Source organism: Cynocephalus volans, chromosome 1, assembly GCF_027409185.1.
Source record: "Cynocephalus volans isolate mCynVol1 chromosome 1, mCynVol1.pri, whole genome shotgun sequence".
Lineage (NCBI taxonomy): Eukaryota > Metazoa > Chordata > Mammalia > Dermoptera > Cynocephalidae > Cynocephalus > Cynocephalus volans.
This window is the reverse complement of record NC_084460.1, coordinates 181,460,207-181,604,385: the sequence shown is the minus strand read 5'-3', so window position 1 is coordinate 181,604,385 and position 144,179 is coordinate 181,460,207. Positions and strand designations below refer to the sequence as shown.

Below are 144,179 nucleotides of genomic sequence, written 5' to 3'. Positions count from 1 at the left end.
TTGGAATGTTCTAGATAAATGGACCACCCAGAGACTATAGCCCCAGCCGACCTCACAACTCAGAGGAGCTGCCTGCTGAAGCCAGTCCACCCATGGAGAGAATGGTGTGAGAGAATGTAATGTGGTTGTTTTAAGCCAATACGTGTTAGAGCGATCTGTTATCCCAGTAGGTAATTAAAACACCAATTTAAATCTTCTCTCAGCTAATTTTATACCATTGGTGAAGCATAAGCACTCCAGACTAGTTCTGTAGTGAAGAAAACAGCCTAATTCTCTCTGTGCATGAAGAGAACACTTGGGTGAATATATCAATAAAAAAGGAAAGAAAGGCCTCTAGTCATACTGCATTTTTTATCATTTATATTCACTTCTGTGGATATTTCATCCAGCTGCCATATGACTGATTCCTCACTTTCTGCGTATTTCCTATGTTTTAAGAAACACATCTCTATCATAATGCTTGATTATTCTGAAGCCTTTTAGGAGAATTATCTCATCGACGTTCTTCCAGAAACACAACAACATGAGCTAAACAGATTAGCTAGCCTAGGCCCGAGGTCATGTGTCAAGCTCTCTGTGTGCCTCAGAAGAAAGATGGTGTGTAATTCCAAGTGGTGGTGTTGTTAGGCAGTCTTTGTTCTAGAAAGCATCCTTAAAAGCCAGAGTAGAGGTCTTTAAAATTTTTCAGAATGATGTCACAGTTGCTACGCCCTGGGGCCCCCTCACCCCTCATATTACTTATGACGAGTGGAGTTTTAAGACAAAGGCATTGTAGGAAGCTGAGTATGACCTGCTCAAAGTGTCCTTGTCATCATCTCTGTTCTCCTTGACTTAGGTTCAATTCTGGGATTGAACTAGACTGTCATTTAATCCCCCAAGGGATTAAACAGAGGCTGACAGCCAGATGTGTGTCTGTCTCTGTCACCATTACAGATGTGCCCAGGCCCCTGTGTACCTCACACTCTTCCACCCAGCCCTCTCTCAGGAGCTCCAGAATTGTGTACCCAGCATGTCACTTTCCCCTCCATGTCTCCTGATCTTGGTGACGGGTACCTCTGTCCACCCATTGTCTCATGCTAGGGCCATAATGGTGTCCTCTGTCTCCCTGCCCCCAACTTCAATCACTTCTAAGGTCTTGGTCATTCTCTTCTATCACTAGGACACGCCCCCATGCCCTGCCCCCAGAGCCACTTAGTTAATTCAGCCACTCATCACTTCTCATTTGATTAGGTGCAAAGCCTTCCCCGTCATTCTCCACACTCCTCTCAGAGTGGGCTTCCTAAAGCGTCAAGTTTTCGAGCATACGTCTGATCATCTTCAAAGACCAAACTCAGTTTCCTAACACGCATCCATCTGCCACAGGAATCCTTTCTCACCTCCTGGGACTGCAGGCATGAGGGCCGTCTGCACCCCTCTGGGTGCACCAGGCTTCCCCTTTCTCTGTGGCTTCAGCTGCAATGCCTTCCTCTGACTTTCTAATCATCCTCCAGGATCCTTCTTGAGCATCACGTCCCTTAGGAAGTCCTGCCTGACACCCGCCAGTCCCATCAAGCAGAACTGCGTGTCCCTGCAAAGCTGTCGTGTTCCCCAGCACAGCTTGTCCACGTTGCACTAGACTGTGACAGTTGGCTTCCTGGCCCATCTCCCCAACCCATTTGCCAGTGCATTCAACTTATCTGTCTCTGACTTCTCAGCACCTGGCAGGATGCTTGGAATGAATTGATCACCCAGTAAATATTTGTTGGATGAATTGCTTGCAAGGCAACTCAATTCTCTTCTCCCTAACTCTTTATAGATGCAGATCTCCCCAAACACTACTGAGCAGTGCCATGTCTGTGTGGGTGGTGGAACCCCAGGCAAAGCAGGTGGCACACATAAAGGTTTCACAGGGGTTGTTTCCTCAGTGGAGACAATATGTTCAAACATAGAAACTCAGGCCTGGCCTTCTCCAGGTGCTGCCAGGGTAGGCTGGGTCTCGTCCTCCCTGCCCCCTGGCTGTGTTCATATTGTCATCTATCTCATCTGTCAGGCAGCAGGGTTAAGCTAAAGCAACAAATTACTGAGTGATGAGAAAACATTTCAAAGACATGACTGGTCTAGAAACGCAGCAATTTCCTGAAAGTTTGTCCCCTTGGGATCTGTAGGGCCCATCTTGGAGAGCTGGGACAGAGGGGACATTCCTGAGTTACTGACCCACCGTATGGAACCATTGTGGCCACATAAGAGTACACAATAACAATTCATTCTTGAGAAATTCCCAAGAACCAAACAATCTCCTAATGGAGAGCATTTGATATATGAGGGATTTCAAAAAGTTTGTAGAAAAATGGAATTAAAAGATAACACAAATCTTGCTGTGAACGTTTTGAAGACCCCTCATACAAGTGTTTCTAAAAATCTACTGACAAAGAGTTTATGTTAAAATAATTTCTAAACAATGTTCTTTTTTTTTTTTTTTTCTGACCGGTAAGGGGATCATAACCCTCGGCACCGTGTGGTCTGCACCACGTTCAGCCAGTGAGCGCATTGGCCATCCCTATATAGGATCCGAACCTGGCGGCCTTGGCGCTACCAGCGCCCCACTCTCCCGAGTGAGCCACAGGGCCGGCCCAGCAATGCTCTATTTTTAAAAATACTGTAGTTAAAAACTTTTATTTTAGAGTCCTCCACCTTGCTGCATCATTTAAGCAGCTCCACACACTTAAAAAAGTCCAGCCACTTGGAGATGGAATCTGAGAAGTGACTGTAGAAGAGTCCCAAGCCAGGTGCTTTGCAGGGATCTAGTTTGGCCTCTCTTGAGCTGCAGTTACCAGTGAGGGCATTTCTCTTTATCTCACTTTATTCTAGGTGAAGAGGCAGGCAGAGAAATCTGCCTAGACAACTCAGGATACACAGGCAAAGCCAGCACAGAGAGCCAAGCAGCTAGTAGGGATTGTGGTGAGGGTCCGAGGACATTCATTTGCAACCCCAATGTCAACTGGTCCCACTCGGGTCTCTAAGACTGGCCAGATGGTTTCAAGCCCAGTGCCACAGCGTTGGGGATGCCCTGGCCTGGCGCAATGCCTGACGACTCCAGCCTTATGCCCCCTACCTGCCTCTGCCTCTCTTTTAGCCCACACCTCCCAGGTCACAGAGTGTTGCTCCATCAATGATTTCCACAAGAAATTTATGGGAAAAAAACAGAAAGAAGATCTTTCTTTTTAGTGGCTTTACTGAGAAGTAATTCACATATATAAAATTCACCCATTTAATGTATAATTCAACAGTTTTTGGTATATTCGCAGATACGTGCAACCACCACCACAGTCAATTTTAGAACATTTACATCACCTCGAAAAGAAACTCCAAGCCCTTTAGCTATCACCTCCCCAACTCTCCTCCCCCCACCCTGCCAGCCCAGCCCTCAGCCACCACCAATCTACTTTCTGTCTCTATATTTCCCTATTCTGGACCATTACACGAATGTAATCACGTAACATCTGGTCTTTTGTAACTGGCTTCTTTCACTTAGCATAAAATTTCTGAGGTTCATCCACAGTGTATTGTGTATCAGTACTTCTTCCTTTTTATTACTGAATAATATTCTGTTGTGTGAATAGACCACATTTTGTTTATCCAGTCATCCATTAATGGACTTTTGGGTTGTTTCCACTTTGTGGCTATTATGAAAAATGCTATGAACATTCGTGTACAAGCATCTGTGTGAACATATATTTTCACTTCTATTGGGGTATGTACCTAGGAGTGAAATTGCTGGGTCCTATGGTAACTCTGTGTTTAATCATTTGAGGAACTGCCGACTATCTTCCACAGCAACTGCACCATTTTACATGCCCACCAGCAGTGTATGAAGGTTTCGATTTCTCCACATCCTCACCGACACTTGTTATCTGACTTTTTTATTCTGGCCATCCTAATAAGCATGAAGTGTATCTCGCCATGGTTTGGATTTGCATTTCCCTGATTAGTAGCAAAATTGAGTATTTTCTCCTATGCTTATTGGCCATTTGTTTTGGTATGAGAGAAGTGTCTCCTCTTGCAGAACATTCCACCATCTCAGTTTCCCTCCCCCTCTTCCTCATCCTTTACCCTCCTGAATCCCCCAAACACATCCCCAGGCCCAAACTCTTCTCCCTCCACTGCACAGAAAGACCGTCCCTTCCTCTGAAGGCCTCCTATCAGTCTGCAGTGACCCAGAGGCTCAGGCTGCCACAAGAGGCTCACCTGGCAGAGGCAGGAATTCTCATGCCAGCTGTTTAGGTGAAACTTTCTTACATCTGTGTGACTGGTGCATGAGAGGGGTCACTGTTGGAGACGTGTTAACATTGACATGCATTTGAATGTGTCTGTTAACTGCTTTGGGGTGCTACAAATTCACAAGGTGGAGAGATCCTCCCAAAATTCAGAGGGAAGGAAAGGGTTTGTTGATATATATGAAAATTCTAGACCCCAAACAGCCCACTTTTCTTAAGAATCTACTTCCCTTAAAGAAAAACAGGTGGTTTTCTAAAGAAGAAGGAGCCTTTGGATGATGAGCAAATCAGCCATGTCTAATGGTAGTCATGGTGGGGTTTGTATGAAAAGCTAAGAAAATTTTAGAGCCATGCTTCTGAAAGCAAACAGCTGTGGCTTAATAAGAAGTGTTGTGACCTCTGATCATGTGTCATTACCATCCTCGGCCGAATGTCACGCTCAGGCCATGCTCTGAGCATCTCTTTGCACTTCGGATGTGTAAGTGGAGAACAATGGACAGTAGGTCCTCAATGCACTCTTGTTGACTGATGGTGAGACCAACAGGGCAAGTCATCAGGTGGAAGAAGGTGGAGTCAGCTAAGTGAGTGCACGGGGAAGGGGAAGGGCTTTCCTACACATAGCACAAGGTGAGCTCCACCCAGGTAGGCACAGGAAGAAATTTTGAAGAATGGCAAGCACTCCAAGGTAAGTCCAAACCCATATAAATGACAAGACATGTTCTGGAATGAAAAAGCCAATCTAGAGTTTGGTCTTTATTCCTGGTTGGGACAAAGAGATGAGAAAGTAACACACTGAAAGATTTGCACAAGTGGGCAAATCACCCTCAGCTCATCTGTTGAATTCAGCCATCCATCCATTCATTCATTCATTTATTCATTTATTCTATGAACAGTTACTGGGTACCAGCTGATTACCTGACACAGTGCTAAATACTAGGGATTGAGATGAATCAAAATCTTTGTAATCCGTGCTCGCTTCAGCAGCACATATACTAAAATCTTTGTAATCCAGCCAGGAAAACTGAAAGGGAGGGTTGGGCCATTCTACATCAGGGGGCCCAGGAAAGGCTATTAGCAAGGTGATACTAACACTGATTCTTGACAAATGGGAAGGTCTTTGTCACATAGACCAAAAAATAGGTGTTTTAGACAGTTGGCACAACAGCAAAAGCATGTAGAAATGGAGTGTTCATGTCCTCTGACCCCAGTTCCGGTGCCATTAACAGTCCTACTCTTACTAAGGTATGGGACTTTCAGGTCCACATCCACTGGTTGGTGATAAGATCAAGTTCAAAGCCCACTTTGGGGTCTAGTGATCCCCAGGGCTTACAGATGTTCAGGGTTATTATGGAGTACATTGTTTCTGGAGTCCAGAGTGCAGCTGAGGTGTACCTGGACCAGAGATTAGCAGATGCCATCTTTAACCTGCAGAAGTCATGGACTATCCAACTGCAGAGCCTGCTGGGGTGAGATCATAGGTCAGGGGTAGGTTCTTGTGTCTGGGCTTGTTCCTGGTGTGGGGCCCACATACATAGAGCTTTCTTCTATCTACCAACCCTACAACTGCAGGCCCTGCTGGTTCTTTAATTATCCCATATGATAACCAACCACCACCTCTTGGATCCAGACACTATAAACCTTTTCATCCACTTCCATCTGCCCTCTGGGTCCTGCAACCCTATTTGTAGGCCCTGAAACAAATAAGGATGATCTCATCCTCTTTCTCAGGCAATTGAGCACTACCTCTAGGAAAACAGAAAAGGTTGAGACATGTGGATGAAAGTGTCTTCCCAGACCAAAGAGTTCCTATCCCCACTTCCATGAAAGAAACCCCTTTCTCATTCCCAATGGAGCTATGAGCAGTATTCCCCAAGTTTCTCTCATCTTCTGCCTAGAGCAGACAGCTTCTGTGTTTAAGAATGTGGTGACTCTTTTTCTATCAGTTGTCCTTTGGGCAGTAACTTATAGTGGATAGCCTTGACTTGCCAGGTCCTACTCTATGCTGTAATAGGCACATAAGTTGTCTCTGATCCCCTGTCCCTGAGATCTGGGAAGGTTCCAGTGGTCAGCTCTTTTATGCTTATTGAGCAATCCAGCCTGCACAGCAGTGTAGCTTCTTACCTGGCATTATACACATGCTCAGTCCCGCCTTTGCTGAAGCAAAAGACAGCATTAGCAGCCAGAGCAAGTTCTGTAGCTTTGGGCCAAGAGTGGCGGAATCTTGAGTGATGTCCTCCAAAGTCTCACATCCTTCATCCACCCCATAGCAGAAGTTGGCAGGCAGTTGAAGCACCTGACCAAATATCAAGAGATAAGAGTTTGTCAGGTGTACCTCAATGGGTTGAAGGAATTATGGTATATTCATCTTAAAAAGTGCTATGCAGCCATATAAAGAATAAAAGAATGCCTTCCATTAACTGCTATGTTGTGATATCCAAGATATATTTTTAGTAGAAAAAGCCAGATATAGACAAGGTATATATAATGTTATTCATATGAAAAATAAAGATAAAAAAGAGTATATGTATGTGTGTGCATACACATATCTGCTTATTTATTTTAAAGAAACACTGAGAAGATGAGCCAGAACCCAATAAAAATGATTGAACTTTACAGATGGGTAGGAATGAGGGAAACAGTTGGAAACAAGAATTCTCTGACTGTACTTTCAAAAACAGCTTTGAACCATGTAAACATTTTACACAAGCAAAAAATAAAAAGAAATTTTAACAGATGAGAAAAGGCCAGACCAAAATTGTACACACAAAGAAATGAACCCAACTGTAGAGCAAATTGATAACACAATTACTTGGCGAAATGAATTTTTCAAGAAACTGCCAAACGTGGTACTTGTGTGGAAGATCCTTAGTAGAAAACTGTCTGTGAACAAAAAGTGTTGCAGGTAAATTGCATTTAGGTATTGAGTTTGTTATTAGTATATAGTTATTATCATTTTGAGACTGCTATGTGAATGTTGTTGGCTAGATCAAGAAAGTATATATATATATATATATATTTGATGTTCTTAGAAACCTTCATTTTATTTGAAGGAGAAAATAGATATACCTATTAAATAAGGTAAGGTTAAAGTAAACTCAGCAATGTTAAATTTGAATTAGAAATATTCGTAGGAATTCATAAGAACATGTATATGTGTGTTGTATAATTGATAGCTCTTTTCAGTGAAAGAGCCTAGAAGTTATCACACTTTAATAGCAATGAGCACACCTCATACCCGAACTTGGTGTCTAAGTACTGTTCCTCAGGAGGAGGAACTGGGGATCCTCACTGAAATGGCTGATTCCAAGTCAAAGTCGGGTAAAGTACGAGCTGAGCCTAGGACACCTTATTGAACCAGAAAACAGGGAAGTGTTCACACACTAGCGGCATTATGTCAGAGGGATGCCAGATGCAGTTTGAAGGGGCTCCCTTGGCCAAACTGAGACAATTTCAGTATCAGAAATAATGGTGGTAATTGACATTGAGTTACAAAGAAATCCATGAATCCACAGTGATACTCAAAAAAGCAAGAAGAGAGAGACAAAGACACAGAGAGAAAGATGGCAACTCTTCTTCAGGGAAGACTTCCCCTAATACATTTAGGAGTGATACACTTTTATTGCAACCCCCAAAAGAAAAATAGACTCAGGCAAGGACCATCAGTGAATGCTGAAACTACTGGGTGAAAGGCTGTTGAAGAACAGGATGCGAAAATGTAATTCGACAGAGTATTGACTAATTTCAAGGGGGAAAATGCACCTTTATGGTGACAGATATGGTAATTATCACCTTCGCTGGGTGATTAGAGTGAGCGGTGCCAGCAGGGGGCCGCCTGCCACTGGGTGTTCCCCGACGTGAGCCAATAGGACGTTCACAGCATCACCTGTGAAGGATTCTCAACCTGAGTCCAGTCCAGCCTCTAGACCCACATCCAGTTAAAAGAAATATAGGAGAGAGAAGAATGAGTCAGCAAGACCCCAGAGAAACTGTCTGACAAAGCTAAAATGTGGGATGTTCTGCAAGACAATTGAGCCAAACTCCAGAGGGTCATCAAAACCGAACAAAACTAAAAACCTCCATGAGGGTCATCCCATGGACGACCTTGCATGAAATTGCAAAGGAGGCTCTGTTCTCTCTGTTAGTTGCATGTTAGTTCTCTCTGTTAGTTCTCCTGGTCTTGCATGTGCCTCCTTAGTGATTTTCAACCAGTTTCTACCATGTTCCACAGCCTCTCTTGGTCCCAGTGACAGAGATCTCCACTCCTGTCCATGGTTTTCATCAAGCAATTTGAAGTTCTCTTGAAGGAGGGCCTAGACAGGGACCGCTGGCTCTGGTCCAGGGGTGATCTTATATCAGGAAGGCAGCCTGGGTTGCACAGAAAAACTCAGACCTCTCTTCTCTAATTACCCTTTCTCCAGGGGTGGGGAGATCTCATCAAATCTCAAGGCATTAAACATCATCAATGAACCAATGACACTCAAGTGCACGTTTCTACCCTGACTCCTCTTTGAGCTCCAGATTAAACATACAACCACCCACATCTAGACTGGGCTTTTGAAAGGCATCTCAAACATCACACATTGAAAAGACAAACTTCTTGGTTTAGCCCACACCCTTCCTCATCAGCCATGTTTCTCCACCATGCTTTCTTCTCAGTTAACAGTGCCAGCCTCCACGCAGCTGCTCAGATCAACCCCAGCTGTCCTCAATCCTCCTCTTGTCTCTTGGACTCTGCCATGTTATTCAAAGCCATTCGGTGACTTCTGACAACTCTGTCTGTTTCTCTCTCTCTGCTGCAACCAGCCCAGTTCAGGCCCCATCATATCGCACATGGACCATGCGGGTGCTCGGTTCATGCTGCATAGGGAATGATCAAGCAGCTGCATTGGTTTCTCCTTGACCTCCAACATCTGACCATTCCCAGTGGCTCTAAAGAGTCTTGTCAGCAAATGTAATTTATCATCCAGGAAATGTCAGGATTACATTTCATGAAAGATATGAGGTTAACAAGCAGCTGGTGAAATGCAAAGGTCATTAGTCTCAAAACTACTTCTGATGAAAAAGTAGCCAACAGTTTCCCTACCACAAAGGATCTATGGATCCATACGTGCTCAGCAACACGGAGGATAAATATTGATTGCAAAATACTTGCTAATTCTCCTAAGCTGTTAGGGTTTGATTCAGTATTAGTTAGATGTTTTATAGGGCATGCTCTCTCTCTTTCTGTGTGTGTGTAAATGTATATATGCATTTCAAAACTAGAAAGAAGTTTAGAGAATAATATCACGATTACTTACATAGAGGAACCCAACTGTGTCACAACTTAACACTTAGCAATGTGTGATTTAGATTTTTTAATACGTATAAAACTTCATAGGTAGAAGTGAGATCCCCTCCTTAATTCCATTTCCCTTCCTCTCTCTGCTGAGGTAACTGCTATCATGAATTTGGTATTTATAATCTCAACTGTGCTTTTATACTTACACTAAACTTTGTAAGTCCATAAGCAAGATACAGTTTGTTTTACAGAGTGTAAATTTGTTAAATTGATATCTTTTAGGTATTATTTGGCAAATTACTTTTTTAACATTCATCATTGCTTCTTAGAGTTATTCGTGTGGGATACACACAGTTCTGATTCATTCTTGTTTTCTTTCCATCATTGAAGTTTATCGAATTGTACAGGAAAGTGTACAAATGATAAGAGTCAGCCCAACTAATTTTCATAAAGTGAACATACACATATAACCAGCAACTGGATCAAGAAGTAGAGTGTTAATTACACCCAGAAGCTTCTCAGATGACGTCATCCCATCACCATCTGCTCTGCTTCCCCAAAGGAAACACTTTCCTGACCCCTCACCCACTGTTGCCAGTTTAAAAACTCTATGAAAAGAATCATAGAGCCTGTAGAGTCTGGCTTCTTTTGTTCAACTTTATATTCAAGAGATTCATCTTTGGTGTGTGTGCGTGTGCGTGTGCGTGTGCGTGTGCGTGTGCGTGCGCGCGCACGCAGCAGTAAGTAGCTTGTTCATTTTTTTTCTTTTTAATAGACTATTTTTTACAATGGTTTTCAATTTTCAGAAAAATTGAGAAGATAGTATAGTTTGCATATACCTTGCATCCGGTTTCCCCTATTATTAATATCTTACATTCATATTGCACATTTCTTACAAGGAAACTAATAATGATACATGATGAACAAGAATTCATAATTTATTTCTATTTTCTTAGTCTTTACTTAATATCCTTTTATTCTGGTCCAGGATCCCACATTATATTTTGTTGTCATGTCCCTTTGGGCTCCTTTTGTCTGTGGCAGTTTCTCAGACTTTCCTTTCTTGATGCCCTTGAGAATTTTGAGGACGACTGAACAGATATTTTGTAGGATGTTGCACTATTGGAATTCACCTGGTGTTTTTCTCATGATAAGACTGAGGTTATAGGCTACTGAGAGGAAGACCACATAGGAGAAGTGCTTTTTCCATCACATCAAATCAAGCGCACGGACTGTCAATATGATTTATGTGTTGACGGTGGCCTTGGTCACCTGCCTGAGGTAGTGCTTGTCAGGTTCCTCCTCTGTAAAGTTACTCTTTTTCTCCCCCTTTCCGTACTGTCCACTTGGAAGGACGTCATTATGTGCAGCCCACCCTTAAGGGATGGGGAGTTTTATTCCCTCTCCTTGAGGACAGAGTATCTATATAAATTATTCGGAATTCTCCTTCATGGGAGATTTGTCTCTTCCTCGTTTACTAATGTGTTCAGTCATTTATTGTATCAGTGTAGACTCATGGATGTTTGCTTTATACTTTGGGTTATAATCCAGTTTTACTTCATTTTGTGGCTCACATTGTTCCAGCTTCAGCCATTGGGAGCTCTCTCCGTTGGCTCCTGTGTCCTTTTGACACACCTCCCTCAATGTTTAGTTTTGTTCTGAGCGCTTCCTTGCTTTCTGGCACTGCTAGATGCTCTGGGCTCATCTTATGTATTTCCTGTGATTCCAGTCTTAGAATCAGCCATTTCTCCAAGGAGCCCTGGTTTCTTTTATTGGAAAATAGTATTAGAAACCACAATCTGAGCACTATGTATGCTTGTTTTTACAGGGATGTCATTTTTTTAATGAGTTCTCAGACACAGAGCAAAAAAACATGTGTTTATACTAAATTGTGTATATACACATGTCTATAAATGCTTCTATAGGTAACTGTCTGTACCTATATTAAGCTAAACATGAATTCATACTGATACCTAGAACTCAAATCCATCACTACATGCATCATTCTAGCTTTCTCCCCCTGCTTATCTATAAACTCTTAGGCCAATGGTGAGAAACCTAGCTCCCACCATCTGCCATCTATTTACATAATTGTTCATTTTAGCATACATATATAGCAGTATCAGAATTGTTAATCAGCTCCCCATGGGAAACAATTTTATCAACTAGAGTACAGTGCTCATGTGCAGATCCTTTTGCCCTTAATCTTACAGACCTCACTCATTTCCAAGGATACTCAGGTCAGCATCTCCTCTCCTCCCCCACCCATCCCCCTTAGAGAGGCCTATCATCTATTGGTAACAGAGTTAGATTTTCTTGTCATGGTCTCCATTCCTTCCTGAGATCTCCTAACCTCTTAAATATTTTTTTTTAGATTTGCATTCATTAAGGTTTGCTCTTTGATGCATGGGTTTTGACAAATACATAATACCAAGTATCCACCATTACAGTAATTTCATTGCCCTAAAATTTCATGTTAAAATAATTTTACTGCTCCCAAAATCCCTTGTGCTTCACCTATTCATCCTTCCACCCTGTCCCTTAACCCTGGCACTCACTGACAGCTTCACAGTCTCCATAGTTTTGCATTTTCCAGATGGTCACATATTTGGAATCATACAATAGGTAGCCTTTTCATACTGGCTTCTTTCACTTAGTGATATGCATTTAAGATTCCTCCATGTCTTTTTATAGCTTGTGTAGTGGATTGAATTATGTCCCCCCAAAACTCAGTGAAGCTTGTATTGTGTCCCCCAAATTTTATGTATTAGAAACTTGGCCCACATTGTGACTGTTAAGAGGGTGGGAAATCCTATTATGGTAATTGAAAGGTGGGACCTTGAAGAGGTGATTGGCTTGTAGGACCATGCAGTAATGAATGAATTAAAAACGGTGGTCAGGGGCGTGGCTCTGAGGGCTTTAAAAGAAGAGGAGAGTCTGTCTCTCTCTCTCTCTGCTCTCTCTGCTTCCACCACCTTGCTAATATTGTTAATTTGTGTCTCCTCTTTTTTTTTTCTTGGTTAACTTGGCTAGAGGTTTGTCAACTTTATCTTTTCAAAGAACCAGCTTTTGGTTTTGTTGATTTTTACTATTTATTTCCTGTTTTTAATGTATTGATTTCTACTGTAATTTTTCTTATTTATTTTCTTCTATTTGCTCTAGGATTAAATTGCTTTTCTTTCTCTAGTGGAAGCTTAGATCATTAATTTTAGAGCTTTCTTCTTTTCTAATATACACATTTACTGCTATAAATTTCCCTCTAAGCACTGCTTTCATTGCATCTTACAAATTTTGATAAATTATATATTCATTTTCATTTAGTTCAAAGTATTTTAAAATTTCTCTTGGTATTTCTTGTTTGACTCATATGTTATTTAGAAGTGTTTGTTTAATCTCCAAGTCTTTGGAGATTTTCCAGCTATCTTTCTGTTATCTATCTCTAGTTTAATTTCTTTGTGGTCTGAGAGCAGACATTGCATGATTTATAATCTTTTAAATTTAAGATGTGTTTTATGGCCCAGGATATGGTCTATCTTGGTGAATGTGCCATGTGAGACTGAGAAGAATGTGTGTTCTGCTGTTGTTGGATGAAGTTGCTGATAGATGTCAATTAGATCCAGTTGAGTGATTGTGCTATCAAGTTCAGCTATGTCCTTACTGATTTTCTACATATCTGATTTTCAGATATGGTGCGTTTGCCCATATCAGATAGAGGGGAGGTAAATAGTAGGTCCAACTATTTCTCCTCACAGTTCTACCAACTAAATAATTGTTTTCTACTGGTTACATCTATGTTCTTTTTATTTTTCTTTTTTGGATTAATAAAGTATTTTTCTTCATTTCATATTTCCCTGTTATAAATTTATCTATACAGTCTTTAGTTATTGCTTTGGTGACAACACCAGAGATTTACAACATGCTCCATGAATTTTTAAAGCCTTTATTTTGCTTTCATTTTTAAAGGGTATTTTCATGGGGTGTAAGTTCTAAATTGTTTGACAGTTTTTTTCTTTCAGCACTTGAAGATGTCATTCCATTTCCTATTGTATTCAGGCATTTCTCTTGAGAAATAATATCCACCTCACTGGTGATCTTTCAAAGTTATGTATCTTTTTTCTCTGTGTACTGATTTTAAGATGGTCTCTTTTCTTTTGTTTTCAATATTTTTATATATTGTGCCTATGTATGACTTTCTTTGAAGTAATTTTCCTTGAGATCTTAAATACTTCTCTAACCTGCGGTTTAATTTTTTAAAATGAGTTTTGTAAAATTTTCAATCCTTATATCTTCAAATGTGACTCTTACTCTGTGCACTTTATTTCTGCTTTGGGGACCCTAATTGCACTTCTGTTAGTCCTTTTCTCTATATCTCTTAAACTCTTTTTTTGTATGTATTTTCCATTATTTTTTCTCTTGCATTTCATTCTAGATATTTTTTACTTTATTTCTCTTAAATGCAAAAGTCATTCAATGGATATTTTAACTGACTTATTTTCTAATTCATTATCTTTTTCAGCACTTTCTAATATGCTAGCAAATTCATCTACCAAATTAATACTTTTTATAGATTCCAGTTTTATGCTAAAACTCTATATAAAAATATTTGTTTCTTCCAAATCTTTAAATTGTATTTCTTGAGTGGCTTTTCATTTAGTTGATCCCCTCTATTTGTTAATTTTTGTTCTTAGTTTAAAGTTTTATTTAGTCTACTTTCTTTAGTTTACTTCATATTTTTTCTTTTGCTTTTTGAGTTAAATTTATTTTCTATCATTTTTCTTTTTAGAAATTCATTTAATGCTATAAATTTACCTCCTAGAAACACTTTAGTTACATCCCAATGTTTTTACATACAGTGTTTTTTATGTCATTTAATATCTTATTATTTCTACAATGTTTTTTTCCTTAAGCCAATAAATTAAGTAGACGCACATTTGGTTCTTCATATATTAAGATATATGAAGGTTTATTGGTTATATATTTACTGTCGATTTATAACTTATATTGCATTTTGATTTTAGAACCCAGTCTATATATAGCTGCTATTTAAAAATTTGTTGAGACTTTTTTTGTGACTTAGTACATGGCCAAATTTTGAAATTGTTTCATGGGCACTTGAAAAGAATGTATGTTCTCTACTGGTTGGGTGTAGAATTCTCTCTATATATCTAATAAGTATTGTTAATTCTGTTACTCAAATATTCTACATGCTTACTATTTGGCGGGGGGGGAGGTAGGCAGGAGATCTATTAGTTCCTGAGAGAAGTGTGTTAAACCTCTCCCTACAACCTAATGTCCCTTAATATAGATACCTCAGTTTCTTGTAAATTTGCCAATATTGCTTTATATTTTTGTCTGCATAGTTAAGTATACAAACCCATAATTTTAATATCTTCTTTAGCAGATTGTTTCATTTGATTAAATTGTGGTGACCTTTATATTTAGATTTCTGTGGTTTAGCCTTTGCTTAGTATGTTTCTTCATTACTTTCAACTTTTTGATTTGGTTTTATTTTAGATGTATATCTTGTGAGCAGCATATAATTAGATTTTCTTTCATTACTTGATGTGATCATTCTAATCTTTTAACGTTTGCTTATTCTATTTACGGATATGATTATCAGTATATTTAAATATATTTCTACCATCTTATTTTTTTATTTCTGTTTAGCAACTCTTTTTCTTATAGTATTTTTTCCTCCTGTTTTCCACTGTTGTGATAAAACATTCTTTATTCACTTTTATTTAAATAAGGGAATAAAAATGTTTTAAATAAATAAATAAGGGAATATATTTTGCTGTTTTGCAACTTACATAGATTTTTTCTTTTTCATAATTACCTATAATTTTTAGCATACTTAATGAACTATGAATTTAATAATTTGTCAACAAAGTCTCTAGCTGTTCAGTATTTCTATTTTCTTCCCGATCACATCAAAGGACCCCAGAAAACTTCAATTATACATTAGATTTTTACCCATTTAATTAATCTTACCCCTTTTAAAGCTCTTAAAATAATAATTATTATCTTATTAATTTAATGGTAATTAAATTTATTAACATGCTTTGTCAATTTTAGTGAATATCATTTTATCTTTTCTAACTTTATTTTCTTTCTAAATGACTAGCATTTTATCTTGGATTTTACACATTCCCTCCTCTCCTCTTTTCTTGTGGCTGACATACAATTATTATCATTTTGTAGGTTGAGGGTGGCTGGCCAGTATGGGGATCCAAACCCTTGATCTTGGTGTTGTAATGCTCTAGCCAACTAAGCCAATCAGCCAGCCCTGAAGTATAATTATTGATAGTCCTTTTATAAATATGAATACTCTTCATCTTTGAAATTCTGAAAATCTCTTTAGTTTGCCTTATTCTGAAATAGTAGTTTAAGTGGTTTTAATATTTTAAGCCCAAGTAACTCACTGGAGAAATGGTCATTCAACAAATGGTACTGGAACAATTGCATATTCCCACACAAAAACATAATCCTAAACCTTTTCTTCACCCTTTATAAAAAATTCAACTTGAATTGGATTATAAATTAAATGTACAACCTAAAACTGTAAAACTTCTAAAAGAAAAGAGATAAGAAAATTTTAGTGATCTTGGATTAGACAAACACTTATCTAGGATTTTTTTTAAAGCATTAATCAAAAATTAAATGTTATAATTGGATGCCATTATATGCTCTTTGAAAGACACTGTCAATACAATGAAAGACAAGCCTCACACTGGGAGAAAATATTTACAAAACATCTATGCGATAAAGACTTCTTGCCTAGAGATATGGGTGGCCAATCAACTTATGGAAAAAGTGCACATCATTAGTCATTTGGAAAATTCAAACTAAAACCCCAGTGAGATACCACTACATACCTCCTAGAAAGCTGAAAAATTTTAAACTGACCATATCAAATATTGGCAAGAACAGGAACAACTGGAACCTTCATGCATTGCTAGTGGGAATGCAAAATGGTACAACCAATCTGAAAAAATGTTTGGAAGTTTCTTAAAAAGTTAAACATATACCTTCTAATATCCTCCTAAGTATTTACTGAAGAGAAATGAAGACATAGATCCACACAAAGACCTATAAGTGGATGTTTTTAGTGATTCTATGTATAAGACTCCTAAAGTAGAAACAAGCTTCATATCTATCACTAGTGATAGATAAATTGTCGTATATCACAATGAAATACTAATCAGCCATATAAAGGAACAAACTACTGACACCTGAAACAACACGGATGAATCTTCAAATCACTGTGCTAAGTGAGAGAAGATAGACACAAAAAGCTACAGACTGTATGATTCCATTCATATGACATTCTGGAAAAGGTGAAACTGTAGGAGTAAAAATCAGATGAGCAGTTGCCAAGGGCTAGAGCTAGGAGAAGGGATTGCTCCAAAAAGGCACAATGGAACTTTCTGGAGTAAGGGAAATATTCTATATCTTCAAGATGATGGCAATGACTTGACTACGCATTTGTCAAAATTCTTCAAATAGTATACCTCAAAATGATAAATTTCATTAAATGTAAGTTATGCTTCAGTAGACACAACTTTAAATAACTATGAATATAATCCTGGGCCTGACCACTTCTAGCCATTTCCGTTGCTACCCTCTTGGGCCGGGCCACCACCATCTCTCTTTAGCCTCCTAACTAGTCAGCATCTTCAGCCAATTCTCAGCATAGTAGCCAGAGTGAGCACATTAAAATATAAGGCAAAGCATAGCATTCCTCTGTTCAAAACCAGCCAGTGGTTCCTCATCTTACAAAGGTTTATAAAGGTCCCTCAAGATCTCCCCCATCTCTCTCTAGGACCTCCTGTTCCCTCCCTCTACCTCCTCATTCCCTCTCTCCATCCACACTGGCCTATTTATTTCTCCTAGAACCAGACCCTGTTGCACCTTAGGGTCCTTGCATTTGCTACTCCCTCTGCCTGAGGTCTCCAAGGTACCTGAATAACTTGCTTCTTTTCTTCCTTAAGATCTTTACTCAAATGTCACTTTTCCAGTGAGGCCTTTTCATGCCACCTTATTTAAAATTACAATCTCCCTGCAACCCCAGCCAGCACTCCCTAACTCCTTCTCTGCTTTATTTTTTCTACAGCACTTCTAAATTTTTAACATACTATGAATTTTATTGATTTCTTTTGTTTATCATTGGTCCTTCTCCCTCCCCACCCCAGCCCTCCCCTCCCCAACCAAACTGAACATAAGCTTCATCAGAGAAGGGGTTTTTGTCTGTTGTGTTGATCCTTGTTTCCCAGTGACTAAAACTGTCTGGTACATAATAGATGCTCAATACGTAGATGGTAACTGAATAAAGAAATGAACACTCATGTGCTTTTTCTCCTTTAATATGTCACTTAAACATAATTTGGTAATAGGACTATGCGTTTCTCTTGCATTAGCCAGAGAAATGCAACCAATAGGAAAATGTATGTGTGTGTGTGTGCGTTTATATATGTGTGTGTGTGCGTGTGTGTAATTTGCTCATGCAATTATGCAGGCTGGAAAGTATAATGTCTGCAGAGCCAATGTTCCAGTGTGAGTCCAAAGCCAGCAGGCTGCTGTAGGACCAAAAACCTCCAATGTCTCCGGTCTCAGACTGTCAGACAGGAGAATTCTCTCTTACTTGGGGAGGGTCAGACTGTTGTTCTCTTTAAGCCTTAACTGATTGGATGAGGTTTGACCACATTAGGGAGGGCAATTTGCTTTACAGTTTGCAGATTTAAATGTTAAACTCATTCAAAAACTCACTCAAAGGAATATCTAGAATAATGTCTGACCAAATATCTGAACACCCCTTGGTCCAGTCAAGTTGACACACGAAATTAACCATCACAGCATAATATTAATACTACTAATATGCTAATTACATCCATCGATTTTCTTATGTTATACCATGTTAAACAAACCTGGCATTCCTGGAATTAACCTACCTTGGTTATGATACAGTGTTCATTTTAGAATTTCTGGATTCAGTTTGCTAATATTTTATCTAGCATTTTTGCATCTATTCAGGCATGATGTTGGCTTGTGATTTTCCTTTTTGGTTTTGCCCTCACATGGTTTGGTATTAGGTTGTGCTAATTTTGTAAAATAAGATGAAGATTATCAGCTGTTCTTACTATTAGATTTCTTTACATGTTTGAGAATTTTGGTTTTTAGTCTCATTTTGAGTGGGTTTTTGTTTCTGTTCATTTTTCTGCCCACGGGCCTCCATTTCATCCATCCAGCCCTTCTCTGATCAGCATTTAGTGATAGCATCTACCTGGACACTGGGGTTGCATCCTGAATCAGGTTTTATGATGGCAGTTTGGGATTTCTGCTCCATAATGGTCCCCAGGGCATCCTTTCCATCATGAGGCCACTCCCTGACTAAGTCTGTTTTGGGCTGGGAGTTGGGTCATCAGCCCCACCTTTCTGTATCCTCATTCTTCTAAAATCTTGGTCTTCAGGCAATGGTGAGGCACTATTTCTTTCACCCAGTTCCTAACTTTGAGCAATATACTTGGTTCCTATCTGCCCTCTTAGGTGGGGCATCTTGGGTTTGCCCAATAGGGGTCAAACTCCCTTCTGATTTTAGACAAAAAGCCCAGTGGGTCAGAGGCTTCTGGCAGTTTCTCTTCTGCTTCTGTTGAGCCAGACATCTTTTTTTAGCTTTCTATTTTTATGCCTTATCTGTCATGGCTTTGTGTTCAGAGCTGAGAGATAGATCAAAACAGAAACTCATTGAGCTGTCTTGTGCAGAACACTCTTCCCTTTCCTTCTTATTTTCAATTCACTGCCTTGCTGCACAGGGTCTTAGAGAAGACATTTTACTTCATCACACCTACACTGAATCAAATAGAGTAAGTGTGCTTAAAACCCTGAGCGATAAGTTAGCAAAACAAGAAACAGAGAGCCTGAGAGCATCAGCTCAGGTCAAGTGGACAGATGGCCCCACACCCGGGGCTCCAGACTCCATCTCATGTTAGTCTTTGGGTCACTCTTGCCACCAAGAGAAATAGAACACTGAGCAATCACAGCATTTGTTAAAGACAATTCCCTTGCCCAGTTACTCAATGCTTATGCTTCCTTGGACATTTTGATTTCCAGAAGAACATTATCACAGGAGACAAGGTCTAATCTGCTGTCTTGGCAACAGATTTTAATTTAGATACTGTCATTCACACTTATTTCTCCTACTTAACTTTCTAGTCCAAATTTTCATGCTGCAACATTCTATTAAATTTAACTTGACTCAAGAAATGTTCACTGAGGCTCTGCTGTGCTCAGGCACCACCAGGTGGTATAGTCTGGTCTATGACTGGTCCAGAAAGGGGTGTCCCCCAAATCATGGATAGACATAATCAGTTATCTGTGAAGACCTTTCTACATGTCAGGCTCCCTCCTGGTCACAGTAGAGGACTGGAAGGCAAATTGCTTCGTAGAACTTGTCCTGTGGGAGCTTACAGCTTAAAAGGAGAGTGGATGTGGTCACCAGTGACTGACATATGGGTGGGAAATGAAGGGTAGTAAGAAGGACCACCCAAGGGCAGATGGGGAGGGTTGTGCTGGGCCAGAAGTCCAGCCTGGAAACACTTAGATTCCTGGAAAAAACTAACTCAGGTTGACCATAACTTGGGGCTTCAGAAATTAAAGGAAAGATTAGTCCTGACAGCATTGGGAGCAGAGAGCAGGGGTGAAGGGGCCACTCTGGTGCTGTGGGAACCTGCACAGCTATTCCCAGCAGGGAGAGAAGGTCTCTTCTGCCAGAAAGGCCTTCGTGGGTGTTGGAAGAGGATAGGTTAATGAGAGCAGGGGGTTGGCGTCTTAACTCTGCCCTGCAAGGCGGGCAGATTTGGACACAAGTTTGATTCGATGCCCTATACCCTATCCACATAGGAACAGGAAATACCGAATTGAACTGACTAGTCACCAAAGGAGAAGATTTACTTATTGAAAAAATTCTTAAGGAAAGGGGGCTCAGTTCAGATTAGAACATTACTTAGAATAGGGATTCAGTTTGAAGATCAAGGTTGTCATGAAATCTTTTCACTGTTTACAAATTTTACATGCAAGAGTTTTTTTGAAATTGGCTTTCCTGGAGATTTCATTTGAATACATTTCCTCTCATCTTCCCTTGAGTCCCGCCAGACACCACCTCTGTTTTACTCACTTATTCGTTCAGTGCCCAAGGAGGGCCCACACCAACCCACAACAGACTTCCAGGCCTAAGGTCCTGGTTGAAATAACACAGAAACCATAATGATGGCTGTGGACAGTCGCATTTCTAAAAAGTGACCTTATACACATTCCCATAAAAGCCATCTGTGCTAGTTTCAAACTCAAGGTTGCCAATGTCCTTCCCTTTCAGGGACGGCAGGCACAACAGTGCTGCTGTGTTATCAGGAATTGGAGGCACACCAAAATCACATCAGACATGCAAGGAACTGAAGAGATGCTAATCTCACTCCTGGGGCTGCTTGTTCGCTGGCTGGGTGAAACACTCAGCATATTGTCACCTTTGCGATTTTAAATGCACGGCATTTAAAAGGATTATACCTATGTCTGCATAAACCGGCCTGACTGAGTTTTTTTAAAAAACATAAAGGCAATATTTATCTCCAAATGTCAAACATTGTGTGGGTGGATTTAGTGTTCTTTCCTACCCGTGAATAGCATTCCACTCTGTAATTAATTTATCCATGTTCCTATCAGCACAGCATTATTCCGGGACAAAAAGGGGGTGGAGAGAAACACAGGGGGTCAAAACACAGTTATTTATTTTGGAAAAGCTTTCTTAATTGGATTTGAGCTCTTTTCATAACAACATGAAGGCTGCGGTTATTTGTCGAATGCAAGGACAACCGTCATGCCTGGATTGTGGCTCTACAGCCAGCTGCCTTGTCTTCCCTGGGTGACTTGGGGGTGCCGTGAATTAGTGCAGATGCCCCCAAGACCTGGGCAGAGGCAGCTCACATGACTATTTTAATGGACAGTCCTGCCATCTACCAGTCGGGCATTCAGTGGCATTTTTTGAGCACAATACATAGTAGAGGCCCGTAGAATTGAGGCCATACGTCGAGGTTGTTTTATGGAAAAGACAGTCCTGGCCCTAAATCAATGATTCCTAATGTGGCAGCCATGAATCACCTACAATATCAGGGATCTACAAATCTCTTGAATTGAAATTGTAGGTAAAATATTGCATGTGTGTGCTTTTGGGGGGCGGGGAAAAGGAGAGCCATGGTGTTTTTTGTTTTTTGGGGTTTTTTTTCCAGATCCCCAAGAAGAATCTGAAAAAATAAATAACCATTGCTCTAAAATAATAAGCAAAACATACACATCTAACACAGCCAAAAAGCACTTGCAACACAACAAAATTAGCAAGGCCAGAGCAGTTCAGTGAAGAAATGAGCTCTCAGCTACGCAAAGTGAATGAACAGCCAAGTAAGGGGCTTTGCAGAAAGAGGATCCTGGAAGTGAGGGGCCTGGAACAGAGTGATAAACCCAATACCTACAGAACCAGGCAGGACAGGCAGTAAGTGACAATTTGGGGGACAATGTGGAGTGGTGAGGCCTGTGGTAAACTCTCTAGTTTGCATTTTTGTATGGAGAGACCGACAATTTGTTGTTCTGCCAAAGGTGGGCATGTTTCCAGACCCCTTGAGTTTTGTAACAGAAACCAGAAGTCTAGATGTTTAATATGAGGCCTCTCAATTTTTTCATCTTAAAAACCAATTCAAAATTAACGTAAATGCAGCCTTATAACACTAAGGTCACAGGTTCAGATCCCCATACCTCAGATCCCCATACCGGCCAGCTGCCAAAAAAAAAAAAAGAAAACCACCCTATGCCTACAGGCTCAGAGGGGGCCAACAGCCCCTAGTTTTAGCCTTTGCTGTGGAGCTGAGGTTTGAGAAAAGTCCTGGGCTCTATTTGGAGGAGGTTCCTCAGGCTGTGGTTTGCAAAGCTAGAAACAGAGGGTCGACCCCACGAGGAAGGGTCTGCAGGGGATGGTGGGTCATGCACAGAGAAGAGAGGCACCACTTCTGCTGGTCTAGGAGCTCTGCTGGAGGAGCAGAGTAGTAGGAAATGAGGTTGGTGAGCTGCGGCAGCCTGTGGGACCCCAAGTGGATTAAGGGTGATTTCCTTTTGGGACCAGAGCCATCCTCTAGGAGGTTTTAGGAGAATGCCAGGAGACCGCAGCGATATCTCTCATTTGTAGGACTCCCAACCAAAGAGGAGTCCTGGGAGGAAACCGAGGCAGGCATCCTGCAACTAAGTGAATCAGACAGAAAGAGGTTAGTCGAAGAAGGGGGTAGAAGAGACTTGAGACCCCCAGGTGGCCATCAGCGAAGGCACAGCCATGTCAAGCCATCCGTGTGGGAAGATGATGGAGCCGTGGGCAGCACTGGGCTAATGACACCCCAGGTGGTAGGGTGGGGCTCTCTTGCATCATTCTGCACCACATCAGCTGTCACCTGTCACCAGGGGGGGCAGGAGCGAGACATCAGTGCCCTTGCTCCCCTTTGTGTTTCTTTTGGGGAGGAAGTATAATTTTAGCATACTGCTGCACCTAGCTTGTGCTCTGCTGCTACTAAAGAAAGGTTGTTTGCCTAAAGGGTGTATCTCACTGAAGATCCAGAAGCCCCAGGGCAATGAGACATGTCCATGGGGACAACAGGAGCCATGGGGTAGAGGGGAGAAAAAGCAAAAAGAGGGGGCCAAAGGGCAGGGAATGTCCCCAGGCTAATGCAGGGACATCTGGAATGACAGCCAGAGGGAACAGGAGAGAACTGTCTGCATGATATGCATCTAGGTGGGTAGCACTGAAGATCAGTCCTTTCTGGTGACGCACTGAGCCTCTTTCTCCAGCAAGTAGCCTGTGAGCAGTGTCAGGAGCATAAGCAGGACATCCAAGTTTCAGGTTAAGATGCAAAATTCTAAGAAAGAATGAGAAGTGGCTGGAGCTTTGGCTTTGAGGTGGAAGATGAAGGTAAACACACTGAGCGGCACAGGGGCCAGGTTGCCGCTTCTCTAGGAAAGGGACCAAGATTAAAGACGGAGGTGGAGGAGAGAGACAGAGGACGGAAGTGACCCAAGGACTCCGTAGGCTGTGGTTCTGTAATAATCATCTTAAGATCAATCATACCCGTAAAATGGGAAGAGGTGAGACTAAGAGTTAAAAGAGGAAGAGAAAAGGAAGAGAAGACAGGAAACCATTCGAGTTCACCAAGGGTAACAAAATACACTTTCTCATCTGTAAGTCTGTCTCATCATTACAAATAGGAAATGACAACCACAGCCCCATAATCATAAAATAACTCATCACCTGTGGAATGGAGAGAACCAGGAAGAGAAACAACGTCACCATGATGGAATGCCTTGCCTTTCTGGAAACTCTTCCACTCACTCACCCTGTCTTCTCAGTATCCTGGTGACAGGTGGACAGGCACTGTTCCACCCCATGTGGCAGGCGGTGATCCTCGCAGCTGGTCTGGGGAGCTCTGTGCGTGTTTACCCAGACTGTGAACGGAAGGGCTACACATATACGTTTAGTGGGACAAACCCTGTGCTTCAATCCATTATCCATTCCCCTCCTGGTGGAGTCCTTGGTGGAAAGGTGGACAGAAGGACGCTACATACATACGGCATGACCTTGAGGAGAGAGCATTCATGAAATTGTCAGATAAAGTTTGTATTTTTTTCCTAAATATGAAAGTACGTATTTTTATTCTGTTAAATAAAACAGAAAACAAAGAATAGCAAAAATATGCAAAGTAAATCCAAGTAAGCCCACCACTAACACAACGTTAACATGGTGGTGTGCTTCCTTACAGGCTTAGAAATAATACTAGCATCTTGTATGTACAGTTTGGGGCCTTGTATTTTTCATTTAACATTAGAATATGAGGATCCCCCATGTTGTTACAAATTATTTGTAAACATTATTTTATGGACCGCATATATTATTCCACTATGTAGAATAATATTCCATCATATGCAATGATCGTTTATACCATTATCATAATTTAATTAACCATTTTTCTATTTTTAGACATTTAGATTCTAGTTATTTTAAGTAAAACTACAAAGAACCTCTATACTCATAAGGCTTCTCGACGGTTCAGATGCTTTCCACAGAATAGCTCCCACACGGGACAACTGCACGTCAGAGGCTTTGGGCACTTTTGAACTTTGGAAAGAGTCTGGGTGAGTTTATATGCCACCCACAGTGCGGAGAGGGCCAGTTCCGCCTTTGTTGGCAGGACGTACAGTCCTAGAATGCCACAGCAAGAGGACCCCTCCGAGAGACTCCAATCGCCCTTACCCCGACGACAACACCAAGGTCGATGCGCATGGGGACAGTGACCCCAGACCATGTCTTCTAGCTCTAGGTTGGGAACCCGCCTCCACTCCCCGCGTGCAGAGCGTGAGCCTGCACATTGTCCCCCAGCGCTTTCACGGGACTATCATTTGGCGACTGCACCTTGTCACTCTCAGCAGCCAAGCGGGTGGACAACTGCTATGAAATTTGCCTAGGATTCACCTGGGCCACTGCACGGTTTACCCCCTGGAAAAGAACCCTCGCAGAACAAAGGCCCTTCACAACGCCCCGAAGACTTTGGAGTGTGGGTGCCAAGGCTCGGGTGCCCCCAGCGACTGACTGCTGCGCGCTGGGACCCCGACTGTCTGGTCCACACCTGCATCCCCAGCTCAGGGCCCGCCACGCTGTAAATAGGTGCTCAGTAAAATGCAGAATAGGTGCATGGCCACGACTGAGGTGCGGGATGAAGGTAAAAGGAGTCTGATGGCGTTTTGAGCTTTCTTTGAAGTGATTCTGTTCGGCGATGTTAGACAAGGTGTTTGTCCTGGCGCACATCCGAGAGTAGAGGGTCTCGCACACAGCTTGTCTCTTGGCCGCAGCTAGATCTGTCTGTCTGTCGTCTCTCGATTCTGGTGCAGACTATTTGCCAGCTCAGAGCCTACCCTGCCTAATTCAAAGCGTTCCCGGGCGCGCGGCGGCGTTGGCCTGCGGGGCAAGGTGCCGACGGGCTGTGTCGGCGCGGGCTGGGCGGGGGTCCCCCGAGAGACCCCGGGCTTGACCCGGCGCGCGGGCGGAGAGGGGCGGGACGCCCGCCGGCTCCGGGAGGCCCCGCCCGCCCCGAGCTGTGCACCGCGCACCGGCCCGCGGAGGGTGCCGCCTCCGGGCTCGGCTGTCGGTGGCCCCAGCGCTCGGCAGGCAGGCGCGGACTCTCCTCTCCACACCAGGCTGTCTCGGCGCCCCAGACCCCGGTAAGTCAGGGACTTCAGCCTCTGGCGCTTCGCCCGGCGCGCGGGTACCCCCTCGGACAATCCGGTGCGCCCCAGGCTGCGCCGCGACCCCTGCAGTGGGAGACGCTTTAAGACAGTTCAGCCTCTCTCCTGCTTTCCCTCTGGCCGTCTTCACTTTCTTATGAAACAAACGCATAGGAAAACATTTGACCGTCATAGAACCACAAAAACATTTACCCATTATTACTGAGTTAGAAACATTCTTGTAGAAAATTTGGAAAGGGCTGGCCCAATAGCTCAGTTGGTTAGAGCGCAGTGTTATAACACCACGGTCAAAGGTTCGGATCCCTGTACCGGCCAGACGCCAAAAGAAGAAAGAAAAGAAAATTTGGAAAATACCTAAAAGCCTCAAAAGAAAATTAAAACCACCCATGATCCCAGTCCCCACTTTGTTGCAAAGATATTCGGTTCAGACAGTTCTTGAAGCTTCTTGGGCCTTGACATCTCCCTGCAGAAAGGGCATGGGGACATGGAGAACATTACTGATATCTGATCTTGATTGTGGTAATGGGGGAAATGGGGAACTTTTAGAAGAAAGTTGACCAAGCAGCAGCCAAGTGTATGTGCTGAATTGATTGCATAGTACATCGCCCCCTGGAGTTTTCAGATTGCTGTGAGCTGACAGTTCCTTTGAGTCGGCATTTAGGACAACGAGCTCCCAGCTCCATTAAGGAAGGACCTTGTCAGCGCCGTGGCTGTCATTTATGGTCAGGGTGGTGGGACATTGCTGAGCTCACACATCGCTTGCACTCGTGTGTGATGAGCGAGTCTCGAGACAAACGTTAGTCTGATAGATGGATTTCCAATGACCCAGCAAAAAGTCTACTTTGGGGGGCCTGTTTCTTGCTGCTCATCAGGTGAACTGAGGATCCACCTGAAGAGGGCATTCTCAGTTTCCAGAGCAAGAAGTCTTAAGAATGTTCAGGTAGGTTTTGCTTTTGACAGGTTATTGGAAAGTGAATTGTTTTGAGACTAAAGTACACTCGGAAGACATCAGAGGGCCTCCTGGTTGTCATGTTAAGCCTCTGAGCGTGAGACCGTCCCTGTGTTGTTCAGGTCTTTCTGGTGGCTGAGTGGAACACTTACTCATTCATGCATTCATGCATGCATGCCTGCATTTGATGAATGTTTATTGCGCTCCTGCCATTTCCAGACACCGTTCTAGTCATGGGATACAATGAGAAACAACACTCACAAAGGTCCCTGCCCTCAACAGCTTACATTTGGGTGGGAAAGACAAACATTAAACAACAAATGTCATAATTCGTATTATATTTATATTAGCAAAGGAAAGCTGGGGAAGAGTTGCCAGGAGTGGGGAAAGAGGGATGGAAATTACGCTCTACTCTGAACAATTACTGACTATCTTAAATCTTTTTAGGAATGAGATGGATTGCAGATACATATATAACTATATAAATAATATAAATTTTAATATATAAAAACATACTACATTGCAAGAGGTTTTTATTTGATGGTCCAACAATCTATTTCTGGAGTGTAGTATATACTTTATCAATTATTCATGCTCATATTTCCATTGTAGTGGTATTGAATCTAATACTTTGCATTTCCATTTAATTCAGGAGATCCCTGTTGAAATATTCAGGGTGCTGGAGCAGGGCGACAAAAGTGAACAAGGTAGTCTCTGACCTTCCTGAGCCTCTAGAAGGAAATGCCCAGACAAGTCTACAAATTATTACAAGTTAGAGAGTTGTATGGGAGATATAGACAAGGCACAAAGAGGAGCCGGGATGTCTGGTTGGGGTTCACGCACATGGCATATGAGCTGGCTTCCAAGGCCCAGGAGAATTTTAACTAGCAGATGTGGTGGGCGCCCCTCTTACAGAGGACAGCATAAGTAAAGGACGAGCTAGGAGAGGGGTGGGCTTATGCCACGTAAATCCCTGTGGTGTAGGGTCAGGGTAGATTCCATTATTCCCAGTTTTCAGATGAGCAAATTGAGGCTCCCTGGATTTATTTCAGCTGCGGGAGGTAAGATTCCTTTCTGGTCTCCTTACATGTGACTTCAGCTGTCATCCATTCTCTAGTCCAAAATGCTCGCCCCTCTTCCCATATTGAGTCTGACTGGGGCCCTCTCACCAGCTTGCTGGCTCAACACCCTGCATATTGTGTTTATATTTCTATTTTTCACATCCCAGATCCCCTCTCTATTTCTCATGGAGAGGTCTGGGAAGCTTCTGGTAATAGGACCAGACACAAGAGACGCTCCCCACGTCCTTCCAGGGGGAGACAGAAAAGCCTTTTCCGATCTGGGAGGACAGTCTGATTCTGTGCCTCTGCATGGTTTCATCCTGAGTCCTTGAGAGACCCTGGTGACCTTAGTGACCTCTCCGAGGAGAGGGGAAAGATAGAAGACCAAGACAAAGCCAGCCTGGAAGCCTGGTAGGGTCTGGTGGACCAGAGATAAATGTTTCCAGAATTTGGACATAGTGTTGAGATAAAGATGGAAATAATAGAGAATATCATTCCTGAGGAAAATTGGCTTATAGAATTCTTGACTCCATGAGATCATATTCACCAAAATTAGACTTGTCCATAATTGCTTTTACCTTAATTCTGCTTCCTAAAACTAATAATGATGATTTCAAGACTGGATGCTCTTTTCAGGAAAGGCTTAAGGAATGCAGTTAATTATGATAGGAATGTCACTCAGTTCTACCCCAATAAGTAAGCTAAGGCCTGGGGAGCATTTGTCTAGGATTGAGCCGGGGCTGGAACTCAGACTTTTGGGCTCCAATTCTGACATCTCATATCCTCTCCCCACACCAGGAATCTGTCCCTCTTAGAAGAAAGCTTGGGGTCAGCCACAAAAGCCTTACCCAGTCAGTAAATGCTTAAGAAAGAGGGGAAACTGCCAGTGCTGGGAAAGCTTCAGTTCTGAAAGCTTCCAGGCTGTTATCAGTGCTGCCAGGTGACACCATGGAGCATGAGGGAGAAATGCAGAGGGTGGTATGTGGCAGGAACAGCACGGTGCCACCCACTGCCCCGTCTCTGGGCTTTGTACCCCAGGGTCTCCATTTGCACCTGTTTTGTTCAGCTCAGCTGCCCAGAGCTGTGTCCTCAGTGATTTCCAGCAAACCAGCAGCTCTGGGTCTGAGCTTTTATGGGGGGTGTGGGGGGTGGAAATGCACTAATCTTGATTGGTGGCAGTGTCCATGCCTCAAATCCAGGCCAAAACAGAAACTTCTAGAATTTCCCTCTTTTGGGGCCCAACAAGGTCATAGTGTGAGAATGTTCAGCACAGGCTAAGCTACGAAAAGCTGTGGTTCTCTCCAGCTGGGGAGGGGAAGTGGGAGGAGAGAGGGAATGGAGAAGTGGGGCACAAGGATGACTTCTGATGGTATGTTTAGGTAAGAAACCAATCCCCATTTGTGCAGATCTAATTTTACCTGATAAAAGTGTCTTACTCCTCAGTTCCTTTGAGCCTGAACAAAGAGTCCATCTCCTCTCCACAAGGTCCTAGGGATTCCCTTTTCTATACTAATAAAATGAGAGTCAATAGCTAAAAGATAACATTTTAGATGTGTTTTTGATAAGAGAAGTGACCTTTGGCAAGTCATCTCACCTGTATGGAGCCAGTCTGCTGTAAATTATGATTTTTGGATCAGTTTTTCTCCAAAACCATGTGAGTCCAACAGTCTGAAACCATGGCCACTGGGTGTGTGGGTGCTTGGGCATTACAATGCAAGTGAACTTAGAGAATCAGACATAAACTCCCAAATGACATGCACACTGGGCTCTGTGTCATTTATACCATGCTGACTATTAAAAGGACGTTGCCAAAATCATTTTGAGACTGGTTACACAAAAATACCGTGGTGACCCAGCCTGCAGGCTTTGGGGGTACAGAGTGTTAACAAAAGCAATATAATAAATTAAATGTAAAGTAAGAAAAACTTTCTCTTTAAAAATGCAGAGTTGTTATTTGAAAAGCAGTTAATTAACTTGACTTTCCTGGTCCAGCATAAACCTCTGGCAGGCTAATCACAATTTCAGGTGCCAGCATGGGTTAGGTTGGGGCAGCTGAGTTGTAGTGAAGAGAATTTCTCTCTGCAACTCCTCTTCAAAGGCATGCAAGACCAAAAGAGGAAAATCTGAAAAACAAATGAGATTTAAAAATTAGGTTATGAAATTGTGTTTTGTATTCTTACAAAATTCTTCCAGATGCTCTGCAGCATGAAAGATGGATTTGTCCATTTTCTAAGGTCCCACACATACACCACAGCCCACTGGTTCTCAATCTTGGCTACAAATTAGGATCACTTGGGTGACTTTTAAAAAGTCCCAGTGCCAGGCAGGGACCTGGACCAATGATGTCAAAATCTCTAGAGGTGGGATCCAGGCATCACTAATTTTCAAAAGCTCTACAGGTGATTCCAAAAGGATACCAAGCATGGTCTCCAGACCAACAGCATCAGTACCATCCAGGAACAGGTTAGAAATGCAGATTCTCAGGCCCCACACCAGATCTACTAAACCAGAAACTGGAGGTGGAGTCCAGCAATCTACATTTTAACAGGGTCATGCTAAAGCATGCTAAAGTTTGAGCACAAGACTGAGACTGGTTTGGGCCTGGGAGGTTTTCAAAGCAGATGTTTCTGGTTGCTTCCTCCAGCCTTAGAAAAGTCCATCTGGTTTTAAGTAACAGGTTTCTCAGTAAACCCACCAGTATGAAATAATTGCAGAAGTTACTCTTAAATTATTTTGCTGTATGGAGTTATTGGTTCTAAACCAATTAACATTAGGGTGTCCAAATGTTGCCTGCCATAATTCCAGTCTCACATTGTCATTAAGCTTTAAGAACTCTCTGACAGTAACGGAGTGCAGGATTATTTGCTAATTGTGGTTACTCTGGGTTTTTGAAAATAAAATTATATTATCATCAGGTCAAAGCCTGTCTGTTTTCTGGGGCAGGGTTCTATGCATTCATAACTGGTTTCAAGCCACTTTAAAAGAAATTGTTGAGCATTGAGTTGGGATCTGTTACAAACAATTCCTGCCTGCCCCTGTGGTCAGAATGGGGCTAAGTGCCAGTCTCATATAAGAGTCAGGACCTGGAAACTCCTGAGCACACACAGCTTAACCCCTAACGGATCTCTGTGCACAGACTCCAAAGCCCAGAAATCAGGAAACGCCACAAACAATCTGCTTCTCATCCATGACTGGTTTTTCCATAAGATAAAGAAGAGAGCCAGAGTGTTCAGCCATGGGAAAGCCAAACCTAAATCCCTGGAGCCCAAAATCCCTGTACTGCAATTTCTTAATGAGGTGGAAAAACCAATGAACGCATACTTAGGATCACAAAGTGTGCACCTGCTACATGCCACGTGCTGCGTCGGCTACTCCACATACCTGACCAGCGATCCAGCAACAGCCTTCAAACGTCGCTGATATTTCTCCCTATTTTAGCAAGGAAAAGACACAACCAAGCAGGGCTAATGTCCAGGATCATGTGGCCAGAAGTAGCAAGGCCAGAATCCAAGCCCGGATGGAGGTGGCATTCAAAAGTGTGAGCTCTTTCTACTTCTCCACTCGTGCTCTCTGAGACTGTGGTCCAGGATGGGACACGAGTTAACTAAAGCTCTGAATCCAGCTCGTTCATTAGAGTAAGTGGGTTAGAAAGAATCAGGTTCCCACCATGAAGAGGTATTAAGTGCTGGTGGCATCTATTCAGTGAACGTTCACGGGCAGCTCCTGTGTGGCCGTGTGCTGGAGACCCATGACTATGATGAAGTTGGCTGGGGGCATGGTGTGGGTGCTGCTAAACCAGCACCATACATCAGAGAAGGCTTCAGAAGGAGGTGAGAGCTGAGCTGAATTTTAAAGCATGAGTAGGCACCATGTAGGAGTTTCCTGGACCAGGAAGGAGGTGCCGTCTGTGCTGGAGACATGCAAAGACGTAACACTGTGTGCGAGGTTTAGCAAGGGGACAGCAGGGCTGGAGCACAGGATCTGGGCACAGTGGCAATAGTGGAACAGGAGAGGGAGGCAGAGACCCTCGAACCTTGGGCATGCATCCAGGCTGAATTCAGGGCATTTCACCAAGAAGGCAGGGAGGAGAAAAGCAAGGCTTTGGATCTGGGGGGAATGACATGGTGAGATTTGCAGTGAGGGTGACTCAGATTCCATGGTGGGTGATGCTGGCGCTCAGCTTGCTGAGGCATGGACCAGCTCTGGCCAGCGGGGAGGGAGGTGTTGAGGTTGAGGAGCCTGGGGATGGCCAAAGGGAAATGTCTCCTTGGCAGGTCTCTGGACACACGGCTCTGGCGCTTAGAAGGGAGGCCTGGTGGGCCAACCTGAAGGTGCAGGAGCAACCGCCCAGGGAGAGAGGAGAAGTTTCATCTACACCAGCGATGGGCAGAGGAAGAGGGGCCTTGGAAAGGTGCCAAACGTCTTCGTCTGGTGCTGGGTTTGGTGCATGTATTTAACTTGACAGTTCTGTGAAGAAGTGGCTCTAGGTCTAACCTGGAGAGGAGCCAGTCTTCTGAGGTCGACAGTTGTCCTGGGCAAGATGACATGCAATGTCTCAGTCCTCATCTACCTGGGAAAGGCCAAGCTGCCCCAGAATATGGTGGAGTTTCTCCTTCCACAGTGATTCTGTCCAGAAACTGTGTTCCCAAACACGCCTTTTACCTCTAGTTACAACAGTCACCCCAAGGGGGCCTCAACAGTATGTGCTACTCAGCTACTTGGAAGCTCGTAGGAAACGAGCTGGACCACTTATGTCTAATAAGCTCCGGGGGGACCCTTCTGGATTGAGTTTGGAGTGTGGCCTCCACGACTTGGCCTTGGGGCTTTTGTTTCCCAGCAAGAACTGGAGGTAGAAGCCGGCATTTGCCCAAACAAAAAAATGAATAAAATCTGTTTTAATTTACCCGTGATCTCAAAGCCACTTAGATGGAGTTTTCAGAGCACATGAAACCCTCAACAGAATTCCACAGCTACTTGGAGACTGGAGACAACTTTTACAATTCTACGGCCTATTAGGGGCATTCAGATACAGTGAAATCAAGATTAAAGCGATGGGGGAAAATGTCACTTTCTACACGGCCAGGCTAGCCATTCAGGGCAGGGCGGTGGGCAGAGAGGGGCAAACACAGCACCAGCTGTAACCCTTAGAAGAGAGCTCTGTGTAAAATCGCACCATGTCATGCCGAAGTCTGCCATGTGATAGGGTGAGTTCTCTGTTCAGATGAACGTGGCTGTCCCTAGAGAGGTGCTCCAAGGTGAGGACACTAACAGCACCTGTCTGACTAGTTGTGTAGACTACCGGGCACTAGTGTGAATGTGTGTTGCCATCAGATCCATAGGAGGACAAGGATGAGGGTGTCTGTCCCCCCTTTGTTTATGGAGTTAGTGGCCACAGCAGAGTCCATCTCTAGGGAGCGGGCTGAGAAAAGAAATGAATCTTTGCTACGGGGTCTTTTCAACAGCTGGAAGGAAGAAAATGCACACACATGGCAAACCCAAGGGTAAGGACAAAAGGAAAGAGACCGAATGAGACATATGACCTGATACCATTTATGTAAACTAAGATGCATACGTGCAACGCAACATAACAACAACATGCAACGATGCACGTCAAAGGAACTCATTCCGATGGTCACCTGGAGTGGGAGTGGTGAGTGGAAATAAAGGGGAATCAACTCATCAATTGATCAATCAAGAGAGGGCATTGTGCAGCCCCCAGGTGGCACATATCACAGACTGAAGAGTATGTCAGCCACCCCTCTCACCTGAGATTTGTATGAATTGTGTGCGTGTGTGTGGGTGTATGTGTGGTTTGAGCCGATACATGCTTTTTGATTTCAGGTTACATTTTTCTTGCAGGAAGTTTGCCTGGGAAGTTCGCTGTCCAGCGGTGGAAACTTGAAACCCAGGATGGTCCTGCCCAATGCCACAGCCGTGACGCCCTTTCTGACCCAGCTGTGGCAGGAGATGGCACAGCGGGGCAGCAATGCGTCGGAGCTGGCCCGCCGTTCCCCCCGCGATGGTGACAGCGAGCTGGCTGTGCTTTACATCCTCCTGGTGCTCGGCTTCTTCGGTTTCTTCACTCTGGGCATCATGCTGAGCTATATCCGCTCCAAGAAGCTGGAGCACTCGCATGACCCGTTCAACGTCTACATCGAGTCGGACGCCTGGCAGGAGAAGGGCAAGGCGTACTTGCAGGCCCGGGTCCTAGAGAGCTACAGAGCATGCTATGTCATTGAAAACCAGCTGGCTGTGGAACAACCCACCTCACACCTTCCCGAGCTGCAGCGCTTGTCATGAAGCCACAGCCGTTAAACCCAGACGCCTGACCTTCTGACTTCTCGAATGCCCTGCCTCTCACTCTTCATCACATGGCTACCATCGGCCTTTGCATTTGGCTATTGTAAGGGGTGGGGGGTGGATGAATGTCACTATGTTTCTAACATCATATTCCTTCTATAACAGACTGTCATTTGTTCCCCAATATCAGTTCCTGCCTTGTTAAATTTAGCAGAACCCCTGAGAATGTAGCCTTTGAGAATGAGAGCTGCATTTCCCAGACTTCCTTGCAACTAGCAAGGTCACTTCCCCTGTTCGCTTCTCTGGTGGCTGGGACGTGGATGAGGTGGTGAGAAGCTTTGACTCCAGGAAAGAACAGTGCACTCACAGAAGGCAGAACAACAGGGGTCCCTGAGCAGCGTCACGGAAAGGGTCTCCCTGCCTTCCTGGACCACCCACCAGCTCAGACTTATAGGGGAGAGAACTTAACTCCACTCTTCCTTAAGCCACTGTTACTTTGATCTCTGTTGAAGCAGCGGAATCAATAACCTTACTAATACACCTATGTACGGGATGGCACCCAAATGCGTGATGTTCCCCGTGTGTGTCACTAACAGTGCGCTGCTGATCCTGTCTCATCTACGCTCTCTCCTGTGGCTCTGTCCTCGTCCTGTCCTTCCAACCCCCGCTCCTGCATTGCACCTGCCCTTCACACATCTCCCCCCCAAACACACACACACTTGTATTCACAGACACACACACTTACCACTCACACATCTCAGTCTAGATGCTTCCAACAGGACTGAGATGGAGGAGAAGAGACGTCCCCTTCAGAATGAACACCGAGAAGGTGCTCAGTTACTATGGGTGGCGGGAGGGGCACCCCCACCACCCCAAGAGCCCCAGGGAAGGAGTGGGTGTGGGCACTGGCAACTCCTGGGACTGAGGTGGCAGGGCCTTTTGATTATTTGTGCCTGTTTTTGTGGGTTGAATTCTGCCCCTGAAAAGATATGTTCAAGCCCTAACCCTTGGTACCTGTGAATGTGACCTTATTTGGAAGTAGGGTGTTTGCAGATGATCAAATTAAGAAGAAGTCATTGGGGTGGCCCTCATCGGAAATGACTGGCGTCCTTATAAGAGGGAAATTTGGACACAGAGATGTGGGAGAGACACCAGGTGATGACAGAGACAGAGATTGCAGTGATGAGGTGCAAGCAAGGGACGCAATGGGTGGATGGCCACCAGCAGATGCTGGAAGAGCCAAGGAAAGCTTCTCCCCTACAGGTTTCAGAAGAAGTGTGGCCCTGCTTGATTTCAGACCTCTGGCTTTCAGAACTGTGGGACAATAAATATCAGGTGTTTGAGCCACCCAGTTTGGGATTCTTGGACATGGCAGCCCTAGCAAACAAATGTGCTACCTCCCACCCCACCCGAGAGACACAGCAGCAGCGCCTCTCAGCCCTCCTTCCCTTGTAGGCAGACAAGGGGCTGGGGTGGAGGAGGCTGGTACCTGCAGGAGCTGCTCGTGGCAGGGAGAAGAAGGTCTCTATTGGTGCCACCTGCCCTGAGAGTCACAGAGTTCCAGCACCCTTGGCTGCCGGTCTCTTCTCCATCCGCCTTCTGCAGCATCGGGACCCTCTGCAACGTGGCATCCTGAAAGCTCGCCTGCTGGGCATTCCCAAAGAGTAGGGAATATTACAATAAGACAAAACATTTAAAAACCCGCACGTAATATAAGTTAAAAGCAGCGCATAAGTATCTCTGGCCATCCTCAAATGGACAAATTTGTCCCAGTTTCATCCCAGTCCTCCTTTTACATGATAAACAGTGATTCCTGTGTGTGGTTGGAGGCCTGCGTGTTCTTTGGGGCAGAACCCTGGTGTGGCTCAGCCTCTGAATTATTGCAGTCCTAAAGAGGAGTGGTACTTTGAGTCACAGAGTCCTCTGAAAATTCAATAAAAGGCATGATCCTCCCTTCACCTGAAAAATGCACAGAGACACATTTCGCCTACTGTTTCGGGGTTCATGTGCCACCAGAAGCCTGGTTATGGCTGCTGGCTCTCATGGCCCCTGTGGGAGACAGACCCTGCTTCAGACAGACATGTATTGCCCAGACTGAAGGAAAAGCGGGTTTGGAGAGGGCCCCAGAGCACGTGAGATCCGTGGTGTGAGTCCAGCAAGTGGCACTTCTGACGCTGACATTCCAGGCCCAAGGACCGGCCCTTTTATCACTGGTTCTCTCTCCCCCACTAAGATTCCTCGGCCTTTTAAGGCAGAGGGAGATCCCAGGAGCTTTAGTCCTCCCTGTCCTTGAAGAATCAGGCATCCAGCTCACGTCCCCGCACCCACAAACCTCTTCACTTCTCCCTCCGTTTCCCCTTGGTTTTAAAGGGGCTGGGGGAGAGGGGAGGGGGAGGTGGGTCGAGCCACAGATTTTCACGTGTTTGTTGCCATAGTTTAAATTTTGATTTCTCATGCATAGAGTGCTTGGTATGTGCCAGGTACTTTTCTAAGCTCTTTAAAAATAGAATCTTAATATTTTGCTTGCAATATTTTATGTTCATTGGCTAGGACAATGGTGCTTTTTGTGGTATTCATAAGATTTTTTTAAATGATGAATAAGCTAATTATCCTGATTTGACCATCACATATTATACACAAGTATTGATAGTCAACTCTGTACCCCACAAATATGTATAATCAATTGTTTTAATTAAAAATAATAAGATTTTAAAAAATTAAAGTCTTTTATCATGATCTGTGATGTGTGTTCTCTTGATACCTCCTTTTAGAAGATGGTATTAATCAGTTCTTATGGGGCTCTGACGAGGCAGCCCTAGGGGCTTGGGAATAAGAAAAATGAGGTTGTCCATGGGTAGTTCCACTCTGGCATCAACACACAGCCTGTCAGACAGAGACGTAGCCGCTGCAATGCCTGCAGATAGAACACAGGGGAGCGAAGCCCCAGAGGGCAACTGTGGCAAGCTGTCAAGGAGAGGCTGCCACTCAGCCCCTGGCATTTGCAGCCATGGGGCAGGTGGGCACAGTCTTGATAGAGTTCTGGATGTTGTAAGAGAAGCTGTGAAATCTCCTGATTGTTACACATTGGCTACTAATTTAATTTTTTTAAATTATGTGGTCCAAGCAAAATATGACCTTGGGCTGGATTCTGCCCAAAGGTCACCAGTTCACAACCTCTGCTTTAGAGAGAAAGTATAGATCCCAGCCAGCCCCAGGCCACACGTGATACAGGCATAAACAGAGTCTGAGAGGGAACCCGGCCCAGCCACCGGGCAGCAGGAACAGGCACTTCCCCAGGTGTGGCCCTGGGCTGAGAGACCCGCACTCCCAGCCCCACTATGAAATGCTGTATCAGGCTGTCCTCACCTGACACTCCAAGAACATCCCACTCATCAGGATCCCTCTCCCCTCCCTGTCACTGCCAGAGAGGACATTACAACTCTGACTTTGCTTCTCACATTCTTGAGACTGGTTATTGTGAGTCTGTCCTGGAGGGGTTGGTCCACCCTATGTACAGAAGAATTAGGCTCCTGAGCCCCCCACAGGGCCGAGGGATAACATGGGCTGGCATGAATTAGCCAACATGAAGAATGTCACTTCACCGCACCTCTCCTGGAGCCCCCCGGCCTGGCTGGGTGAATGACTTTAAACTTCACCAGAAAAGATATGTGGTGTGCAATCCCTGTACAGATGGCTTTGAAGAGCTCCATGGAGGTTAGCTAGACAACTGCCAGGGGAACTGAGGCTCGGCTGGGTTCAGGGACACACCCAAGGTCATTGGTTGCTTAAAGAAGGGAGCCAGCGGGCATTCTGCATCCCTAACTTCAGTCCTTTCCCTCCTCCTGCAGCCTCAACCCACCAAGGGCTCCTGGAGGCCTGTGAGCTGGGGAGGGGATGGCAGACAGTGCTCAGAAAGGCTATTGCCGTTGCCACAAGAGCAGAGACAGTGTACACAGTGATGGAGGGGGGCTGTGGATTTGCTGAGTTTATTTTTCTGTATACACTGACTCAAGTCGATAATTTTCTTATAATATCACTTAGAATATCAGACCATTTATTCTCAAAAATGATCCTAAAATCATCCGCACTGTATAACGAGGTGTCTGCTTAGAGAGACATAAAGTAGTCCAAATGTGAACCAGGCCATTAAAGAAAAAAGAAAAGCCAAGTTGCAAAGAATGAGAATGAGATGTGAGATACTGCCTTCGCCCTTGCCTCTGAACTTAGGTTCCCCTCAGAACGTTATGGTAATTTGGCCACAGCAAGAGTTAGAAGTTAGGTGACAGGTGAGAAAACACTAAGGATTTAATAATCTCTTAATCTCCAGGCAGGGCTGTGTGGGAGCAGAATAATGCAGATGGCTCTCTCGAGAGTATGCCCTATCTTAAGTCCACATCGGCAGACAATTTCTCTATGGGCGCAAATGAGACGTCAGTATGAAATAGGCTAAGGGAGATAACCAAAGGCTATGAGGGCCGGAGGACCAAAGAAATGTACAGAAAGCTATGAATGGATTGATATGGATTGGTAAATTTTTTAGGTAAGCAGTGTCAAACCTAAATACAAAAAAGAGTCAGGAGATTTAGAGCAATTGGCCCCTCAAGTGCATTCGTCCATCTGTCTACCTGAGGTTAGTAAAGCTGTAAGCAAGTATTGTAGATATTTCCAAAAACTGGATTTCTTTATCAGGCTATGTATGCAGTGAAGGAATGCGGCTGCCCCCTGGTGGTCACCTTGAGGCTATTTCTCAATGTGCAGGGAACCCTGACGGCAGCCAGGCGGTGCTGGCTTGGGGCTGGGGGAGGTTCCTGAGTGGCTTCAGACACCCTTAGGAGGCTAAACTTCTGTTCAGTTGTCAAGTTCAGGGAGAAAGGACCCACTGTAAGCACCACTATAAAATGGGAGGATGAATGCCTAGAAGGTGAGACATGTTCTGAAAGTGCCTTGTGAGGCTCCTCCTCTGAGCAGGGACCCTGGAGTCACAGCTCAGAATTCCTGGAAAGTAGTTAGGAACCTGCTCAGCCCCCACCCCTATCCCAGGAATAACTCTTTATCATCCTGTCCAGCCCTTGGGAAGTAATGTGGCCTGTGACCACTCAGGCTGTGTGTGGAGAAGAACCCCATATCTGGATAACTCCGAGGGCCTCTGATTTTTTTATCACCTCCCATCTACTCCACTGGTGAGGGAGGGATTCCTGCCTTAGGGTTCTGGAGATGGCCAAGTATATGACACCTGCCACTGACCAGATGACATCCATGGCAATTTATCAGTCACATGAACTCATGGCTTGGGAGAGGGGGACATGGCATGCCATACAGGGCCACACGAGGGGTGGATTTGGGAGCAGAGTGAACAGGCAGGGGCTGTGGGAGACAAGCTTTGTAGTAACAAGAGGGTGGAGTGACCCTGGTTTCTACAGGAAGATGTGATTGGCTTGTTGCAACAATTCCTCGGTCTGGGAGGAGGTGACACCTGCCACTCAGGGGTCAGCAGGAGCTTCACCCAGTCCCATGATAGGGAGGGCCACTTGGCTGGGGACCCCATCCATGAGAGCAGAGTGGGAAGGGGACTGTGTGAGGCCACTCGAGGCCCTCACAGTTTCACCAGATGTCAAGGCAGCACATAATATTGGGCCACCACTGGGGATGGCTGGGCAGTCATGCCCTGAGTCCACCACTAGGTCTTGGGAGTGGGGAGGGAGGAAATCAGCTCCTCTCCCCCGGCTGAGCCCTGGTGGGGGGTGCTGGCCCCCAGGTTGCTCAGAGGCCCCCACCTGGGCTTGCAGAGCTCGGCAACCACTTTGATTCTCATTTCCTCTGTTCCCTTGGATGGTGCTCAGCAACCCAGCCAACAAGCAGGACCATCCTGCAAGCATGGGCACCACGGGGGCCTCCCAGGAGTGGGGAGAAAGGGACGTGTGCAGTGACCAGTGGCAATCCCGTGCCCTCTGGTGGCTTCGCATCATGAATGGGGAGAGAATGAGGCAGCAGTGGGATCTTCACCTGGTGCGAGATAAAAATCCAGGCTGCTTTCCTTCAGAGGCACAGTGAGTTTGGGTGAGAATAAACGTTTCCAGTGCCCGGTTCAGTCATCCTTACAGAAAGAGGAACGGGAGAAGCTGCTGCGTGTCTCAGGCTCCCACAGAGCAGAGGCCAGTCCCGTCACTGCCCCAACCCGGCCTGCTCACCACTTCCCTCTCTCCACGGGGCATCTCTCCTCTCACACTGGACAGTGGCCAGAAACAGTCCCAAAGCTAAGATGCAATGGGGGGCGAGGGCAAGGAGCCAGGGCCGGGGCCAGGCCCACCTCCTGGGGGCAGGAAGGCTCCACTAGCACTGGGGCAGGAAGGGGCTGAGATTGCTGGAGACGCATGAGGATGGAGAATGCTCATGCTTTGGGGGAACTTCGGGACCTGTAGAAAAAGGCCCACGCTTCCAGACGGCTTTATAAACACAGCTTTTCTAGGAGAATTGTGAGTGATTATATTCATCTCCTAGAGCTGCCATAACAGATCACCACAAAATGCGTGGCTTGAAACAACAGAAATTTATTCTCTGTCACTTCTGGAAGCTAAACATTCAAAACCTGGGTATAGGCAGGGCCATGCTCCCTTTGCAGGCTCTAGGGGAGGATCCTTCCTGCCGTTTCCAGCTCCTAGTGGCCCCTGGTGCTCCTCGGCTTGTGGCTGCATCACTCCCACCTCTGCCTCCAGCTTCACGTGGCCTTTTCTCTGTGTGTCTGTGTGTCCTTTTCTGTCTTTTATAAAATATTTGTCCCTGGATTTAGGGCCAACCCTAATCCAGAATCATCTCATCTCGATCCTTACCTTAATTACATCTGAAATGACTCTGTTTGCAAATAAGGTCACAGTCTGAGGTTCTGAGTGACATGACTTGGGGGGGTGATGCTATAACCTTACTATAACTACAGTGATTATAGCCCAAGGGTTTAGAACAGTGTGGGGCACATCAGAAACACTTAACACATGACCAGGATTATTCTCACCAAACGAAAGTTGCTACTGTCAACCCAATTGTGACTTTTCTCCAGTGGTGTTTTCATGGCAAATTCTCATCCCTGACACAAACGTGCCACATCACTTATTTTGTCGTTGATCAGTCAGGGTCCATTCAGGAAAACAGAAACCCCACTCTTTCTTTTAACAGAATAATTAATGTGATGAATTTGTTAAACAGGTGTTAAAGAACTGAAGATCCTAAAAAGGAACGCTGGGAAAACACAGCTGACGACAGGGAGCAGCCAGCCACAGAACACAGGGAAGGTGGGATCTTGTCACCCTGTCACCTCTTTGTAGCTTATTTCCCTATAAATACTTACACAGGGAGCCTAAAGCAGGGACTGGGGAGTGCAGCTGTGTATTTAGGGCTGCAGTGTACACTAAGCCATGTGTGCTGTTCTTTAGAAGTTAAAGGCTGCCTTCCAAGGCTGTCCCCTGAACACACACTAGATCAAAGCTTCCTGCCTGTTTTACCTTAAAGGGTGGCCTTTCTGATATTTTTGTTGAAAAAAGAACTCTACAGTTTTAGCTGTTAAGCAAGTCCCCAAGACCTGGCAGGACTGAACCCCTCCCTGTGGGGAAACGTGAATTCATGGAGAAGCTGAGCCCACACACTCAAGGGCCGTCCCTGTGTTAAAAGAGAATCAGGAAAGGTGGGGAAGAAGGGCATCTTAGCCCATTCAGGCTGCTATTAAAAATCAGCATAGACTGGGTGGCTTATAACAACAGACATTTATTACTTATAGTTCTTGGGGCCGGAAAGTCTATGATCAAGGCACTGGCTGATTTAGTGCGAGATGAGGGCTACTTTCTGGTTCATATTCCATCTTCTTGCCGGGCCCTCTCATGGAAGGCGTGTGTAGGGAAGGTAAATATAAATGGTCAGGGCCCCTCAGATGTTCAGAATCTTGCCGAGCATTTGATGTAAATATGCTCGTGTGCACAGGTGTTCCTTGGCTATTATCTAATGTAATTGCACATGTGCACCCAGGTGTCCTAGGTTATGTGCTTAAGTATAAAGGATGAGTGGCTCTGATCCACACGGCCCCCTGCCCCCCAGGATCCCCTCTGGGAGGGGCCATGGGGAGGCCACTACTGCTGCTGGAAGCTGTTGGTGCCGGTGCCCCCGGGATGCCCTGAGGGGCCACTGCTGCTGCTGAGGACTGAGTTCCTGTTATCTGCCAATGGCTCCCAGGATCTTTCCCAATTACCTGGCATGGACCTGCATGTGAGAGGTCTGGTGATCCAGCCTGGCATGTGAGCTTTCTGGTGACCAAGTCTGTACAATGGGTTTGAAAGACCTGAGCCCTAGCCCTGACAATACAAATGGAAAACTTAGTATAACTAAAATAATGAAACTTTTTGGCTTTAGTTATGAATAGCCCCAACCAGACAATTATGGTAGCTATTGCCTCAACCTGACAACTGGCATAGTCATGTAGCTTTACAAGTGGCATGGTCAGCAGGATTCCAAGCAGGTAAAAGAGCCTGGTAACTGGCATTTGGGCAGGATGCCAAGTAGGTTAAGGAGCCATTAACCCCTTGGGAGGGGTAGGAAATGTAGTTACCTTTGAGTATGTGGTGCTCGGTGGCCGCTTTCCTGCTGACCAGGGTCTGGCTGTTGTTCGCTGTACTATGAGCCAACATGGACCAGAAAGCCCATGAAGCGGCACAGTTCCGAGATTTGCAGCAGAAAGCAGACAGGTTGGAAGTATGAGTACATACCCCGGGGGCTGAAGTCCAGCAACAGGTCACTCCTGCTTCCAACACCAGATGATGACGAACCCAGTGGTGAGTTGGGGGAGACTGTGTCTACTGTAACGACCTGCTGCTCATCAGAAAGTGAAGCACGAGCAGCCAATGGGACCAGGCGGGCTGGTAGGCAACCCACAGGTGACCCAGTTCCCTACCTATGTCTCATCTACCCAGGTCAAATTGGTTGGCTTGGGGAAACAGTAAAGCAGCAGAAACAGGGAGAGCCCCTGGCTGCTGCAGCTATGGGACCTAGGGGTGGATGGTGTAATGTGCTCTGGAGACGATGTAGTAAACGCATGTCGCGTTGTCCAAAAGCAGATGGCTCGCTGGGTGCCACATAAACCCAAGAAGGCTCGCGGGATGCCACATACACCCAATGGCTCGATGGGTGCTCAGGACTGTGGGGCTGCTGTCAATGGGCAGCACCAGCCTGGAAAAGCTGCAGGCACCAGGGCACCTCAATGGGCTGCACCTGGCAGAGCTGTAGGAGTGAGGCTGCCCAGTGCTTTCAGGGTCCAGATGCCCCAGTGTGCTTAATGTTTGCCCTGTTTGGGTTTCGGGTTTGTTTGGGGCCTGTTTTTCTTTCTTCTGGTCTATTCCTCCTTTTTGGAATGGGAATGCGTACCCAATGTCTGTCCCACTGTATCCTGGAAGTAGATAAATTTGTTTTTGATCCTTTACAGGTTCACAGCTGGAAAGAGTTTTGCCTTTAGTCTTAGATGAGACTTTGGACTTTTGAGTTGGTGCTGCAACAAGCAAAAGACTTTTGGGACTGTTGGGATGGAATAGATTAAGTGAATGCAAGGGTCATTTATCCTCACTGAGAGAACATCACAGAAGATTCTGAATGAGTAGATTGTATGGCAAGGGACCCTGAAGGGGTGGATTGTAGGGAAAGTAAATATAAATGGTCAGGGCCCCCTCAGATGTTCAGAATCTTGCCGAGCATTTGATGTAAATATGCACATGTGCCCAGGTGTTCCTTGGTTATTATCTAATGTAATTGCACATGTGTACCCAGGTGTCCTAGGTTATGGACTTAAGTATAAAGGATGAGTGGCTGTGATCTATGGGGCCACAGGGAGGCCGCTACTGCGGCTGGAAGCTGTTGCTTCCAGTGCCCCCGGGATGCCCCGAGAGGTTACCACTACTGCTGCTTCTGCTGCTACTGCTGCTGTAAACTGCTGCTGAGGACTGAGCTCCTGTCATCTGCCAATTGGCTCCGGGGATCTTTCCCAGTTCCCGGTGACTACACCAGTTGTTGTGTTGAGGCAATAGCTACAATAATAGTCTGGTTGGGGCTATCCATAACTAAAGCCAAAATGTTTTGTTATTTTAGTTATACTAAGTTTCCATTTGTATTGTCAGGGCTAGGGCACAGACCCTTCAAATGCGTTGTACAAACTGAGTCATCAGACTCCTCACATGCCAGGCTGGGTCACCAGACTCCTCACACGCAGGTCCACACTAGGAATTGCTGGTGTAGTCATGTAGCATTACAGCATGAGAGTCTCTTCAGAGTCTCTTGCATAAGGACGCTAATCCCATTCATGAGGGCTCCACCCTCACGACCTGATCACCTCCCAAAGTCCCCCCTCCTAATACCTTTGCAATTAGGATTTCAGCATGTGAGTCTTGGGACACATTCAGTTTATAGCAAAAGGCATCATCACCACATAGTTCAGAGGAGAGGAGATAGGCTTACATGGTGCGGTGGAGGAAATAAGGCATAGGACACAGGAGTGCCCACAGGATCTTTGAGAGAAGCTGAAGTGGCTGAGCACATTTTGTGTGTTTTGAAGCAGTCACATGAGAATGAGAACATTTGATGACTGTGTTTTTTTAGCAGATTTCTCAGATCAAAGGTTTTGGGTCTTTACACAGCACTGAGGCATTAAATGTCTCTCTCTCACACACACACACACACACACACAGATCAAAGGTTTTGGGTCTTTACACAGCACTGAGGCATTAAATGTCTCTCTCTCTCACACACACACACACACACACACACACACACACAGATCAAAGGTTTTGGGTCTTTACACAGCACTGAGGCATTAAATGTCTCTCTCTCACACACACACACACACACACACACTCATTGGGTCTTTACACAGCACTGAGGCATTAAATGTCTCTCTCTCACACACACACACACACACACACACACACACACACACACACACACACACTCTCTCTCTCTCTCTCTCTCTCTCTCTCTCTCTCATAGAGATTACTTAGGCCGAGATGTCTGGACACTGAGCAAACAGTAACCATTGACTCTATGCATGGCCCAGTGCAGAACTGCCCTCTGCTCCAGGGGGCAGAGATCACAACGCATCACACTGCAGCAAGGTCCAGTTCCACTGGATTTTGGAGACGAGAGTAAACGTCCTAGACCAGGGTTTGACAAAGTACAGCCCGTAGGTCAAATCCGGCCCATCACATGTCTTTTTATTTCCAGATTTTTGTTTGTTTGTTTGTTTTAATAAAGACTTGTTTTTTAGAGCAGTTCTAGGCTCACAGCAAAATTGAGAGGAAGGTAAAGAGATGTTCCACACCCCCTGCCCCACACGTGCACAGCTTCCCCCACTATCAACACCCCCCACCAGAGCAGTGCATTTGTTACAATTGATGAACTACATGGACACATCATAATCACCTAAAGTCCGTAGTTTACATCAGAGCTCACTCTTGGTGTCGTACATTTTATAGATTTGAATAAATGTATAATGACATGTATCTACCATTTTAGTATCATACAGAGTTGTTTTACTGCCCTAAAAATCCTCTGTGCTCTGCCTATATGTCCGAACCTCCCCTCTAACCCCTGGCAATCACTGATCTTTTTACTGTCTCCAAACTTTTGCCTTTTCCAAAATGTCATATAGTTAGAATCATATAATATCTAGCCTTTTCTGATTGTCTTCTTTTACTTAATAATATGCATTTAAGTTTCCTGCATGTCTTTTCAAAGCTTGGTAGCTCATTTCTTTTTAGCTCTGTATAATATTTCATTTTCTGAATGTACCACCGCTTATTTATCCATTCGCCAACTTGGAAGTTTGCTTCCAAGTTTCAGCAATTATGAATAGAGCTGCTGTAAACACCTGTAGGCAGGTTTTCACACAGATGTGCTTTCAGCTCCTTTGGGTAAAGGAGCGTAATTGCTGGACCATATGGCAAGAGTATGCTTAGTTTTGTAAGAAACTGCCAAACTATCTTGCAAAGTGTCTGTACCATTTTGCATTTCCACCAGTGATGAATGAGAGTTCCTGTTGCTCCACATTCTTGCCAGCATTTGGTGTCGTCAGTGTTCTGGATTTTGGACATTCTAGTAAGTGCATAGTCTGCCACATGTTTTAGTAAATAAAGTTATTGGGATGCAGACACTCATTGGTTACATACTGTTTAAGGCTACATTCATGCTGCAAAGGCAAAGTTGGGTCCTTAAGACAGAGATCACATGGACCACAAACCCAAAAATATTTACTGTTTGGTCTTTTACAAAAGAAAAAAAAATGTGCTAAACCGTTCTCTAAAGCCATTCTGAGTTTTTTGACTACGTGGCCGAACGTGACGAAGTCCTTGAGCTGGACACCCAGGGAATCTGTCTGGGGCATCTCTGTGGTGGTGATCTGGTTGTTATAGCAGCCTTTCGCCACAAGGAGGAAGAGCATCCTTGGGTACCACGAAGCCCTGTGGTGCAAGAATCCCGCTGGTCACTTAGACAGACCAGGGGCCTAGTGGTGTTAGCATCAGGGCAGTCTACACCGGCCGTGGCAGTGGCGCTGAATCGGAGGGAGACTGAATTACTGAGTTTCAAAAGGCCTTTATTGGATAAAGTCAAGGACACCTTCACGAGTAGTTTAATTTGCTGTCTCTTGATTCTCCTGTGAGGCAGGTACTTTTACACCAGGCAACAGTCCTACAAGAAGATTCAAATCAGGTGCGTAGATGGAAGTCTAGGTAATCAGATTTAAAACTTTTGAAAGCAAGGATTTCAAATATACTTGCATAGAAATGGCTGAATTCTTGCAAGAGTTAACATGTTCATTGCAAACTCTTGACTCAAAAAAAATAGATTTACCTAAGGATGCTAGAGATTGGGGGAGGGAAGGAGAGGGTGTTAGAAGTGATAGGTCAGGCAAAGGGCATAAAGAAATACCATGATTTGTAAGAATGAATATACCAATAATAAGTAAAAAAAATTTTTAAATAGATTTTCCTTTTCAATAGGTAATAGACACATCGTAAAAATAAACAATTAAACCATTACAAAGGACACTGCCCAGAGGTGATAAAAGAATTATGATGTCTCCTTTCAGAGATATTTTATGCATATACTAGAATATCCTTTTCTATACAAATAGTGGTATAAAACACAGTCTGTATAATGCTTATCCCTGCCCCCCCACTTAGCAATAACTTGAAGATTGTTTTTCATCAGTACACAGACATCTGCCTCAGTCTTTTAATGCCTGCATAGAAGCCCATTGCATGGATTTCCATACCATCTTTGTTTTTTTTTTTTTCTGGGTTTTTATTTTATTTTATTTTGTCGATATACAATGTGGTTGATTATTGTGGCCCATTACCGAAACCATCTTTGTTTTTTTATTTATTTTTGTTTTATTTATTTTATTTTTGGTTGCTGGCCGGTAAGGGAATCGAACCCTTGACCTTGGTGTTACAACACTGCACTCTAACCAAGTGAGTAACCTGCCAGCCCTCCATACTGTCTTTAACCAGGCCTCTCTTTATGGACATTTACGTGGTTTCCAATCTTTTGCTGTTACAAACAGTGGGACAATGACAAGATCTGTATCTATGTCCTGTAAACATGCTCACACCTAAGTCCCCCAAATTCCAAGAAGATGAATAACAGGTCGGAAGGTGTGTACATCATAAATTTTAGTAATGTCAATTATCCTTAATAATGGTAATAATAATAACTGACTTCTGTCACATAGTGCCAGACACCGTTCAGACTGCTTTGGATTTATCAACTAAACTGTGGAGAAGGCACTGTGAATACATCCATTTCACAGATGATCTTCACTCGTCTACTAGTAGTAAGATGAAATCTCTTTATAATTTAATTTGCATTTATATTAGTGTGAGTGAGGATGACCACATTTTTACCTGTTTAAAAGACATTGGTACTTCCTTTTCTGTGACTAGTTGTGCATGTACTTTGATCATCTTTCTGCTGGGTTGCTGTTCTGTTTCTTAAAAGCCTTTTAATCTTAAGAAATTGTCAGTTTATTGTGTCTGCAAATGCTTCCCTCCACTTTATCATTAATCTTTGACAGTACTTTTCTGCCATAAAAAATTTTTTAATTCTTATGTAGTTGAATTAGTCTTTTCAATGATTTCTGACTTTTGTGTCATACTTGGAAAGATTGCCATAATCTGGGATTATTAAAATAAATATTTCATGTTTGTTCTAGTTATTTTATAGCTTTATTTAAAGACACACACATATATATATAAAACTTAGCTCCATCTGGAATTTATTTTGGTGTGAGTATTAGAGATTCAATTTTACTCTTTCCCAGATGTCTACCCAATTGTCCCATCCATTTCTGAGATGACCCATCTTTTCTCCACTGATTTGAGAGGTTCCTTTTATTTTATACTCTTTCCCTGAATGTTTTGAATCTAATTTCTGGACTTTATTCTGTTCTATTGATCTGTCTGTCTGTTTATATGCCAGGATCAAGCACTTTTAATTTCTGTGGCTTTATGATATGTTAAACATCTTGTAGTGATATTTTCTCTCATTGTTTTTTCCTGGCATTTTCTTGACTATCCTTGCCTGTTTTCCATATAAATTTGGAAAACATCAACTTGTCTGTGTTAATTTGAATGAGGCAAGGCTCTCAAACTCTGTTTAAATAAGAAATCTAACAGATTTATTTACCCCAAGCCTCCTGTGAGAGAAGAAGAAAGCTGAGCAAAGAGAGCTCACAAATGCTGCTACCTTGAGAAAACAGAGGTATCAATTTAAATGTTTCTGCCAGGCCCAACCAGTCCAAATTATAGCCTCTGGGGAACGGCTTACTTTTCTCATGGCATAGCAGCAATCTCTGAAGTCCAGGTGATTTACCTATTTCTCTGTTAGAATAACATCGGCAAGGACGGTGTTTACAAAGCAGGATTCTATCTGGTCTTTTCTGCAGCTGCAGGGAAAGAAAGAACGTTTTCTCCTTATTTTGCTGCAATTTTGCTGTTATTTTTCAAGCCTAAAAGCTGAAATTCTATTCACTGGTGCTGAGAGAAAGAAAGGTGGGCTTGAACATGCAAAATATTATCACTGGAAAGGAAAAGAGAATAAGATCATTAAAATAATTTTTTTTAGTTTTATTTATTTTAGAAGAATAAGATCATTAACAAATGGAATATCAGCACAGAATATTTGGCATTCAGTGTAGTTCTGGAAAACTAAACAACAACAAAACAAAACACCTGTTGGTGTTTTCATTGAGATTATACTAAATATACAGATTAATTTGGGGAGAATTGTTATTTTTATACAAGTCAGTCTTTCTATCCAAGGTTAGCAAACATATTAGCATTTAGTCAAATCTTCCTTTTTGTCCCTCTGTTTTTTAGGTTTTTCTTGTATGAATCTCGTCCATTTACTGTACTCCTGGGTGTTTTATCTTTTTGGTTCCTATTGTAAATGGAATCTTTTCTTCAATTATATTTACAAGTTATTGTTGTTAAAATAGATTCTTGGATATTGATTTTTTAGTTATTTATATTGTGCTCACTCCACTTACTGAATTAGGCTACTCTTGCTAATTGTTTTGCGATTGTTTCTCTTCACTTTCCAGTCACACAGTCAGTGATCATTTTTACCTCCTCCTTTCAAGTTTTAGTACCTCTTCCCCCACTCTTGTCTGATTGAGTCGGAGAATTCCTCAGTGCAATAGAAATGACAGTGGTGGTAATGGGTAATTGTGTGTTACTCCTGGCTACATTGTTTCACCATTGAACATAAGGCTAGTTTCTGACTTGAGATATATTTAATTTAGCACATCAGCTAATTATCGATCTTACTATTTTTCAACATTTTAAAAATCAGGATAAAATTGAAATTTAAAAAAACCTATCTATCATCATGAAGGCGGACATTTTATTGAGACTTACTTCTGAGGCAAACCACATTAATGGATTTCCTAATGTTGAACTCTTTTATGATTTTTTTAATGCACTGTTGGATCTATTGGCTAATATTGTATTTAGAATATTTACATCTATATCCACAAGTGAAGTTGGACTGTGTTTTCCTTTTGTTATGGTTACAGGTTAGGTTATCATTGATATGCTAACTTTATCAGAATAATTTGGAAAAAGAATATCTCTTTTCTTTATGCTCTCTAGAGCAGTTTGAAAACACTGGTGTTCTCCAATCAGTAAAAGTTTAGTAGATCCTCTTTTGAAACCATTGGAACCAGATGCTTCTCTGGGTGGATGACATTTTAACAAGTTTTCCACTATCTTCTATGGTAACTGATATTTTCTGACTTTTAAAATATCTTTTGGGTCAGTTTTGGTAATTTATGTTTTCCTAGAAAATCATCCACTTTGCCAAGGTTTTTGACTCTCTTTGCACAGAATTGAGCAGTGGAACTGAGGAATCATTTACTGAATTTCCTCTATGTGCACGGTTATTCCATTCATAATTCTTATTTTGTATATTTGTTCTTTCTCATTTATTTCATTATTAGGGCAGCTAATGGTTTATCCATTTTATCTCTTCTCTTTCAAGGAACCAGCTCTAAGATGTATGATTAGCATTATTATTTTTCTGGTTTCTAAATTCTGCTCTTATCCTTTCAAATTATTTTCCCCCTCTTTCTTTAGGTTTATTTTGTTATTCACTTCCTAATATTATTAGGTACCTAATATAAAATATTAAAGCAGCTTTATTGAGATATTATTTACATACCATTGTAAGGGTATAGTTTAATGGTTTTTAGTAAATTTATAATTGTGAACCATTACCACAATCCAATTTTAGAACATTTCCACCAGCCCAGAAAGTTTCCTCATACCTGTTTGTATCAATCTCTGTTCCCAGCTTTAGCCCCTGGCAACCACAGATCTGCTTTCTGTCTCTATAATTCTGCCTTTCATAGAAATTTTATATAAATACAATCATACAGTATGTGATTTCTTTCACTCAGCATAATATTTTTGAGGTTCATGCACATTTATTGCTGAATAGTACTCCTTTGTAAGGATATACCACATTTTGGTTTTCCATTCACCAGTTAATAGACATTTGGATAATTTCCAATTTGGGGCTATTAAGAATAGTGCTGATATAAATATCATGTACAAATCTTTGTGTGGACATATAGCTTTATTTTTATTAGGTAGATACCTAAGGGTGGAATTGCTGGGTTGGTTATATGGTAATTATATGTTTAACTTTTTAAGAAATTGCCAAACTGTTTTCAAGAATAGCTGTACCATTTAACATTTCCACCAGCAATGTATGAGTTTCTGTTTTTCCATATATTTGCCACCACTCAGTAATGTCCATTTTGAAAATTATAGCCACTTTAATGGGTGTGACTAATAATGTTGAGCATCTTCTCATGTGCTTATTAGCCATTTGTGCATCTTCTTTGGTGAAGAGTCTGTTCATATCTTTTTCCTACCTTTTTATCGAGTAGTTTGTCCTCTTATTAAATTGTAAGGCTATATCATACATTCTGAATGTAAGTCTTTTGCCAGCTACATGACCTGCAGTTATTGTCTCCCAGTCTGTGTGGCCTGTCTTATGTAAGAAATCTTTGCTTAATCCAAGGACACAAAGATTTTCTTCTATGTGTTTATCTACAAGTTTTGTAGTTTTAGCTCTTACATTTAGGTTGGTGATCCAGTTTGAGTTAATATTTGTAAATGATGTGAGGTAAGGGTCTCAGTTCTTTTCTTTTTTTGCATATGAATATCCAATTTTTCTAGTAACATTTGTTGGAAAAACTCTATTTTTCTGTAAATCTATTTTTATTATTTTTGTTTATTAATATTAGCTGTTTCACATAGGTTCAGATCTATACTGTTTAATTATTATTTTCTAGATAACATTTTACTTTTAGTTTGGATTTTCTTTTTCTTTTTTTTTTTTTTAAAAGATGACTGGTAAGGTTTTTCAAGATGGTGGCGGCTGCGGCGGCTGGCGCGGAGTAGCTGAGGTGGAAAAGGCGGCCACTGGGCCTCAGGCAGCTGGGAAACTTGTGGACCTTCCTCTCGCCATCTCTTAAGGGAGGACTGCTGCTGCTGACCGGTCGTGGGGGGTGACCGCCACTTTGCCCCCGGCAGGAGAGGCTGCCTCATTTACAGGCAACAGCTTTGAAGTGTGGAGCAGGAAAAGAACTGTTTCTTAGCTGCAAAAGCGAGTCTCGAAACAGGGAACACGGCGCCAGGGCTGCTGTGGATGCAGCCAGGATCCCGGAGGCCGGGGCCGCGCTGAGGGCAGCCAGCTGCCCTATTCAGGATTCGAGGTTTCAGGCCGGCATTAAAGAAGATTCCTGGGAGCGCCCGAGCCGCGCCGCGACTGAACAGCCCGAGGAGGCAGCGGCCGAGAACTGGGAAAGGCAGCAAACCAGAGACAGAGAGCGAGCACCCAACCTGGCACAGCACTGTGAGTGACCCCTGGCACAGCTCTGTTCGGGGAGTGGATGCCCACGCGGCTCCCGCCTGCACCACCAGGCCACTCACCGCCCGGTGCTGCCTCCATTTTCCCAGGTGCGGGCAGCTCCGCCCTGCTCGGCCATCACTGAGCCCTCCCACTTGCTTGGCCTGGAGCCGGGCTTTCCGGAGCCTGCGGACCGGCCTCCGCTCCCACTCCCTCCGCGGTTCTCTGGCGGGGCTGGTGGAGGGGGGCGTCCCCGGCCAGTGTCGGGAGGGCAAGGAAGTACGGGCGGGCCGACTGTCACTCCACCATACCCTGGACTCCAGCCCCAGGTAAACTCCCTGTTACTGGGAGGCAGATACCATCTCTGCGGCCACCAGTTTGAAAAAAGCCTAACGAATTTCTGGTTGGGAATAGTGTGGTAGGAGAGTTCCCAGGTCCGCTTGAACCTGCCGGAGACCAGGCTGCAGGTGGGCGCTAGACTCGGTTTATACTGGGGGGATACAAAGGTGAACAAGACCCGAGAAAGATCTACATAGTGCTACAAAGGCACCCAGAGAGACCGGTCGTCTGTGCCTAGCAGAAACCTGGTAGACTTCCTGGGTGAGGCGGTGCCGAGCAGGGTCTTGAAGGCCCAGCTGATAGACGAGGGGTGCAGAAGACACGCCCCAGCCCAGCACAGTGCACACAGAGTGGGAAGACGTGCGGCCAGGGAGGCGGAGACTCGACAGAAACCACACACCCAGTGGGGTTGCCACTGCACGATCTAACAGCCTGGGCCAGAGCACACGGAACAGGGAGAAGTCCTGCACAGGAAGTGAAAGCTTAACAGAGATCACACACCCTGTGGTACGTGATCCACCAGCCCAGCAGAGTCCAAGCTGACCAGAAAGGTGGCTCCCCGGAGAAGCCCAAGACCCGAGGCAACCACACACACAAGGCACCAGAGGCCAACTGAGCAGTCACGGAGGGAGCCATACGAAATTGGCAACCACAGCAACATCCTAGTTAGTCATTAGTCTCAAACCGGTGGACTGTGAAACCCCCTGCCACAATGAATAAACACCAAAAAAAAGATACCAGAAATACAAAAAATCAAGAAAGTACACCACCAAAAGTTAATAAATCTCAAACTCTACATCCTATAGAACAAGAAGCCCTTGAAATGACTGACAAGGAATTTCGAGTGATAATTCTAAGGAAACTGAATGAGATACAAGAAAACTCAGCTAGACATCATGATGAAATGAGGAAAAGTATACAGGATCTGAAAGAGGAAATGTACAAGGAAATCAATGTCCTGAAAAAAAATGTAGCAGAACTTGCTGAACTGAAGAAGTTATTCAACGAAATAAAAAACACAACGGAGAGTTTAACCAGCAGGCTTGTCGAAGTTGAAGAGAGAACCTCTGAACTTGAAGATGGGCTGTTTGAAATAACACAAGCAGACAAAAAGAAAGAAAAAAGAATCAAGGACATTGAAGAAAATCTGAGAGAGATATCAGACAACCATAAGGGATCAAATATCCGAGTCATGGGTATTCCAGAAGGGGAGGAAAATGGAGATTCCATTGAAAACATATTCAACAAAATAGTGGCAGAAAACTTCCCAGGTATAGGAAAAATCACAGATATTCAGATCCAGGAAGCTCAACGATCTCCAAATGTATTCAACCCAAAAAGACCTTCTCCAAGACATGTCATGGTCAAATTGGCAAAACTCAGAGATAAAGAGAGAATCTTAAAAGCTGCAAGAGAGAAGCGTCAAATCACCTATAAGGGAGCCCCAATCAGGTTAACATCAGACTTTTCATCACAAACCCTAAAAGCTAGAAAGGAATGGGATGATATATTCAAAATACTAAAAGACAAAGATTGCCAGCCAAGAATACTCTACCCTGCAAGGCTATCCTTCCGAAATGAGGGGCAAATAGTATATTTCTCAGACAAACAAAAACTGCGGGAGTTCACTACCACAAGACCACCCTTACAAGAAATCCTCAAGGGAGTACTGGGTTTGGTTCTTGAAAAATAACTACCACTGCCATAAAAACCCAAGAAAAATCTAAACCCACTAGTATAATAAAAATGTCATTCATGAAGAGAAAACAAGCTAACAAAAACACTATCTACAACCTAAGGAACCAACAAACACAGAAAACAAACAGTAAATCAGAAAGCAAGGAACAAAAGACACCTAAGACAACCAAACAACCAATAAAATGCTAGGAATAAATCAACACCTTTCAATAACAACTCTTAATGTAAAAGGCTTAAATTCCCCAATTAAAAGACACAGACTGGCTGACTGGATCAAAAAGCAGGACCCAACTATATGCTGCCTACAAGAGACCCACCTCACCCATAAAGATTCACACAGACTAAGAGTGAAAAGATGGAAAAAGATTTACCATGCAAACAGAAAAGAAAAACGAGCTGGAGTAGCTATTCTTATATCTGACAAAATAGACTTTAAACTAAAAAGCATAAAAAGAGACAATGAGGGACACTACTTAATGATAAAAGGACTGATGCATCAAGAAGACATAACAATCATAAATATGTATGCACCCAATGTTGGAGCAGCCAGATTTATAAAACAAACTCTATTAGACCTAAAGAAGGAAATAGACACTAATACCATAATAGCAGGGGACCTGAACACCCACTGTCAATATTAGACAGATCATCTAGGCAAAGAATCAGTAGAGAAACACAAGATCTAAACAAGACTCTAGACCAATTGGAATTGGCAGATATCTACAGAACATTCTATCCAACAACCTCAGAATATTCATTCTTCTCATCAGCACATGGATCATTCTCCAGGATAGATCACATATTAGGTCACAAATCAAGTCTCAATAAATTCACAAAAATTGGAATTATCCCATGTATCTTCTCAGACCACAATGGATTAAAATTAGAAATTAATAAGAAACGAAACTCTGGAAACTATACAAACACATGGAAATTAAACAGCATTCTACTTAATGACATATGGGTCCAAGAAGAAATCAAGCAGGAAATCAAAAAATTTATTGAAACTAATGAAAACAATGATACATCATACCAAAACCTGTGGGATACTGCAAAAGCAGTATTGAGGGGAAAATTTATTGCATTAAACGCTCACTTCAGAAGAATAGAAAGATGGCAAGTGAACAACCTAACACTTCACCTTAAAGAACTAGAAAAACAAGAACAATCCAAACCTAAAGTTAGCAGACGGAAAGAAATCATTAAGATCAGAGCAGAACTGAATGAAATTGAAAACCAAAAAACAATTCAAAAGATCAACGAATCAAAAAGTTGGTTTTTTGAAAAGATAAATAAAATTGACAAACCATTAGCATGGCTAACAAAAAAAAGAAGAGAGAAGACTCAAATAACAAAAATTAGAAATGAAAAAGGCGAGATTACAACTGATTCATCTGAAATACAAGGAATCATTCGAGACTACTATAAACAACTATACGCCAACAAATTTGAAAATCTGGAGGAAATGGATAAATTTCTGGACACACACAAGCTCCCGAAACTGAACCGTGAAGACGTAGAAAATTTGAACAGACCAATAACAATAAAGGAGATTGAAGCTGTTATCAGAAGGCTCCCAACAAAGAAAAGCCCAGGACCAGATGGATTCACAGCAGAATTTTACCAAACATTCAAAGAGGAATTGACACCGATTCTTTACAAACTATTCCAAAAGATTGAAACGGACGCAAATCTCCCAAACTCATTCTATGAAGCAAACATCATCCTGATACCAAAACCAGGTAAAGATATAACCAAAAAAGAAAACTACAGGCCAATATCCTTGATGAATATAGATGCAAAAATCCTAACTAAAATACTAGCAAACAGAATACAGCAACACATACGTAAAATTATTCATCACGATCAAGTGGGATTCATCCCAGGGATGCAAGGTTGGTTCAACATACGCAAATCAATAAATGTGATACACCATATTAACAAAGTCAAACACAAGGACCATATGATCATCTCTATAGATGCTGGAAAAGCATTTGATAAAGTTCAGCACTCATTCATGACAAAGACCCTCTATAAGTTAGGTATAGAGGGAAAGTATCTCAACATAATTAAAGCCATATATGCCAAACCCACAGCCAATATCATCCTGAATGGGGAAAAGCTGAAAGCTTTTCCTTTAAGAACAGGAACTAGACAAGGATGCCCACTCTCACCACTCCTATTCAACATAGTGTTGGAAGTACTAGCCAGAGCAATCAGAGAAGAGAAGGAAATAAAGGGCATCCAGATGGGAAAAGATGAAGTCAAACTGTCCCTGTTTGCAGATGACATGATCCTATATATCGAACAGCCTAAAACCTCTACAAAAAAACTGTTGGAATTGATAAATGATTTCTGCACAGTAGCAGGATACAAAATCAACACACAAAAATCAGTAGCATTTCTTTTCTCCAATAGTGAACATGCAGAAGTAGAAATCAAGAAAGCCTGCCCATTTACAATAGCCACCAAAAAAATAAAATACTTAGGAATAGAGTTAACCAAGGATGTGAAAAATCTCTATAATGAGAACTACAAACCACTGCTGAGAGAAATTAGAGAGGATACAAGAAGATGGAAAGATATCCCATGCTCTTGGATTGGAAGAATCAACATAGTGAAAATATCCATACTACCCAAAGTGATATACAAATTCAATGCAATCCCCATCAAAATTCCAAAGACACTTTTCTCAGAAATGGAAAAAACTATCCAGACATTTATATGGAACAATAAAAGACCGCGCATAGCCAAAGCAATGCTGAGCAAAAAAAATAAAGCTGGAGGCATAACACTACCTGACTTTAAGCTAGACTACAAAGCTATAATAACCAAAACAGTATGGTACTGGCATAAAAACAGACACACTGACCAATGGAATAGAATAGAGAATCCAGAAATCAACCCACACACTTACTGTCAGCTGATCTTTGACAAAGGCACCAAGCCTATTCAGTGGCGAAGGGACTGCCTCTTCAGCAAATGGTGCTGGGATAACTGGATATCCATATGCAGGAGAATGAAACTAGATCCATACCTCTCGCCGTATACTAAAATCAACTCAAAATGGATTAAGGATTTAAATATACACCCTGAAACAATAAAACTTCTTAAAGAAAACATAGGAGAAACACTTCAGGAAATAGGACTGGGCACAGACTTCATGAATACGACCCCAAAAGCACGGGCAACCAAAGGAAAAATAAACAAATGGGATTATATCAAACTAAAAAGCTTCTGCACAGCAAAAGAAACAATTAAAAGAGTTAAAAGACAACCAACAGAGTGGGAGAAAATATTTGCAAAATATATATCTGACAAAGGATTAATATCCAGAATATATAAGGAACTCAAACAACTGTACAAGAAGAAAACAAGCAACCCAATTAAAAAATGGGCAAAAGAGCTAAATAGGCATTTCTCTAAGGAAGATATCCAAATGGCCAACAGACATATGAAAAAATGCTCAACATCACTCAGCATCCGGGAAATGCAAATCAAAACCACATTGAGATACCATCTAACCCCAGTTAGGATGGCTAAAATCCAAAAGACTCTGAACGATAAATGCTGGCGAGGCTGCGGAGAAAAAGGAACTCTCATACATTGTTGGTGGGACTGCAAAATGGTGCAGCCTCTACGGAAAATGGTTTGGAGGTTCCTCAAACAATTGCAGATAGATCTACCATACGACCCAGCTATCCCACTGTTGGGAATATACCCAGAGGAATGGAAATCATCAAGTCGAAGGTATACCTGTTTCCCAATGTTTATCCCAGCACTCTTTACAATAGCCAAGAGTTGGAACCAGCCCAAATGCCCATCATCAGATGAGTGGATACAGAAAATGTGGTACATCTACACAATGGAATACTATTCAGCTATAAAAACGAATGAAATACTGCCATTTGCAACAACATGGATGGACCTTGAGAGAATTATATTAAGTGAAACAAGTCAGGCACAGAAAGAGAAATACCACATGTTCTCACTTATTGGTGGGAGCTAAAAATTAATATATAAATTCACACACACACACACAAACACACACACACACACAAACCGGGGGGGGGGAGAAGATATAACAACCACAATTATTTGAAGTTGATACGACAAGCAAACAGAAAGGACATTGTTGGGGGGGAGGGGGGGAGGGAGAAGGGAGGGAGGTTTTGGTGATGGGGAGCAATAAGCAGCCACAATGTATATCGACAAAATAAAATTTAAAAAAAATAATAAATAAAATAAAATAAAAACTCAAAAAAAAAAAAAAAAAGATGACTGGTAAGGGGATCTTAACCCTTGACTTAGTGTTGTCAGCACCATGCTCACCAGTGAGTGGACCGGCCACCCCTATATGGGATACGAACCTGGGGCCTTGGTGTTATCAGCACCACACTCTCCCGAGTGAGCCACGGGCCGGCCCTAGATTTTCTTTTTGACCCAAGAATTTTTTAAGCCTTAGTTTCTAGGTGGCAAGTATTACATGTTTCAATTTTTTCAATTGATGTCTATTTTTAATATTTGTTAAAGAATATTTATTCTTTTTAAAAATGTTCTGAGGTATCCTTTAGAGGCAAATATATGATATTTCATGTGTGTGAAAATTCTAATGTTCTTTAAAAGAAAGTATATTTTGTATTTTCAGGGTATGAAGTTCAATATATATCAAATTAGATCTGCATTATTAAATATATTAATTATCCATTTTGATTTCTATACCTTTACTTAAAATTTTTTGTCTATTCTATTATGCACTGATTTGTAAATTAAAATTTTCCTGCTTCTTTTTTTTTTTTTTTTTTGTCTTTTTCATGACCAGTACTCAGCCAGTGAACACACCGGCCATTCCTATATAGGATCTGAACCCGCGGCGGGAGCATCACTGCGCTCCCAGCACCGCACTCTCCTGAGTGCACCACGGGGTCGGCCCAAAATTTTCCTGCTTCTAAACTGTTTTCTGTCATCTTCTCTTATTTCCTACAAATTTGGCTTTCCAAGTTTTGATGCTGGGTTATCTGGTGCATAGGTATTCATAATGTTAGATAATTAGGGTGAATTATGAAGTACCTCCTTTTATCTTATTTAATGCTTTCTGCATTGAATTCAACATAAATGATATTAACTTGGAGATATCTGCTTTATGTTTGTATTTGCTTTGTGTATTTATGCCTTTTCTTTTCATTTCAATATAATTAAGAAGTTTAAGTTAGTTAATAATTGGAAAGTGACTTAGAACATGCCTGGTACATGGCAAGTGCTAATAAAATATTTGCTAAGAAAAACCCAAACAAACAAATAAATAAAGCCTTTCATATCTCCTGTATACAACATATAGTTGGCTTTTGTTTGTGGTTGGTTTTCCCATTTTTACAATATATGGATAGGACAGATATATTTAGTCTTGGTTCATCATCTGGTTTTAGATAATGCTTTTTGTTTTTAATGCTTTTATAATTTTTCCTTTTTCTTATTTGGTTTGTATTTTCTTTGATTTACGTGTGTGCTTCTGATAATTTGGAATTCAAGTGGTTATTACTTTCTTATTGAGGTAAAATTTATATAACATAAAATTAATCCTCTTAAAGTATACAATTCAGTGGCATTTAGTACATTTACATGTTATGCAACCATCACCTCTATCTAGTTCTAAAACATTTTCATCACACAGAAAGGAAACTCCATACCCCTTAAGCAGTCACTCCCCATTTCCCCTTCCCAGCCCCTGGAAACCACTAATCTGCTTTCTGTCTCTATGAATTTACCTGTTCTGGACATTTCATATAAATGGAGTCCTATAATACATGACCTTTTGCATCTGGCTTATTTCACTTAGCATAATGTTTTCAAGGTTCATCAATGTTCTAGCATGTAACAGTATTTCATTCCTTTTTATGGCTTAAAATTCTGAGCTACAGACTGGTTCTATCACTGGCCCCCATCCCAATGCTTCAATGCTTTACCCACAGTAGGGCCCTGACTCAGGGCAGCCAGAGCCATGGCCTGGGACTTTCCTGGCTGAACAGGAAGGAGAGTCTGGTGGCAGAACTGTTGAGGTTTGAGTCTGAGCACCACATGCCACTCCTTGTGTGCCCCTCTGCAGCAGGAGGAAATTTGGCCTACCTGCAGAGAAAGGCAGAGATGGAAGACAGAAATGGAGATGAAGAGCCCAGAGGGACCCTCCTGCCTGGATCTAGCCCCATAGACCAGCCCTACCCTTCCTCTCCCTTGCTTAGTTGAACCAGTAAAGCCTCCCTTTTTGCTAAGTCTTGTTGAAATGTGACTCTGCATCTCAGATCTGTAACCATTATCCTTACAGACAAGACTCATGGGATGTAATAGCAAGCCAACTTTATTTTTGCTCCCACTGTTTCTTTAAACCTATTCTGTGGGCCCCACAAACTGTGGGGTTTGATATTTCCCTGTCCTACAATCATGTAAGTTTGGAAAACATGGTCTTAATTCAGTAATTAAGATGTGCAATCCTACATCATAACCAAAATTCTTAGCTCGATTTAAGGTTGAGGCTCTTCTCTCTCCCATCTCAGGCCTCAGCGGGCAGGAGAACTGCAGCTGGGAAAGTGAGGAGCTCAGCTGGCATTTTCCTTTCGTCTTCTGCCTCTGTACCCACCCCTCTTCTTCCCCACCAATTTGTTAACTGTGGCTTTTGATATCCCCAGGGCTGAAGCCAGGGACAAGGAGAGAGCTGAGGGGGCAGAGCAGTCTTGTTGGTCTGTTCTGCAGTATGAAGTAGCAGCAGGCATGTGTTTAGAGGCAATGCCTTCTCTTGTGAGCACATTCTTGGAGTCTGAAGACCCCCTCAGCATCACCCGTCTGCATCAGGCCGGTGTTTAACAGCGACCCCACATGGCAGCTGGAAGCAACAGCAACAGAGGATTGCCCAGCCACCAGTCCTCTCCAGTGGCTGAGGAAGCCAGACTGCCCACCTTCCCACTATGAACAAAGTCTCTGGGAGTCCTGGTCAACCCGCAAGGCCTGAAGAGGGAGATAAATATAGCATCTGCTGCTAGCCAGGCAGCCGAAGATGCAAGTAATGAATTGAAAGAAGAAATGAGATGTGACCATATTTACCCACATGGGTTTGTTGAGTCGTTCCACAAATGTTGTTACAATTTGTTATCCTTACTTTCCAGTCAGGGTTCACAGGACCTGAGATGCAGAGCCACATTTAAATAAGAGTTAGCAAAAAGGGAGGCTTTACTGGTTCAACTAAGCAAGAGAGAGGAAGGGTAGGGCTGGTCTATGGGGCTAGATCCAGGCAGGAGGGTCCCTCTGAGCTCTTCATCTCCATTTCTGTCTTCCATCTCTGCCTCTCTCTGCAGGTAGGCCGAATTTCCTCCTGCTGCAGAGGGGCACACAAGGTGTGGCATGTGGTGCTCAGACTCAAACCTCAACAGTTCTGCCACCAGACTCTCCTTCCTGTTCAGCCAGGAAAGTCCCAGGCCATGGCTCTGGCTGCCCTGAGTCAGGGCCCTACTGTGGGTAAAGCATTGAAGCATTGGGATGGGGGCCAGTGATCGAACCAGTCTGTAGCTCAGAATTTGACAAAAGCTGTCTGAAGTGATCTGGCCACAGTCCCACAATTAGTAAGTGATAAAGCCCTGACTGAAACATGGACTTTCCAGTTCCAAAGGCCATGAGCTTTCCTCCATACCTCACTAGAGATGAGCAGTGAGTGACATTAAATGTCCCTAAACACTGGAGAAGAGAATAATGAAGTTAAAAGGAAAGGCAAAGGTGTCATATAGAGATGTAAAAAGTATGGAAGGCATCTTTAAAAATGTCCTCTGGAAGGTTGTACCCCTAATGGAGGCAGAAACTTCTAGATTCTGTGTTCTCAACCAGGAGGGACTGCAGGAGTCCTTTTTCTGGAGGATCAGAGTAAGGAAGAAGCTCCGTTGTTCTCTACAGGGCCCCTTCACCATCATTTTTAATGTTCTTTTGCGTTGCAGGGCATCGGAACTGGCTGGGGAGTTCTGCCTCCCCTAGAAAATTCTTTTTAGAAAGAATGCCAAGTGTGGATATGAGCATTTAGTCGTTGACATTTTTAAAATGCCAATTATGGCCCCCTGAAATGCAAAAGTACTTGTCTCTTTTCTTCTTAAAATGTTTTTGGAAAATCAAGGCCTCATCATTGCCACCTTTGATCCCAATTTAGTCGTCTTCTAAGCTGACTGGCTCTTCAGTGGACCAAAAAAAGCCATGGCCCTCTGGGAGAAGTAGGTCTCTAATGTCAAGGATACCTAAGGATACTGCAGCACTTTCTCCCAGAACTGTAGTTCAGACAAATATTTACTGGGTGAGTGGCTCTGCTTGACTGCGTTTAGCTCAATATTCATCCAGACTGAACCAGAGACCTCAGGAGGCACAGACAAGTCAGAAGAAAATTCTTGTCCCTTGTGTGGTACAGGTTGTTCCATTTCACTGTTATGTAAGCATTCAGGAATGACAAATAGTTGTGTCACAAGAAGGTGGGCAGCCCACAGCCCTGTGGTGACCATGATATTGACCACCCCACCCCAGGGACAGGACACTCTTCTTTAGATGGTACCATGTGTCTGGAGCCGTGACCAAATACGTAAATGCTTTTTTAAAACAGTGTTAGTATTTTTCCATATAAACCTTAAACTTTATTTTCCCACTGCCTATCAGGGCTTTCCATGTTAAAGAAACAACAGAAAGAGATTATATTGAAGTATAACATGCATACAAAAAAAGTACGTATAGCACAGTATATAGCTCTATGAATTGTCCCACATTGAGCAAACCCATGAAACAACATGACCAACACCCAGAGTCCACCTCAACCCCCCCCCCTTGTCACTTACCCTCACCTGAAGAGCATCCATTATCCTGACTTGACATCATAGATTAGTTTTGCCCAACAGGGAGGGTTTAAAGATCATGGATGTACTTCAGCAATGTCTACAGTTTAACCTGTAGGGTAAAGTGATCAAGAGAATTCACTGGACGAGACCCTGGATCCAGCCTGCAGGTGACATTCAGGCTACGGAGGGAAAATGACTTTGGTGTCAGACAGCCCACCTCTGGCACCTATGATCTGTGCGACATTGGGCCAGTCACTTCCCTGAGCCCGCTCTTTAAATGGAATAACATTCCTTCTCGCAGGATTCTAAAGGATAAAAACCAGACTGTGGAAAGTTCCTGGCACAGAACTATTCCCAAATGTCACATCCCTTGTACAACCTGGACTGGATTGGACTCTCTTGGGGCAGAATGGTTGCTTAACAAAAGCCCGTCTTTCCTCATGTCTCCCCTGCTTTTCTGGAGCTTATCCTTCCCCACATCCCACGCCAACGTCCTTCTGAGCTGAATGCCGAAATCTTTTGACTTCACACAGGACACACGACACCTGTTGCATGCGCTGCTGGGCGTGCCCTCCCCCTCCCATGGCAACCCACAGGTTCAGACACCTCCCATCGAGTGCTTGTCCCCCATGGCAGCCCCAGGCTGCCTTCCTGCCTTCTCAGGGCCAAGGATATCAGATCCTGCTGATCCTCCACCACCTTCACCTTACGGATGGGGAAACTGTGACTCACAGAGGTGAGGGGCCTTGCCTAGGGCCATACAGCGAGCAGGGCCACTGTGCTCTGCCCCTTTTCACCCCACACTTCAGTGTAAGAAATCTCTGTGTGGCAAAGCGGGAATGCCACAGTCCATTCCTTAGCGAGAGATGGCAGGAGCCTAAATTAAACTTTAACAAAGATTTACATGTGATTAATGGGTGCATTTATTATTGAATAGGTAATACACACGTGGTGAAAATTCTTCAAAGCATAAAAGTATACAGTGAGAATTCTGCCTCTCACCCTCCATCTACTCAGTTCTTTCGAGAGCTCAGATAACCTAATATATTAGGTTCTTGATATCTTTGGACATTCTTCCACTGGCTATTTAATACATCTACAAGCAAAATCAGATATATATGCTTTCCTCCTCATTTTTTTACATAATGGTAACATGCTCTCTCCCTTCCTTTTTATATTTAAAGATATGCCTGGGAGATCCTTACGCATCAGTACATAAATAGCTTCCTCCTTCTTTTTCATAACTGTGTATTCCATTGTATACCTATAGTTGTTTTTTTGTTTTTGTTTTTGTTTTTTTAGTGTCTGGCCCACACAGGGATCCCAACCCATGTCCTTGGTGTTATGAGGCTACGCTCTAACCAACTGAGATAACCAGCCAGGCCTTAACAGCGTTATTGAAATACAATTCATGTGCCATAAAATTTACCCTTTTAAGGCATACATTCAATGGCTTTTAGTATATTCACAGAGTTGTGCAACCAGCACTACAATAATTTTAGAATAGTTTCACTACCCCCAAGAGAAACCCTATCTTCCTTAGTTATCAACCCCCAATCCCTTCAACTTAGGCAATCACTAATCTACTTCTGTCTTTATAGATTTGACTATTCTTGATATTTCATATAAATGAAATCATACAATATGTTGTCCTTTGTGACTAGCTTCTTTCACTTAGCACGATGCTTTCAGTGTTCATCCATGTTGCAGTGTATATTATGAATATATTCATTCCACTTTACGATAAATAATATTCTACTGTATGGATATACCACATTTTATTTAACCATTCATCAGTTAATGGATATTTGGGTTGTTTCCATTTGGGGGTATTATAAATAATGCTGCTGTGAACAGTCATGTTCAAGTTTTTATGTGGATTTATGTTTTCATTTCTCCTAGGTATTTACCTAGCAGTGAAATCGCTGGATCATATGGCCTATTTTATAATTTATTTAACCAATCTACCATTAATGGAAAGTTAATCAGTTCACATCTTAAAATCCAACAACCCTCACAAATTTGGCAGATCATGATCATAATAGTGAGGATTCAGGAGAAAAGGGGCTGGAAACAGAGACTGCATTATGGAAGCTGCCAGTCTTCCAACTTTTTCTCACCTACTCCTGGGGGAGCTTTTCCCCCAGACTCTTATTCTACCACTTTCCAGTTAAATCTACCTCAATTCGAAGGTAGCATGCAACTATGGGGTATGGGAAAGAGAAGAGCCTTTCCTCACGGCCTGGCCCACCAGTCCATTGCCCATTGACCCCTCAGGGGGAGCCCAGCGCCCCACAGGTGCATCTGAGCCAGACACCCCTGGGCTTGCTGCCTTCCTGCCTGGGTTTCTTCCTCCAGGAAACTATCCAAGAGGAAGCTGGTGACTCTTGACTATGGTGTTTCCTGGCCCTACGACAATGGGCCTCTGCCACACCTACAACAGGTGCAGAACAGGGGAATTCAGGAACCATTCAGGCTCTCAGCTGGTGAGCCAGCCGCAGGGAGAGCTTCCTGCCATCGCAGGCCTCAATGGACCTGGGAGGGTTTAAAAAAATATTTTGACTTAGACCTACTTAACAAGCCAAAGCCAGGAAGTGTTTTTTATTCTGAGCCAACAGCAGACAGATCGATTTGGCACTTCTCCTTAATTGAAAGAGAAAATTCATCCACTTACTCTGCTAAGTTTCTGTTTGTTACTCCCCTAAAATTCTTGGGGTATCATGTTACTCCCTGCTCAAGAAACTCAGCGCAGCCCAACTGCAGCAAGACTGTGATCATTTGCAAGGAGAAGAAGTTTGCCTTTTATCACCTTCTTCCATAGCAGCCACTACACTTGCCTCCCGAAGAGCCAAGGAAAAGACCACCTCATGGAGTGTGAGTATTTTGTTAAGATGCAAGGATGGGCAGTTCTAGAATGACTTATATATTTCACATCATTAAATTGTAAGTGCAAAATGGCACGTATGAAAAGGTTTCTCTCTTCTGTAGGAGATGTTTATCCATTAAGATACAATCTAACTTACTCTTACTTTTTTAAAAAAGATAGGTAAAGTATGATATACCACAATAATTAACATAATGCGTTTCTTTTATGTGGAAAATGGACTGGTTTTTAAACAACTTAATGTTCTGTAGTTCTTAGTTAGGTATATTTTATATGTTTTGAATATATCACATCATTCTGTAATAACTTCCAGGAAGTTCTATGAGTTTATACATTTGTGCTGAGTTCAGATAAGTTCTCTTGCCCTAATTAAGGTTCATTGTGTTCTTATTGGGTTGATTTGCTGTTTTATAAAATAATTATGAAATTTTTTCCCCTTCCTCACTTTAAGGTCTCAAATCATTCTACCAACAGTGACGTAAAATTCATGATTGTTGCAATACTTCTTATGAGTGGCTAATTTTATGTAATTAAATCTGTTCATTTATCCTGGGCTTTATCACATGTGGTTTGTAGAGTTATTTCTAAATGGTTTCTCCTTCCGTCTAAAAGTAATGAGTATCCACTCATTCTTGTAACTATAATAGAAAATACTGGCCTTTTTGAGTTTTGCATTAGCAAAATGAATGAACAAACAAACAAATATCAAATAGGAAGTATTTATGGAGCATCTCTGGTCTACCTAGCAGACTGAGATTTATCATACGACATGTCTGAATATACCTATGTTTATATAGAGCAAGAAATGGGGATTTGAGCCAGAAAAGCTCAACAGCGAAATGTCTCACAGGATTATGTACAACCTCTCTATTCATTGTTTCATTTTCTTCACTTTCTGTCCATGCAGAGAAAACAGTTTTGAATTAAACAGCAATTGAGATCTTAATCTTCTGATCTTACAAGGGCATACAGCGCCTTTACCCAGGGGCATTTCACCAAGGAGACCAGAAAAGTGCCAACTTATACTCTTGCCCTTTTAAAATTAATTTCTTTTTGAAAATAAGTACACGTGGTACAATGTGTGCAAAAAGGCATAGAGTGAAATGTACATCTCCTTCTCCTAATTGTCTTCCCCACAGGCAGACACCAGTACCAATTTCTTGTGTATTCTCCCAGAGATATTCTGTGCATACATAAACTGCAAGCAAGTAACATATACCCCCCTTTTTTACACATATGGTCACATATTAAATCACTGTTAGCTTATTTTTTCGCTCATTAGTATCTAAAATACTCATTACTTTTTATGGCTGCATAGTATTCCACTGTACGGAGGTTCCAAAATATATGTAAGCATTCCCCAGTTGATGCTATTCAGGCTGTTCCTAAGCATACATTGTTTCAGATATATCCTAGAGGGTCTTCAGGATAAATTCCTAGGGGTAGAATTGCTGAATCAAAGGTAAGTGCATTTATAATGTCCATAGATCTTGTCAGTGTGCCCTCCATTTCGTCTCTAGAATTTTCATACTGACCAACAATTATACAAGGGCCTGATTATCCCCCCTCCCCCACAGATCCACACAGTATATTTTGAAACATCATGAGTTTGCACACCCAACAGGTAACAAAATGTTATGTAGTTATAGTTTAAATTTGCACTTTTCTTATATGAGTGATATTAGAAGCTTTTCTTATGATGAAGGTCCATTTTTTTTTTTCTATGATCTATTTGCCTACATTCTTTGCACATTTTTCTAAGGGGCTTTGGACTTTTTCTTGCAGAACCAAAGGTTATTAAGAAAGTTAGTGATATGAAGTGCAATATTTCTCCAGTCTGTCATTTGTCTTTGGGTTTTATGGTATGCGATAACAAAAAAAATATTTTTATGTAGTTGAATTTAACTTTTCCTCTTTTTTTTCTTCTAGATTTTTGTGTTATGCTTAGAAAGGATATTTCACTTTGAGATTTTTTTTTAAGTGCCATGCTTTTTTCCTAGTACTTTAGATTGTTTCAATTTTCATGTTAAAATCCTTGATTTATCTAGACTGTTTGGGGACATATAGTGAGAAATGTGGATCTAATGCTATATTGCACCAATGCTAGTTACTGAATAATCCATCTTTTCCTACTGATCAGGAATGCTCCGTTACTATACACCAAATTCCAATTCCTAGCCTACTGGTGGTGTTTTTACTTTGTTCCATTGGTCTTCTTGCCTGTGTATTAGTATAACACTGTTTAAGCTACTGTAGTTTTACAGGGCCACTTTTCAGGGGGAGTTGTACCTGGTTCTGAAGAGCCCCTGACACCCTTTGTAAAGCCTAGAAAGCCCCAGCTGAGCTTTGAGCAATAGGAAGCATTCATCCATTTTTTTTATGTAAATTTATTTTTCTAGCTAGGCTAATTCACTCATCGCTCTTTTCTTTTTTTCCTTCGGATTTTTCCTACTTAGTCTTGACCACTGATTTTTCTATATGAGTAGTTTATTCCACAAAGAAATCCTACTGATATTTTTATTGCAATTATGTTAGTTGTATAGATTATTTTGAGAACTGACATCATTATAATGTTGTGTTTCCTATTCAAGAACTTGGTGTTTTGAATTCTTTTGATTTAAAAAAAAAATGTATTCACATATACCTTGTGAGGCTCCTGCTCATTCCACAAAGAAAGCCTCTTTAAAGGGTCCTATGTTCTTAGTGATGTGATGCCCGCACTCTCACTGGCTTGGCCAGGCAGTCCTCAGCCCGGGATGCTGGGTCTCATCTCCGTGTCTCTGTTTCTCAGTGATCGAGTGGACTCTCCAGGAAGCTTCCAACGAGACCCAGGCCAGGCCTCTCCTGGGGCACCTGCTGAGTGACCACACGGAGGGGAGGAACGGCACCAACCCCATGAGGGCCCTGAAGCTGCCAGACGGCACGAGCGCCGCCTGGTACGTCCTCACCATCTTAGGCATCTACGGGGTGATTTTCCTTTTCCGGCTGGCCAGCAACATTCTCAGAAAGAATGATTCGTCCTTGGAAGACATGTATTACTCAAATCTGACCTTCGAACTCAAAAAGAAAGGGCTCCAGAGCAAGGCAGCCAAATGCACCACACTGACCATTAGCAACAGAGCTGTCCTGCAGCCCAACCAGGCCAGCCCAGGGCCAAAGTGTGGGCACAGCGGGTCCCAGGCCGGAACCCAAGGGATTCCTTGAAAATCACGGCAAGCGGGCTTCCCCGATGGCCGAGCCGGCAGCTTTGGGTTTACCTAGAACCTTGAGAGAGGTGCCCGCCCTTTGCGTGGGCGGGGGCGTGGCTGAGAGGGGGCACTTCCGGCTGATGGGGGCGTGACCGGAAGCTGGGGGACCATTTCTTTCTCGGACTCTCTCTGGGCTGCGGGAAGAGAGCGTGGGGCAGGGCTTCCAGCTGCGCTGGCCCTTCTCTGGCAAAGCCCGTGCCCCAGGGGAGACTGAGGGCACCCAGTGCTCCAGGAGGAATCTGGGAGGCTCTTGGGTGTATACAAGGAGGCGGCTCCTTGTCACGGAAAGAAGGCTGAAATTGGAGAAAAACGCCCCGGATTAAAATTCAACCGCTGGGGGTCAGAAATGTTGAGAGGCTAGTGGCTCACCTGGAAGGTGTCGGGGCTGGGACAGATGGTCCCAAAGGAGATTCTGTCCCCATTTAACCCTCAGCCCCTGACTCTGTCAATGAACTGTCATGGAAACCCCAAGGAGGGCCTGTCATGTTAGACGGTGGTCAAGAACTGGCTCCAAAGGTACTTCCTGAGGAGTTAAAGTCGCCATCATCCCGTTGGCACCCAGACAGTTACACGAGATCTAAGGACGTTTCCCAGCCACCCTGTGCCGCTTCATGCAAATCATCCACTTCCTGGGGAGCTGGCCTTGAGATGTGTTCTTGGATGGGGATTAGATCTGTGTAGGCTCCATTTTAAGCAATACTGGTGGAAAATAATCCAAAGTATAATGGATATTTTGTGTAGAATCCCTTAATTCTAAAATGCTCAGGGCCAAAGCCTTTGGTCACTGTCTTGACAAAGCCCATATGCTTGGGAGAATGTGAGCAACACAGCATTAGTGCTCAACGCAGAGTGTGGGAAGAGATTTGCACACCCCCCAGCCGTGGTGAAGAAGGGAACAGAGCACGCTGATTCCCAGCATTCCGGATACCTTGCTGCTTTTTGTCCCTGTAGTGAGTTTCCTTCAATATTGAAGGGATCAGGACAGATAAAGGCCTTCGTCTGAAGTGAAAATTATTTAAAATCAATGTAGAATGGATCCAAAGATGCCTTCCTCTGGGTGTTTGTGATTAATGGTATCAGGGCTTGTACCAAAGCAAATCAAGTTTACTAGAGCTTCCCCAGAGGATTGGAACACATCTATTCTAAGTAATATTCTAATCAACTCAGTTGCATTATGATTTGATTTTCTGGTGTGATATAATTATCACAGTTAGAAAAAGGATTTTAAAAAAATTTAGAGATGAAACATGTCAGTATTTATACAACTCAACTCTTCCCAGAGCAGTAGGTGCGCTCCGATGCTCGTAACTGATCCTGACTGTCTAGACTTCTTTCTACTGGAGCAGAAGTAGGCCAACTGACTCTTCAAATAAATTTAGAGTTCTCCTGTTGGCAATGACAGAAAACAACTCTATGTAACTCATGTGATATATATGTTGCTAGTGGGCAGCGTGCAGGGGAGTCAGGGCATTGGGCATGTGCTACGGAGTGAGTGTTTGTGTCCCCGCAAATCCATATGCTGAAGCCCTAATCCCCAATGTGATGTACTGGGAGGTGATACTTTTGGAAGGTGATTAGGTTTAGGTGAGGTCGTGAGGGTAGAGCCTCTCTGATGGGATTAATGCCCTTACAAGGAGAGGCTCTTGAGTGCTCGCTTTCTCTACTACGTGAGGACACAGCCAGAAGACAGCTGTCTAATAACCAGGGAGCAGGTCCTCACTAGACACTGAATCTGCTGACACCTTGATTTCTGACTTCCAGCTTCTAGAACTGTGAGAAATAAATGTTCGTTGTTTAAGCCACCCAGTCTGCTGTATTTCATTATAGCAGCCCAAGCTAACATAGAGTATACAAGAAAAAAAAGCATGTGACACTTGTTAAAAGTGGCAGGACAGATTATTCGGACTCCTGCAACAGGGGACGGAGACTCCAGTCCAGACTAAGCCCACCTCTAACTAAGCAAAAGGTGACAGGTTTTAAAGGGAGAAGAGAGGGAACAAAAAGGGACTCCAAAGAAGTGGAAAAGAGAACTAATAGGGACTAGTGGCTGTGTGGAAATGAAGGTTACAGAAGGGGTAAGAGAAGAATTACTGGGAATGGTTTGGCAAGGGGGGTTGGGACATGTACATTTGGTGGTTTGGCAGTATTGTGTTGTTTTGAGCAAAGACTCAGCACAGGGCTGGAGTTGCCCTTAGGGACACAGCTCAGTACAGGAGGAAGCTGGTCTGAAGTGTAGTCAAGTCTGTCAGTGCAGTGTTCAGGCACATTCTCTGTGCCTGTGGGAGTTCCCAGTTCACAAGCAGTCTCACTGTCAGGGCAGAGCCTGGCCTGGGCAGTGCATTGTCCGTGTCAGACAGGCACATGAGGATGTTGGGGCATTGGGAGCCTGCTGGAGACAAGGCAGTGTGCAGCCAGGGCACATGGGAGCCATATGGACAGTGGAGGTAGCTGTCCTGCACCTGCTCACCATCCTTGGCACTCTTGTGCCCCAGAGGGCCGTTCCTGCTGCCCCTTGACTGTGGGCCACTTCCGGGTACCTAGGCTACATTTAGAGTTCTCTTTGCATCGTTATGGTGTGTTCCCTGCCATGGTTTAATAATTCTTTACATTCAACTTCTGCTGCTCACTGTGTAATTTGTGTCTCCTGATTTCACCCAGATTGACCCACAGTGTTACCTGCAGAAAGAAAGAGTTCAAGGCCAAGCAAGCTTGGGCAATGGTAGGCAAAATGAAATTCAACAGGCTTCTAGACCACAAGGTTACTGGGAGTCTTTGATATCACCTGCACCATTACCCAAACCAGGAAGATCAGGGCACTTTTTTTTCACAGGGCATCACAAGGGGTCAGTGCTCAGCTTGGCACATGCCCACCATGACAAAACATTAGTCATAGAAACCAAGAGACAGAGCCTGCATGTCTGTAAGCTTTTCACTTCTTTCTTATTTAGTAAAGCTCTAGACACGTCAACCAATAAACTAATATGTACTCAACACCTAGTTTGTGCTACATACCACGGACAGTGAAAGCATAAGACAACTTCCCTGCCTCTGAGTAGCTTATGATCTGGAGGATATAAATTATACAATACTAAATACAATTACAAGTATTAGGTAAGAGACACCATAAGAGAGTATATAATTAATTTAAAAAATGGGTTCATGGTGAGTGCTCAGAGATCTGCAGGGGCGTGAGCTACATTATCACCCATTTTCTATTTCCCTCTGCTGTGGACTGAATGTTTATGTCCCCCCCAAATTCATATGCTGAAGCCCTAACCCCCAATGTCACCATATTTGTAGACAGGACCTATAAAGAGGTAATTACGGTTAACTGAGGTCATAAGGGTGGCTCCCAAATCCAATAGGACCTTTGTCCTTGTAAGAAGAGACATCAGAGAGCTCTCTACACACCCCACCACCACCACCACATGAGGACACTGCAACATGGCAGCCATCTGCAAGACAGAAAGAGAGCCCTCACCAGGAACTGAATAGGCCAGCACCTTGATCTTGGACATCTAGCCTCCAGAACTGTGAGAAAGTAAATTTCTGTTAATTAAGCCACCCAGTCTATGGTATTTTGTTATGGTAGCCTGAGCTGACTAAGACACTTCCCTTCTTTTCTGCTCTGTCTTTGCAGGGTAAGTCCCTGGGATGGCCTTGGTGACCCAGCTCTTTCCTCTTTCTCACTTGTAGTTCTCAGAATAACTGTAGAATGTCCTGGGAATGCAACATCCCAAGAAAAGGAGGAGCTGGCCAGAACAGACTGGGCTCTATTCTCTTCCTTCCTAGAATAGGATGTCCTACCATGCATTAGCGCAGCGATTCTAGTCACCCCCAGGTATAAAACCCAGGGTGGAGTGTGCTTTGGGGACCTTCAGCTGTGGTGTGACAGGGGGCACTCACAGGTGTGATTTCATCCACCCTGGGCAGCTTTCCTAGCCCTGGGGGACCGGCTCACCATGGGTCCTAGGCTTCTGTTGCCTCTTGCTGCCTGTCTGAGATCAATACAGTTGCTCTGCTTAACTCTTTGCACGAGTGTTCTGTCTCCCCGGACTCCTGCAAGTGGAGTGACACCAATACCTAGTGAGCCTTCTTCACAGTCTTCACCTCTTCTTGTAGCAGCCTTATTAAAGTAACACTTAATGATGGCGCTTTATATAAAAGGAGGGCTTCAGGAGAAGGACTGCCCCTTCCAGAGACCAGCAATGTCTCAGAGAGGCTGCTGCAGCAGCCTGGGTGTCAGAGCATAGTCCCCACTGACATGCTGTGCACATGGCATGAGGATAATAAACCTAGCTGTTTGCAACTGCTGAGATGTAGCATGGCTATTTTTCACTGCTAACCTAGCCCACCCTGACTCATGCAAAGTTCTGGGTTGTATAGAAGAGGAAGGGAGGATCCTGGTCCCTGTGCTTTAACAAAGCGGTGGTCTAGCTAAATCCATCTACCTAGGGAATTAGAAGGGGGAGGTGTGGCTTGCCACACCCCAGACAACTGCTTGAGAAGTCAGGACAGCAGGCCAGGAGTGATGGCTTGGCCATCCTTCTCTGTGAGGGTCTGGAGGCCACACAGGAAGTGACAGAGCTGGGACAGACATTGGTCTTTTGATTCCAAGTCCAGCACTGAGCAGCAGGCTGCCAGCACCCCATGCTCCCAGACAAATAGCCTTCCCCCTCCTCAACTTGAAGGAAAAGGAAAGTATTTTTTGGATGAATACTTAATGGAAACATCACTTGGGCTTTGTAATCTGATAGATCTAGCTTTGAACCTCTTGCTAGCTGTGTGACGATATACAATTTTCTTAACCTTTCTGAGCCTCAACCCTCTAATAATACCCCCCTCATAGAGTTTATAAGAGGATCAGTAGGGCTGGCATGTGTCAATGCACCTAGCATTTGGTAGTGTTCAATTAAATGTTAGTTTTCTTCAATCCCTATCGCAACTATAATAAATGGTTGCCTACCCAGCTTCCATTTTCCATGCCCTCCTTCCCAATGGTACCTCAAATTTGATTCAGGTGCTCATCCATCTTCCATGAAGCTCAGATTCTTTTGGAGGAAGCCACACCAACTTCTGCTCCAGGCTTAAGCCAATCAGCACATTCCACTCCCCAGCCATTGCCATCGTTCAGCTGTGTGCTCGTGACCTAAGTAAGCCCCCCACCCCCGATAAATCTCAGGACTGGCCTCTGGGCACTCAGGCTCTGAGGGGACCAAACTTACTTCTCTGCATTTCTTTTTCTCTAGGAGGAGATCTGTCTTTCATCCTTCATGTAAAAAACCTCAACACTGTTCAGACCATCCAACCCCTGTGCAGGACACAGTACTGGGCTCAAGCTGGGGTCCCCACTTTGTTTTCTGCTAACTAAACTTCCTAATACACTCTATGCAAAGTGTATCTGCAAGGCTGGGTGTGTAGGGTACAGTGCCCTGCCTGGCTTGGAGAGGTGGCAGCTCCCTGCTGCACTCCATACTAATAAAGAGATGCATACATGACAGGACCCATCTGGACCTTGGTGGCAGCATAGGGCAGAAGACTCAGAGTCAGGGTTTCAAGCAACCTAGGAAGAACATGCTGCAGGGCAGACAGTGCAATGTCTCCCTGGCAAATAGTAGTTACAATGATAATACTCTCCAAAGAACTTTAGGATTTGTGTGCACACAAAAGTCCATGTCATTGAAATGATCTGGCTTAATTTGACATTTGCGACTTTTATTGGAGACTCAGCAACATAATCCTGCTGTTTGGTTTTACTTCATTACATTTTCCTGTGTGTCTAATATTGCTAATGCTGATGGTGGATGACATACATCTCTTTTCTGTCCTGTCCTGACGTTTATTGATCAGTTTTTCGGTTCTGTTGTAACATATTGTCCTAAGACACCAACATTTCATGCATGCTTTTCTTGCAAAGAGTTCACAGCCTGTAGAAGAGTCTGCTTTGTCACACACTGATGTCACCTGCACCAGGTCTCGGAGGAGGAGTCTAGTCCGTGGGGGGCGTTCATATGCTGTGGACTGCACAGAACCTGGGAGAGGTCACAGCCTTTTCTAAAAGTGATCTGCCCTGAATCCCTCGCTCTGCAGGAGGCATTTATTAAGTGCCTGGTCTCTGATAGGCTTAGTGCTTCAGAGAAGAGCTCCGAAGGAAGGGACTCAGGTCACTTCTGCCCACCACTCATTGGCTCAAATCAGCCCATGGTCCCTCCCAACCATGAGGGGCAGGGAAGGGCCAATCCCTTCCTCATTCCCACTGGAAAGCTGACAGCCAAAACTCAGTACTAACAGCTAGCTACCACAGCATTAAACCAGATCCGAGGTTCTCAAACCACGTTGCGTGGAGGTTCCTTGGGGACAGCGTGGGGAGCAAGGGGAAGCTCAATCGAATTCTTATTTATGTAAAACTAAAAAACGTCTCTGTATTAAAAAGTCTATATATACATCTATATGTGAGAGGAAAACATTGTTCTGTTCTTTTAAAACTGACCCTGAGGTCCCTGGTAGCTCTAACATTCTGCACCCACAGGTCCCTCACAGGTCCTGATAAAACCCCATTCTAAGACAGGGCTTCTCACTTTGCTTCCCCTTAGAAGCATCTGGAAGCTTGTAAAGATCCCGAGCTCACCCCAGACCAATCAGTCACAAGCAGTTCTGCACAGCTCCCGGGCGATGCCTTGGAGTGCCCAGGAGAGGCCTGCTGTGCCGGGCAGAGCCTGGAGAAGCGCTCAGCTTTGGGGCCTCCTTCTCTCCCGGCTGAGGGCCCAGGGGGAAGCGGACAGGCGAGCTTTGCCTCAGCCACACAAGGACCTGAGGACGGTGGGAGAGAATGTGGTAATCACCCTGACTACTGATTCCAGCTCCTTCCCAGGGGTGGGAGCTGGGAACTCTGTGGGCAGTGGGCCATGGGAGGGCAGCCCAGTGGCAACGCTGTCACCTGTGCCAGGCCTGGGGGGGTGTGGCGTTTTCTGCTCAGCTGCTGAGAAAACAGGAAGTGCATCCAGAGTGGAGCATGCTCCATGGCCCCCAGGTGCCCACCATGTGCACAGACAAGTGTGTACGTACACACATTCCCACACACACTTGCACAGTCCCCATCAACATACACACAGACTCATACACTCGCATCCCACATGCATATACACGTGGGAACCTGCACACACACGTATGTAAATACAACTGCACATATACACACATGCATACTTTCACACTGTACACACCTCTGTACCCTACACATGTGCACACACACTCTCACGTGCACATGCACACACCTTTCTTACTGCAGAAGAAAGAGAAAGATGGAATTTTAGGGTGAATGAACCTGAGCCCTTGCCTGGTTCAGTTTTTGCATTTTCCATGTGAGGAAAGGGAGGTCTGGAGAAAGGTTGAGGGATGTAAAGAAGCCCCGTTGGTCCTGGTCAGCTCTTCTTAGTACTAGAAAGTTGAGTTTTTTGGTTTTGGGGGTTTTTGGTTTTTATTTAAAATATTTTTTTTTCTTTAAAGAATTTTTTTTTAAAGAATAACTTTTGTAGAAAAAGAGGCATCTGGGGATTCTTCTCGTGGTTGTTGGGGGGGAGAAGGGGCCTGGCCTCTCTTCCTAAACAACTTGCTTCACAAATGGGGCAATGCTATTCGTTCCCACCCGGGTGTCGCCACCATGGTTTACTAGGACAGGACACATGGCGGGTGGAGGGCCAGGGAGGCTACCAACACTGAGTGCTCAAAACATTATCACTTCCCCCAGTCGCTGACAGAGCAGGGGCTTTGTGACCTCACATGACAGACCCATATCACCAGATGTATTACCCGAGAAGCAGCGTGGGGAGAACAGAAATCTGACACACACGTGTTCACACATGCTGGGATTTGTTCTCGGCGCTTTTTCTTCCTGCCCCACCTTTCATGGGAGGTGCCACCCTCCAGGACCTGCTGCCTCGGAGGAGGTCAAGAAGCCCGGCTGAAACCTGAGGGCGGACCCTCTCTTCCTGGGAGGAAGTTGTGCCACTTGTCCCAGAGAGGGAGAGAGAAGAGGCCAGCGCCCCCAAAGGGAGAGAGGCAGGGGCAGTGCTGTCCGAGAGCCCAAGGTGGGGCAGAGGCTCACTCCAGCCACTTGTAAACACACATCTATTTACAGTGGCAACTGCTTTGGGATTTTTGGTGTTTTGGTGTTTTTTATTGTTTTGGTTTTAGTTTGGGTACGACTAGTTTCTAAATACTGTATTCCTTTTCCTTTGATGCAAAGCCTGATTCGTGCCAGGTGGAAGACAGCCCAACAGAGCTGCGGTGACCCTCACACACTGAGTTTAGGGTCCCCCACCCCTGCCCTGGTGAGGTCAAGTTAAGACTTTCCATCTTTGAAAAGAACAAACTTGATCTCTCAATTATGTGGAATTGATTTAAATGAGTTAACATATTACAATATTCCACCTTAGAATTAGGTTACCCAGGCAGTGGAGAAGAATTAGTGTTTTCTAGAAAAGCTGAGAGCAGTGGCTCTTATGGCTGAGAGAGAAGGCTCTGATGCGGAGGCGCTTGGGGGCTTTTGGGGCTGGCAGGGTTCTGCCTTCAGCCCTGGGAGGTAGCAGCCGCAAAGGTTTTTGCCTCACAAGTCATCGTGGAGACCTGCCCACACTGCCCCCTGCTGGTCCCTCCATCACCCTCTGGAATCTCCAAAGTGGGAGGTGACCCCATGAAGCTTTTCTCTCTCCCAGGCCCTCAGCAGTCAAGGAGAGGAAGCCCCACTGATGAGAAGCACGCACCGCACGGAGGGAAGAAGTGGGAAAGGCGGACCTCAGGTGGACAGGGGGGAGACAGAGATGCTGGCCACGTGGCTTGGCAGAGGCCACAGAGGGAGTGAGAGCAGACGTTAGCAAACACAGGGAGGTTCTCTGAGTTTCTCTGGAAGCCCATGGTACGATGTTTGCTGGGGCCCAGTCGCCCACTTAGCTGCTAGGGCAGGCCACTTACGGATCCTTGTGCAAGAGCAGCGCCTGCCCAGACTCTGGCCTGGCCTCTCCCCTGGCTAGTGAAGGTGAGCCACAGAAGGCGTCCCTGCAGAGGCTTCTTGCTTGGTCCCTCTTAGGCTCTGGGACCCCTCCACTGGGAACCCTGTCACTGTGTCCCGTCTTGTTGCCTTGACAGGTCAAGGTCTGCGCCTCTCACCTGAGTCTGGACTCCAAGTGAACCTCAGTCTACAGCTCCCAGGACCCCAGGATTCCTGCTTTGGCTGGTTTCCTCCAAACCCAGAGCCCCTGTGCCTGCTCTAAAATGATTCTCAAGGGCATCTGAATTTGTTCATTTTATGTCAAATTCCTCGTCCTTGTTTTCATAATATACTGCCAGATTTACTCATAATTAAAGAAGTAAAAAAAATGAAATGCCTTTTTTTGCCTATCAGATTGGCAAAGATTAAAGATTGTTAATATCAAATGGTGGTGAAGACCTGAGAAATATTTACCAATATTTAACCTGTGTGTGGCTGGCCTCTTCATTCTGCTGCCATCTATCTACATGGGAACTTCAAAACGTTCATGGAAAAATGAAATTAAAAGGTAATATGAATCTTCCCATGAACTTTTTGAAGACCCCTCAAATGTATGTATCTATACATACACTCTTGTAACTATAAGGAGATATTCATCAAAGCACAGTTTGAAGTAGCAAAGACCTTGAAACAATTTAAATATCTGCAAAATGAGTGATTTGTCAAATAGTTCTTGACCACCGTCATGCAATGGAATACAATGTAACTATTTAAAAGGAAGGTTTTTCAGTATTCATGACATGGGAAAATGTTCATGAGTTATGGTTAGATTTACAAAAACAAGTTACAGAACAGAATATAGAGTATGAGTCTTTTTTAAAAAAAATCAAACATCGATTTATGGATGCATATCTACACTTGTATATCCAGGCAGAAAAGTAGATAAACGCAGAACAAGTTTTAACATTGGTTCCCTCTGGCAAGTGGAGCAGAGGATGGGATGGAGCAGGAACAAGCAATTCTGTCTGACGGGACATTATTTACAACACACGTGCATTGTTCATGTGTATAACTTAAAAGGTAATGAGAATTTTTTTTTTTAATTTCACTTCTGATGGGTTAACAGATCCTCCCCCTCCCCTCTGCCTACGCCTCCTGCAGCCCTCCTGGTGTTAAAAGATAGAGACTTAGGCACATTGAAATTCTAAGGAGTTTATTTGAGCACTCAAGGACTCCGGAGTCAGGCAGCAGGAGACTGCAAGCAGTTCAGTGCTCCACCAAGGAGGCAAGAAGAAACTTTATAGGGTGTTCTAGGAAGCAAAGCAAAGAAAATATTTGATGGTTTAAAGCTGAAATTTCCAAGTTAGAGGTTAGTTTGGCAGTCTTGATTGGCTAAGCTTAAGTTCCATTTTACTGTCTACATTGAGTTGAGCTTTTATTTGTTTAGGAACCCAAGGCACTAGAAATGTCTCAGCCTCATGGCCTCCCAATTAATTTTTTTTTTTTCTTTTTTTGAACACTGGGGATACCTGAAATACCAGGAAGTCCTCTCACCTCCCAGGCACATATAGAGGTTTAATAAACAGGGAATTAGCAAACAGAAAGTGTACAGAGCGAATATAAACAGAGTGTACCTGGTGACCTCACTCAAATGCCCATTCTTGCATCCAGCCATGGTCCCTCCTCCTTCTGCCTGGTGACAGTCACATCTTTGTGTCTCCTTCCTGCTCATCCACCCCCCTCAAAAGAGAAATCTTCCAATTTGCTGGCTGCAGTCCCCTCTGGAACCACCATCAGGGGCATATTCACTGGGGTTTAGGGAAGTGTTAGAGAAAAATTGTTCAGTGACACTGTTAAGGCACAGTAAGGAAGACTTTATTCAAGGGTGAGACTGTGGCAAAAGGCATAGGGTCCACTGTGACAGCATTTTGCAGTGGGAGAGAAAGGTTGGGCTAAACTCCAAATACTGCATGGGCAAGTGGGAATTTATAGCCAAAAAGCAGGGTGGAGGTCACTGGATGGAAAATTACTAAGAGGAAACATCAGGAGTAGGGGGATTCTAGCTAAACAGACTGATGGAGTTTGGATGTTTTGTCCTCCCAGAACTCATGTGGAAATTGATCGCAAATGTGACAGTGCTGGAAGCTGTTTGAGTCATGGGGTAGGAACTCTCATGAATGGATTAATGCTCTCTGGGGGGTGGGGGTCCTGAGTGAGATCTCGCTCTATTAGTTCCCGCGAGAACTGTTTGTATAAAAGACCCTGGCAACTTCTCTCTCTCTTGCTTCCTCTTGCCATGTGATCTGCTTGTACCCACCAGCTGCCTACCTCTTTCCACCATGAGTAGAAGCAGCCTGAGACCCGTGCCAGATGCAGCTGTCCCAGAATCGTAAGCCAAATAAACCTCTGTTCTTTATAAATTACCCAGTCTCAGGTATTTCTATTATAGCAACACAAAAAGGACTAATATACAGTCCTAGCAGGATTCTTGCTGAAGGCAGACCAGAGTGATCAGATGTCACATGGGGATGGTGTGGGCATGAGGAACCCGATCAGATATCAAGAGTGATCAGATGCGGGGGGGCAGGGGGGGCTCTTGCTAAACTCACTTAGCAGAGTTCTTGCTAAAACTGGATTTTACAAGGAAGTGCACAGATGGGCCTAGAAGAAGGTTCAGGTACTTGATTAAAATTTGGTTAAGCAAAAATCTTTGTCAGTAGCTCACCCCTGCCCTGGCTGCCCTGTTACATTCCCCACACCAAGCCTTGAGGATTATTCTCACAGGCTGAAATACACCTGCCGCCCATCTTCGGATTCTCACAGTAGGATCGGCCAGCTGCAGTCTCCCCTGCATGCTCTCAGCAGAATCGCCCTCCTGTGGGGCCCTATTTCTAAAGACTCCTACCCTCCCCAAACCCCAGGCAGGGCCCGTCTCCTTGTTGACTCTTCTCCTGTCCCACAGGATGGCGCCTTCCTTGAGGGTAGGGAGTGTACAGTCTCCAAGATTTATGCTCAGCCTGAAACCTGGAGGCGCTCAGGATTTGTTGATGACATGCAAAGAGGTAAAAAGAGAGAGAAACTGAGGAAGGGATGGAGGGAGGCAACATTTGCCATTTCTGCCGTGAAAGGACAATTTATTTCATTTTTACGTGGGTCCTCAGTCTTGGTTTTTTGTTTTGTTTTTTGAGTTTTGCTTTGTTTTTATGCTTTGCTCTGTTTTTGCTTTCCCTTTCATCAATTTTTCTTATCTCTTCAGAGTTACTGCCCAACTAACTTAGGGTCTGTCTTCCCAGCCAGCCTCTCTCAACAATGTGGCTGCCGTTTACTAAGCTCTGTGTGGCGGATTAGGTATGCATCCTCACTGGTCGTCACCACAGTACCTGGATGTAGGTATCCTCCCTGGGGTACAGGCAGCAGTTGAGGCTGCTGAGGAGTGCAGCTGAGATTTGACCCTGGACTTATCGCCTCTGCTCATACCTCTGGTGCTCAGATCACCTCTACTTCACCTCACTGTCCGGTGGGGCCACGTTCCCCCCCACCACCACCACCTTGTCCTGACATCTGCTTGGACTCTCCACCCGGCATTTTCTACTGTGGCATAGAATCCACACAAGGAAAGCAAGATACATGTTTGATTATTCTGGTCTTTAATTGACAGGATAATGCAACAGTGCCCTCCAAAGGCATGTCTAGAGGTGACTAATGAGTTGTTTACTTTTCCTACTGTTTGTTTCATTTCCTTTTTTGTGCCATTATGAACTCATAGACTTTTGTACATTCATTCTGCTTGAATTTATTTCAGTTATTGTTTACTTATTTATTTACTTTTGATGTTCAAATTCTTCCATCTTTGGCCAATAGGAGTCCATTTTTATTGACTCTTGGGTCCTTTGAACAGGACATGGTGGTCTTTGATGATTTTCTTGCTTTCAGGCTAGACAAGAGGCCTCATGCTTATCTTATACATTTCCCACTCCAGACCTAGAATCAAAAGATCACTGATTCCTTAAGTAGAAAATGATATTAAGAGACCATAATCTGGGGGGTTGGAGTATACATTGCTACTAGGTTGTTTTTGCTTCTGAGTCTTTTCAATAGACAGAGATGGGAACAGATGTTTAAAAGAGAAAAATAAATCAATTCATACTGATATCTTCAATTCCTTTATATTTGTATTTTTTTAGGCTGAAAATCTTGGATGCTAACATTAACAAGACTACTGAATACAGTTTATCCTCAGTGTATATTCCATCATGGAATTGTATTAGTGAGTTGGAAAAAACGAAACTAAGAGTGAGTGAGTGAGTGGGAAAAATTCACTGTCTTTTCTCTATACTCACAGCACAACAATCATCAACACAGGTGACCGACCAGCTTCTGTGTCCAAATGCATGGGGATTTCTCCCACTGACAAGCAAGACAGCAGTTCTTCAAAGGACACCAGCTGGGTGTCCTCTAATTCAATTCCAACACTGTCTACCTGGAGATAGCATCAGATTGCACAGGATGAGAGGGCTGAGTCCTCATACTGCCTCCACCTCAGATGCTGGTCAGAAACTCAGGCCTCTGGAACCTCTGACCGACTGGCTGTAAATCAGGGCTCCCACAACCCCTTCCTTGGGTTCAGTTAGTTTGCTTAAGCAGCTCACAGAACTCAGGGAAACACGAACTTATTTTTACCAGTTTATTAAAAAGGATACAGATGAAGAGGGTCAAGGTAAGCGGAAGGGAGAGCAGAGCTTCCACGCCCTCCCAGGAGCACCATTCTCCAAGAACCTCCATGTGATCAGCTGTCCAGAAGCTCTCTGAACCCAGGCCTCTTGGTTTTTTATGGAGTCTTCATTACATAGGCATGATTGATTAAATCATTGGTCACTGGTAATTGCCTTAAATTTCAGTCCGTCTCCTCTCCCAGGAGGTTGGGGGATGGGACTGAAAGTCCTGCCTTGGTCTTTCCTGTAACCAGCCACCATCCTGAAGCTACATAGGGGGCTGCCAGCCATCATTAGCATACGAAAAGACTCATCTCTTTAGAGATTCTAAGGATTTTAGGAGTTGTAAGTCCCAAATACGTATTTTCACAGTATCACAGGAATAAACAATGAAAATACTATGTTCTGGGGTCATCTGAAATAAATTTATGTGTGTGTGATTTTGTTATTGACACGATAAGTAGCTAGGTTATTTTTTAGAAATCATTTTATTTTTATTTTTGATTTTTTTTTTAAATGTGAAATGTTTACGTTTTCCAGAGTCAAAACTACAAAACAAGATACATTCAGAGAAGTCTAGAGTTCTCATTTCTTCCCTCCCTCCTGCTCTCTCCTTCCCCTTGTAGGTAAGCATTTTTAGTGTTTGGTTTATTCTTCGGTTATTTCTAAATGAAAATATTAGCAAATATGCATATATATGATAATATAAAATATAATATATTATATGTACTTTTCTATGCTTCTGAACAAGGTTCTCATATCCATAATTGCAAATTGGATGACAGAGGCAAAGAACTGTTGTCTTAGAGTTAACCTCATTGCACTATACAGGGTTTCGCACTGCCATTTCAGGCCATAGGGTCCCTTGGGGTTGGGGGGGGTCACTGAACAGGGGTACTCTGGGACCACTTCAACCAGAGCTGCCATCCTACATATTTGGCATCCACATCAAATTTGGTCTGAAAAATGGCTTCCATTACTAAAAGAAAAATCCTAGGAGAAAATGACCACAAGTCAACTATCAACCCAAACCTGCTGATCCTGGCCTCTGGGAGAGGCTGCTTGGGGAACATATGCTTCATGTTAACTTTACTAAGATGGATAACTTTACTAAGATGCTAACTTTACTCACTGTCTGGGGTTGCCTAAACTTGAGTCCCAAGAAAACTTGGGGGGGGGAATCCTCATCGATTCAACAGTAGAGAAAAGGACCTGATAAATTATTTCATCCGTGTCTTCGAGGGAATCCCTTATGCCCACTTATGAAATGTCTTTAGCTCTGACTAAGGGGAAAAGTGAAGAGGCTGTTAGAAGTCAAAGCAAACTGTCATTTTGCCTGAATATATAAAATTTAGAGTTTTCCAGCTGGGGTATTTAATCAGCTCAAGAATTGGCAGCCCCAGTGAAAGGTAGCTGTGCAGGCTGAGTTCCCTTTGCTATTTGCCATACCCTACTTCTGCCACCTGCCAAAACCACTCTTGATTGTGCAAGTGGACAGGAAGCTGGCACAAAGTCCATGCATATGCAGAGATACACCACACAAGCCCAGGCCTCACTGGATGTGTCATGACAATACCATACCCCTGGTGCCTGCACAATGCCTGGTACACAGTAGGTGCTCAGTAAATATTTTTGGAATGGATGAATGAATGCTACCCACAGAAAATGCTACTTTGACATCACTTAGGTCATCACTGTTAAAAGATTGCCAACCCCTGTCCCAGACCTATTGCAGAAGTGATGTCAAAGTAGCACTTTCTATGAGTAGTATTTGCCAATCCCATTTCATTAGGCTACAAAAGAGTTGTTCTGAGTATGTGTTACATGATGCTTTGAAACCCAAAGTGTATCTGTGGGGCTGGCACAGCTGTAAGAAAGCCCTTTATGAGGTCATCACCCCATACTTGCCAGATCTCTGCAGATAGAGACATACAAGCTTTTAAAAACACTTGAGGAGCCACCATGCTTTATTTCGCAAACCCTCTTCTAAGAAACATCATTATCAGAAGTCAATTTGATAGCATCAAGAGGAAGCAATGCCTCCAATATCTGAAAACTCTGAGAATGTTGCAATATGATGGATTCAAGACTGTATATTTTGGGGAAACTGATATCCCAGAAAGTCTTGTAACTGGGGAAGATTTTAGTGACGGATATTCCATTCAGACTCCAACTTGGTACATTGTGCATGCTGGTGGTAGTGAAGGATGGGTGCCTTGGAAATATCGGATGTTCCTAAGAGATGAGCTGTGCATCAAAGAAGAACATGGCCTCTTCTCTGAGTTCTGTGATGTGGTAAAGAAGGCCTACGGAAAGTGTGCCATCGTGGTCAAAGAGAGAAGGAGGCAGGATGAGATGAGGCCAGAGGAAGACAGAGAGACTGAGGCCCAGTCCTATGTCCCAATGGTTATTAACTCAACAAGCATTGTGTGTTGCCCAGAAGTAGCCAAGTCTTATGGCCATCAATTACTCTCTCTGCCTTCCCCTTACAATTACCTGAACCCTTTAGACTCAGCCTGGTCTTCTCTGAAATGGTTTATCATCAATAACAGAAAAGAGTTTTGTTTGCAGTCCATTGACAGTATCTATTCTTACCACTATATACTTTTCAGTGATTTAATTAGCAAAGGGATTGAAAGGATAAACCCAAGCAAATGGAGAACATTAACTAAAAAAGTACAGAGATGGGAAAACTACTATCTCGGGAAATTTTCTTAAGGGCTATTCCTCAAACAAACTGAGACTCTGCTGCAGCCAAAGATACTTCAATAGTGACCTCAAAGAGAGGCTGTGGGAACTTAAAGGTTCCTAAGGATGTTGGCCAAGTGCTTTGAGTTTACTGGAGGTTTTATTAAAGCTTTTTGGTTAATTGGGGATCTCAACTCTCATCTGTTAAGATGAGAGGGCTTTGTCAATGGGAGGACTGGGGCCAACTCAGCCCAAAGGAGGATGCTGGTAAGCAGGGATGAGGAGGATTAAAGGTTATGTGGTTAAAATTTAGGTCAGAAAAAAAGAGCCAAGTGTGTGATTACAGAAAAAAGTCAAAATTAAGTAGTCTGTCAAACTGTTTCAGCCCACCAAAATAATTCACAGGAAGCCAACTTGCCGTCAGCAAGAGACATTGTCCAGATGGTGGCTGAGCAAGACTCTTGCTTTCCTATTGTCCTTCCTTCCTTGTCAGCAAGGTGGTGGAGGGTGAGTGAAAGGCATCCAAGGAGGCAAACCTCCTCCAGACCCTCCAAGGCAAGTTGTTGGTCCCAAAAAGGGACCTGGAAAAATATAATAGTGATTGGTTCAAGCGGGACTTGGGTGAGTAGGTAGCATGAATGGGATCTGCAGAACCTCACTTATCCAACCCATCTCCCATCCCAACTCCAAGAATGCCAGAGTCATGAGACTTTGCCATGGAGGTTCACCATGGACCCTGTAGCTGGGCTGTCCGCAGCTGGCACAACAAGATCCTATTCAGCTTTGGGGCTGCTGCTGCCAGGGGTGGTAAGGATTTGTGATTGTATTTTTCACTTTAATAGGAAAAGGCCTGACCCCTATTTAATGTATCATAAAAGTCACTCTTATTTATATATGTTCTTGCAGTAATTTCACAATAGAAGTAATCATTCTGAGGTGTGTAAAAACCTATGGGATGTTGATAGCGAGGAAGAGGCTGTGTATGTGGAGACGGGATGTATGGAAACTCTGTTCTTTTCACTCAGTTTTTCTGTGAACCCAAAAAACAGCTGCAAAAAATAAACCCTATTAAAAAATAACTTATGAAATGTCCACCCAGCTCCTAGCAGGCTTAACTTTGCATCAGATTGTGAAGCCAGCTTCCTGACAGCCAAATGCAGAAAACGTACTCTTTGTCTTTGTTCCCTCCTAAACTTCCCTATATTGTTAAGATTTTGTCAGATGGAAATAGAGATTTAATGCTTTCCAGCAACTAAGTGGTAGACGTCTGCATCATTTTGTTATTGTTAAAAGAGGAATCTTACTATGCATTTTATTTGGGGATGAATTGGACCCAAAACAACCAACCAGTCAGAACCAGGAAGTTTCAGTTTTTGTAGATCACACTTTACAACCGACAGGGCTGTGTTAGTTTCCTGTGGCTTCTGTAACAATGCTGTGGTTTTAACATCCCCCCAAACTCATGTTGGAACTTAACTCCCAGTAAGGCGGTGGAAGGTGGGGCCTTTAGTACGTGATTAGATCACAAAGACTGTGCCCTAGTGAATAGATTGATACATTCATGGAGTAATGGGTTGATACTTTAATGGTTGTCAGGGGTGTGGTTCTGATGGCTTTATAAGGAGAGCAAGTGAAAAGGGTAGCTCTCTTGCTCATGCCATTCTCACCATGTGACATTCTGGTTACCAGAAGACTCTGTAGAATTCCCACCCAGAAGAAGGTCCTCACCAGATGCACCACCTGGACCATGGACTTCTCAGCTTCCAAAACTGTAAGAAGGAAATTTGTGTCTTGGTAAATTACCCAGTTTCAGGTATTCTGTTATAAGCAACAGAAAACTAATACAAGCAAATTGCTACAAACTTGGCAGTTTAAAACAACAGAAATTTATTCTCCCCCAGTTCTGGAAGCAAGAAGTCAGAAATCAATTCCACTGAACCAAAGTCAAGGTGTCAGCAGGGCCACGCTCTCTCCAGAGGCTCTAGGGGAGAATCTGTTCCTTGCCTCTTCCAGATTCTGGTGGTTGCCAGCATTGCTTGGCTTGTGGACACATCACTTTCTCCTCTTCTGTGTCAAATCTTCTCTGCCTCCCTCTTATAAGGACACTTGTGATTATACTTAGGGCCCACCTGGATAATCCAGAATCATCTTCACATCTCAAAGTCCTTAACTTGATCACATCTGCAAAGACTCTTTTTCCAAATAAGGTAACATTCACCTTATTCTAGGGAATAAGGTGAATCCTTGTTCCAGGGATTAGGACTTGAATACTTTGGGGGACCATATTGAGCCATCCACAGGAAAGTTTTGTTCTGCCGATTAAAATATTGTATTTCCCATCAGCAATTAACCTGGTGAAACAACTCTTATTGTGTAGTATATTTGTGTGGTCTTTTCCTCCATCTATTTCATGTATGTTTTAGGATTTAAGTTTCTTGAGAGCAAGTGATAGTACTCAAGCTTGGTCACATCAATGTGCTGTCACTGTGCAGACCCAAGTGTAGGTAGCCTGAGTTTTGGGATATAAATGGACTTTACTCCCACATCATATTTATTACATGCCTACCCAGGGTTCTGGAATAATAAGCACTAACAGCTATACATGCTTGTTAGCTTATTTTATCCTCACAACCATCTGTGATGTAGAAATTACTGTTAGCTCCATTTTATGCATGTGGAAAACTAAGGCACAGTGTGATTATGTAACTTGCTCCTGTGCAAAGGAGCTAAGATCAATTCCAGAGTTTACACTTAGAGCCATTATTCATGCTGCCTTTCTACTAATGAGTAGCTCATTTAATCCTCAGAACAACCCTATTGGTTAGGTTCCATCATTTTCCCATTTTACAGATGAAGAAGCTGAGACATTGAGAAGTCACTAGGGCCGTCAGATTCTAAAGTCCATGCTCCTAACCATCATGCTTAGCTTTGTTCTTGAAGCCCAGCTTTTTTTTATTTATATGGCAACAGACCAGACATCAGCTGGCATAATGGCCATCTCCAACTGGACACCAAAATAAAATGCATTTCATCCCAAATAAGGAAGAGCCAGAGTACCTTTTAAAGACACATTATTTTGCAGTGAGAAAAAAAGAAAATGAATGTTTTTAGGTTATCAGATAAACAAGATAAACCAACAGACCTATTTTTGTTTGAAAACCAAAACAATTTCATAAAATGGGATAGGGCTCTATTCCTCTGAGGCTTTGTCTAGTCATTAGAAAAGCACGCAGAGAAAAGAGAATGTCAGTATAACAAGAGAGACCAAAAGGGTCACATTTAATGGGCAATTTAGTTACATAAGATTATATTCATAATTAAGAAATGTTGCTTTATACTAAACATGGAAACTTCCGGCAGAAAGTACTGGGCTTTGGGAACCGGATGGACCTAGTTGGAATCTCAGATTTCCAACTTTTTATCTATAAGACTTTGGACAAGTTGCTTTACTTCCCTGAGGCTCAGTGAACTCATTAGTAAAATAGGTCGAGGGCTCTAATGCGGTGTAACTTGTGCTATGCCCTCACATCACCTCTGAAACCTACTGAGTGCTCAAAACACTGGAGCTCATATTATTACAGCTCAGGCCAAGGTCAAAGCAAATGCATCCACAATTAGACTTAATGCCACTGAACTCATTTCCTTTTTACTCTTTGGAGAACATTTTTGCCTCTTTTTATCACTGGGATATAATGAGAGTAGACACATCTTAAGATACTTTCATCAAAGGAAACTTTGTTCTCTGGCATTTCTTTTAAGGCCATCTGCAATAGGTTAGGGAACTAATAATAATAAGAGGTTTCTTCTGGTGGGAGTGGGACAGGGAGGCTGGTGAGTACAACCCAGACTCTTTGGGAGTAGCCATGTCTAATGCACCAATTGAAATAAACAGTGGCTGACACCACACAGCAACACGGGGTTGAGCCACATACTTGTAGACGAGTTCTCTGGAAGAAAGCTCAGGATGTTGGAGGCACTATTCTTCCTCTAAGTGGTTGGTTGGTAGAACATCCCATCCTCTCTGGCCTTTGCCATCTCCAGCAACTGCAACGACACTCCCTTCCCATATACCAGGGTGACGCTCAAGGAGGTGGTGTGTTAGCAAACGGTGCTGCCCCTAGAACAAGCCAAGAGATCAATAAGCACATGGAATCCATTACCCTCTGGCTCAATCCAGTTGGGATGCATGGAGCCCCGCCTGGCCAATCAGAGGGCTTAGCTGCTCACCCAGGTGGTACACACTCCTTCCATGTGTGATTATTTTGCCATATACAAACCATTTTTACAGACTTGACCTCATTCAATTCAGATGACTGTGCTGACTGACGACAGGGAGGGCAGTGATCTCTAAGCCCAGTTTACAAATGTAGACAAGGCTGCAGTAGTAACTGACTCACCTAGGCAGATAGACAATAGTGGTGAGAGGAGGACCAGGACCAGAATCCAAGTCTTCCTTGCACCCGTCTCCAGCTGGCTCCATGCATCAGCTAGGATTAAGTTCAACTGTGAGCAGCGGAGACCTAACCACAGAGATCTTAACAAAATAGAAGGTACCTCACCCCATTGCCAAAACTAAGAAGTACCAAGGTGGCAGTTCCAGGGTGATATGATGAATTGGTCAACAAGAGCCCAGGGTCTTATCTTTGTGCTGCATTATCCTAGACTTGGTTCAGGCCTCAAAGTCGCCTCATAGCTCAAAATGGCTGCTGAGCAAGCCATTGCATGAGCATTCCAGGCAGCAAAGAAGGAGAAAGGAAGGAGGAAGGGCTCATCCCATCCCTTTCAAGGAGCCTCCTAGGAAGGCCCATGCAACACTTTCACTTAAATCTCATTGCCCAGACTTGGTCACAAGGGAAGCTGGGAAATGCACTTTTATTTTGGGTGGCAATGTGACCAGCCAGGTAAAAATCAGGATTCAGTTACTAGGGAGAAGGGGAGAAGGAATATTGAGGTAGGCAACCAGCAGTCTCGACGACACTCCCTGCTCCCCTTCCTTTGGTGTTACCAGTCATCCACTTGTCAAACATTTGAGCACCTTCTACGTGCCTGGTGTGAGTGCCAGGGGTACAAAGGAAAACAAGCCCGGAGCCTCAAGATGGTCACAGCATTGTGGGGTCTGCGGGGACTACCTCTGGTCAGTGAGGTGTTAGAGGGTCAGTTATAAAGATTCAGAGTCACAGGCAGAGCTACAGGAAGAGGTGAAACTGGACCAGATGACAGAGGAAGAGAGGGGATTTCATCACAGGGAGGAAAAGAGGAAGGCCCACCCAGGCAGCAGGATGCACAAGTGTACTGAGTCCACCTTTCACACAATGTTAAACAAAAATTATGGGAGACCATCGTTTTGGACTGAGCTCCTGCACTCAGCCCCAACAGACCAGAACAAACCTAAATGGAGTCACTCATGCTAAATGCCACACAGTCAAACTGAAACTTTAAGGAAGCAGGTAGATTCCCAAACAGACCAGTTTTTCCTGAAAACAGGATATTCCAATTTACCTGTGTCGGCATAACAAGGAAGTCCCCTCTGCTTTAAACCTTACAAAGAAAGTCACCTGATGTCAACCAATCAGCTTTTTACCCTATTGTTCTGTTTCCTGCTTTCTACCTTACAAAACTCACTGTTCTGCCACTGCCTGGTGAGAGCCCTCATTCTATTTTATAGAATGGAGGCTGCCCCATTCATGAATCAAGAATATAAGCCAATGATATCGGGCACGGGTGTGTGCATGTGCATTTTTCAGGCCTGATCATAGGCAATTACAAGGCTTGACCTAGCAGGCCTCCCAGGGAAGCTGCCTTCCCCACGCCAGGCTTGGGCATAGCCAGGACATGGCAGTCCCGGAGGCAGGGAGCTGCAGTCAAGGGCTCAGGCCCCCTGGCCGGCCCTGCTCTTACCCAGGTCTGAATTCAGCCCTCCACCCACCATACCCAGCACCCGCCCACACCTCCACAGAAGACCCTGCCTCAACACTAAAGGGGAAATGAAGGTTCCAGCTCCAGCTCGGAGTCCCTAAACTTCCCCTTCCCCCTCACATTCACCAGAACCTTCAGTCCCCAGCCCCTGGTCCCCGGTCCCCTCCTCTCTTCCTCCTACAAGTGCAGGCTTAACCTCCCTTCTTCCAGAAAAGCCTTCCCCTCAATCCCACCTTCCTAGAAGGCTGCCAGTGTTTCTTTCCCCTCCTTTGATATGTACAGGGTGCTGTGAAGTTGGGAAACATACAACTTCTTAAATAATATGTTCATAACATTTTCAAGTAATCAGCTCACTGTGTTTTCCAGTGACCTCCAAATTTCAAGCAATGGGGCTAATTGTGAATCTGAGAAAAGTACAATAAATACATTAAAGAGTGTCCAAAACATCTAGAAACACAAAGAAAGTAGTGAGACAACTATTTGATACTAACCAGTTATTTATTTGTAACCAATATATTTAAAAGTTTGTTTGACTTTGCAGACACTACACACACACACAAACACACACACAAACTTAAACTTACAAAAATGCAGCTCTGTCTCTTCCTTACATCCTATCAGCTCCTCAGCTCAACACAGCCTACCTCTGTCACCATCATGTCACTGACGCTGCCACCTTGAAGCTCTTATAACCCAGACTTCAAAGTACAGTAACTCTTGCTAGGCCTCCTTTAGTCAGCTCAGATCCAATAGCACAGCAGTGAAAAGTGCAGGCCCAGAGCTAGACAGCAAAGTCTAAACCCTGTCTCTGCCTCGCACCAGCTGAGGACCTTAGACCAGGCTGTTAACTTGTGCCTCAGTTCCCTGATTTGTGAAAAGGGGATGGGAGGCTGTCATGAGGTAGCAGGCATGAAGATTCTGGAGGAGCATGGGCTGAGCAGGAACTCGCACTGCGCTCCCTGGTTGCTGCCTCTCACCCTGCTTCACAGAGCGCTCTGTCCCAGGCTCACCTGCTGGCTCATCTCCCTCTGCCCATCGTTTAAACATCTATCTCTAAAGGAGGGGCAAGGATGACCTCAGGAGAGTCACCTGGGGTGCTCAACTCACAAACTCCTGCTCTCTCTACCACGGGTTCTGATGCGGTGGCTCTGGAATCCAGCACAGGAGCCTGCACTGTAAACAGCCTCTCACGCTCGCTCAAGTTTAAGACCCACTCTCCATCCTCTTTTCCTCTAGAAGCTCTCCCTTTGTTGATATCCGACCTCACTCTGACACAGATGAGACCTGCACCGAAGAACTGGTGTCTGGTGCCCCACGAGGAACTTCTTCACACCCTGGTCATTCACGCGTGTTTCTGGGAGTGAAGCCTGACCTCCCCAAGGCCAGGCCTGGGTTCCACTCGCCTCTATGCCCTTGAGGCCCAGCACAGAGCAGGGTGCTAAGCAGAGTACAAGGAACATTTGTGTCATCAAGTCAGGGTGGACGCAGTACTGCAAGGCCCAGGCATCTGAAAGTCTTCAGGAATAAGTCATTCAGACAGCTGTTTCCCAATAGACGAGAATCTGAAGATAGCTTGGGGAGAGGTAACCTTATTAAAGAATCCCAGATCTTTGGTTCGAACTATTTGGTTTCTAAAATACATTATGTACATCTCTGCCTCATTCAATAGAGTATATGAAAGTTTAACATTTTCTTAATGACTGGGGTCATCATGATGAACCTGACGTCATCACGTGGTGTGCCAGTGTGGGCTGTTGGCCATTGCAGTCTGGAGCATGGAGATCGCACAATTTCTCGGGCCTGGTCTGTTTCCTAAAGACCTCTGTCTTGCTCAAAGGTATTTCTGCTGCCAACAGCCTTTCTTCCTTTCTGCCTATAGTATGTTTTATGCTTGAAGACCAAATAAACATGTTGGGAATGTGTGTAATAAGATCAAGTAGGCTCTACATGAGGGATCCTGGTGATCTCCTGTTGGTGGAGAACATGGATTTTGGTTCATGCTCTTCGCAACATCTTTCAGCAACCCAGGGGCAGTCATGTCCTTTTTATGTATTCACTCTCTACTACGGTCCAGAGAGCTGCTGGGTAGCTGGTTCAGATGGGGTCCAGGTAGTAGGCTTCACCAATCTCCCTATCTACACCCAGCCATGCTTCCACGCATCCAACCGATTATTTAAAATCAAACTACAACAGAGTTCCTGTTTGGTGTAACAAAAACATTTTGGAAATAGATAGTGATGATGGCTGTACAACATTGTGAATGTAGTTAATACCACTAAACTGTACACTGAAAAGTGGCTTAAATGGCAAGATTTACATTATATATATTGTACCAAAATTTAAAATACAATTTGGGAACAGAGGAGAAAAAATCAAACTACAAATCTACCGATTTCATGTACATGTGGAGTGAACGATATCAATAACTCCGATTACTGATTAATCATCTCCCTCTAGTGCTAGAAGAGTGTCTAGGAAAGTTAACTGAAAACAAAACAAAAACAAGATGCTATTTATAGAAAACCCATGGGCGTGATCTGTGGTTTAGTCCAATCCTTAGGTCTTCTTCTACCAGATTTTCCAAGAAGATGGCCAGATGTTCCACAAATTCCAAAGATTAGCTTTAAACCCCAAAGCCCAGAAAAGCACCTGTGTTTAAAATAAGCATGAATATCCACTGGTCAGGCATACTTAGATGAAAAGCCTACAGACTTTCCACCTTGGATTATGATGCACATGGTGTGTGTGCACGTGGGAGGAAACGGTGGCCAGAGGTTGGGGGTCTTATGCCAGCCATGCTGCAAGCAGGTGTACCAGTCTTGCAGCCTGGGAAGTAAGCAGAGGCCAAGCCCCTAGAGCGTGGGCATTGACCAGGCTGTAGAGGGCTCCCTGACAAAGGTGGGAGGGTAGGATTCTGGATTCCACCTGAGCAGGTCTTGGAAGCATGGGGGCCAGGCCTCAGAAATCAAGGGCATTAAACCTCTGCTCCGGTCATGTGTTCATGCCCAAACAGGACTCCAGGCCACAGTGAAGCCAGTCAGAATGGGGTCTCCAGAGCTCCCAAGCAAAGGCTGGATTAGCATCCTACAGGGGGCTGAGGGATGAGCTAACTTAACGTCTCCTTTTGACTACTTTGAGATTTGCAGCCTATATGGTCAGGGACTATTCTGTACTTAGAACTTCGATCCTATGTAAATTCTTTCCTGCTTTCTAAATTATTATTAAGAACATCCAGCAACCATAGTAAAATTTATGATTTATAACTCCCTTTACTCCTCACGTTTAAAATGCAAAGTTGTACAAAACCAGGCCAGGCTAGGATAGACATCTATTAAAACACTCATGCAAATGAGACCAAACTTAGGGCTCCACCATACTTAGGGCTCAGGTTACTGCTTCCTCATTCCCCACCCACTCTGATATCTTGAGAGAAGTAAGAGACATAAATCTGTTTAACATGGATCTCAGTGGGTTAGGTTCTAAGGAAAATCTTACCGCACTTCTCTCAATTTTAATGTCTCCAGTGAGTGCCCTGTCCTTCATCTCTTATCAGCAAAGCCCAACAAGCAAGCACCGGTAAGGAAAAGACAAAACCCATCCCGGGGCTCCTCTGTGCTCTCACGACAGGACTGGACAAAGTGACTTCTTCCTAGACCCAGTGTTCCTCACGACAGATGGCTCTCACCCTGCACTTCCTCCTTCACAGGTCGGCCCAGGAGCCAACTCTCCTGGACCAGCACACAGCCTCCTCCATAGTAACGACGAAACAGGGCGATGGCACTCATAGAAGGGAAAGTGGAGAAAACAGGTGCATGGTGGCAGCCCACGAGAGGGCCCAGCGGGCTGGTGAGGGGGAGCTGGCAGAGGCCTCCACTGCCTGGGACTCTTATCCCTACAGCAGACCGTACTTCTGTGGCCCAGCCTTCTGTGACATGCACCTGTGATCCAGGAAGTGCTGGGGAAGTGCAGGTGGGCAAAACTTCCTTCTTTTACAACACAGGGTGTGTGTGTGTGTCTGTGTGTGTATTTATGTGTGAGAGAGAGATTATTAGAGAGTCCCACACACTTTGACTTATTCCAAATACTAGAGACACCATTTTTACAAAGGTATTTAATTTTAGTAAACAAAATATTGGTTCTTTTAAAAGCATAAAAAGTTCATTATTTTAACTTAAAAGTATAGGTTGAGAGTCCATCCTCTGACAATTAATCATTAAGCCTTTCTTCTCTTTCTTCTCAGCTGGAGTCCACTCAAGCTGACATTTATGTTGCCAAATCTAGAAAGGAAGCCAAAGGGATAAGTAGGAAATGTCAGCATTAACCCTTATGTTCAACCATTTAGACTTGAACAGAAACCATTGAAGCTTATCTATTAATGAATGTATTTTTAGCATCACAATTTCCTTCCATCTGGAAATCCTTTTGTTTAAAGCAATGCTCCAGTCTTTGCTAAACTGCCAGCCTAGGAGGAAGACGGATTCCCTTAGTCACTTCCCAGCTCAGCTATGTGAGCTGTCCAGCCCTGACTTCACTGCAGGTCTCTGGTGAGGTTTGTGGGAGGAAAACGGGATTAGGATCTCACACCTAATCTTCCTTTTCTCAGCTTAACACAAAAAATGATGACTGTTGGAACTATAAATTCAATCAGCAACGTTCAATTAAAACTGCCTCTCACCACCCTTTTTAATTTCTAAGTGCTTCCTCTTTCCCCACCCTAGTGCCCACTCCTGAGTTTCAGTCAATAAACGATCCTAAACTAAATAAATAAAGAGGCAAGGTGCCATAACAGTAACTTCTTCCACCTGGTAAAAGCCTACAGCCACTGAGGGCCAGCGAGGGGTGGGTGGATGGCAGAGGGGGCAACTGACAGAGTGACGTCTTCTCCAAGCTCACTGTCAGGCAATCAGGACAGTGAGGCTGCTCAGGGTGGGCACAGTGATTGGATGTGTTTGACCTGGTCCAATTTTTGGTTCTGTGCTTCACCATGTGCACTATGAGCCCTTCTTTCCATCCGCATGTACCTCAGAGAGTTGTCAGAGGACTGAACAACACAGCTATGTGTGAAATGCTAAGCAAATGCCTAGCACAGAATAAGCATTCAGTAAGTGTTGTTTCTATCACCCGTAAGCATACCTTTAACCTCAACAACTAAGAAAGTAGTGTAAGGAAATCCCTATTAGCTGAAGCATGAAGTCTCAGAGTGGGCAGGGGTTTTGGAGGTCACCTAATCCAGTGGTTCATACAATGACCTGTTGTTGAGGGGACTATGCAAGAATCACCTCATGGATTTTTGCAAGAACAGATGCCCATACCCAACCATCGACATAACACACTCACCCTGAGGCTGGAGCCCAGGAGCCTGAACTTTTAATAAGCACCCCAGGCAATTCTGATTGTTAGCCAGGTTTGGGAACCACTGATCTAGAATTCCCAGCTACCATAGTTGAATCTAATTTTTTGAGAAGCAAAGAATTCAAATTGATAAATGAAATCAGATCAACACACCAGAATCAAGGAAATTGCTAACTGTCATATGTTAAATCTGTAACAGTGGCTTCATAGTAACTTCCTGGTGCCTTGATGTATGAGAGTACTTCAAAAAGCTCATGGAAAGATTCGTATTATCTTTTCATTCTTTTTCCATGAACTTTTTGAAGTACCTTCCTATTTAACTCCACAAACTAATCTGGGCCCTCCTGTGTGCACTGTGATAGGCACTGGCCTACAGCAATGAGTCAGCCCTCATGCCTGGTGTGGAGGTCCTCGGGAAGGGTCCTCTGGGCCAGGGGACTAACAGGCAAGGCATAGGGGCATGAAGTGAACATCAGTCATGATCCAGGAATGGCCTGCAGGATCCTGGACAGTTGGCAGGGGAGGTGGCAAATGAGATCTGAGTTAAGGGCAGACTGGGAAGGGATTTATTTGCCATACCAAGGAGTCAGACTTTATCTCGAAGATAAAAGGGTTCCCTAATCTTGGGGTTTCAAATGACCTGTGACTCCCACCTCCCCCTTCCCCACCCACATCTTCAAGTTTATGCACAACTGCAGGTGTTTTTACCATGTGTCCTTCTCTAGAGAGATCCACAGCTGTCATTAAATTCTCAAGAGTCCTGTGACCCAAGACTCATTAAGAACAGAGTTTAGAGCACAGTGGACTAATCCTCCACACACTGTGGCTTGGTGGCAGACAAGGCCAAGGATCAGGATGTGCACACCTGGCCCTTCTATGGAGAAGTTCTACCTTAGAGGACAGGTAGGGTCACATGCTCTCTGCAGCCCTTCAGACCCAACGGACACATAACTCTGGGAACTGTCACTGTCACTGATTGGCCTGCGCAAACCCATTCGATAGTTTGCATTTGCAAAGTTCCAGTACCTTTGATTTCGCTTTAGTTATCCTTCTTCTCTGATTGCTTTTTCTTTTCAGCCTCCAGTTTTTGCTGTTTTGCTTCCAATCTTTTCCTTTGGTATATTTTCACTCCAGCAAATGCTAGGCAGAGAATTAATGTTTTCGCTGCCAAGATATACAGCAGCAGGGGCACGTGTTCAAGAACCTTGAAGAAGAAAGAAACCATTCTAAATGTTCCATCATTGATATGAAATGTTTCCTTTTATTGTCACGTGTTCAAGAACCTTGAAGAAGAAAGAAACCATTTTAAATGTTCCATCATTGATATGAAGTGTTTCTTTTTATGTTCCTTCATTCAACAAATATTTACTTGGTACCTATTAGGTAACAGGCATAAAGCTAGGTGCTGGGGCTACACTGGAGACCAAGACAGACAGGGTCCTGTCCCCATGTCACCTCAGTCTAGTTACAGGTCTGACCTTGCTATTAGCTTCACAGAGTTTTTTTCAGTCAAAAACAGACATAACAACTCTGGTCTCTCACAACTTAACCATGTGATTTGCCACTCACCTAAGCCTCCTGCTTCTAAGGCAGCAGCATGGTCCAGTAAAGGAGCCGGACCCAGGAGGCCTGGGTGATAGCTCTGCTCTGCCACTGACTGTGCAACCCAGGTCAGTCACTGGACATTTTTGAGCTTCTGTTCACGTGCAGAGTAAGGCAGGACCAGACCTTCCTTCTGGATTCTCCAGCTTTAGTACACTATGATTCCTCTTGGTTCCAGTGACTCATTAGCACTGGCATTTGAAGTCAGATAAAATACAATAAAACTCAAACATTAAAACTTAGCTACTTATTAACTGCTCTTGTAATTTCTTATTAAAGGGAAGTTTTAACCCATTGGCTAAAATGAAGTCTGGGGAATAACTATGGATTTGAATTACTCACTCTGCACTAGTAAGTTTTATTATAAAATTCTATATATCCCCATGGTATCACAAAGTAAATACCACACTACTTTCTTAAACATGCTTAGTATGACCTGAATGATAATTAAGAGTGGTTAAAAATTCCTTCCCAAATAAAGTGGAAAGGTATGCTTTTGCTAAGTAATGATTATTTTAGATGACTAGGTAGGATTTATCCCAATGAAATCACTAGGTTAAACTACTGAACATCACTTATTATATGTAATACCAATAAAATGAGATTCTACTACAGGAAGTACATTTGAACCTCCTTGTAATAATTTAATTAATGCTGATCTGAAACTAGTTAGTGAAAACTCTAGCTGAGAACAACACGCTCATAGAACTGGAGGACTATAAAGAATTTTAATGATGACCTCGTCTACCCTTGTTTTCTGCTCATGGAGGCTGAGAGGCCTACCCATGTCACACAGCTCATTCAGGACGAGGCTAGAGTTGGAATGAACATTCTAACCCCTAGGCCAGACTCCTTTCTACTGATTGCTGGTTTTCAATGAAATGGAATAAAATCACAATTTATGTACATATATGTTCCTATAATTTTATTCAAAAATTTTATTGAAATCCACATCTAGAAGTTGTAGCATCAGTTGTCATATACTGGGAACTTAACTGTGTGCTAAGTGCCTTACATGGATTTTTCCCTTTCTTCCTTACACTTCCCCATGAGGTGGACAGAATTCCCTGACTGTATAGCAATGTGGAAAGGTTAGTCATCAGCGAGGTAGAGTCTGACCCACCTCTGACTGCTCTGAAGCCTGACTCTTCATCATTACATTATCCTATAACATACAAGCATGCTCCAAAAAGTTCATGGAAAAGTAGAATTGAAATATAATACAAATATTTCCATAAACTCTCTGAAGTACCCTCATATATGATGCTCTCACCAACCCTATCAATTTTACAATTAAGTTACACAAACAAACAATGGCTTGGCTATTGAATTTACCAAAGGCAACTGGACTCCCTACCTCTGGAATTACTTAACTGGTTAGGAATTGATATTTGAGGAAGGTTGTAATGTGATACTATGGAAATATAATGAATGGGGGGATTCAATATTTAAACTGTTTTAACTAAGACAATAAGAACAGAAGAATACTCAGTAACTAGATAATAGTTTTCAACCAGGAAGTCATTTAACAGTCCAGAATTGACACAATATATGTTTCAGAAAGATCGCTTTGGCAACAGTATAGAAGACTAAAAAAGTTACAAAAATAAAATTTTTTAATTTTTTATCCTGGTAAATACAAGAAGCTTAGAATATTGATTTTCTTTCCAGGTTCTTCCTCCCTCAGACCTATGGCTACCTCTCTCCCCCCAATTACCCTCTAATTCATCTACTTTCTTGAAGGTTCACATTTTAGAGAGGTACAGGTTTGACTCCATGTATACAAACCAGCTAAGAAAAGAATGTTTAATGTGTTATATAAACTTATTTTTATGGTTATTAGGATTTTCTAGGCTAACTGAAGCACTGACTCATTTTGGGAAAGGCTACTCTCTTCCTGTTTTCTAAATCTCTATGGATGAGCCACCGGAGCCTATTATGAGCAAGCCCACATTATAGCCCATGGTTCTCCATGATCTACACGTGAAACTTAGCTTTAGTAGTTGCAAAAATGTACTACCCCAACCAGAAGCTAGAAAAACCCATTGAAATGGAAACACACCAAATGGACACAGGCATGTGGTTTCAGCATTTACTTTCTTTTAAAAGGTAGTGAAGAAGAGATGGCAAGAGGCAGAAGTTTCAGGACTGAGAAGGAAGCAGAGTAAGGACAGAAGAGGTCAAGGACACTAAAAGGTCTACATTGAAGAGCTTCGGGGCCCCCTTTCCTGCCCCTCTCTAGAGTACTAAGCTTCCATTGTTAAATATCTACCTCGTTTCCTTCTAACAAACCCCTTATATCTCTCAAAACATACAGATCTTCAAGGAAGAAAATGAATATTGTTAGGGTAGACTAGATCTACATTAATTTTTAAAAACAAAACCCCAGTACCTGTGAAATGGGAATGGTTTATTTTTTAAATAAATTTAAGTGGCTTCTCTCTTAATCAACCTCCACCTCACCTTACTGACCTCAGGGATATAAAGTGATACTCTCCTTTCCCTCTAAAACCTGCTGACTGCTGTCCACAGCCCACTGAATACTTGCAGCTAGCAGGTTACCCTCTGGCTGCCCCTGAACTTCTGCTTACCCTAGCTAAATTTAATGTTTTACAGGGGCCAGTTGTGTTTATTCTTCAACCAGTTTAAATTATACTTGATGCTACAATAGACCATTTATTTAAACACAACACTTATGAAACATGACTGTGTAAAGAAAAGATTGTTTCCACAAAAACTATGTTGAATGCTTTGAAAGACTCAAGTTTGAGTTGAAAAAAAAAAATGCTGTTGGCAAGACAAAAGATTAGGAAAGAAGAGCATAAAGATATTGGAAAGATTTTGTATGTAGATTGCTTCATAAGATCTTAATCTGCTGTCTTAGTCGATTTGAGCTGCTACAGCAAGTACCATAGCCTGGTGACTTATAAGCAGCAGACATGTATTCCTCACAGTTCTGGAGGCTGGAAGTCCAAGATCAGGGTGCAGCATGGTTGGGTTCTAGTGAGGGTGTTCTTCCAGGTTGCAGACTGCCGACTTCTTGAGTCCTCACATGGCAGAAGGAGCATGAGAGAGTTCTCTGGGGTCCCTTTCATAAGGGCACTAATCCCATTCTTGAGGGATCCACCTCCAAATACCATCACATTGGGATTAGGGTTGCAACATATGAATTTGGGGGAGGACACAAGAATTCATTGCATCTACTTTAAGGAAACCAAAAATGTGAAATTGCAGGTGAATCTTTAAAGGCATGGTTTTTATAAAAAAAAAAAAAAAAAAAAAGTGAGGCAGAAGGGAAGTTAGTGAACACCTACTCAAAGAAAAGACCTGGCCTTCCTCCAGAAGCCTGGTCAGCAAATGTACATTTACATGTTTTAACTTAAAACATTAAAATTATTATGCTTTCATCTACTTTTTCTTTTTAATCTATCCCCCAGTATCCACAAGGGATTGGTTCCAGGACCCCCCTCTCATAACTAAATCTGCAGGTACTCAAGTCCCTGATAAGAAATGGAATAGTAATTGCATATAACCTACAGACTCTCTCCTAGATACTTTAAATCATCTCTAGATTACTTATAATACCTAATACAAAGTAAATAGTACATAAATAATTGTTATACTGTATTTTCCATCTGTGCTATTTTTTAACGTTGTATTGTTATTTCTTATCTTTTTTTTCCCTCAAATATTTTTAATCCACAGTTGGTTGAATCCACGGATGCAGAACCTACGGATGCAGATCCTGTGGATACACAGGAGCCAACTGTACTGCTGAAGAACTGTTATTCTGAATGTTCACAACCAGGAGAAAAGAAAAAATCCAAGCCACAGATGTTCTCACCTTCCAGTTCATGGTGGACCAACTGTGAATTCACTCTTGACCAATATAGGCCCCCCAGACAAGTACATGAGGAAAGGGAACCAGAAGGTCTGACCTGGGCTGGAAGAAAAGAAACAAATCAATTTGGGGTTTCTAGGGCAGACCACCTTAGGAAGCCATCTCTTTGATGGAGATTGGCCAGTGAGCAAAGAGAGCAAGCTCTGCACCTGAACACAGTGACCTATGGCCTGGTGGGAAGCAGATGGGCTGGGCAAGGACTGTGACAGGTCTGGCCCTTGTCGAGTGGAAAGCTCTCCTCGCAGCTCCCTGTAGCCCCCAGCAGATGCGGCTGTGCTGCTCCTGAGGGGACATGTGCTCCCATTCCATTCATCTGCGGACCTAACAGTCCAAGTCCAAAAGCTGTCCCTACACCCACCTCCTGCCCTGAACATGAGCTGGTTTGTGATGAGTGTCTTTCTGTTTCTCAGGTCCTCTGAGTGTTAATTAAGCTAATCTTGGTTTTTAAAAAATTTTCTGAAGGGAAGGGAGTAAATGACAGGAGGAAATTCCTAAGAAAGCAATTCATATGTAGAATTCCCTCTAAAGCATGCGGGAGACCTTCTAGAGGGTGAGGCAGGAAATAACAAGGCAGGACAGGATTTGCTCATGTCACTATTTTTAGAATATGACACATACCCCAAGAGCCAGAACACTTGAGCTCTGGATGAAGACCTTACACACTCTGGTAAGTGACTTTCTCTCAGGGCCTCGGTCCCATCTGTAAGTGAAGAACAGAGGTATCAAACAGATGGGTCTCTAGGGTCCCTACTTTTTCTAAAACTCGATGACTTAGGGCATAATAATCATAGCTTAACTTTATTGTGCAAGGCCACGCTAAAGTGCTGAGATGAGTTAATTCATTTAGTCTTCACAACTGCCCTATGAGGTAGTTTATTGCCTCCACTTTATAGACAAGGAAACAAAGTTTAAGTAACACATGCAGGGTCTCACAGGTGGGACTGAGATTCAAACCCATCTAGTCTGACCAGGCAAAGAGCTCTGCATTCAAAAAATCATGGGATCACTTTTCTTTAAATGCACTTACAATTAGAATTAAGAAAAGCAGCAGGAAATTTCCCAGGCCTTTACTATGGAGATAAGATGAACCTCAAGAAAGACGTTTTATAAAAACTTTCAATTATGAAAGCATCGAAATATAAAAAGTTCATACCTCATCTACTCAATGTTATAGTATCTTGAAAACAATCTAGCAGGTAGCAAAAGATAACCAAGTTTTACCCATGACTTTTTCAAAGTCAGATAAGCTAACCACAGGAATTTAAACCACAGATCTGTTTAAATGTGATGATGGTGACTGAAGGTGCTCATTTCTTTCATGTATAAATGGCCCACTTGTCTTTATGTAGCAGCAGATTCTGACCTGCACTAGAGAAACATGTTCCTAACCTGTTGCTAGAATTTTCAATTAGAGTAATCTCTAGTAATCTTAGGGATCAGCCATGTTGTATATTAAAACAAAATGTTTTTCTTGTAAATTTTATTTTTTACAATTCCTGTTTTAACTGAGTTGTGAACAAATATAGCAGGTGAGTTTGGCTGTTCCCGCATGAGGCCAAATCACATACTCAGTAAATTGATGTATATAGGATATTGATTCCCAAGGTCAAGGACAACAAATAGGTCAAAAAAAGCTTACAGGAAGAAAAATTAAAAAGAACATCCAGTGATCTGGCCCTTTGGCAAACACATGCTACATTTACTAGCAGTATGACCTTGGACAAGTCCCTCAGCTTCTCTAAGCTTCAATTCCCTAATCTGTAAATTCTCCTTCAGAGATTGGACTGTAAACACTAAAAACCACGCTCAGCACATAGAAAGCACTAAATAAATGTCAACCACTGTTGTTATGATAAATATCTCTCCTTCCACTAACGGACATACCATGCTGAAGGGCAAAATGCAGTCATTGCAAGACAGCAGGGGATGGAACAAAGAACAGTAATCCAAAGACCAGGAGAACTGGAGATCTGGACTCTTATTTTTTGGTAGCACCAATGGTGGGAAATATGACCTGAGGCAAGTCATTAACCCTCTGAACCAAAGTGTTCTCATTTTTAAAATTAGAATCCAAAGGATGATTCTGCAACTCTGGAACTCACAACTCACCATCCTCTCTGATATCACAAAACCTGACTACAAAAATATACTGGCAGGTGCCTCAATTTCATACCTAGAGTGATAAAATTCAAGCTCTTCAGGAAAGAAACATATTTAAAGTCAATCTGCAATGGTAGTGGAAGGGGTAGGGTGAGGGTGGGAGACGAGGGCAAACCACCCTGCTCAGCTCAGCTCATTCCCACCCACTGTCTCTGAAATACAACTTTTCCCCACCTCCCTTAAATTACATGTCCTGAATCAGCCATTTTCATAGCACCCTGCAGACCTTCTGCAAATGAGAACAACTAAGAAAGCTAAAAACTATCAGTAAACTATCGGCTATGCTGCCCCATGTACACCTGATGCAATACTGGAAACACGAGGCAGCTGGTATTTGAGAGCTGAACTGCAAAAACCAACAAGATGGGCACAGTCTTGAGGAACATAAAATCTACGAAGTGCAGGGAATTTTAAACTTCCCCTGGAACTACCCACGATCTTAGCTTAAAACTCAAAAATAAATGGTTTAGATACAACTCTAATATTTCTATTTCCTTTACTGCAACAATATCCTGATTTTACCGTTGCCAGGTTTCTCTTAGAAACAAAAAAATGCTATTGGCTTACTTTGGAAAAGCCAATTAAAGCAACATAGACAATGTGCTGTCCACAACTACGTCTTCTTGGCACACCTAACAAACTCGCGGTTCAATCTGTCTCTTGGTGTCTAACTCGTTCCAGCCACTAATCAGGCCATGCCCTGAGCCTAGTAGGGCAACGTTGGTGCCTGTGCCCTCCTGTGCAACCCTGGGTGAGTCGCTGAACCTCTCTGGACCTCAGCTTCCCCTCGGTAAATCGGGGGCCGGACTGACGTCCTCTCCTCAACACTCAGGGACAAACACCTGTCCCCCTCAGACCCGAAGATAAGGGCCGGGGCCTGCCGTCGCTTCCTCCACCCTTCCACAAAACAGGGTGTCCAGACCCTTGGTCCCCCAAGACCCTTCGGAAACCAACACCCTCTGGCCGGAACCAATCGTGGGACACCCCCGCCCCCCCACCCCCCGGTCCCAGGCGCTCCGTGGCTGGGGCCATGGCGGCCTTCACCCTCCCGGTCCCACCTGGGGAGCCGGCGCCTCGCGGCCGGGGCCGGCAGGCGTTTGTCCCGTAGAGAAAACGCGAGCGAACGAAGGGTCGGCTGCCGGACCCAACACCACAAATAGCTCTCTGTGTTCGGGTCAGGCTTCCGCCGACCCGGACGTCACACACTTACAGGTCCGGCGGCAGAGCCTCCGGCGCCCGCCCGGCCCACAAACACGGCTCCCACAGTCCTGCCAGGAAAACTACACTTCCCGAAATGCACCGCTCTGCGCGCCGGCGCAGTGGGCCCGGGCAGCGGTCGTGGGGCTGTGGCTGGGTAAGGGTGTGGTGATAGACCCCGCCGGGGGGAACCGCGGGGTGTGGACCGGACACTTTCTTCCGGGCCCAGAGGGAAGTTCTAGCTGGAGGAGGACGGCGGCGGGAGGGCGGACGTCGCGAGGCTCCCCCGCTCTCAGCTGTCTCGCATTCCCTGGATTCCTCCTCGAAGCTGTCTGCAGCTGAGGACACATGGGTCCCCATAAGAAGTGTCCAAATCATTTCTGACAGCGTCCGTGCATTTTCCTTTGAGTTCATAGTAGGGTGCCCCAGTACTAGGTTCTCGGATGCCTTCATTCAGCGAACGCTTCGTAAACGCAAACGCGTGCAGAGTTTGAGCACACTCGGTCCCTGCCCCGGGGAGGGCACACACTGCGCGCTAGAATAAAAGGACAGCGAGAGGGAGTGTTAGTGGAGTTCTCCTACGTGCTCTGCTCACTCCTCTGTGGAAGAGGAAACTGAGGCCAGGGGAGACTAAGCGGCTGGCACTGGAAAACGCGCGAATTGCAGTGGCAGAATCGAGATTTGAACCCAGGCGGTCCAACTCCAAATACCATTATGACTCTGTGGTGATGAAGTACGAAATGTTAGGAGTGCAGAGGGAAGAACAAGCTGAGGGGTAGGGGACTTAGGTCTGTTAACAAGGAAAAGTTTTCCCCGGAGAAAGTAACACAGATACCTTTGTTCTGAGCACTTTGAGGCCATTATCTAACTTAAGCCTCATAACAAGCCTATAAAGGACATTGCACAAATGAGGAAATGGAGATACAAAGAGATTAAACTAATGTTTCCAGGGTTTTGAAGCCAGCAAGGGCCAGAGCTGTGACTTAACCTGAGGTTATCTGGATCTAGAGGCTATCAGATTGGCCACTACCATGGGTTCCTTTTTAAATAGCCTTTGAATCTGTGCATTAAAAAGTAAGTGGTATTCTGGTCACGTGGAGCCCGTAGACCAAGCAGAAAGAACTCTAAAAGCAAACAGGGTAGAAAGGAAAACAGCAGGTTGTTTGAAATGGCATTTTCAGTTGCTGGGTTGAAAGTGGAAAGCCCAGATTTGCTGGGAGTTGATCCTGGAGTGGCAAATTGAGGCAAATGGTTTCAGCAACTACACACCCAACATGCTTGTAAAGACTTAGCAGTCCTCCCATTCCCCAAAAGTGAAGTTGACTGATAACCATCTGTGTGATCACCTGTACTATCAGTGACGGTAATAAATGTGTGCCTTGGACTGAGTGACCCGCAAAACTTGACCCCCACTGTGACAGTGTTAAGAGGGTGGGAAATCCTATTATGGTAATTGAAAGGTGGGGTCTTGAAGAGGTGATTAGATTCTAGGCCCATGCTGCAGTGAATGGATTAGTAATGGTGGTCAGGGGTGTGGTTCTGAGGGTTTTGAAAGGTGAGTGAATGAGGAGGTTAGTCTTTGTCCTCTCTGCTCCTCCATTTCACAATATGATACCCTGCATCACTGAAGTCACCACCAAGACCCTCAACAGATGTGTTCCCTGGACTTTGGACATCCCAGCCTCTGAAACTAAGCAATAAATTTTGTTTTTTTTACAAATTACCCAGTTCCATGTATTTTGTTGTAAGCAACAGAAACAGACTAATACAATGTTCTTAATTAGGAAAATCTAGTTTTTTCCCCTCGATTTGTTTTCCTGTGTCAAAAGTAAACAAAGCTGACACTAGTTAAAGCAGTAGGGATTTACTAATTTCAGTAACTATTGCAATGGGAAAGAGGGTCCAGCATGAACTGAGCTCAACTTCCATTTGCGTGGAGGTGATTGGGCGTGGGTGTCAGGCTTAAGCAGTCAGGTAGTGCAAATGTATAAAAAATGGAAGGGGATTGGTCATTGTTATCTGTGCCAGTTAATTGGTGCTTATCTGGAAGAGAAACAAACTCCTCAGTCTATGATAGGGGACAGTGATGTGAGTTAGAACAAGGAGCCCATCCAGCTGAGACAGTTTGAATGTTTGCATTTCAAAGAAACAAGACAGTTCTGGGTGGTAGAAGATTTACCCAAAGAAGGAGAGAAAGGATTTATAATTGCAAGATTTCTAAAGTAACTGCTCTAAGAGGGAACTCAGGGGCCTATCTGCCTATCACCAGGTTTTAGTTGGACCAAAACAGTAAGTTCTCCTGGCAGCATTCATTTTTCTCAGACAGGCACTTTAAGGGGGTCTGGGGTCATCGTAGGAATATAGTCTTGAGGTGTTAGAAACTGTGCTGGTATTTGTTCAAGTCTCTTAGTGTGCAGAGGTGGATGATATCATTTGTGCCAAGAGTCTACAGTTTTTATAGGCCAAAGTTGGGGTCTAGTCAAGAAGAGGGCTCAGAGGAGCCTGACTAGTTTGGTCAAGGAGAAATTTTTTTGGCACCTGGTAGAAACCTCCTTGGATCCCTGTCTGGATACAGAGCTGAGGCCTGGGATTTATAGCCTGATTGTTGCTCTGGTCTCTCTGGGTGGATGTTTCTGTGTGCAACAGCATTTCTGGGTTTCTGATCTGAGGAAGGAGGCCACTCTTGCCACATCTTCTCTTGGAATATGAATGGCTTTCCTTAATACTATATTTACTGTTTCTGTTAGCATAACTGCAAGTTTGTTATTAGGAAACAGATAACTTGTACAGATGTTCCTTGACATACAATGGAGTTATGTCCTGATAAAGCCATCATAAGCTGAAAATGTCATAAGTTAAAAATGTATTTAAACACCTAACCTACTGAACATCATAGCTTAGCCACGCCTTTCTTGAGAGCTTGTTTGGAGGTTCCAGCAGGGGAATGCAGCTATTCCTATACCCTTGACCAAAGAACAGTCCTCTCCTCTATCGGGGAAGGTCGTCCTCTTCAACCAAGCACACAGCTTCAAGAGGGACATGCATGGAACAGTGAGGGAGGAAGGGGACACCTGCCTAGCCAGCCAGATCAGCTGAACCAACGCTGGCGATCAGTGCGGTGACAGATGTCGCAGCCAGATCACCCTCACATCCAGCCACACCTTTCTTAAACATGCTCAGAACTACATTAGCCTGCAGTTAGGCAAAACCATCTAACACAAAGCCTATCTTATAATAACGTGTTGAATATATTGTGTAACTTATTGGATACTGTACTGAAAGTGAAAAACAGAATGGTTGTGTGGGTATGCGAAGTACAGTTTCTACTGAATGTGTATCACTTTTGCACCATCAGAAAGTTGAAAAATCCTAAATTGAACCATCATAAGTCGGGACTGTCGTATATACCCCACTCTATAAGTTTAAAGATAAAAACCTTTTAGTTTGTATAAGGAGTCCTACAAGTGTGCTTTAAGAAGAGCTCCTGTTTTGAATTTTGTCTTAGTACCCTGAGGCTTGAGGCCCTGCACACACTTGCTGTGCCCTGGCTGAGAAGGGGAAGGAAAAAAGGGTAAACTAGGAGGCCCCACACAGCTCTCTATTGCCACTGACTTCCCACTCTCAGCACTCTGAAAGGGGAGACCTTGACCAAGTTAGGCCTGCCCTCCTGTCCATGCTCTGCCTCTGTCCACTTTGTGTTGATCTGTTAGGACTTGTCACATTCTGTCATCATGATGTAAATTTACATAGCTGACTCCCTCTCTGCTGTGTGGGTTCCTCCAGCTCAGGGATCTCATTTTTCTCCATACTCCTGGGGTCTAGTCCAGTGACCCAAGAACATAAACATTGCCCAATTGAATTAGTGAATGAAATCATCTCATCTCAGGGGTCTACAGTTTCCTAATCTCTAAATGAAGTGCTCTGACAGGAACAGGATGATCTCCAAGGTGCCTTCCAGCCCTGACAGTCTATGATATAGCACACCCCACAGTGCAAATTTACTTTATTTTTTTAAATTGACAGATAAAATTTTATGGATTTATCATGTACAACAGGGTGTTTTGAAGTATATATACATTGTGGAATAATTAAACCTAACTAAGTAACGTACACGTTACTCACGTAGTTATCATTTTTGTAGTGAGAACACTTAATATCCACTCAGCATTTTTGAAGAGTACAGTATGTTGTTATTTACTGTAGTCACAGTGTTGTACACTAGATCTCTTGAACTCATTTCTCCTAAATAACTGAAAGCTTGTACTGTTTGACCAACGTCTCCCCAATTGTGTAAAATATTAAGCAGCCACTGTCTAGCTTGTCAACAGACATCAGCAATTTAGAGACTTTCTGTACCTTTAGTCTCTTCAAACATAAATGAAAATAATTATAAATAGAAGAAAATAAAATGGAGTAAAAAGAATAAGTTGTTTATAAAGCTATGTTATAACTTTTTATTATTTTTTTCTTAACGAACAAGAACTTTTAAAGGTTAGTATTTTGCAAAACTTTAAATGTTAGTTTAAAAATATGTTTCAGTTGCACTTGGTAGTTCTCAAATATTCAGTTTCTCTGATATGGATTTTTTGCCCTTTGAAATGTTTTTTCTGCCTTCAGACTTTCAAATAAGTTAAATGCCAGGGGGCCAAGCCCGTGGCGCACTTGGTAGAGTGCTGCGCTGGCAGCGCGGCGACGCTCCCGCCGCGGGTTCGGATCCTATATAGGACTGACCGGTGCACTCACTGGCTGAGTGCCGGTCACGAAAAAACGACAAAAATAAAATAAAATAAAATAAGTTAAATGCCAGGAAAACAATAAATGTAAAGTAACCTCATGGTTCTATTCGTTCATCACTTCAGACTCTGTACTCATGAATTAATAAGTAAATACTCCTGTGTCAATCCAGTGAGCAAGTGATAGATTTTGAACCTCCACTTCTGGATAATACATCTGGGTTATTTATAATTTGAATTTGTCACATACAAAGTGATGTTTCATTAGAAAGAAGACTCAGTGATTGGTAAATCTCTCTCCTTTCTGCTCCCCCTGCCACTGCCCAGGCACTTCAAATTTGGCTTTATTTTCATGACATTGATTAACGTGACATTTACATTACCCAGAGAGTAAAAGAGGTCTTCAACACAAAATATTGCTTCGACAAGCAAGCATAAATCACTGATACTGTAATATCATCTGTCTTAGGTGGCCAACTACATAATCCCAAGAAAATTCTCAACAGAGTGAGGAACTGCTTTCTCCTGAGCAGTGACCATTCAGATTTGCTTCACATCCCTGGCATCTCTTCATATCTGGATGTGGATGTTTGCTTTCTGCCTTTCTCTTTTATCAAGGAGACATTTTGAACACTGTTGCACCAACATTCTCATGGATGGTAGCCTTGGATTCTTCTAGATTCAAAATTTGACTTTTGTACTTTTCCTGCCAGTCCTCCACAATGTACTGGTGGTAGGGGTCGTTGGAGTGTTCTTGCCTCTTGGATTTCACTGTGCTCACCAAAATGGCTACGATGATGAAAGAGAACATTCCAATCATCACCATGAGGTACAGGATGACATAGTAGAAGTTCTCTGCATCAACCTTGGCTTGGAGTGCCTCTTGCTCAGCTGTCGTGTTCCTGCGCCAATTATCCATATAAGTAATAAAAATCCTTTTGAAGGCGTCTTCCAGTGTCTGCGTCAAATTGGATAAAGTAGGCATGTTTCCCTTCTGCTGCAATTTAAGTAATAAAATAGGTGAACAAGATTAAGAAAACAGATCCTTTCTGCATTTGACTAACTTAAGGGAGGGAGGGGGATGCAAGGAGAAAGTAGTATTATTTCTTAACCTTGTTGGTGTTTGATTGAGTACATATCTTGTCAGCCTTTGAATTGATCATGTGCATTCTATTAATTTTTTGCATGCATGATTGTTTTTACAGTAAAATTTTAATGCAGGACATAAAACTATATATACATATTATATATCCATATATGTAAATAAATGTGTGTGTATATATATATATATACACACACAAAAAAAATGGGGAAAGGACTAACTAATCAAAATGTTAATAGTTGATGGTATAATTAAAGATATAAATTTTCTTCTTTATGCTTTTCTCATGTTCCAAACTTTCATCAGCAATCTTGCATTACATTTGTTTTTAAAACGATTGGTATGCTCACAAAGCTAGAATAATTCCACGTTTCTTCATAACAAGCGCTCAACAAACCTCAGTTGAATAAAGCAATGAGTCATTTATGTCCCCTGTTTTTAGAGAATTGTGGGGCTTTAGATGTAACATTGAGACAAAAGATTGCAAGGGACATTGACAGACTTCCAAATTTGTCCCACCTCCTATGTCTAAGCAGTGCATTGTCCTAAGTATGCTAAAAGGATGAGTATGTACAGTCATCCCTCAATATGGGGAGTGGGAATTGGTTCCAGGACCACCCAAGGATACCCAAATTTCTGATGCTAAAGTCCCTGAAATAAAATGGTGTAGTATTTGCACATAACCTACATACATCCTCCCATATAGTTTAAATCATCTCTAGGTTACTTATAATACCTAATACATGTAAATGCTACTTAATAATTGTTGTACTATATTGATTTTATTCCTATTATTTTTTGTTGTGTTACTTTTTATTGTTTTGTGTTTTTTTCCCTGAGTATTTTTGACCTGCAGTTGATTGAATCTGCAGATACAGAACCCGTGGATATGGAGGGCTGACTGTATATCCATATGTGAAAGGAGTATTATAGGTAAGAGATGCAAAGAAACAATCTGAGAGATCATTCATATTTTTCAAATCCATCTCTCCTTTTCATTCCCACTGCCACTGCCCAGCCACCCCCATCTCTCACCTGACTGACACAGTGCAATACAAGGCAGCTCTCCCCAAAAACATCTCCTTAGGGTTATACTTGTATATGCCCCTCTCTGCCCTGCATAGTAGTGAATGTGCTCTTTTTAAGAGGGGAGGTTATTGTGCCCTTTCCTTGCCTTTAAAATCATGCAACAGCTTCCTGTTGTTCTTAAAATCCTAATTCTTAAACAGGATTTACCTGGCCTGGCCTGAACAGGCTCCTGACCACCTCCCCAATTACCCCTTGCGTGCCACAGTTTGGTCATACCTGACTTCCTTCCTCCCAGTCAGTAAGCAATCATGCCTCAGACATTGCACATTCTGTTACCTTGACCTGGAATACTTTTGCCCTGCTCCTTCACCTGCCACCTCCTCTTTTTTTAGGGCCCAGCCTAATTGTCACTTCTCCTGAGAAGACTTCCTTGACCCTACTCTAAATCAGTTCCCACTGCTACCACCAATTTTCTCCGATAGCATCTTATTCTTTTTCTTCCAAATCACCCTTCACATGTGTGGTTATTAAGTGTATAATATTCATGTGTGTTTTTATGTAATTATTAGGTTCTGATCTCATCTTTCCCACGTGATACTCATGTCTGTGGGCACAGGACTCCTATCGACTCTGTCTACCTTGGTATAGACAGTGTCTGGCACAGAGCCTGTCACAAAGAAGGCACTGAATGAATGCTTGATGAATGAATTCAAGTGCCAGGCACTATATGAGGCTTTGGAGATGCAGAGATGATGGGAATTCTGTCTGTGAGCAGCCCGGTTTGATGGGAGAGAGCCAATAAATGACAGTGCAGTGTGCACAGAGTGTGACAGGTATGAATGAGGAGATAAGAAAACTCAGAAAACGGAGCTAAACGTGGTTCATAGATGAGGCAAGTCATAAACAAAACCAGAAGGAGCAGAGGAAGTAAGTAAACCCATGATTAGCAGGAACCTGCAAGTCCACCTACCCAGTAAAAGCCCAAGTGACCAAGCAATGGGTTTGCCCACTGCTTTTCTAACAGTGTCCCCTCTCTTTAACATCCGTCTTTCCTTTCCTTCATGAGAAGAGAATTTCACATCCGTCCATCTGGGAAAGGGGTACAAATAAACTTCAAGGGATTTCTCCCACAGAACATGCCTTCTCAACAATTCCCTTATTGAGCATTACCATGACTAAGATGTCTTTCTCAATCTGATGTTTTAATTTCTATTTTTCAAAGCGCTCTAAGATCTTTCCCTCTCCTTTCCTCACAGAGCCTAGCGGGTTGTAACAAAACTTAACAAATAAGATTGCTCCAAGGGACATGTCAGGCACATTTCCCAAGCAAGGTAACAGAGATGTGCTTTTCCCCCCCATTAAATTAATAGTTCTTTATGAAAGAGTATAGTAGGGCTGGCTTTAATCCTACTCCAGACTTCACCGCTGGCTCTTTTACCCTTAAAGAGACAAGTGACTTCACACTTGCTTTGTGTATTGAGACGCAAGCCCCTGCCCTCTGTGCTTTGTCAGGGTTAACCTTGAAAATGCAGTGGGGCATGACTACTTCCCAAGTGAGCCTTTTCACCTGGTTTTGCCAACCCTTCTGCACAGTTTCATCCAATAAATAAAATTGTGATTTTGCCGACTTATATATTTCTCCTGCTGCACCCTCTAGAGAGAATTCAGTTTCGTTCTGTGAAGCTAAATTTGAAAAATGGCAGAACATACAGACAATGAAAAAAGTCCCAGAAGAGCTAAGTTTACAAAATAAATGGCTGGCGGTGGGGTACAGAAAAATTGTAGGGATGAGCATTGGGGGAAATTTTGTATATGAGAGGGTTTTGAGCAACTGGAGGTGAAATTGAGTAGGCAAAGAAAGGGACCTCATCTGGGCAGAGTTAGATCCCCTCTCTGAGGTGCTGTTGAGATTGGAATTTCTATAGGTATTTTTGGCATTGGATAGTGTTTCTTTGAGGGATTCCATCTGTGCACTGGGCCACACAAAGACCTGCCTTGTACCTAGGTTCCCCAAACAGGTAGCAGCGTCACAAGCTCCTAAGTGACTAGAGCTCCTCTACCCAGGCCGCCTCCCATATATCTGCTTTGTGGACTGTGTCACTGTGCTTAGAGTCCCATTGGTCCCACTCCTTTAAGTGAAAGAAGTAAAGGTCCTAATGTTATATAGGAAGGGAAACAGGATAGGTCACATTTGTTGTTAACAACTTTCTGTGAATGTTTTTATCAAAGTAACTCATTAGCTTTTCACCACATGTGAAAAATCTAGACAACTCATATGAGGGAACAGGGCATAGGAGAGGTATGTTTTGATGCTGAGCAAGGCCATCCAGGCCAGGTGCCTCAAGAGAAGCCTTAAGAGTCCAGGCTGGGGGACTGGACCCCCGTCCCACAACCAAGCACACCACGAGAGTCTTAGGGCCCACCCAGGGACCTGAGGTGTGGAGCCGGGGACCGGACCCCTGTCCCACAACCAGGCACACCGCCAGTGCCAAGGAGCATGCCAAAAACATCACCTTCATGTGGGTGGCCCACCACAGCCACCACAATAACCGTGGCTGTCATGAAAGCAACTAGACACCACAATCACCACGCAGATGGCCTGCCAGCCACTGGAGTGCATTGACACAAGGAGAGTCACCAACAGAGACCAAAGAAAAGAGGAGGATGTCTCTCCCCACAAAGTCCATTCCAGAGTGACAGAATAAGCATCTGCTCCATGATAATATTGGGGGACCTGAACACACCTCTCAGCATTGGACAGATCATCTAGGCACCAATTCACAGAGTAAGCATTACTCTTTCAGAAGGAGAGAAGAAATCTAGGGTAATTAGAGGGGGATGGGGAGAGATTGGACAAGAGGCATAAAGAATAATTATGATTTGTAACAATATATATGCTAGTAATATTGATTTGATCAACATATCTCAATGTTGAACCCCCAAAATATGTATAATCAATTTTGATTCAATAAAATTTTTTTTTAAAAAAGAGTGATTGGTCGGATGACAAGCATCCTCCCAATTTCCCCTTTATCCAGGAGAGAGTTGGCATGAATATTGTGGGATCCACAGGCTGCTAGAAAAAAAAAAAAAAAAAAAGATTCCATGCTGGAATGGGAGTGGGTCACTTTAAGTACTGAGGAGGAGATGGAGCTGGAAGAGAAGAGGAGGGAACAGTGAAGTAACCATGGTCTTCTATGTGATTTTTCCTGTGTTTCCTGTGTAAGTGGAAGGAAATACGATTTGTGTTTCTAGACTCGAGGTGGTACAGTTTTTTTTCTCTTGTAGTTTTAGAAACCTAGGTCATTTCTCACCTCCACCATACTTCCCTTCACCTCCCCAGGTCTAGACAGAAACCCCTTTTCTGAGCTCCTTCTACAAACTGCCATCTTACTTTTTTTTCTTTTTTTAAGAGCTTGAGCTACTGGAGGCAGGACCATTCTATTCATCTGTGAACCCTAGGGCCCCACAGAGCCATTGGTACATAGCAGATCTTTACTAAATGTTCGGTGAATGAGTGAGTGAATGACTGTTCCTTTGCAGAATTCAATTGGAAACTACCAGAACAGTGATTCTTAACTTATTTGTGGGGGGGAGGAGGGGAAGGGGAGAGCAGGCATCACAGATCCCTTGAAAAATAAAACAATTTGATTTTATTTTTCCCCAGAAAAGTGTACATATGCACATATGAAGCTCTACTTTCAATTTCAGGGGACTCCTTGTGGCCCATCCAAGAAGCTCTGCAACAAAATACCCTTGAGCTGAGGGACTTCAGTGGTAAATTCCACTGGAGTCATGTGTGTTTGTTTCCAGGTGTAGGCATAGCAGCGGTCCCCAACCTTTTAGAGCTAAGTGGCCAGTACTGCCAATTATTTGCTCAGCTCTTTTTACAAAGGCCCACGCTAAGCAGATCAGGAGGTGCCTCTTGATAAGACTTAATCACAGAACTTAAACATAGGGCCTGTGGGATTAAATACCCATGTGCTGACCCCTCGCCAGGCGGAAAAATTGGGGTCCGAGGGAGATTCACTTTCTAAGTGAGTGGGATGTGTCTGAGCAGTCTGTTGCCTGTTCCATACCACAGGAAAAAACAACTCACAAAGTGAGAAAGCCATTTCATTGATGGACATTATGCTAATTATAAGTGAGTCAATTTACATATTCAAATTATAAGTGAGTCAATTTAAATTTTTGATTTCCAGAATAACTACTTAACTGATAGACATCAACCATATTTGGTTTTCATACATATCCTACCCCAAAGTAGAACACCATAACAGGCATTTGCTTTAGTAATGCTGAGACGACTATTATTTATGTTCTTTTGAACCATATGAAATTGCCATTTATAATAGGTTTAAAATGGTCAAATATTTGCAATTTTATGTGGCTAAATCCAATAGGACCTACATTTCCAATACCTGGTTCTTGCTGAGTCATGGAACAGGGTGGGCCCTAGAGATTATTCAAGCTGGCCTGCTCGTTGGGTGGTGGAAAAATTATAGACTAGAAAATTAAATTACCTGTCCAATATCACAGGGCTCTCAAGTTGGCCACAGTGACTGGACTAGAACCCAAGTGACCCAGTCAGCCACTCTGTTCTGGCAGAGTCACACATTCAATAACTCTGTTTCCATCTCCTGTGGCTGGTTGGCTCAACTGGGTAAAAGATACAAGACTAAGACCATGGTTTGATCTTACACACAACAATTAGTTGTGTCCTGTCTCCAGGCTACAGAATGATCCCCTAATTCCAGCAGTCCATGTCACAGTTTGTATAATTCATGTCAAGGGCAAGCTAGACACTATAAGAAAAGTAACACCCACTTGATCCCAAAATCCAAAGTTCTCTTTTCTTGAAAAATGGTGTATCATTGATGTCACCTGGGCCTATAAAAGGCAGTGAAGTCTTTCATTTTTATATCAAGAATAGAAAAAGATATGATTATCTACATTTATCATGAATCCCACATTAAAAATAACTTCCAAAATTTCCATCCAAAGGCAATTACTAAAGAAATGAGTAAAGAAAATACAAGAAACAAAAGAAAGAAGGGAGGAAGGAAGGGTGGGAGAGAGGGCCAGGGAGCCGGGCCATATACCAGGAAAATCATTCCTTCTGTAGTTTTCTGGAAAAGGGAAATAGATAATTTTGGTACTTAATTCCTCAAAAAAGAAAGAATTTATAATAAAACTCACCTATGCAGTGTGTGAGAGTATGAAATTCTTTTACAAAGCCAGGCTGTTCTGAACCTTCTTGCTGGTATTGGCAAGCTCTTCAGGATTGTACATAAATCTCAGCCTGCTGGGCACCTTCAGTTTGCAACCAACTAAGCCCTGGCTAACTGTGGTCTGCAGGCCTAGGCTTTTATGAACCCAAATGTTTAATCTAATCTTATGTGGAAAGTTAAATACTGGCTGGCAGTTGGAAATTCACCCTGGTGCTTGCTGGAGTCTAGCTTCGGGCAGAGAGGCACAAGTTCTCTCTCTGAGCCCCATGATGCCAGCTCCAGCCCGGCAGTGCCTGGGCACAATGAGCGTCTCTCCCCAGGAAAAGCCTTCGCAGCAGGGCAGCCTCAGTGGACAGTGTATTCCCTGCCAGAGCACATGCAGAAGGATAAAGTCCCAGGGAGATGAGATGAACGTGGCCACTTCTGGGTGGTGGGGGTGGGTTGAAAGGCTAGGATGATTCCAGGCAAGTGCCCATGTTTTAAAGACCTCCCCATAAGCTAATTTTGTTTAAACACCCCTCTCTGGGATAATTATGAATTTATAACAACGTTGTTTTGTAAAATACAAACTGGCTACAAAGGTACTATATGGAGGAGAGGGAAGCAAGTCCAACCAAGTATTTAAAGACCTACAAAGAGCTAAACAGTTCGTATTTGCCAAAAGATCCTTTTCTGTCTTGGTGGGAGTCCTTGGAATTGAGTGGTGGGGACATCATAAAAGCCATCACTTAAGAGTATTTACCACATGCCGGCTTCTTCTCTGAGTGTTTTTATTGTATTAACCTCATGGGATCATTGCCACACCCAGTGTAGAAGGCACTATGAACTTGACAGCTGAGGAATCCAGACACGGAGAGGTCAAGCAGTCAGGACAACACAGAGGTGGAGCCAGGATTTGAATCCAATCCAATGTTGGCCGCAGAGGTTACACTCAACCAGAATCACTTGAGGGTCATACAGCTAGTTGTCACTCTGTAACACATGTTGCAGCTGTGTAAAAGGAAGGTTAACTTTGTTTTACTACTGGATTTTCTCATTCAATGGTGCTCTGAACAGTGAGGTCTGAAGTACACGGGGTGGCAAGAGGAAGATGGCTAAGATTTAAGCTTATCTACAAATTGTAATAAAGTAAAAAGATTAGGTGTGTCCTGAAGAAATAAACCACTTGTCTGGTGGATTGCCTTCACTGAACAAGATAAGGCAAAGCCAACCAGAAAGGAATGGTTTGATCAGTTGAGCCCACGGTGCTTCCACAGAAACGGATGCAAGACATTCAAATGAGAATTCCACTTGGTGACTGTGCCACCTGCTGGTGGAAATGGGGAACAGAGGCCAGTCTTCCTCACCCTGGAAGCAGCCCTCCCTGTCCAACTTCTCTCTTGAATTCTCCTAGTGCCAAGGTGAGATGAAAAGTGTGCCACTAAAGGCAGAGCTGGAAGGCGTTATATCTCGGAGGTTGAGAGCTTGGCTGTGGAGGCTGACAAACCAGGTGAGCAAATTGCTTAGCGTCCCTAGTCTTTGGATTCTTCATCTGTAAAACAGAGATAATAAGAGTTCCTACCTCATTTGGGTTGGAACACCCTCACTGGGTTCCTACCTCATTAAATATCTCATTTAATAAAAATTAAATGAGATAATAGATATAGAGCACTTAGTACAGAACTTGGCATGTAGTAAGATAGTAAGTGCCCTATACATATTAGCTTTTGCTATTATTTTTAGGAGAAATAAGCAAGAAGAAAGGCCAATGAAAAGTGGAGCTTGACCAGACCTCACCAAGGAAAAGAATGTTCTAGCACCAGGTGAAGAGTAGCTTCTTAATGATTTATTTTTAGATAGCTCTTACCCATACCCCACTACACAATGCACAAAACTGAGACTGAGAACCTGGAATGAGTTGGGGAGCTGAGGAAACAGATGCAGAGTACAAATATGACCCAAGTATCAGTGACACACTGGAGAAGGAAATGGAAGGGAAGAGAGTTGTTTAATGTTTCTACCTAACAGGCTTCAGCCCTCTTGATCTCTGCATCAGGTTCTCCATAGATTCACTCTGCATCATCCCCAACAAGAGATTAAAATGGTATCTGCCAAAAATATGTATAATCAATTTTTAAAATTTATTTTATTTATTGAATCAAAATCGATTATACATATTTTGGGGGTTGAACATTGAGATATGTTGGTTAAATCAATATTACTAACATATATATTGTTACAAATCGTAATTATTCTTTATGTCCCCTGTCCAATCTTTCCCCTTCCCCCTTTCCCTCCCCCTCCCCCCTCTAATTGCCCTAGATTTCTTCTCTCGTTCTGAAAGAATAATGGTTACTCTGTTAACTTGTTGCCTAGATAATCTGTCCAATGCTGAGAGATGTGATCAGGTCCCCCAATATTATCACAGAGCAGATGCTTCTTCTGCCACTCTGAAATGGGTTTTGTGGAGAGAGACATCCTCTTCTTTTCTTTGTCTCTGCTGGTGACTCTTCTTGTGTGAATGCACTCCAGTGGTTGTTGGACCATCTGCATGGTGGCTGTGGTGTCTAGCTGCTTTTGCAGCAGCCATGGTTATTGTGGTGGCTGTAGTGGGCCACGCACGTGGAGGTGCTGTTTTTGGCATGCTCCTTGGCACTGGTGGTATGCCTGGTTGTGGGGTGTGTTTGGTCCCCTTCTTCATGCCTCTGGTCCCTGGGCAGGCCCCAAGGCGCTGGCGCCATGTGCCTGGTTGTGGGAGGAGGGTCCGGTCCCCTTCTCCATACCTCAGGTACCCAGGTGGGCCCCGAGGTGCTGGCGTTTTGTGCCTGGTGTGAGAAGAGGGTCCAGTCCCCTTCTGCATGGCTCTGGGCCGGGCGGGCCCTGAGGTGCTGTCACGCTGTGCCTGATAGTGGAAGAGAGGTCCATTCCCCTTCTCTTTGCCTCGGGTCCCTGGGTGGGCCCCAAGGTGCTGGCATGGTGTGCCTTGTTGTGGGAGGAAGATATGGTTCTGTGCTCCATGCGTCGGGTCACTGGGTGGGACCCAAGGCACTGGCTTGGTGTGCCTGGTTGTGGGGGAGAGGTCTGGTCCCCTTCTCCATGCCCTGGGACCCTGGGTGGGCTCTGAGGTGCTGGCATGGTGTGCCTGGTTGTGGGAGGGTGGTCCAGTCCCCTTCTCCATGCCCTGGGCCTGAGGGTGAGCCCTGAGGTGCTGGTTTGGTGTGCCCGGTTGTGGGAGAGAGGTCCAGTCCCTTTCTGCATGCCCCGGGTTCCTGGGTGGGCTCCAAGATGCTGGCATGTTGTGCCTGGTTATGGGAGGGAGGGCCAGTCCCCTTCTCCATGCCCCGAGTCCCTGGGTAGATTCTGAGGTGCTGGCATGTTGTGCCTGGTTGTGGGAGGGTGGTCCAGTCCCCAATTCCATACCTCGGGTCCCTGGGTGGCCCCAAGGCACTGGCATAGTGTGCCTGGTTGTGGGAGAGAGGTCCAGTCCCCTTCTCCCTGCGTGGGCCCTGAAGTGCTGGCTCAGTATGCTTGGTTGTGGGAGAGAGGTCCATTCCCCCGCTCCTTGCCTCAGGTCCCCAGGCAGACCCCAAGGTGCTGGCTTGGTGTGCCTGGTTGTGGGAGAGAGGTCCAGTCCCCTTCTCCATGCCTTGGGTCCTTGGATGGGCCCTGAAGCACTGGCATGGTATGCCTGGTTGTGGGAGAGAGGACCATTCCCCTTCTCCTTGCCCCAGGTCCCTGGGTGGGCTCTGAGTTGCTGGCATGTTGTGCCTGGTTGTGGGAGGGTGGTCCAGTCCCTGTCTCCATACCCTGGGTCCCTGGGTGGGCCCCAAGGCGCTAGCTCAGTATGCCTGGTTGTGGGAGAGAGGTCTGGTCCCCTTCTCCATGCCCTGGGTCCCCGGGCGGGCCCCAAGGTGCTGGCACAGTGTGTCTGGTTGTGGGAGAGAGGTCCAGTCCCCTTCTCCATGCCTCGCTTCCCCAGGAAGGCCCTGAAGTGCTGGCTCAGTGTGCCTGGTTGTGGGAGGGCAGTCCAGTCCCCTTCTCCATGCCTCAGATCCCTGGGCAGGCCCTGAGGCTCTGGCGCGGTGTGCCTGGTTGTGGGAGAGAGGACCATTCCCCTTCTCCTTGCCCCAGGTCCCTGGGTGGGCTCTGAGTTGCTGGCATGTTGTGCCTGGTTGTGGGAGAGAGGTCTGGTCCCCTTCTCCATACCCTGGATCCCTGGGTGGGCTCCGAGGTGCTGGCATGTTGTGCCTGGTTGTGGGAGGGTGGTCTGGTGTTCAACTCCATACCCTGGGTCCCTGGGTGAGCCCTAAGGTGCTGGCTCAGTGTGCCTGGTTGTGAGAGAGCAGTCCAGTCCCCTTCTCCTTGCCTTGCGTCCCTGGGCAGGTCCCAAGGTGCTAGCATGGTGTGCCTGGTTATGGGAAGGGGGTTTATTCCCCTTCTCCATGCTTCAGGTCCCCAGGCTGGCCCCGAGGCACTGGTGCAGTTTGCCTGGAGGTGGGAATGAGGTCCGGTCCCCAGATCCAAGCCTCCAGTTCCCAGGCAGGCCCCAAGGTGCTGGTGGTGTGCCTGGCCCAGAACTAATTTTTTGTCCTTTGCTTCTAACATGGGGGAACTTCCTGTGGGAACCAGTACTTGAGTTGTGTGGTTGTTTAAATTACTACTTTGCTTCTGTTTCCCTAGGGAAGGCTTTTTGTGCAGCTCAGGATTTAATGGTTGACCTTATAGGTACTTCCAGCTCTCCAGAGACTTGGTGGATCTGTGTTCTGTAGAATCTCTGATCTGTGCCTGAGTTTTTTCATCAAACTGTGCCCCATGCAATTCTGCATTCCCAACCAGTCTCCTCTGAGTGGTCCTGAGCTGATTGGGGTGCAGATAAGCTGTCTTTGCTATGTCCCAGTGTTCTCCTGGTGGGCCCGTCTCCCTCACCATCCATGCTCCAAGCACTTCCCATGGGGTGAGCCCCACACCGGTCCCCTGCAATGTCTCACCAGCCTCTGAATGGGTCCCCTTTTTCAGCTGTTCTGGCTCCTCACTCCTGCGTGGGTCCACGGGAATACTATTAGTGGTCTCACCATCCTGGGAGCCACCAAGGCCCTCTTCTCTCTGCTGCCTCCAAGTAATTCCATCTGAAGGACACAGCTGTGGCTTCTGCTGGCTCCTGCTCCATGCGCTCATCAGTTGCAGCCTTAATGTGGACGCAGCCCAAAACGCTCCAAGCAGTTTTTTCTTTCTCTCATCATGGTTTCTCCCACCTTCATGAACTCCATAGGTCTCTCCTCCTCTTCCCCTGGACTCCAGCAGCCCCAGCTTGACTGATGTTACGTTTTTATAGTTGTAAATTGGTTGATTTGTGGGAGAGAGTGAGGCTGGGGACTGTCTATTCCGCCATCTTGACTGGAACTCATCTCTTCTCTCAGAATAAATAAGTTTTAAAATAAGAACAAAAATTAACAAAAGAGAAAACAAAGAAAAATTGAGAGAATCAACTAAATAAAAAGTTACTCAAGAAACACCATTTGAAATATACAGTTTTCCAGAAAATATAAATTTCCAAAATCAACTCAAGAATAAATAGCATTTTTGCAGAAAACTAGAATATATTTTTTAAATGTATTAATTCAGTGGATGGATTTACTAGCAGAGTATACAAAGCTGAAGAGAAAATTAGTGAAGTAGAAACTTAGTCAGTAGAAAATACCAAGTGAAACACAAGAGAAAAAAAAATAGAAAATGCCAAAAAGCATTGTAAGAAACATAGGAAAAAGGACTAATAAAAGTATGAATGAGTCCCAGAAAGAGAGGAGAAAGTGAAAAGACCAGATGCAATATTTGAAGAAATAGTAATTAAGATTTTTCCAAAACTGCTTTTAAAGAAAACAAGCCTGTGTTAAAGAAGTATTAAAAATTTCAGACAAAATTATTCCAAAGAAAGTCACACTTCAGCACATGATAATAAAAATGCTGAAAACCAAAGACAAGAAGAAATCTTGAAAGTAGACCAAGGAAACAAATATATATAATCTTCAAAACACCATTAATAGGATAGATATTTCTCAAAAGAAATGATAGAATCCAAAAGAATTTGTAAAAGTATATTCAAAGTATTGAAAGAAAATAACTGTCAATCTAGAATTCTATATCTTTAGAAAATATTCTTCAAATGTGAAGGCAAAATGTAGGTTTTTACAGACAGACTAAAGCAGAAATATGGTGTAAGAAATGTTCGAGGAAGTTCTTTAGGCTGAAGGGAAATGATAGTTGCATCTACACAAAGAAATGAGGAGTGCTAGAAATGATAGATATGTAGGAAAACAAAAAATATTTTAATGTCATTTTTAAAAATTCCTTTAAAAATAGTTGACTATTTAAAGCAAAAATATCAATAATATATTCTGGGCTTATTAACATATCAGGATGTGAAATGAATGACAATAATAAAATGTGTGACAATGAAACCAGAAGCTAGTTCTTTATAATAACCAGTGAAATGGATAAAGCTGTATCTACAATAATCAAGAAAAAAGAGAAGACACAAATTATTATTAGGAATTAAAGAAGGGACATTATTACAGATTCTACAGAAATTAAAAAGATAATAAGAGAATATTATGAACAACCTTATTCCGATGAATCCAACAACTTAGATGGTATCAGCAAATTCTTCTGAAGATACAAACTATTAAAGGTTACCCAACAAGAGAAAATTTGAATAGCCTTTTATCTAGTAACCAATTGGATGTGTAACTGAAAACACTTCTAAAAAGAAAATTCAAGATTAGATGGCTTCATGGACTCCATCAAATACTTAAAGCAGAAATAATGCCAATCTTACATAAATTCTTTCAGGAAATAGCAGAAAGAGCAACTCACTTTATGAGGCAAGTATAACCATCCAAAGCCTGACAAAGACATAAGAAATATATATATATTTCAAAGGAGCAAAATTTCTTCACAAACTTATAGCAAATTGAATTGTCAACAAAACATCACAACTAAGTGGGATTTAGCCTAGGAACGAAAAGCTGGTTTAAAGTTCAAAAAATCAATCAATGTAATTCACCATATTTACACAATAAAGGAGAAAAACAAATCATGATCATCTCAATTGATGCAGAAAAAATATTTGACAACTTCAATATCCATTTATGCTCAGCATGAACTTTCTCAAAATGAAAAAGGGCATTGTATTAGTCAGAGTTCTCCAGAGTGATAGAATCATAGGATATGTTATAAATGAAAAGGAATTTATTAGGGGAATTAGCTCACATGATTGGAAGAGAAGCTCCACTATAGGCCATTTACAGACTGGATGCTAGTAGCATGGCCTGGTCCAAGTCCAAAGGCCTTAAAACCAGGGAAGCCGATGATGTCTTTGGTGTAAGTCCTGGAACCCAAAAGCTGAAGAGTCCGGCTCTGATGTCTACAGACAGGAGAGAAGAGTGTATCCCAGCTCCAGCAGATAGGGAGAGATATTTGCCTTTTTTCTCCAGTTTTTGTTCTCTCCAGGCCAGGTTCCTGCCCACATTGAGGACAGGTCTTTCCTACCCAGTCCACTCAGCCTCTCATGATAATCTCTTCTGGAAACACCCTCATGGACACACCTAAAAAGATAGCTTTACCATGTTTGTCAGCATCCTTTAATGAAATTAACACCTAGGTTTAACCTTCACAGACATCTGTGAAAAATCTAGACTAACATGGTTCTTAATCGTAAAAGAGTAAGTATCTTCCCCCTAAGATAGGGAACGAGGCAAAGATTTCTATTCATCCAGTTCTAGTTAACATTGCTACTGGAGTTCCTAGCCATTATAATAGGGCAAGAAAAAGAAATAAAAGGCATACAGATTGGAAAAAAGAAGTGAAATGTTTTTATTTACAAACAATATGCTTATGTTCATAGAAAGTCCTAAGAAATCTACAAAGGAGCTATTAGAACTGACAAGTAAATTTAACAATTTTACAAAATCAATTGTTTTTACATATGGTAACAATGAACAACTTGAAAATGAAATTTAAAAAACAATAGCATTAAAATATAAAATACTTAGGGCTATATCTCACAGATTAGCAAACAGAATGGTATTTTATCAAATAGAACTCTCAATTCTCCCACCAAACTTGCTCACTCCTGTCACAGTGAAGTGGATCCATGCTCCAAAACTTGAAAATTTATGTAACATAAGCCAAAATCCTAAGAACTAGCTTTGACTCCTTTCTTTTCTTTACCCACAACATCCAATCTATTAGCAAGTACTGTTGACTCTGCCTCCCTTTAAAGAAAAATCTCTGCATGTCTTGAGCATAGGTGTATGAATTTTCCTGCGGGTGACATTAAAACCCACCAGAACTATAATAGCCTATCCCAATCTCTTTGAAAACTGTGCCTGGCCTTTTTTGTCTTAGACTAGTGTAGTGGCCATTGCAAAGAACAGTTACACTCCATGTCATGAGTCACCCAGACACCTGTTCTCAGAGTCTTGCCTTTTTGGTTGTACTTTCTCATTGCCCTAAACCTAGTGCATAGGAAGCCCCTTTGAGCTTGCATCCCTTGCCTGGCAAACAAAAATTGAGCTATGTTTCTTACTGCTCTGTTGGTTTTGTGTTTTAATTTGACATTTCAAAACACATCCCAAACCAGTCTCTTTTCTTCAAGCCACCATCCAAGTGCACTTGAATGGCTGTGACGGTTAGCTCACTGCTTCCCAGCCTTCCACTCTCTGACCCCATTATACATTTCCAAGAGTGACCAAGGTGATATTTCAGAAACATAAATCAGAACATGCTGTTCCCCTGATTAAAACTCTCTACTGGTTTCCATCACCTTCAAAATAAAACCCAGACTCCTTAAAGCAGCCCACCAGGCCACAGAGAACCTGGCCTCTGGTCTTCTCTCTGATGTCCTCTTCCCCTCACATGAGCTGATCCTGCTTCCCCACTTTTCTTGTTTCTGCAGTAGCAGCTTTGTGAGTTTCCTGTGGCTGCTGTAACAAATTGCCACAAACTTAGTGGCTTAAAACAACACAAATTTATTATCTCATAGTTCTGGAGATCAGAAGTCCAAAGTGGATCTCACTGGGCTAAAATCTAGGTGTTGGCAGAACTGGTTCCTTTTGGAGGCTCTGGGAGGAGAATCCATTTTCTTGCCTTTTGCAGCATCTAGAGGCTGCCAGCATTTCTTGGCCCTCATGGCCCTCTCCCTGGCATCCCTCCAACCTCTGCTGTCATGGTCATGTCTTCTACCATTTACTCTGGCTCTCATGCCTCCCTCTTATAAAGACCCTTGTGTTCGCATTTTGACTACTTGGACAATCGGTGCTAATCTTCCTATCTCAAGATTCTTAATCACATCTGCAAAATCTATTTTACCAGGTAAGGTAACATGTTCACCGGTTCCAGGGATTAGGACAGGGGCCTCTTTAAGGGGTCATTATTCAGTCTGCCACAGCGTCTTCACATCAGTTGTTGCTTCTGCCTGCAGTGCTCTTCCCCAGATCTCTGCATAGCTCTTTGCATAGCTTGTTCCTTCTTCACTTTAGATGAATCTTCTCAGACATCTTTTCTTGCCCACCCAGTATGTAATACTGACTCCCACCCAATCACCAGTCATTCTGTTTTATTTTCCTGATAGCATTTTTTTGTTATCTGAATCATGCAGGGCTGCCACATACTGTTCCACAGGTTGGGCAGTGCACAACCCAGGGGGCAGCATTCACTTAAACTATGGTGCGAATGGAGTCTGTGCATGGCATCTTTGAATTCTGAAGTCATCCTGTTTTGGTTTTTCGGTTTTTTGGGTTTTTTTTTTCCGTTTCCTGTCTGTAATACTTGAGCTCCATGACAATAGAGATCTTATCTGTATTGTTCATTTTGTGTCCAATTGAACAAAAGCTCTCATTGTATCCCAAACTGATGATGACAAGTCCAGATTCTGGCTGTTATAAAATCAACCACCCCATCTATTTATGAGGTACCAAGATTATTCTTCCAATCAAAAAGATACTGGAAAAAGAAACTTGCCCCCTTTTCAGAAACATCAATAATATTTGAAGTTTCCAAATGGGGCTCATGAAGTAAGAAGTTTTCTTTGACGATATTAGCATGAGCGCAATGGTTTTGTGAAAAGTTGGAAATGGCTGCACTAAGACTCACTGGTAGCTTCCTGCAGCTACACACTGAGCTGCTGCTTTCTCTGTGCCCAGCTTCAGAATATTAGAAGAGATCACAGAAATTCTGGAATAAATGACACCACATGACCACAGAACTACTGGAATTTTCTTCTCTAAGCCACGAACAAGCATGACCATTTCCAACAATCATGGCTTCACCAAGGACTGGCCAAACACTTGGAGTTTCTTTTGTTTGGCAACGAAATAAGCAACTTTGTAGGATGCTTTAGAGATGCTGCTTTAGGGACAGAGCAAACCAAGTTTTGTTCAAGTTTATTCTCTTCAGATGGAGCTTTCATCCTACGTGCTCCCTAGCTTTGCTGGCTTCATGCTTTTGGGATAGAAAATCTTGCCACCAAGAAAAGTGGGACTGTTTTGCAAATAAAGCCAAAGGACACCTCAGCTTCACTGTGCCCTGTTTTCCTTGGCATTTTTCAGCTTCAGCAAGGCCCAAAGTAAGCAAAGACAGATGTCATGGACCTAATGGCAGGGTATGGTCTTTAATTTCCGTTAGTGGAAAGTGACTATAACACAGAGATCTTGATGGTTGCATGTCACTCTATGGTCTACAGTAGCTTGTCTTCCCTGGTGGGTGCATTAACCTGGAGTGAAATAATATCTTACCATTATATTAGGGATATTTTACAAAGATGATTTTCAAATGGACAGAGAATCAAGGCAAATAGAAAAGAATCCCCAGTATGTAGACCACAGTGGGGGGCAGGGGGGTAACACTAGGATGAAGCCCCCTAGGAAACAACCTAGGGGATTTCATTTCCCCCAGAGCTATGACAGGCCAATGGCCTCCTGCAGGAAAAAGCTGATCAACACAAACAGGAGAGTAGAAGAAGGAATCTCATAAGCAAACTTTGCTTTCCAGTTTTGCCAAGGATCAGGCCTGCCTCTTTGGTTTCTGTTTAGAATCCAGGTTCCTCTTAAGGCATCCAGCAAAACCTTTTCCAGATGTGTGTGGGGGGTTGTTTTCTGTTTTTGCTTTTGTTTTCTGATTAAGGAAATTTATCATAAGCATTGTATATAAAAGGATATAGATATGTTAATGAATCATGTAAATATGTTAACGGTATGTAAAATGGATGTGTTAATTTGCTTGACTATAGTAATCATTTCACTAAGTATACTATATCAAAACATCATGTTGGGGCCTAGCCCGTGGCGCACTTGGTAGAGTGCTGCGCTGGGAGCACGGCGACGCTCCCGCCGCGGGTTCGGATCCTATATAGGAATGGCCGGTGCACTCACTGGCTGAGTGCTGGTCACGAAAAAGAAATGACAAAAAAAAAAAAAAAAAAAAAAAAACATCATGTTGTATACCTTAAATATAGACAATTAAAAGCAGAAGGCTCCCAACAAAGAAAAGCCCAGGTCCGGACAGGTTCACTGCAGAGTTCTACCAAACCTTCAAAAAGGAACTGATACCAATTCTCTACAAACTATTCCAAAAGACTGAAACAGAGGCCATTCTCCCAAACTCATTCTATGAGGCAAACATCACCCTCATGCCAAAACCAGTCAAAGATACATCAAAAATAGAAAACTACAGGCCAATGTCCTTGATGAATATAGATGCAAAAATCCTCAACAAAATACTAGCTAACAGAATACAGCAACACATACACAAAATTATGCACCATGATCAAGTGGGATTCATCCCTGGGATGCAAGTTGGTTCAACATACAAAAATCAATAAATGTAATACACCACATCAATAAAAGCAAAGACAAAAACCATATGGTCATCTCTATAGATGCTGAAAAAGCATTTGACAAAATTCAACATTCTTTCATGATAAAGACTCTCTACAAGTTAGGTATAGATGGAAAGTATCTCAACACAATTAAAGCCATATATGATAAGCCCACTGCCAATATCATTCTGAACGGGGAAAAGCTTTCTTTTCCATTAAGAACAGGAACTAGACAAGGATGCCCACTCTCACCACTCCTATTCAACATAGTGTTGGAAGTACTAGCCAGAGCAATCAGAGAAGAGAAGGAAATAAAGGGCATCCAGACTGGAAAAGATAAAGTCAAACTGTCTCTGTTTGCAGATGATATGATCCTATATATTGAACAGCCTAAAGCCTCTACAAAAAAATTCCTAGAGTTGATAAATGATTTCAGCAAAGTTGCAGGATACAAAATCAACACACAAAAATCAGTAGCATTACTATATTCCAACAGTGAACATGCAGAAAAAGAAATCAAGAAAGCTAGCACATTTACAATAGCCACCAAGAAAATAAAATACTTAGGAATAAAGTTAATCAAAGATGTGAAAAATCTCTACGAAGAGAACTACAAAACGCGGTTGAGAGAAATTAAAGAGGACACAAGAAGATGGAAAGATATCCCATGCTCTTGGATTGGAAGAATTAACATTGTGAAAATGTCCATATTACCCAAAGTGATCTACAGATTCAATGCAATCCCCATCAAAATTCCAATGACATTTTTCTCAGAAATGGAAAAAACTATCCAGACATTTATATGGAATAACAAAAGACTCTGCATAGCCAAAGCAATCCTGAGCAAAAAAAATAAAGCTGGAGGCATAACAGTACCTGACTTTAAACTATATTACAAAGCTATAATAACCAAAACAGCATGGTATTGTCATTAAAACAGACACACAGATCAATGGAATAGAATAGAGAGCCCAGAAATCAACCCATACACCTACAGCCATCTGATCTTTGACAAAGGCAGCAAGTCCACACACTGGGGAAGAGACTGCCTCTTCAACAAATGGTGCAGGGAAAACTGGATATTCATACGTAGGAAAATGAAACTAGACCAATACCTCTCACCATATACCAAAATCAGCTCAAAATGGATTAAAGAAGTAAATATGCATCCTGAAACAATAAAACTCCTTAAAGAAAACAGGGGAAACACTCCAGGAAGTAGGAGAGTGTACAGACTTCATGAATAGGACCCCAAAAGCACAGGCAACTAGAGGAAAAATAAACAAATGGGATTATATCAAACTAAAAAGTTTCTGCACAGCAAAAGAAACAACTAACAGAGTGGGAGAAAATATTTGCAAAATATACATCTGACAAAGGATTAATATCCAGAATATACAAGAAACTCAAACAACTTTACAGCAAAAAAACAAATAAACCAATTAAAACATGGGCAAAGGAGCTGAATAGGCACTTCTCAAAGGAAGACATATGAATGGCCAACAGACACATGAAAAAATGCTCAACATCACTCAGCATTCAGGAAATGCAAATCAAAAGCATTTTGAGATACCACCTCACTCCAGTTAGGATAGCTAATATCCAAAAGACTGAGAATGATAAATGCTGAAGAGGTTGCAGAGAAAAAGGAACTCTTATACACGGTTGGTGGGACTGCAAAATGGTGCAGCCTTTATGGAAAATGGTATGGAGGTTCCTCAAACAATTGCAGATAGATCTACCATATGATCCAGCTATCCCACTGCTGGGAATATATCCAGATGAATGGAAATCATCATGCTGAAGGGGTATCTGTACTCCCATGTTTATCACAGCTCTATTTACAATAGCTAAGAGTTGGAACCAGCCCAAATGTCCATCCTCAAATCAGTGGATAAGGAAACTGTGATACATCTACACAATGGAATTCTACTCTGCTATAAAAAAGAATGAAATACTACCATTGGCAACAACCTGGATGGACTTAGAGAAAATTATATTAAGTAAAACAAGTCAGGCACAGAAGGCGAAATACCACATGTTCTTACTTATTTTGGGGAGCTAAAAAGAGAGAAAGAAATAAACACACAAACAAAGGTTGCGGGGAAGAAGACACAGCAATCTTCTGACCTTTTTAAGGTCCTTGACCTTTTTAAGACGAGTGAACACATATGATGTGGGGGGGAGGGGAGAGAGGGAGGGGCAAGAGCAACAGGTAAAGGGTCACAAAAATCCACTACAATGTACATTGCAAAGTTAAAATAAAAAAATAAATAAAATTTTTTTAAAAACCAAAAAATATGTTTTTTAATTAAAAGAGAAATGTTGAGGAACAATGAAAATATATGTGTTATAGAAATTATTTTAGTTCTACATAAAGACTAAACTATATCATTTGTTTAGAAATAAAAATATTTAATGTTTTTATTCAGTATTCATCCAATGTTATATCATTTTTTTGGACAGATGTGTATTCTTAACATCTCCCTTTATTCCCAGAGCCTGTTTGGGCAGATTTTCAAGTGGGTTTTCTCTGGACTTCTATTTCTGATTCAAAGACAGAAGCCCAGGATGGAGTGTCCAGGGCAGGAAAGTTACCCCAGCTGCTCCCTGGGAACACTCCCCACCCCCATGGAGTCTTGTCCTCCACTTGCCTGCTGTTCTCAGATTAGGCCTCAATGGGGACATCCACTTAAGCCAAGCATCTGCTCCCTTAAGAAATCTTTTCAAAGGATTCAGTCTCCTGGAAAATTTAGAACAAACCCATGGTGCCCTGCCTCGCCTTATAGAAGACTCATCTCTGGGCCTCTCCTGGATTCAGACGTGTGGTGGCTTTAAGAATTTGTTTCCAATTAGCAACCTCAAGAAGGTAGCACAACTTTACCGAATATCTAGAAAGGGGATGGCCAAGGGAACCTGGTGTCCACATCTGAAGAATTCCTGACAACCACATCCTAATTTATTGTCTTTCACTCCTGACTGGGCAGGGTATTTGTAATAGGTTCCCGTTTGCTAGGGCTAGAAAAGAAACTCTAAGCTCAGAGGCTGTGGTGTTGAAAATGGCCACACTGTGTCCCCACAGTGCTGTCAAGTGTGCATGGCTCGTAAAGCAGCAAAATCCAGAGGTGTCCACTCCTTTTGCACAGACAATAAAAATCAGCCTTGACACACTCTGGGCAGGTGGAGCTCCACCACTACTGCTCGAACTGCCAAAGGCCCAGAGCAAGGCTTTGGGGCTTATTTTTCCCATTTCCAATTTTTGGTTTTTTATTTTACAGAGTGATGGATACCACCTTCCTATAGGTTTCTGTTTTTTTAAATAATTTTTTGAAATAATTATAGACTCACAGGAAACTGCAAAAATGGTGAATCCCACAATTACCCAGCTTTCCCCAATGGTGACATCGAATGTAACTGTAGACTAATACTAAAAGCAGGAAATTGGTATTGATGCAATACTGTTAGCTAGACCACAGACCATATTCAGATTTCACTGTTTGTACACACACTCATTTGTGTCTGTATGTGTGTGTGTGTCTGTAGTTGGATGCAGTTTTATCTGATATATAGATTTGGGAAACTACCACCACAATCGAGGTACAGAACAGCTCCATTACCCTTAAGGGACTCCCTTGTGCTGCCCCTTTATACTCGTACCCCCTCTCTCATCTCAAGCCCCTGGTAATCATTAATCAGGTATCCCTCTCTATAAATCTGTCATTTTAAGAAATAAGAACATGCAGTAGGTAACCTTCTGAGACCAGATTTTTTTTTCCAGTCAGCATAACACCCTTGAGATCCATCCCAGTTGTATCAATAGCTAGTTTCTTCTTACTGCTGGGTAGTGTTCCATGTACGATGTTTAACTGTTCACCTGTTGAAGAACATTTGTGTTGTCTCCAGTGTTTTGCTATCACCAAAGGGTTGCTATGAACATTTACATATGGGTTTTGGTGTGAACATAAGTTTTTATTTCTCCAAGCTAAACACTCACGAGTGCAATTGCTGGGTTATATGGCAGGTGCATGTTCACCTTTATAAGAAACTGCCAAAATTGGTTTCCAGAGTTGCTGTGCCATTTGACACTCCTACCAGCAGTGACAGAAAATGACAGTTGCTTTGTTTCGTACCCTTTCGTTATGAATTCCTGGGACTTTAGAATGTTAGAACTATATGAGACCTTAAAGATTCTCTAATCCATGGTGTTCTATTGCACAGTAGTCTGACTTTGGTTAACAGTTAAGTTTTGTGTATTACATAACAGCTAGAAGAGAGGCTTTTGAATGTTCTCGCCACAAAGAAATGATAAATGTATGAGGTGATGGATACATTAAGTCCCCCAACCAGATCATTATACTATATATATGTATCAAAACATCAGATTGTACCCCATATATATGGACAATTACAATGTGTCAATTAAAATAAATTAATTTTTTTTTAAAAAAGCAAAGCACACACACACACAAAAAAAATTCAGTCAGCTGATTCTACAGAGGAAGGAACCCAGATGCTGAGAAGGGGCCTGGTCATCATTTCCCCATTTATTTAAATCTTCTATTATTCTTCCTACTTTCCCTGTTTGCCCAGTCTCAGGCAGAACCGTCTCTTCTTTATAATATCTCCGGAAACTTGTCAAAGGTTGGGCAGGACCTAACAGCCTTGTTCAAGTCTTTGGGAAAAGTCTTGCCCAGGAAATTTGACCTTGTGCTTTGCTGCCATTAGAGAGACTGGGCTCCAGCTGCTCTTTCAGATTGTCACACTGCGCACCTCTTAAAGCAACACTGCATCACCTACTCTCAGGAAATCACTAACAGCACCAAAGTTCAAATGCAATCTGAATTTACAGCCCACAGCCAGCTCTCTTAGGTTTGCCCACTTCCTGCCCACTGGTAATGTCAACAGCCATTGCTACTAGCCCAGCTGCTCCCATTTACTGAGCACCTACTCTGTGCCAGGCAATGAACCCCATCTGACAGACAAGGAAAAAATGGCTGCAAAAAGTCATGATCTCTGACTCAAAAGTTTTAGAATAAAGAAACCAGGTCTAAGTCATTCTTTTGCACAACCTCTCACAGTACAAAATGCTTAAACTAATGTTTTTGGTGATTAAAGTAGCCTTTTCTGAGCTTAAATGTGCAATGTTCTTCTGTCTTACTGAGTTATATTTCTGAAATTTGGATAGCTGCCACCAGGTGGTGCCAGAGCAGACCTTTATTTATCCAGCTGACAGCTAGGCTGATTCTCATATCCTGATGCACACTTCCAACCCACTTACAGCATTTCTAACACATTAAATTCTTTATTAAAACATTCCTATTCCTTAAAAATCCCGATTCCTTAAAAATCACTAACTATTAACATCTGCACATTTTTCTAAAAGGGATGCCGTTTATAGCAAAAGTAAAGAAATACAACATCTAGGTATAATATAGAACCCCTTTCACTAAACATCAATTGTTTTAAACTACAGCTTGTTTTAACTTCAACTTTTCTATTTACGAATGCTCCCGAGAAATAGATAGGAGTTCCAGAGCCTTACAGCATTTTGAGTGATTAAAAGTCACACATTTCCTTGCAGTTCTCTGTGCAGATGAAGTTAAAACATATCAGTAGCTTTGTTTAACATCGAGTTTGAGAACATTTTAAGAACTGAAACCCTTTTGTTTTACTTGTCAATGCCCAATTCCTCATAACTTACCAACTTCCACCTATTTCTTTCTACATGGGTAGATTACTTTCTGCTTCCTCATTCTCCCATACTAACCATGAAAGGAAAAAACTACTTTACACTAGATGCTTCGTGTTCCGATGACCTCTCCTGATTGTTCTTCCTAATTTTCATGTTTTCTAAACAAAAACTTCTTCTTCCTAGTTCTATTTTCTTTGAATTTTAAGTAGGGTGACCAACTTGTGATAGTTTTCCTGGAAACTATTTCATCCCGTGTCCCAGAAACCCCCTCAGTCACAGCAAAGCAGGATGGCTTGTAACTCCAGCTTTAAGTTTGAGCTCAAGTTCACTTGCACTGAATTTAAGATTAAGACTCAGCTTCAGCCATTGTAGCAGGCTTCATTCTCAATCACAGACTGTCACTCGTTCATTCATTCAGCAAACATATATTAAGTAAAACACAACTCCTTCTGCCATCCCAAATCCATTAAGTGAATCTTAACATTTCCACCCTTCTCTGCAGTTTTTTAATGCCAGCAATTTGTATTATACATCTTCTAAGGCCTGCAGTGACGAACACAGCATCTAATCCACATAGATGCTTCATTAATAGCTATTAAATGAAAGAAAAAAATTAATGCCCCCTCTTTTCCTTGGGGCTACCACTCTCATCACCCTAGAAGCTTGTAAGCTCCTACATGAAGATCAAGAAAGCTCCTGGGGGGGGGTGGAAAAGGGGATACCAGGGGACGTCATGATGTCACAGGGTCTCTGTTCAGGTAGGGATGGTGGTGACAACAGATTTTTGAATCTGCCTCCAACTTCAAAATTCCCTGTTACTCTTCTGGGAATAAAATCTCCCTAATTTGTTTTCCATGGTGTTTATATTTATATTTATGAGAAGCTAGCATTTAGGAGGCATTCATAACTCAGGAGCAGTCTTAATTTTGCATCAAACCTCAAAATTGAAGAAGAGGAGGTCGTGGTGACTGGGGTGGGAGGACAGGAATTTGCCTGAGAGGGTGTCCTCCATTCCCAAATAAGTTCTGTCTCTCTTTCCCAGCCAGACTCTCTATAAAAGGGAAAACTGGACAACAGGCAGTGGGAAAGAGAGCATGTCCTGGCAACTTTCTGTGAAACGAGTACACCATGCTGTTTACAAATTCCTGCAGCTAGCCCCGGAATCCAAATGTAGACAACTCTGTTTATGTAACCAAAATAGACACTTAGACCACGTGATTAAGGTGGCTGCTAGGGGTTGCACCCCTGTTTGGAGACATTTGCTGCAGCTGAGGCCAAAGGGGCACAGGGCACAGGATCCCCTGGGACCCTGGGCAGGTATAAAGTTTTTTTAAAGATTAGTTTTCTGGTCCAGAAATCTCCCAGGACAGGCATGTCTAAGATGCTCAGGAGAGCTGAGAGAAGTCACAACCTGCATCTTTTCTTTGCTGTCTGTCACAAAGCGTAGCGTTCTTGATCTAAGAGGGACTCGTCCTGCAAGCCACAGCACCGTCTCCTCCCAGCCGGGGACAGTGAAGGGCCCGAGCCAGCCAGCTCCTTTCTCGGCATGGTGTTTGGAATGAGGCACCCCCCGCTCCTAACCAGCAAGAGAAGACTTCCAACACGTGGTTCCAATCAGCCACCCACTGTCTGGGTCAGTAAGGAGGCTCGAATGTTCTAGGGTCAGAAGATGTACAGCCCAATGAAACATTCCTTCTGGAATTCCTTCTGGAACCCTGGTCCCAAACTCACCATGCCCTTCACACCCCTAGATTCCCATGCTTGTGACCAGGATGGCCTTCCTCCAAGAGACCCATCTTCCATATGCAGCCCAAATGGCACTTCCTCTCTGAACATTCCCCAACCTTTCCCCATTTGGAAGAAGTTGTTGCTCCCTTCACTGCAGATCATGGTCATCCATCCCTTGCACTCATAGTCACCTATGACCTTGAAGTCAGGGACTGTGTTTTGTCATCTTTACACCAGACTTGGTTAGGCCTGGCGTGGCAACTGACAAGAGCAGCCACATTGCTGAATGGCTTACCTTTCTGAGTCACTACGAGACAACATCCAGGGGCCAGGTGTCTGGTCTATAGGTTAAGAGCAGGAGCGGAAGTGCCCCAAATTGGGGATGCCCAGATGATCCTGTCAACTCCCGCATCCTTAAGAAGGAAGCTGACATTCTTGTCCTGGCTTTGGAGGTCGGCTGTGACTGCCTCAGGCCCACTGAGGCTCATCTCAGGGGTCTTCTCCCAGCTCTCTGCACTCCAGGCACCTCGTACTTCTCAGCTGCTGGAAGGAGCCATGTGCCTTACGGGCCTTTGCACACTGATTACGCTCCATACTCACTCTGCTCATCCTACTCACCATCCAGGTATCCACCTAAATGCCACCCTCTTAGAGACAACTTCCTGGACGGCATCCCCCCAGTCTAGATGCAGTCCCCTCTTACCTGTCTGCACCCTCACAAGGTGCTGCTCTCAGAGTCTCATGGGCACTTATTCCCTGCCGATGACAGAGCTAGGCTTTGACCCCAGGGAGTCTGGCCTTGGCTCCGTGCACATCCCCTCCCATAACTCAATTGTTTGTTTTCTGTCTACTTTCCTGCTTGACTTGTGGGGACAATAATGCCATCTTCTCCACAGTCTTCCCAGAGCCTAGGAACAAACAAACTAATGAATGAATTTAAGAATCGACCAAAGGCGGCCAGAAGAATGTAGGAGAGAGAGCCTTGAGCAACCAGAATCGATGTCACCTTAAGGCAAGACCAAGCTTGAACTCGACCATGGCCCACCACAAAAGGGGCTTCCAGGAGACAAAAGGGGACTGACTGTTCTCTACCCGAATCAATGGGATCTTGCAAGGCAATTGAGTCAGAGGAGAAAGGGCAACAGAAAATCCCCACAGTTTTAAGCTGAGTGTCATTTTCTCTTTGGAAAGAATAAAAACAAGTGTCTGTCACTGAGTTCTGAGGGAATTGTGAGTGGCGGTGGCATGAAGCAGGAGGAAGGAAAGTTCTGGATAGTCAGAATCTCTGATCTCAGATGAAGACTCGAGGAGCAAGAGGTCCCATTGAAGTCACACTTGGATGCCAAGCTCACAGAGCAGGGAGGGGCCCCGCGGCTGCCAGGAGCAGCCCGGGCACACACAGATGGCCATTCACAGCCCGCGGCCGCAGCCCCCTCCCGCCGCCTGCCGGGTGCACCCCCGCAGCAAACAGAACGCTCTGTCTCCGTTCCCGAGTCAAGCTGCACAGAATTAACTGTAATAATTGGCAGGTGGGCCACTGGCTTCTGGGTCTAATTCACTGGGGGCCCATGAGAAAAACACTGGACGTTCCACAGCAGCCGGTATTTAGTTTGGGCTCCAAGAAGCTTCAGCTTTCCATGACAAGGAACGAACTGTGTGGCTGCAGCTGCCCTGGGCATACAAGAGCTCCAGCACAGCCTCGGAGACAGAGGCCCCCCTCCGGCCAGCATCAGTTTGCTCCTTCGGGAAAGGGGAGGAAATAGCCTTTGACCTGCGGCCCTTCTCAGCAGCACAAGATGATGGGGAAGAGTGGAGTCTTTCCAGCAGCATTTTTTTTTTTTTTTTTCTGGTTGGAAGAGCGTGATCATCACTTCCAGAGATCTTCCAGGGCATGAATACACTTATAGTCCTTCCCATGAACACCTGTGGTAATAGGGATGCTTATGCCCAATCCACAACCGAGCCACCGTTTTGACAGTACCTACTGCCCGCACCATGGCAATGAGCCACTTCTGCTGTGGTACTCCTGCTATTGCCCACCGCGGGCATCATGAATCAACAGTGGTTATCTTTCCTACTGAGCCTTAGACATGGACTCAGAATCCTTCTCAACTGTGTACCCCAGGAAGCCATCACAGATTGATGGGAGTTAACAGGTGAGCTGAAAAGTATTTGTCACTTCAATTTAGTAATTCAGAAGAGACCAAAGGTGTAATATCCTCAGAAAGTTTCTGCGAGAAGAGTGAAGTAATGTCCTACTTCAGGACTGTGGCTTGGAAGCTGATTACTGCCCAGAGAAAGAGTGGCCCGCTGTTGGAGGTCCTCAGGGAGGGGAGCCCTGGATTTCATTAGAGAGACCCAGGCATGGTGGCCCAGGGCTGGGACAGCCAATGCCAGAGGCACGTCCTTTCTGCTCATCCCACCACGCACTTGAAGCTTGTCCTTCCATTGGAGTTTTTGCCTCCAGTCTGATACAGCAGGGACAGAACTGGCCGCCACCCCCAAGTCAACTCCAGGAGACAGCTGTCCCTCCACAGCACTTCTCTGCCACATGTCTCCCCACACTCCTGTTCAGCAGGCTGAGTGTGGGGTCTTGATTGTTGGGAGCTAATGTGGAGCACTGACGTGGGAGGACTGCACCCTCCAGAGCTGGGAAGTGTTGAGGAAGTGGCCTCCCTTGGGGTTGGGCCCACATTCTCCATGGAGGAGAAGGCCCGACGTCCATGCTGCAGTTAATACCAACTGCCCCTCCCTGGACAGTTGTCCTTGCCACCTTGGGTGTCCTTCCAATGGGCTTTAGGAGGATGTCTCCTTCTAGATTCTCATCCCTACTGCTATTTTTCCATACGTTAGGGACAAAAACCAGAAGCAATGACAACAGCATCTCCAGCTTTTCGGCCCAATGCTGGAGGGGAGCATCCTGGGTCATCCCAAGTTGGGTGCTGTGTCCTGAGCTCTTACCCACTGCCCTAAGAAGGAGGGAGACCTTGGCAGCTGCCTCTCTCCCTCTCTCCTTGCGTTATAACCTTGATGTGAGGGCTGAGAGCTTAGGTCCTTGAGTCAGACTCCCTGCGATTTTCACTGTCACTTTAGCTCTCTAAGTCTGTTTCCTCACCTGCAAGATGGGAATAATGATACTGCCTCCTAGGACTGCTGTGAAGACCAAAAGAGATGGGCCACATAAAATGCTTTGCGTGCAGGAAGCAGCCAGCGAATGCAGGCTGTTATCACTAACATGAGATAGGTGCTTCAACTACGCCACCTCTCCTATGGATTTTTAAAAATTGTGGTAAAATACACACAACATAAAATTTTATTTTGAAGTGTACAATTCAGTAGCATTAAGTATCTTCGCAATGTTATGCAACCAAGCCATTATCTAGTCCCAGAAAGTTTTCATCACCCCAAACAGGGTACCCATTAGCAGTACTCCCCATTTTTCCCCTCCTGCCAGCCACTGACAACCTCTAGTCTGCTTTCTGTGTCTATGGATTTGCCTATTCTGAGTATCTCATATAAACACAATCATACAATATGTGGGTTGTTGTGTCTCATTTCTTTCACTTAGCATAATGTTTTCAAGATCCACCCATGTTGTAATATGTATTAGTACGTTATTCTTTTTTATCACTAATAATGTTCCATTATATGACTAGGATGTACTACATTTTGTTTATCTATTTATCTGATGAAGGACTTTAGGGTTCTTTTCACCTTTTGGCTGTTGTGAATAGAGATGCTATGAACATTCGTGAACAGGTTTTTGTTTGAACACCTGTTTTCAATTTGGGGGTTATATGCCTAGAACTGTAATTGTTGGGTCACATGGTAATTCTTTTTAACTTATTGAGAAACCACCAAACTCTTTTCCATAGTGGCGCTACCATTTTACATTTCTACCAGCAACAGATGAGGGTTCTAATTTTCCCACATCCCTGCCAACACCTGGTATTTCCTTTTTTTTTTTTTTAATTGTAACCATCCTAGTGGGTATGAAGCGGTATCTCCTTATGGTTTTGATTTGCATTTCCCTAACGACTAATGACATTAAGCATCTTTTCATGTCCTTGTTGGCCACTTGTATACCTTCTTTGGAGAAATGCCCATTCTTTTGCTCACTTTTTAATTGGGTCATTTATCTTTTTATCGTATCTTCTATGGATTTTAGGCCATTTGCTAGCCAATGGAGTCAGGCAAAAGAGTCAAAAACACCTGAGGGCTGGCCAGTTAGCTCATTTGGTTACAGCGCAGTGTTGTAATACCAAGGTCAAGGGTTCAGATCCCATTATGGTCAGCTGACAAATAAGTAAATAAATAATTTAAAAATACATGAGTTCGCAGCTGCCGCCGTTGCTCTCTAATGCCAGCGCTGCCTCTAGCTCGCCAGCTCCAGCCCGAGGAAAAGGGGGTTCGGTAAGGAGGTCTTTCTACCACGGCTCATACAAAGCAGACAGCCTGCAAATCGACGGGTGGTAAAGCACCCAGGAAACAACTGGCTACAAAAGCCTCTCGCAAAAGTGAGCCCTCTACTGGAGGGGTGAAGAAACCTCATCATTACAGGCCTGGTACTGTGGCACTCCCTGAAATTAGACGTTATCAGAAGTCCACTGAACTTCTAATTTGCAAACTCCCCTTCCAGCGTCTGGTGCGAGGAATTGATCAGGACTTCAAAACAGATTTGCACTACTGCACAGCTACTGGTGCTTTGCAGGAGGCAAGTGAGGCCTATCTGGTTGGCCTTTTCAAAGACACCAATCTGTGTGCTATCCGTGTAACAATTATGCCAGAAGACATCCAGCTAGCACACCGCATATGTGGAGAATGTGCTTAAGAATCCACTATGATGGGAAACATTTCATTCTCAAAAATAAAAATTTCTCTTCTTCCTGAATATTAGGTATTTTTTTTCCATGGGGTCATAAGGTACCTAAGTATATGGTTGCAAGTGGAAAAACGGGACAGAAATCAGGTTTAGGCAGTTTTTCCATTTTCATTTGTGTGTGAATTTTTAATATAAATGTGGGGACATAAAGCATTAATGCAAGTCAAAATGTTTCAGTGAACAAGTTTCAGCAGTTCAACTTTATTTATTTATTTATTTTTTAATTTTATTTTGTCGATATACATTGTGGTTGATTATTGTTGCCCCTTACCAAAACCTCCCTCCCTCCTCCCTCTCCTCCCTCCCCCACAACAATGTCCTTTCTGTTTGCTTGTCCGATCAACTTCAAGTAATTGTGGTTGTTATATCTTCTTCCCCACCCCCGGTTTTTGTGTGTGTGTGTGTGTGTGTGTGTGTGTCTGTGTGTGTGTGTGTGTGTGTGTGTGTGAATTTAATATTAATTTTTAGCTCCCACCAATAAGTGAGAACATGTGGTATTTCTCTTTCTGTGCCTGACTTGTTTCACTTAATATAATTCTCTCAAGGTCCATCCATGTTGTTGCAAATGGCAGTATTTCTATTCGTTTTTATAGCTGAGTAGTATTCCATTGTGTAGATGTACCACATTTTCCGTATCCACTCATCCGATGATAGACATTTGGGTTGGTTCCAACCCTTGGCTATTGTAAAGAGTGCTGCAATGAACATTGGGGAACAGGTATACTTTCGACTTGATGATTTCCATTCCTCTGGGTATATTCCCAGCAGTGGGATACCTGGGTCATATGGTAGATCTATCTGCAATTGTTTGTGGAACCTCCATACCATTTTCCATAGAGGCTGCACCATTTTGCAGTCCCACCAACAATGTATGAGAGTTCCTTTTTCTCCGCAACCTCACCAGCATTTATCGTTCAGAGTCTTTTGGATTTTAGCCATCCTAACTGGGGTTAGATGGTATCTCAGTGTGGTTTTGATTTGCATTCCCGGATGCTGAGTGATGTTGAGCATTTTTTCATATGTCTGTTGGCCATTTGTATATCTTCCTTAGAGAAATGCCTACTTAGCTCTTTTGCCCATTTTTTAATTGGGTTGCTTGTTTTTTTCTTGTACAGTTGTTTGAGTTCCTTATATATTCTGGATATTAATCCTTTGTCAGATGTATATTTTCTCCCACTCTGTTGGTTGTCTTTTAACTCTGTTAATTGTTTCTTTTGCTGTGCAGAAGCTTTTTAGTTTGATATAATCCCATTTGTTTATTTTTCCTTTGGTTGCCCATGCTTTTGGGGTCGTATTCATGAAGTCTGTGTCCAGTCCTATTTCCTGAAGTGTTTCTCCTATGTTTTCTTTAAGAAGTTTTATTGTTTCAGGGTGTATATTTAAATCCTTAATCCATTTTGAGTTGATTTTAGTATATGGTGAGAGGTATGGGTCTAGTTTCATTCTCCTGCATATGGATATCCAGTTATCCCAGCACCATTTACTGAAGAGGCAGTCCCTTCCCCAGTGAATAGGCTTGGTGCCTTTGTCAAAGATCAGATGGCAGTAAGTGTGTGGGTTCATTTCTGGATTCTCTATTCTATTCCATTGATCAGTGTGTCTGTTTTTATGCCAGTACTATACTGTTTTGGTTATTATAGCTTTGTAGTATAGCTTAAAGTCGGGTAGTGTTATGCCTCCCGCTTTATTTTTTTTTGCTCAGCATTGCTTTGGCTATGCGTGGTCTTTTATTGTTCCATATAAATGTCTGGATAGTTCTTTCCATTTCTGAGAAAAATGTCTTTGGAATTTTGATGGGGATTGCATTGA

The 144,179-nt window shown here is 43.4% G+C and overlaps 4 protein-coding genes across 6 annotated transcripts; 2 read left to right on the top strand and 2 right to left on the bottom strand.

The window, feature by feature from the left end:
* Window positions 1–33,768: 33,768 nt before the first annotated feature.
* On the top strand, window positions 33,769–34,158 carry KCNE1 (potassium voltage-gated channel subfamily E regulatory subunit 1). The gene has a single exon (XM_063077680.1). The coding sequence runs from the start codon at window positions 33,769–33,771 to the stop codon at window positions 34,156–34,158; it is 390 nt and encodes a 129-aa protein (XP_062933750.1).
* Window positions 34,159–85,268: 51,110 nt separating this feature from the next.
* On the top strand, window positions 85,269–86,024 carry C1H21orf140 (chromosome 1 C21orf140 homolog). The gene has a single exon (XM_063089978.1). It carries the CDS (start codon window positions 85,269–85,271, stop codon window positions 86,022–86,024), a length of 756 nt encoding a protein of 251 aa, XP_062946048.1.
* Window positions 86,025–96,006: 9,982 nt separating this feature from the next.
* SMIM11 (small integral membrane protein 11) lies at window positions 96,007–106,230 on the bottom strand. Of its 3 annotated transcripts, none has more exons than XM_063107463.1 (5): window positions 106,136–106,230; window positions 103,384–103,465; window positions 102,709–102,807; window positions 98,289–98,466; window positions 96,007–96,187 (listed from the first exon to the last, which is right to left on the bottom strand). In XM_063107463.1, exons 3-4 carry the CDS (start codon window positions 102,718–102,720, stop codon window positions 98,302–98,304), a joined length of 177 nt encoding a protein of 58 aa, XP_062963533.1. In that variant the 5' UTR covers window positions 102,721–102,807; window positions 103,384–103,465; window positions 106,136–106,230; the 3' UTR covers window positions 96,007–96,187; window positions 98,289–98,301. The 3 variants fall into 3 exon arrangements, with proteins under 3 accessions (XP_062963533.1, XP_062963531.1, XP_062963535.1); XM_063107461.1 differs by having other exon boundaries at window positions 105,984–106,187; XM_063107465.1 differs by lacking the exon at window positions 103,384–103,465 and having other exon boundaries at window positions 105,984–106,188.
* A 5,089-nt stretch (window positions 106,231–111,319) lies between these two features.
* On the bottom strand, window positions 111,320–118,249 carry KCNE2 (potassium voltage-gated channel subfamily E regulatory subunit 2). Its single transcript, XM_063080767.1, has 2 exons — window positions 118,186–118,249; window positions 111,320–111,852 (listed from the first exon to the last, which is right to left on the bottom strand). The coding sequence occupies exon 2, from the start codon at window positions 111,838–111,840 to the stop codon at window positions 111,469–111,471; it is 372 nt and encodes a 123-aa protein (XP_062936837.1). The 5' UTR covers window positions 111,841–111,852; window positions 118,186–118,249; the 3' UTR covers window positions 111,320–111,468.
* Window positions 118,250–144,179: the final 25,930 nt, after the last annotated feature.

What these genes read in the sequence shown, in the direction of transcription:
- KCNE1 (XM_063077680.1), top strand. Translation starts at nt 33,769, where the DNA reads ATGGTCCTGCCCAATGCCACAGCCGTGACGCCCTTTCTGACCCAGCTG.
- KCNE2 (XM_063080767.1), bottom strand. Translation starts at nt 111,840, where the DNA reads ATGCCTACTTTATCCAATTTGACGCAGACACTGGAAGACGCCTTCAAA.
- C1H21orf140 (XM_063089978.1), top strand. Translation starts at nt 85,269, where the DNA reads ATGCTTTATTTCGCAAACCCTCTTCTAAGAAACATCATTATCAGAAGT.